General features: G+C 47.1%; 3 protein-coding genes across 12 annotated transcripts in view; all 3 read left to right on the top strand.

The window, feature by feature from the left end:
* The window catches only part of LOC122103592 (leucine-rich repeat-containing protein 37A2-like), a 59,123-nt gene extending 11,158 nt beyond the window's left edge, over positions 1-47,965 (top strand). Inside the window, 13 exon segments of the mRNA XM_042674201.1 lie at positions 348-428; positions 3,604-3,638; positions 3,641-3,671; positions 6,419-6,493; positions 10,407-10,525; positions 15,714-16,038; positions 33,016-33,108; positions 34,277-34,348; positions 37,214-37,285; positions 39,806-39,880; positions 45,419-45,465; positions 46,838-47,108; positions 47,214-47,965. Coding sequence (XP_042530135.1) covers positions 348-428; positions 3,604-3,638; positions 3,641-3,671; positions 6,419-6,493; positions 10,407-10,525; positions 15,714-15,775 — 403 coding nt within the window. The 3' untranslated portion in view covers positions 15,776-16,038; positions 33,016-33,108; positions 34,277-34,348; ... (3 more) ...; positions 46,838-47,108; positions 47,214-47,965.
* Positions 47,966-56,307: 8,342 nt separating this feature from the next.
* Plekhm1 (pleckstrin homology and RUN domain containing M1) lies at positions 56,308-104,422 on the top strand. 4 transcript variants are annotated; one of them, XM_042673894.1, is made up of 14 exons: positions 56,858-56,940; positions 58,368-58,430; positions 62,653-62,757; positions 64,474-64,562; positions 69,399-69,646; positions 72,270-72,896; positions 77,313-77,706; positions 86,776-87,046; positions 90,237-91,157; positions 93,802-93,947; positions 97,410-97,603; positions 101,116-101,179; positions 101,545-101,702; positions 102,403-104,422. In XM_042673894.1, exons 4-14 carry the CDS (start codon positions 64,515-64,517, stop codon positions 102,512-102,514), a joined length of 3,183 nt encoding a protein of 1,060 aa, XP_042529828.1. In that variant the 5' UTR covers positions 56,858-56,940; positions 58,368-58,430; positions 62,653-62,757; positions 64,474-64,514; the 3' UTR covers positions 102,515-104,422. The 4 variants fall into 4 exon arrangements, with proteins under 4 accessions (XP_042529829.1, XP_042529828.1, XP_042529827.1 ...); XM_042673895.1 differs by lacking the exons at positions 56,858-56,940; positions 58,368-58,430 and adding an exon at positions 56,308-56,324; XM_042673893.1 differs by lacking the exon at positions 58,368-58,430.
* A 1,822-nt stretch (positions 104,423-106,244) lies between these two features.
* On the top strand, positions 106,245-137,423 carry Arhgap27 (Rho GTPase activating protein 27). Of its 7 annotated transcripts, none has more exons than XM_042673693.1 (18): positions 106,245-106,429; positions 107,293-107,425; positions 108,649-109,335; positions 129,021-129,458; positions 129,718-129,900; positions 130,117-130,197; positions 130,274-130,357; positions 130,601-130,668; positions 130,913-131,003; positions 131,511-131,615; positions 133,111-133,209; positions 134,500-134,605; positions 134,746-134,868; positions 134,946-135,044; positions 135,384-135,461; positions 135,556-135,690; positions 135,804-135,909; positions 136,031-137,423. In XM_042673693.1, exons 3-18 carry the CDS (start codon positions 108,673-108,675, stop codon positions 136,206-136,208), a joined length of 2,637 nt encoding a protein of 878 aa, XP_042529627.1. In that variant the 5' UTR covers positions 106,245-106,429; positions 107,293-107,425; positions 108,649-108,672; the 3' UTR covers positions 136,209-137,423. The 7 variants fall into 7 exon arrangements, with proteins under 7 accessions (XP_042529627.1, XP_042529626.1, XP_042529630.1 ...); XM_042673692.1 differs by having other exon boundaries at positions 106,246-106,429; positions 108,652-109,335; XM_042673696.1 differs by having other exon boundaries at positions 106,246-106,467; positions 108,652-109,335.
* The last annotated feature ends 4,383 nt before the right edge of the window (positions 137,424-141,806 follow it).

Below are 141,806 nucleotides of genomic sequence, written 5' to 3'. Positions count from 1 at the left end.
TATGTGCATGTAGTGGGCAGACATGTCTAGAGGGATGCTGATGTCCTGGTTGCATCCTACAATGGACGGGACAAGGCTCCACAGCCAAGAACTGTGCAGCCCAAAATGAGTGGACATACAAAAACCTGTTGTCCATCAATGAGGGTCACTTGACACTGCATGTGTAAATATGAAAGCAGAAATCACAAGCCAGGATGGTCCACAGGAAGATTTCTTTAAAGCACAGGGAAGAAACAGAATTGTTTCATTATATGTAAATTAGAATCAGTGTGAGCTGATAAAAGTTCTGAAAAAGATGTCTTTTTTCCTTCTTTTTTGGCTTATGGTTTTTATTGTTTGTTTTTTAGAAATCTCGGTTGCAATTTAATCACAGAAGTGAGCTTTGGAACATTCCAGGCATGGCATGGGTTGCCGTTTTTACACCAGATGTAAGTGGTATAGATGATAAACATGTTAAATAAAACCTATTTACATTTTGAAAACCTAATATCCTTAAGAGTGAGCTGGGTGTAATGACTATGTGAACTCTCAGATGTATGTCTTTAGGATACATTCATTTTTTAAAAGTATTTTCATTGTTACTATTAAGTAGTTATACTAAGGGGTTGCAGTTCCATGTCAGGTTATGCGGACAGTGCTTCTTGACAATGTCACCCCTTCCTTCATTCTCCCCCAATTTCCTGCTCCAATGCCCACCCACAAGTTACATAGTTTACTTTTCACATTGTGCACATTGAATACAATGATGGCATTTGCTCACCTTTCCTCCATCAATTCCTGTACTCCTCCCTCCACCCCCCACAAAAAACAAAAGAATACTTGTTTGCATTTCACTTCTAGTATTTTTGATGAGCAGTACTTTAGTTGGGCAGAGGAGTTATGCTACCCTCTTTTAGTCAGTCCTGTACCTGTTATCATGCCTAGTTGTATTTTAGATTTAGCTTCCACATATGAGAGAAAACTTGTGTGCTTTGTCTCCCTGAGCCTGGCTTACTTCACTTAACACAATTTTGATCTAGGTTTATCCATTTCCCTGCAAATGACACAATCTGATTCTTTCTATTAGATGAGTAAGATCTCATTGTGTATCGGTATCACATTGTCTTGAATCCAGCTCATCGGTTGAAGGGCATCTGTGCTGTTTCCATAACTTGGCTACTGTGAATAGTACAAGTGTCTTTACCATATGCTGACTTCTGATATTCTGGGTAGATACACAAAAGTGATATCATTTTTTTTCTTCAAATGAGGGAACAAAATAAGATACACAAGGCTCCGAGACTCATATGACTAGTCACACAAGCGCCAGGTTCTGTGCCCTTACTTCAGATCTTTGGCCAGGAAAACAGAAGACATCAAGCATGTAACCTTGAAATTAGCTCTGTCATGGGAGCCAATGGCTGCTCTGATCAATGTGAGGTTAACATTCATTGCTTCTCCACTGCAGAGTGACTGCCTAACTGCTCACATGTCAGCGAGGCAGAGCTGCAAAGAACAACACTGATCACCCAGTCTTCCTGGAAGTAAAAGGGTGGCTGACTTCTCAGTGTCAGTTTCTTCTCAGGGTGACACAGGGCACTTCTCTCAGTCAGTCAGAATGTTATTTTTCAACTATGTACCTCTGAAATTGTCAATTACCTTGGGCAATAGGAACCTCTGAGGTATAGAAAAAGCTATACATTCAAAAAGAAAATACATTGCTCTAGACTGATTCTATGCATTTTCTTTCCTGACTACTTTCAACAAAAAATATGGGTTTTTATTTCCTTTCAGTTAAAAAATGGTATGCTGTTTGCCAGATGTGGTGACATACAGCTGTAATCCAGCACTCAAGAGGTGTGGGCAGGGGACCTATAGTCCAAGGCCACTCTGGGCTACATGTCAAAATTCTACCTCAAAAAGAAAAAAGACTGTGTGGTTCAAAATGTTCCAAAGGAAATTATGACTCAAGGTGAAATTCTCCTCTAAACGTGTCTCTGTGAAAGGCTACTTGTGGATCAGGAAATTCAGGTTTCTAGAAGGTGTTTGGTGTTGGTGGAGGATTGAGATGTGGCTGGAATCTAAGATTTGGTTGCCTGTGCTGGCTTGAATCTCAATCCTCAGATTATCAGCCTGAGTAGCTAGGACTACAGGTGTGAGCCACCAGTATCTGCTTTGAATGGCTTATTTTAAAACATCTTTTTAGCCAGAAGCTGATAGCACATACCTTGTAATCCTAACTACTCCAGAGGCTGAGACCTAGGATTACAGTTCAAAGCCAGCCAGGGCAAGAAAGTCCATGAGACACGAGACCCTCACCTCCAGTTAGCCACCAGAAAACTGGAAGTGGAACTATGGCTGATAGTGCTGGAGCAAAAGATCTCAGGCACAGATCCCAGGCTCTGAGTTTAAGCCCAAAGAGAGAGAGAGAGACACACACACACACACAAAGACACAGACACAGACACAGACACACACACACACACACACACACACACACACACACTATGGCTGATAGTGCTGGAGCAAAAGATCTCAGGCACAGATCCCAGGCTCTGAGATTAAGCCCAAAGACACACACACACACACACACACACACACACACACACACACACACACACACACACACACACACACACACACACACACACACACACACACACACACACACACACACACACACACACACACACACACACACACACTATGGCTGATAGTGCTGGAGCAAAAGATCTCAGGCACAGATCCCAGGCTCTGAGTTTAAGCCCAGTTTAAGAGAGAGAGAGAGACACACACACACACACACACACACACACACACACACACACACACGTACCTCCTTTAATCACTTCATTGGTTCTCACAGTGCTCACTCCATGATTTTATTTTATTATATTTTTAGTCCGGCTGTGGAGCCTGAACTCTGGGCCTGGGCGCTGTCCCTCAGCTCTTCAGCTCAAGGCTAGCGCTCTACCACTTGAGCCACAGCGCCACTTCTGGCTTTTTTCTTTTTGCTTATGTGGTGCTGAGGAATTGAACCCAGGGCCTCATGCATGCAAGGCAAGCACCCTACCACTGAGCCACCTTCCCAGCCCTCACTCCATGATTTTAGAAGCTGTTGTTTACAAAGTAGAGAATCTATCCCTCATTGAGGTAAAGCACTTTCCCATGCTAGCTGGTCATGAGCACTAAGAGACAATAAGAGAAGAAAAAAAAGAGAAAAAAGCAGGCCTTACCCATATTGAATTATTTAACCCACTACTGAGAGTTTCTGTCATGCTACATTTGAGGGCAAATTAAGCTCCTGTTTCTGAAATATCCTATTGCTTTCTCCCAGTTTCAGTAGCATTGCTTTTCTATTAATAACTGTAGGTATGCAGGATGTGTTTGGGTTTGAATTAGAGTCCTGGCTTAGTCTCCAATATCCAAAGCCTTTTCTAGACGTTTCTATACTCTTTCTCTTCTCTAAACTCTTCTCTAGAATTCTGGGCAGTTTCCAAAGGAAAGTAAAGCCAGTGATTTTTTAAATCTACAAGTGTCAACCAAAAAAATGAATACATACTTTTTCTGGAGACTGATACATATTGAAAATGTTGATAATTTTAATTCCATTGCATTTTTCAGAGTTCTCAATCATAATCCTCTAACAACTGTTGAAGATTCCTGTTTAAATTGCCTGCATTAAAATATCTGTAAGTATTTCAAAAATCTTACAAATCTTGAGATCATTTCTGTTATTCTTGATTAGTTTCTTCAAAGGTTAAATAGTTTTCCGTGAGCCTAAGAAAGTCATTTTTATTTTCTTTTCTGGTGCTGATTCTAGGGCTTGAACTCAGGGCTGTCCCAGAGCTGCTTTTGCTCAAGGCTACCACTCTACAATGTGACCCACAGCTCCACTTCCAGATTTTTATTGTTATTGTTAATGTTATTATTTTGTAGTTTAGTGAAGATAATAGTCTCACACAATTTCCTGCCCAGGCTGGCTTCCAACCCTGATTCTCAGATCTCAGCTTCTGAGTAACTCAGATTATGGGCATGGGCCACCAGCACTCCGCTTGAGAGTCATACTTTTAGTTAATAGGGAATTGAATGAAATGCTCTTGGTAAAGGAAAGAACTAAGAAAGTATTTATAAAGGACAGAACAGCCCGAAGGATGAACACTTGTAGCACCATCACTTTTCCCAGAAGACAAAGAGGAATAAATGGTACATTGTTTTATGAAAAGAAACAAAAGTAAAGGGATAGTGAATGTATTTTGAGAACGCCTAACATAATGGTAAGAAAAAAAAAGATAATTGATTCTAAAACACCGCAAGATCCTTAATTTGATGATGTAAAAAAGAATAACCTAAGTCTTTTCAATGAGAAAGAACACTGTCAATTATTTTCAGTGACACTCGAGCTGACTTATGCTCTTGAAGGATTTTTTTTTCTTACTTTCAAGTATTTTACCTGTGAGTGAAAACTGATCAGTGTCCATATTGTTCATTGCAAAGATACACAGTATGCATCAATACACTGCTGGTCAGTGAGTTAATGTATGTACACCTCAAGTTCTCCTGCGTGCTTTTTCTTCTAGAAAGCTACTACTTACCAAAAAGAAACTTCAGCAATACAGGAAAAACTATTTTCCCAATAAATTTACAAAAACCTAAGATTCCCAATGAAATCAAGATTACCTTCCCACTACCACCACCTCAATATAATCACATGCTTATTGGAACACTAATATTCACACCCTAAGAATACATTTACTTTCAACAATGAGGGTGATTCTTTAAAAACAAACTTTAGTGTGGTAAATGTAACATGGATTTCTGTAGTAAGTGTGTGCAGTAGGCAGCTGATACTGGATTTAATATTATTTTAAATGTGTTTTCTTAGCAGTAAATGTAAGTCTACACATTCACAAGTCTACACATTCACAGAATAAATACTATGATTATGCACAATATGTTATGACAAACTAGCTTCAAAAAAACAAAAGCTTCAACATCTTAATAAAAATTCTAATCAGAATAAAATGTGACTCTAAAACAGTCAAAACAATAGCAAATTTAGAATCTCCCAACCAAAACCAGTATCACCACTGAAATGAATAATTTCCAATATGTTCATATTTTAATTCACATTTAAAAAAATATGTTCCATAACGTTGTGAACCATGAGGGATCTTTTTTTTTTTTTTTTAAAGAATGTATATTCTGTTGTTGTTAAGTAAATTTTTATTTGAATTTTTTTGGGGGGGGGGAAACCCGTCGGGGGCCTGAACTCTGGGCCTGGGTGCTGTCCCTCAGCTCTTCAGCTCAAGGCTAGCACTCTACCACTTGAGCCACAGCGGCACTTCCGGTTTTTTTTTCTTATGTGGTGCTGAGGAATCGAATCCAGGGCCTCGAGCATGCAAGGCAAGTGCTCTAACACTGAGCCAACTTCCCAGCCCCATCAGGGATCTTTTTTTTTCTTTTTTTTTTTTTTTTTTGTGTGAGTTTGCCTTTTATTTTTTCATCGTTTGAGGAACTCATAAAAAACACAACACACACAACATGAACCTCAGTAACTTAAAATATAACCTTTCCTAGGAGGTTGGGGCTGAGTGGAAGTGTGGAAAGGTCAGGCCCGGGCTGGGAGGGCAGGCCTAGCCTGCATATCCCTCACTTGATGCCTGAAATCCCCCATCAGGGATCTTTTTTAAGAACACTTTTTTTTAAGTGGATTAAGTGATTACATAAATTTCACACTATTGTGGGATAGTGATACTTAGCTAAAGTCAGAAACACATTTTAACCTTCACAATGCAAATTGTCATTATCATGGTCTATAAAGCTTATTAAAGCTACGGACTTGGACAATACAGCTATTTCATTCCAAATCAGGTTGATATGTACATTTTTTTCTCTTGCTTAGTGTAAGCTGTTCCCTCTTTCTCTATTATTCCCTCCCTCCCATCTCTGCCCTTGAGTTGCTTAGTTCACTTTCTTCAATGTGTCCCATGCAGCTGATGGGGGCGGGGGTGAGGGGTGGAGGGAGCGCTGCTGTATTTTTTCACCCATTTCCTTCTGATTCTGTGCCCTCCTCCTAGCTTCTCTCAGATGTGCACATGTATATATCATATGTGTGGTCCAGAACACAGAGTCATCTAAAAATGATGGGACAGATTAAGAAGAGGTCCTTTGTTTCTTGAGTCCTGTCTACTTTTTCATATCTGATTGTGTTTTGAATTTAACATCTGCATATCAGGGAGACTCTCCAATTTTGGCTTATCATGATTGTTCTATTCCATCCATCTCCCTGCGAATGCCATTATTTTGTTCTTTCTAATGGCTCTGTGATATTCCTTTGTATATAGGTACCACAATTTATCTGTAGTGGGACATCTGCTTTGTAAGAACACAATCTTTGAGTTGGGGTGTATCATGAATGTCTGGCTTTCTCCTTCAGAGATATGGGATCAACACAAGTGCAACTTATGACAGTAGAGAATATCCTCATGTTGACCCTTTCGTTGGAAAAACTGTAAGTTAACTGTTTTTAGATTTGTATCACTTTTTCAGGTTTGTTTTATTACTTTCTGAGGTCAGGTTTATTGCAGTGACATTTTCATGCACTTAACTTTACACTTTTTTAAGTATACAGTTTGATGAGTTTGCATAGCTGTAACCGCTACCACATTCCCATCACCCACAAAAGGCCATCAGGCCCTTTGCAGTCAATCCACTCCTCCTCCTCCTACCCCTGGAAACCTCCAATCTTACTTCTGGCTCTACAGGTCTATCTTTTCTAGACCATCCTATAAATGAATCATAGAATGTATAGCCTTTTGGGTTTGGCTTCTGTCACATCACAAAACCCTTAGCTTGTCCCACTGGCAGTGGATGCAACTGTAATGCTCCATGTCTCCCTCGATCCTCCTATTTCCATTTTCCTCTGCCAAAACTGTACAACCAAGTGACCCAGAAATCCCTAAAGTCAGACTACTGTATTCTCTAATCTGAGTTTCTTTGGCTCACTCCCCAAATCTACCTTGTCAGATATGCTCTTTGCTCTAGGCATCAATATAAACTGATACTCTATAGTCTAAGCTATTTACCAGAGGACCCTAGATCCTTTGTTTTTAGAAATGACTGTTGGGAATGAAGTTGCTGTTGACTGTTAAATCCTGAGCTCAAACTCTTCCTCTCTGTTCACCTCTGAGAGTAGTCTGTGACCTGGGCCCAGACTGGGTGTCCCAGCCTTCTCAAATCCTTAACTTCCAGGCTCATCTTTGTGATCTCTTTGCCAGTAGTCAGTGTAAAGTGACCGCTCAGCAATCAAGGCTCTCTACCAGCAGAAGCTAGAGCATATATTTTCTGAAATGGCCCTTCAGCAATGAAGTTGCTCTCCCTGGGCAGAAGGCCAATTCTTCCTTCTCTATGGCTATGTGTTGTGGCGGCCAGCCTAGTGGACACTGGCTAGGGATCACAGAACACACTGGCTGTAGACTGTTTGAACATAGCTAATATAATCTAACTGGTCCCAAGTAAGAAGCCAACCCACAAGATGGAGTGTTGTCAGTGTTCCCAGATATGGGGAGCAAAAGACTCTTGTCTAATACTGTCCTGTCATGTTTATTGCTGGTAGTCACAAAATGATTTCTTTTCATGCCAGTCCTGGGGCTTGAACTCAGGGCCTGGGTACTGTGCCTGAGCTTTTGTACTCATGACTAGTGCTCTAGCTCTACATTTGAACCACAGCTCCTGGTGTTTTGGTACTTAATTGGAAATAAGAGTGTCATGAACTTTCCTGCCCAGCATGACTTCCAACCATGAGTCTCAGGTCTCAGTCTTCAGAGTAGCTAGGATTGTAGGGGAGAGCTACTGGTGCCCAGCTAATTTTCTAATTGTATCATTCCTCCTCATTGACCATCTTGCATTACTACATTACAGGAGAGCTCCCTATCTTTTTAAGTATTTAAGTATCACAATGCAATAGTGGATTCTTCACATTATTTGTACCCTATTAATTTTTTCCAGTTTTTTATTGTTCTTGTAGAATTGATACACAAAGGGGTACAGTTACATGAATCAGGAATGAGTCATGAGTACAATTCTTTTTGAGCATGTCTGTAGTTCAGTTACTCTCTCCGGGCCTATTATCAATTGTTTGTATATGCACTGCAAGGACCAAAGCTAGTCTCTCAAATGTGGCAGGCAAGGACTGTATTATTGAGCTGCATACCTAGCTTTCTTTATTCTGTGTGTGTGTGTGTGTGTGTGTGTGTGTGTGTGTGTGTGTGTGCGTGTGTGCGTGTGCGTGTGTGCGTGTGTGCGTGTGTGTGTGTGTGTGTGTGTGTGTGTGTGTGTGTGTGTGTGTGTGTTGGCATGTGTATGAGCCCCCATCCTGGGTCTTTAAACTCACTGGAGAGGCACAAGTCTAGAGCTTTTTAAAATTTTTTCTCAAGGCTGGTGCTCTACTACTTGAGCCATAGCTCCACTTCTACATTTTTTAGTGTGTAGAGATGAGAGTCTTACAGACTTTCCTATCCAGACTGGCTTCGAATCTTGATGCTGAGTTCTCAGCCTCCTAAGTAGCTTGGATTATAGGCATGAGCCACAAGCCTCCTGCCTTTTCACTCTTGTATATGCTCAGATTGTCTCTAGCCAATATGATCCTTTCTTTTTTGGTTTTTTTTTTGGGGGGAGGGAGGGTCCGGTCATGGGGACTTAACTGTGGGCCAGGGCACTGTCTCTCAGCTCTTCAGCTCAAGGCTAGCACTCTACCACTTGAGCCACAGTGCTACTTCTGGCTTCTTTTTTCCTGCTTATGTGGTGGTAAGGAATCGAACTCTGGGCCTCGAGCATGCCAGGCAAGCGCTCTACCACTGAGCCACCTTCCTAGCCCTGATCCTTTCTTTTCTAAGCAGATAATATGGAGTATCTAAGCTGTTTTGATGCCCTGTATAATTTCTAATATTTACCACTTGGAACAGAAATTGAGGCAGTTGCCGGGTACCAGGGCTCATGTCTGTAATTCTATCTTCTCACGAGGACAAGATCTGAGGCTCTCTTAGTGCAAGGCCAACCCGGACAGGAGAGTCTTTGAGACTCTTATCTCCAATTAACCACCAGGAAAGTGGAAACGGCATTGCTGCTCTAAATAGTAGAGCACTAGCATTGAGCTGAAGCACTCAGGGACACCTCTGAGGCCGAGAGTGCAAGGCCTATAACCAAGGCAAGAAAGAAAGAAAGAAGAAAGGGAAGGAAGGGAAGGAAGAAAGGAAGGAAGGAAGAAAGGAAGGAAGGAAAGAAGGAAGGAAGAAATGAAGGAAGAGAGAAAGAGAAGGAAAAAAAAAATTGAGGCAGGGAATTCTGAGTTTGGGAGCTTTGCAAACTCTTCTTAGAAGTCTTCTTCCTTCCTGTGCACTCACCACCCAGAGGCCTTTGTATTAATAGGAAATGCTTCTGAGATAAACTACAAATCTAGGCCTCTTGGTTCTAATCTATTACCTCAGTTTGAGTCAGAACCACATCACTCCTACGCTTAACCTTCTACTGCGCCCCTCAGTCTTCCTTCCTGTTCCTTTTCAAACATTAAAGAGCAGAAGTTTACCAAAGGGTTCCTCTTCAACTGTTCAGGCCATGTTCCTCAACAGCTCTTTTCTGAACAAGTGAAAAGAGTTATTGGGTGAGCAAATGCAGCAGTTGTACACATTAGCCATTATGTTGGAAATGAACTATACCACCGGTGGGTAGAGGCAGAGGGAAAAGCTGGAAGAGAGTGAGGAAAGGGTCGATACTGCCCAATAAGAATGTACTCATTTCTGAGTTATGTAATTGTAATGGAAGGACATGCCTCTCCCCTCATGGCCCAATCATTTTATGTATCTGAAGATGGAATATGAAGGATTGACCTCAACCCTATTGTTCCAGGCACAATCAGACACAGGCAAAACCCCTGGTATGCACAGACCTGCTTGATGTGCAGGGAGGGCAATCCACCTAAGCTCAGCTGTAAATATTCCATTGTGGGCCCACCCGAAAAGCACCCAACTCCCTAGTCCTAATGGATTTTTCATTAACCTCTGACTCCTTGCTCAGGCCCCTACAAACCTGATGTCAATTTACCCCCCACACAACCTCCAATCCCACGAGAAGGTCTGTGACTATCGCTGACAATAAACAGTCCTCGCCTGTTGGCGACTGAGTCCAGCCTATGCCTTATACCTTCTCCTCCATTTCCTAACAGTAACCTCTCTATACACCACTTTTATAATAACAATATAAAAGCCTAAATACAAAAGTTATATTAACTATAAACATAAAAAATAAAAAAAAGAAAAGAAAGCTCAAACCAAGAAGGGGAACAATGGAGTTAATGGCGTTTCATTGGCTCTTCTACCACTCCGGAACCCCTTCTCCATTAACTTAATTCTCAACGTTTCCATTTATAGGGTCTTGCCTCACAATATGGCCAGCTGCCTCTGCCAATTTAAAAACAATATTGAGGTTATCTGCAAGACAGTCAAGCTACATTGTGACAGTGACTTGCTGACAAACAACACACACTGCCGTGAGTCTGTTTGCATTTTTACTTCTCCCTGGTGATGATTTGTAAATTAATAATTGCTTTCTTTTTATTCATTTATCCAGAGCTAATCTCTACATTTCTGAACTGTTCTCTTGATGAAGGTCCTGTTTTCAGGAGTTATTGTGTAATTCAATCATTTAATTGCCCATATGCATAAGAACCAAGAGAAGGGAATGCAAGAAGAAAGGAGATTATCAAGGGCCACGTTGCATGTACTGTGGTCTCTGCTTGGTACTCTGCCTTCCAATAATTTTATTCAGATGGTGCAAAGTAGACTGTAAGATTCTTTGTCTCAAGTATTCTTTATCTCTGTGACAAGTGCAGCTAGGTTCTGCTGTGTTTTCTTAAACAGAAGTGATGTTGTCTTATTTGGAGCCTTTGAATTTCCAATTTTCTACCCACCAGTTGTTACCTAGCTTTCATAACCAATCAAAGGCCTCTTCCAGGTCTAGACTGTCCAACTCTGAACGTGCTTCATCTCAAGCTTTCCTACCCACAGAATATCCCTTTGTTTTGAAGCATTTTTCCCTGTATATTACTAGATTTAACTTTGTGACTTCCAAAACATGACAGATTTGAATATAGGTTTCCACTGGTGATGTAGGCCAAAAAGTATATAACACTCTGTTACCATGTTGCTTAGTTATCAAAACAATTTTTAATTAATACCATTATTTCCTTCTCTATCAGTGATAGGCAAGCAAGGATTTTTTCATCTTTTATAGCTGAGGGAAATTAGTTCAGAGAAGTCAAGTACTATAGCTTCATGCCCAAGTCTTGAAAGCCTCAAATCTGGACTTACCAGAAGCCAAAGTTCCTCTTTTCCCACCATCTAACCTCCTTCTGTGACCGACCTCGCTACCAAGAAAAGAGCTTTAATTCTCCTAGGCACTGGATGAAACACTAATAAGTGTTTATGTTCTCTGATTCTTTGGATGCTTCCCAAGTAACACTGGAGAGTTTGAAGTGAAAAGGAGCTTTTTCAGCTCCATGCTGTAATTTATGCCAATCACCACAGCTACTCAGAAGGGAGAGATAAGGGAGATCATGGTTCCAAGTAAGTCTGGGAAAACATTTGGCAAGACTTCATCTCAACCAGTAAGACAACTGTGGTGGTATATGTCCCTGATCCTAAGAGGGAAGCTATAAACAGGAGAATTGATGTTAGAGACCAGCTTGAGCAAATAAAACCAGAAAACCCTAACCAAACAGTAACTAAAGCAAAAAGGACCAGGTGTGGGACTTGAGTGGCTGAATGCCTCCCAAACTAGCAAGCTCAAAGTCATGAGTTCAAATCCCAGTAATGCACAACAAAAATGTAGGTTTTCTTTTGCATGTTTTAGAATACCAAGTCATATTTATGCAGAATTGCTATTACTCTATTGATTTCTTACTGATTGTGCATTAATATACAACCAGGATAACTGAAAATTGCTTAACATACCCCAACCCCATGTCCAAATTGTAGAGTCTACTATTAGGGAAGCAGGACATATAGAATCAGAGCTCAAGTGAAGGTACTGGGAAGGTAGGTGGGAAAGAAGTCCAGTTGAGTACCTGTTGTTAAAAGGAGATGGACCTCTGGATTAGCCTCTGCCCTGGCTATCCTGAGGACCATCCTTTGTCATGGTTTCTGGTGTGGTAGAGTTCCTATATTTCACGCAAATTAGGTCCTCAGGTGTTCCGAGTAGGTAATTACTTTGTTCAGGCTTGTCTTTTTCTTTCATTCCTGGGACTAAGTCACACCTACTATATATAGAAAGACAAGCAATATGATGAAGAAAAACAGCCATGAAAAAATTTTCCCATGTATAGAACATTTAAGAAAGGACAGCTTTGAGACTTAGGTTCCATGTGAAGGAGCTAGGCTTAGCTGGTTGGGATTATGAATATGCTAGCCAAGACTGTCTTCTTTTAATACAATGGAGCTTCTCAGTACCTCTGAAAGTGTACTGGTAATAGTTTGTCTGAAAATATTTTAAAAATATGCTTACTGCTCAACCCAGTTTGTTGAATTTCTCTTTATTGCAGCTGTCTTTACAAGAAATGACTTACAGGCTGCTGGGAAGTTGGATCAGTGGTAGAGTGCTTGCCTTGCATGCATGAGGCCCTGGGTTTGATTCCTCAGCACCACAAAAGCAGAAAAAGCCAGAAGTGGCGCTGTGGCTCAAGTGGTAGAGTGCTAGCCTTGAGCTGTATAGCTGAGGGACAGTGTCCAGGCCCAGAGTTCAGGCCCCACGACCAACAAATTAAAAAAAATGAATTACGTAGCTGGGTACAGTGGTCCCAATTTGTAATCCCAGTTACTATGAAGGCAAAGGTAGGGAGGATCACAGTCCAGGTCAGTGGGTTAAACTTGCCTCAAAGACTTGGCCTGTTTCTAGCTTCCCCCCCGCCCCCCCCCCCCCCCCCCCCCCCGCCCCGTACCCTCTGGGCACAGGGTTTTCTGACCACTCTCCCAGGCCAAGCCCAAGGTTACATTTGATCTCAGTACAGGGCTATACCTCCCTCATCCTGCCCTTCCACTGGGTCCAGGGCCCTGCTCTTCAGTATCTTTCTGTACCAATTGGAAAAAACAATGCCACTTCTTCCATGAGAAGTTTAAAGACAACACCCTCCAAAAAACAATCACTCCTAGCTAATTTGAATCCAGTCTCCAAATCCATCTCTGTAGGGGGGAAGGCTTCCTAGAAAGTTAAAGCCCTACACTGTGTGAGAAAACTAAGCCAGGAAATTGACCCTTGACTAAAAAGAGAGAGGCCTTAAAGGAGACCTTAAAACGTACTATCTCATACCCTGCCTAATTAGAAAGGCACCTGCTGTGCAACTTGTGCATCCCACCCAGTGACTGATTGCCTCCTGCCTCAAGGGTGTAGATGCTTCGCACAGTGTGTATCCTCCTCCTATAGCTATTATTGTAATAATTCTCCTGTAACTTTGTAACAATCCCAGGCTTCAGTGATGTAGGGGCATATGTCATTATCTTTCTGAAATGTACAACCCCTTGCTTTGCAGTGAGTGCCTTCATAAACTAAGCCCTATTGCTGGTTCAGGGTCACAGTTACAGCTCTGGAGACTGTGCTGTGTCCCAAGCCAGTCAGTTCTCAGCACTCTAATAAAGTTCCCAGTCCCCCACTTTACTCTCCATGGTGGATTCCTTCCCCCGCCGCAACTGTTACAATCTCCAAAATAACTAGCAAAGTATGACCATATGAGATGTTAAGCAAAATATACCCCAAGATGGGAACACAAGAGGTTTTTTCTTTTCTCTCTTTCTTGCTAGTGTTTTTCATGTACTTACAATACACTATGTGATTCTTTTGTTTCTATTGTATGTTCTTCTCCCATGGTATAACCCCTGTTTTCACTGGATTTGATGCTGGTGTTCTGCCCCTTGTGTATATATTTTTGTAATGTGGGGAGGGGAAAGGATATGGCAGAACGCATAAATGAGGACGCAGGCTGACCCATTGTGACAAAGAGATGTACAGGACACGATATTGAAAGTGAATTCTACAATGTCTGGGTTGGAGGGAGGCAGGAGAAGTTGGGATGGTGGAAGAAAATAAAGGAGGAGGTAAAAATGCTAATGCTCGCTATGAAATCTACTCATGATCCTATTCATGTAACTGTCACCCCTCTGTACAATATTTTTTTTTTTTGGGTCCAGTCATGGGGCCTGAACTCTGGGCCTGGGCACTGTCCCTCAGCTCTTCAGCTCAAGGCTAGTGCTCTACCACTTGAGCCACAGCACCACTTCCGGCTTTTTCCTTTTTGCTTATGTGGTGCTGAGGAATCGAACCTAGGGCCTCACACATGCAAGGCAAGCGCTCTACCACTGAGCCACCTTCCCAGACCTCTGTACAATATTTTTACAATAAAAAATAAAAAAAAGAAATGTGGCTGGAGTTATAAAGCACCAACTAAACAAGAGGAATAAACACAAAATCCTGAGTATACAGAGCAGTACAGACAAGGCAATCATTTCTTCTAGATCCTTTATCATCTCTAATGTGCCATGGTGTCCTTGTGTAAAATCAAATGAATTTTTTTTTTTTTTGTCGGTTGTGGGGCTTGAACTCTGGGCCTGGGCGCTGTCCCTCAACTCTTCAGCTCAAGGCAAACGCTCTACCACTTGAGCTACAGCGCCACTTCCGGTTTTCTGGTGGTTTATTGGTGATAGGAGTCTCACGGTCTTTCCTGCCCGGGCTGGCTTTGAACCGCGATCCTCAGATCTCAGCCTCCTGAGTAGCTAGGATTACAGCCGTGAGCCACCAGCGCCCAGCTCAAATGAATTTTTTGCTTTATGGAAAATTCCATTGTATATATTACTTGGTACAGTTGGAAAGTGCCATGACTAGTTTAAGGCTGTGTTCAATCAAGGTAAAATAGGGATGTTTTTCTCAGGCTCATGTCAGGGGCTTGTCTCAGAATCAAACCTTGACTGAATACCCTGCCCCACTGCCTGACCTGTACCTGTAGATATTTTAGAGTCATCACTGATTCTATGGTAAACCCAGCTAGCTGAATGGTGGATTACCAACCATGGAACAAGGTGATGAAACTTCAGAGGAAATGGCAACACTGTGGGATCAAATCATAATGTGTATTCTCAGGCTCACCACGCAAACCGGCTCATTCTTTTCTGGAAGCCTACTACCGTGGGAAGGAAGAAAATCTCAGATTTTAGCATGGAAGAAAAGGACTTTAAAGCTCCCAGAATTGCACTTGCTTTTTACGTAACTCCAGAGGTGTTTTACTTGGGAAGGTCTGCTTTGCCCCTGAAACATGAGCTGCTGGCTGCCTTCTGGGGATATCCAGGTCTGCAGCCAAAGCCTGCCTAGCTGTGGAGCAGGGGCCCTATAGGAAGAAGTGGTCCCTGCTCTCAGGAAGAGAAGATCCAGTCCCTGGCAGATACAAGCCTAAGCCTTTCTGTTTTATGAACAAAGCTGTCAGTGCCATAAGCAAACATGTCATAAAGTGGGTGGGGAAGGAAACTCAGGGCCCCTAGATAAAAACCACCCCAGGTTAGAACCTACCATAGTGTTTTATTCCCATGTTTTTAGCAGTGACTTAGCATACCATATCCCTATTGCCTACAATGTCCCTTTTGCCCACTATGTCGCTAACCCATAGCTCTGTAGTAAAATATGCATTTCTTCTTTTGCAGATGTGTCTGCTGTTTCCGGCCAGGCCAATTCTACACTGGGCCCAGGATCAGTTCTACCCTAGGTCAAATCCTGATGGAGGTAGTAAGGCTGTATTCATCCTCTTTACAGATCCCACCTGAACTTTCATCTAAGAAGGGACAATTAGACTTAGTAGGGTCCTCTGCTCCATCTCAGCTTTTTGGTGACACTCAGGAGCCAACTGAGACCAACACAGATTCTGCAAGACAGCTATCTCCTGGCTCAATGATGTTACTGTTTTTCATCAAGACACACCAGGCAAGATGAATCTGCAGCACAGACTCCCACAGATGGTGCCAGTTCTTGGTGAGAACCAGGCCCGTCCTCTGCCTCATCCACTCAAAGATATCATGTAGAATGTTGCTCTAGCAGAGACTTCAGAGCACCTCACACTTGAAATACCTGTTCTGAAACCTCTGTATACTCATAGGGAGGTTTAAGTAGGTAGCCATTAAAGAGAACACCATGTGCTTTCAGACAGGAAGAGAAGTTTAGTTTAGAGAAGTGCTTGCCACCGGCCATGCAAGGTGAAGACCACCTGGCCTAAAGAAGGGGCCAGCTGAGGTCTAACCTGGATTTAAGTAGGGAGGGGAGAAGGTGAGGCCATACTGGATGCAGATATGATCTCAGAGCCTGGGACCCTCCCCTGGTCCCATGGGGAGTTTGGAGGGGGGCAGGTTCTGCCCAGGATGTGACCTCCAGGTGTGTCAGTTACCTAGATGACACAGGCACTGGGCAGAGACTTAGCCAAGAGGAGGGAGGAGCCTGCCTCGCCTTCCCAGGGCAAACCTTACATTCCAGCCTTTTGATAATGATGAAACAGGGCACAGATTCTCTCTGGCTACTTCCTGCTGGAAAGGGGGTATCGACATTGGGGCAAAAGGCAGAGATGTGGTCCTTTCTGGAAGAAGGCAGCAGGTAGCAGCTGTCCCTTGATGATAATCCTGAGATGAAGTCTGGAAGAAGTTTCATGAGGAAGGAGCTGGGCCAAAAATTAGAGAGCACACAAAAGGTAACCAAGGAAGGAATATAAGTTTTTGTCTAGTTAGAAGGTAGACAGGTATGGACTTGAGACGGGCAAGTGTATTTCTATGGACCTCCCGGCTCCCGGTTATTTTTTAAAGGCTGACACAAAGTGGCTGATGCAACATCATTTCCTCTCACTCCTCTCCCTTATTTCCTGGACTGGCGGGGTCCCAGGGGTCTCGGTGCTTTTGCTGGGATAGATTGTCCCAGTTGGCATTCACAGGCTTTGAACTCAAGGCCTGGAAGCTGTCCCTGAGCACTTCTGCTTGAGGCTAGCGCTCTTCCACTTTGAGTTACAGTGCCACCTCCAGCCTTTGGCTGGTTAGACATTAGAGTCTCTTGAGCCATGCCTATGGCTTGGCTCTTTGCTGGTTAGTTGGGAGGTGGAGTCTCAGAGGAATTTTTCTGCCCGGGCTGGCCAACAAGTCTTTGCCACAAACCCCCCTTTGATTTCCTATTAACAGGAGACCCACAGAAATAATGAGCAGAGCTTACCTGTAACCCGGTAAGAATTGCCCAACACCAACTTGTACAGTTATTTCTCTGTGGGTCTGGCTAGATACTGCAAGGAGGAAAATCTGTAACAACTCACTGGACATGATGAAAGTTTTTGTAAGCTTTCAGGCGAGGAAAGAACACGCAGGAGAAGGTAAAGGTGAACAATTGGGTATGCTCCCAGGCCAACTCCCTTCAGGATCAGAGAGGTGGCACAGAGTCTCATTGTAGCAGGGTTTCTATGGCCAGGATCAGCAGGAAGTTTTAGCACTGAACTTGTTTTGCAAGTTTGAGCAGTTTCAGGCCCATGACTCCAAAGAGGATTGGGACAGGTGGTGTATACAGAAGTGGTTTGGCTTTTCTTAGCTGCCGCTACCCACCAGTGGCCTGACATTCTGGCATTTTTGGTTTGGTAATAGGGTGACGATAGTCATCTGGCTACTTCCTGCTGGACAGGGGCGTCGTGGGGCTGTATGCCAGTTATCTAGGATGCCGGAGGGGTAGTTGGCTGGTGAGTGTTTGGGTGGAGAAGAAGCTGATTAACTGTCCCTCTGGTCATTTCTTGGATGTGGCTCTGGATGAACCTCAAGATGCATGGGGCAAGTAGAAAGAAAAGGCAAATTAAAATTAATGGGCCTGAAGAAAAGACAAATTAAAAGTAATGGGGGCTATGGAACCAGTCCAGAATAGGCCCCTGGATTGCTGTTTGAACTCCTCTTTTAGCTTCTTTAGGGCCTCAATACTTTGTTCTACCAAACCTGACTCATTGATGTAATAACAACATTCATTGTTCCTGCAAGAATAGGCAGGTCCTACCTTTTTTAGCCATTAGGAGGTCTCCGTGTTGGCACTTTTGAAGAGCAACCTGTGCCAGGGAGGGAAGCTGGCGCTGGAGTGAGGGTAGAGGTACTGAGGTGGATTCCATGGCCACCTGGAGTTTATCTGAAAGTTCCTGAGCTGAGACCAGGCTATGTCTTAGGGTCCAAGAAACCTGTTGAACCACTTAGGAAATAAAGGGTGGGCCATTATCAAATTAGAGGGAGGAGGGGAGGCCAAAGCAAGGAATAATATCTGAAAGTAAAAATGGGGTTACAACTCCTGCTGTCTCTTTGGGAATTGGAGAGGCTTCACCCCACCCTGTGAGGGTGTCTGCCAGGGCAAAAAGGTACCACATCCTTTTGTGGGTGGCATATGGGTAAAATCAACGTGCCAGTCTTGGCCAGGCAAATAGCCCGACATTTGGTGGGTTGTAAAGGCTTGCCTAAAGTCCCCTTTGAAGGGTGGTGGTGGAGAATGTAAAATGTGCCTGAGCGGCAGACTCAACTATTCTAGAAAGCTGAGGGTGATAGAAGTGGGGCTTTAAAAAAAAAAACAGTCCCTTAGGCTCAGCATGCAGTGAGGAATGAACCTGCTGGATGAGGGTTTGTAGCCTGGGCCAGGGGCAAGGCCAAGTTATTTCCCACAAAGATCCATGCCTGTTCTCCATCTGTGCCATTCCCCCCTACTTTTTTTCTGGTCAGTTGTGGGGCTTGAACTCTGGCCCTGGGCACTGTCCCTCAGTTCTTCAGCTCAAGGCTAATGCTCTACCACTTGAGTCACAGCACTACTTCCAGATTTTTCTGTTTATGTGGTGCTATGGAATCAAACCCCGGGCCTCACGCATGTGAGGTAAACACTCTACCACTGATCCACCTTCCTAGCCAAGTGCCACTCTTCTCCTATAGAAGAATGTATCCTGACAGGGAATACTGAGCGGTCAAATGTGGGACCTGTAAAAAAAAAAATGGGGACTGCCTCGAAAACCCTGGGGAGGCACCGTCCAGGTCAGCTGATTTGTCTGAGAGGTGTTTGGATCCTCCCATGTGAAGACAAACAGAATCCAACATGCCAGGTCCAAGAGAATGGTAAAGAAAGCATCCTTAAGATCCAACACAGAAAAATGGGTCATAGAAGGGGAAATATGGAAAAGGCGGGTAGATGGGTTGGGAACTACAGGGTGTATGGGCACCACAGCCTCATTAATGAGATGAAGGTCCTGTACTAATCAGTAGGAGCCATCCGGTTTGCAGATAGGCAAAATAGGGGTGTTATAAGGTTAGTTGGCACCAGGAGTCCCTTCCTTTTCAAGTACTTTCTTATCCAGAGGAAACCAAATTTTCCCCAATTCCTTTCCCAAGACTTTCTTAACTACCCTCTTTAGAATTCCTTGAATTCCATTCCCAAGGCTGTCTCTACTACCCTCTTTACAATTTTTTTTTTTTTTTTGGGGGTCTGGTTGTGGGGCCTGAACTCTGGGCCTGGGTGCTGTCCCTCAGCTCTTCCGCTCAAGGCTAGCGCTCTACCAATTGAGCCACAGCGCCACTTCTGGCTTTTTTTTTTCTTTTTGCTTATGTGGTGCTGGGGAATCGAACCCAGGGCCTCATGCATTGCAAGGCAAGCACTCTACCACTGAGCCACCTTCCCAGCCCTCTCTTTACAATTTCTTGAGCTTCTTTGTGGCTACAATATTTTCTTTGGTTTGTGGAACTGGGTTATTTCAGAACTGCCTCAGGACATCGCTTGGGTGGAGAAGTTTGCTAGATTTTAAGGCTAAGAGCAGGGCTGGGTCTCATTCCTCTTAGTACCTCCATTGCATATATCAGGCAAGTAAGAGGGCCCTTCACTGGTGGCTGGGAGGGAAGTCCCTCAACTCCCATAACTGAGACCTGTGAAGGAATTGGGGGGCCCGAGTAGGAAGGGAGGACCAAATAGGTAGCCCCCTTATCATTGTCCAAAAAGGAAATGGCCTTTCCCGCTACCTGGATCGTTACCCTAGGCTGGAGGAGGGTGATCGGGGACAGCGAAGCACGGCATCCTCAGTCTTCAGCGGCCAGACCCAAGCCCAAAGGCAGCAAGTCAGGGGAGGGAAGGACTGTACCCCCGTGGCTAGGCGTAGAGGGGCAGTCAGGCTTCCAGTGTTCCTTCTGATCACACAGTAGTCATGGTGTCTGAGGAGGACCGGGTTTAGGGCATCGCCTTACCCAGTGCCCCTCCCGGCCGCATTTGAAGCAGGGTCCAGGTGGTTGGTGCTTTTCTCCAGAACCATGCGTTGTACGTGGCTTCAGGGCAGTGACCAGAGCTTGGGCTTGGTAGGCCACCTTTTGGTGAGAGGTGGCTTCCCTATCAGTCTTTTCCTGTTCCTTATGGGCATGGAATACTTTAAAGGCCATGTTCACCAGGTCACCCATGGTGTTTGAGGGCCATCCTCAGCCTTTTAAAGTGTTTTCTTTATGTCTGGCGCTGACTGAGAAATAAAATGAGAGGCCAAAAAGCTGGCCCAAGGCGGAGAGGTGGGGTCCACGTGGGTGTACTTAGTCAGGGCTAGAAGTCTAGCTAGAAAGGCAACAGGGTTCTCTTCCCATAGTTGAGTAATTTTCCACAATTTGACAAAGTTCATCACCTTATGGGAGGCTGCCTATAATCCAGCCAAAAGGCTCTGAATCATTTTATGTCTACGTAAGCCATTGCAATCCTCAGCTGTATCTATCTGGTATTGCCAATGAGGGTCCTGGCTGGGGACTGCCTCAGTTCCCACGGGCATGTTTGTGTCTCTAAGGTGGATCTCGTTCTCATGAACCTTTGGCACAGGCCTGACCAACTGCCTCATGCTCCTCCATAGTAAGAGCAGTGGAAAGCATACCAGGGAGATCATGCCAGATGAGAATATTAGACCCTTGGCCCGGTGGGGTCAGATGGTGCATAGGGTGGTGGATGGGCCACAGAAAACAGAGTCAAGAGGGTCAGGAGAGGAAGAGAGAGGGGGAGAGTTTTTGGAGGGATCTTGCCACATGAGCAAGAGTTGAGGTAGAGGCAGGAGAAACAGAGAGGGATGGGAGCATAAGTAGAAGAATCCCTGGATGAAAGGAATTTCAGTCCACTTTACCAGTTGCTCATAGAAATTGAGGCCAGGGAGGATATCGAGCTGGTACATAGGCCATTCCCAGTTACAGAGGAGGATTAATTTCCTCGGTCTAAGATCAGGTCTTCGGCCTAGACGTTTTTTTTTTTTTTATTTTATTTGAGAAGATACTGTACAGAGGGGTTACAATTACATGGGCAGGATAATGCATACATTTCTTACCAAGCATTGCAGCCTCCTCCTTTGTTTACCCTTCACCTCCCTTCCCAGCCTCCCCCCTCCCCCCCACCCAATCATACCCCCCCAGGTTTAAGGTTACCCAATAAGAAACTCAAAGGAGTGTGTGGGTCTGGTTTGGAATTTTGGTTTCTCATGGTGCCCAGCTACCAGGGTAAAACTAAGGCTGAAGAAGGCATCCTTGTGTAAGCCAAAGAGTTACCAAAAACAGGAGTGACAGAGAAGACGAAATGTCAATGATCATTCTCAGCACCAAGACCAAAGACCGGGGTGGGGGGTGGGGTGAGGGGGATAGAGACTCCAGCATGAGCTCTCCTGACTTTCGGGGAGCTGAGTTCCTGGAAAGCAAGACAGGACACCCTGAGACAAAGGGTAGGGATTTACCCAATTCAAAGGTGGTGGGTGCACAGAAGGCCAGGCTGAGGTCCTGGGTCAGACAAAGGAGAGAGGGAGAGAAAGAGAGATAGAGGTAGAGGCTTCAGGTGGGTTTACAGAGATAGCCAATGATATCCCAAGCCACTAGGTGGCCATCCACAACATATGCACAGCTTACAGAGGCAAAGGCCATGAGGTCTTTTCAGGTGGCTATTTAGCCCAAAGTAAGCTCAGCGGGTTCTGTGTTCCTGATTGAGGAGGTCTCAAGAGAGGAGCAAGGGAAGAGAGAGGCCGAGAAGGGGCAGTGCCAGTTGATCCCCTTGGAGCGAAGTGAAGCAAGGTTGGACAAATGGGATTGCATAAGGTTGCAGAGCTTCTGCAGGGCAAATGACATAGCTAGCAAGATCAATAGAAAGCCCACGGACTGGGAGAAGATCTTTACTAGCCATACAACGGACAAGGGTCTCATATCTAAAATATACTTGGAACTCAAAAAATTAAACCACCCAACAACAAATCCTCAAAGAAACAACTGCCCAATAAATAAGTGGGCGAAAGACTTAAAGAGAAGCTTCTCTGAAGAAGAAGGAAGGATGGCCAATAGACACATGAAGAAATGTTCAACATCCCTAGCCATAAAAGAAATGCAAATCAAAACAACATTGAGATATCGCCTCACTCCGGTTAGAACAGCAAAAATCAAGAACTCTAAAAACAACAGATGCTGGAGGGGATGTGGACAGAAAGGAACCTTACTTCATTGTTGGTAGGAATGTAAACTTGTTCAACCACTTTGGAAAGCAGTATGGAGATTCCTCAAAAGACTTCACATAGAACTCCCCTATGACCCAGCAATCCCACTTTTGGGCATTTACCCTAATGTTTACAAACAAGCTACCAGCACAACTATGTTTATTGCAGCATTATTTACCATAGCTAAGATATGGAACCAACCCAGATGCCCCTCAGTAGATGAATGGATCAAGAAAATGTGCTATATATACACAATGGAATTCTAGGCCTCCATCAGAAAGAATGACATTGCCCCATTTGTTAGGAAATGGAAAGGCTTGGAAAAAATTATATTAAGTGAAGTAAGCCAGGCCCAAAGAAACATAGGTCCCATGGTTTCCCTTATTTGCAATATCTAGTATAGGTATGAGTCAAGCGGAAAAGGTCAGATAATGTGATGTTAGGAAAATGAACCCTTAAATATGTATTTTAATGTTTTTGTTTCTTTCATGCATGTGTTTCTAACTCATTTATAAGATTATTTCTTTGTTGCTTTGTATGTCCCTCCCCCACAGTGTAACCCCCGCTTTCACTATATTTGATGTCAGTATAACATGTGGAGGAGATGGGGACAAACAAGTCGTTTAAGGATTCAGGTGGACCTGTTGGAACAATGAGAAGTACAAAATGTCATGTCAAAACCAGCTTTACAATGTCGGTGTGGGGGGAGAAGGGGGGGTATGATTGGGTGGGGGGGAGGGGGAGGCTGGGAAGGGAGGTGAAGGTTAAACAAAGGAGGAGGCTGCAATGCTTGGTAAGAAATGTATGCATTATCCTGCCCATGTAATTGTAACCCTTCTGTACAGTATGTTCTCAAATAAAATAAAATTTAAAAAAAAAGAGAGAGAGGAGCAAGGGAAGAGAGGCTGAGAAGGGGCAGTGCCAGTTTATTGCCTTGGAGTGAAGTGAAGCAGTGCCATCTTCTTGGGTTCCGCACCAGATCTATGGTTTTAAGTGAGGAAAGAATACACAGGAGGAGTTAAGGGTGAAGAAAAGTTTGTTGGGGTACACTCCAGGGAGCAGAATCTGGTTGTGGCAGGGTTTATATGGCCGGGGTCAGCAGGAACTTTTAGCAGGTAACTTGTTTTGCAAGTTTGAGAGGTTTCAGGCTAGTGCCCCTGAAGAAGGATTCAGACAGGTGATGTATAAGGAAGTGGCTTTTCTCAGCTGTCTCTGCCCTTCAGTGGCCTGACAGTTCTAACTTAAATTGGACCAAGTTAAATGATCTCTAGTCCAGGGGGAGGGGAGAGAAAGATTGAAAATCAAACGTAGAATGGCTAGCCTCTGAGAGGGAACCTAGAGGGGTGTCAGCAGGACCAAGCCTGTGTCACACTCTTGCAGGCACAAGCCAAAAGGTTGCAGAAAATTATGAAGGAGAGAGCAAAGAAGAGTCTGAAAGTAAAGACTTCTGACCATTACCATAGCAGTGGCAAAAACTATGTGTGGGAATATTTTGACCAGGCCTCATGGCAAATGCAAGAGGCATTCCAACTGAGTGTCCCGGCTCGGGCTTAAAAGCTCAGGAGGCAGCCAGTCTGGTGAGTGAAGGAGAGCTTACTGAATGGAAGCAGCGTCCCACATCCTCCAGTGCCCCCTAGACACATTTCACTCACTGGAATGGAGAAGTGGTGAGCATGGATATGGAGGCCAGCAATGGTTTTGGTGAAAAGTCTAGTGTGGCATTTTGCAGAATTTCAGTTAGAGGGAAAAAGGGCAGTATGAACTGGGGAATATTCCTCAGAGGAAAAGAAAAACAGAAAAAGGGGGGGGAAACAAAATGGAGAGGAATCCCACCTAATCCTGACTTTAAACCCTTCCCAAATTCACACAGCACCATTTATGTTAGGTATAAGCAGGTAAGGAGAACACCTTTGCTGCTTTCAGGCAGCAAGAGAAGTTAATTTTACCAAACTGCTTGTCCCTGTCAAGCAAGGTGGAGACCACATGGCTGTAAACTAGGTTTAAGTAGGGAAGGCGAGGGGAGAAGTTGCAGTCAGGTGAGGGAAAGTGTGGCTACATCTTCCCTCAGGGCTTGGGATCCTCCCCTGATCCAATGGGAAATGGAGGGGTAGGGGAGGAGAAGGACTCTGTGTGTGTGTGTGTGTGTGTGTGTGTGTGTGTGTGTGTGTGTGTGTGTGTGTGTGTCTTTCTGTCTGTCTGTCTGTCACTGTACTACTCTAACTATTATACTGATGGACCTACTGAGTCCAGGTCTTCACCCTCTTCTCACATTGACCTGGGACAATTATATTTGCTAGCCTCTCAGATGTTTGCTGAGTCTAAGGAGCCAACGGAGACCAATACAGATTCTGCAGGACAGCTATCTTCTTGCTCTGATGATTTTACTGTTTCTCATCATGACTCGCCAGGCAAGTTAAATCTGGAGCACAGACTCCCACAGATGGTGCCAGGGCTAGGTGAGGATCAGAACCCGGCTATACCTCTGCTTCATCCACCCAAAAGTACCACACAGAATGTTGCTCTAGCTGAATTCACAAGGGAAAGCATTTGTTCTTGCACCTGAGGAGTGGATGAAGGATCCTGTTTAGCTTAGTTTCTTTGAGCGGAGGTGGCAAAAGCATGAGCTGAGAGTAGCTCAAAATCGACTGGCAGGATCTCAGCTAGACTCAAGTATAAAGGTGGTTGATGTTGACAGTGTGGCTCAGAAAGCCAAAGAGGATGCAGATGAACCTCTAGAACCCCTTGAGCAAGATGAATCTGCTCAGCTCCACCTGCAGACCCATACTCAAAACCCCAGGACTCCTGAGAAGCTCCGGTCCCCTGCAGCTCAGGAAGAGCACCCAGTTCAACAGCATGTTAGCGAGGAGGTTGTGCCATCAGTGGAAAAAAAGCCTGAACATTCAACATTGCCAGATGCCACAGTTCAACCTGCAGATGTGCAGATTACCTTCACCACTCCCAGTCACCAACAGACTGCAGGCCATCCTCCAGGGAGACCTCCGGAGGAAGAGCTGTCACCTACCCAACAAGAGGTGCCAGCTCAACCTTCAGAGCTCCCAGAGTTTGGAGACCTTTCTGAAAGCCATCTAGAAGCCCCAGCTCAGCCTGAAAAACCATTTGAGGGAGTCACACCTCCAGGTGAGCAGGAGGCTCCTGTTCAAGCTCCAGAGGCCCCCATGGAAAGCATAGAGGCAAGTCCCCCAAACCATGCGCTAACAGCTCAGTCTCCAGGAGAGGTCCAAGCTCACCATGCCAACATCTCCTATATTACAGATAAGCCCCCAGATGTAATAGTTACCATCACTGAAATGCCTACCAAGGAGACTGAATCGCCTCTATCCCACAATGAGGCTCCAGCTGGTCCTGCAGTTTACAGAGAAGAGATAGAACCGGCTTTCAGTGAGCAGGAGCATAGATCTCAACCTGAGTCTCTTGGGGAGACTCAGCCTTCTGTAATACAGCCTGAAGTCCCTGCTCAGGCTTCAGAGCACAATGGGGAGGTTGAATCTTCTGTAACCCAGCAGGAACAACCAGCTCAGTCTTTTGAGCATCATGAGTGGACAGTGTCACCTCCAGGCCTAAATGAATCTCAGTATTCAAACTTGGACAATTTGACTAGCAGACCTCCAGATGTGATTACCATAACACCACAGTCAACAGTTGAGTGGGGGAGTTCTCCAATCCCCAGTGAGGCTCCAGCTTATCCCTCAGTCCCAGGAAATGATATGGGACTTCCTATAACCCAGCAAGAGTCCCCATCTGGGCCACCAGAGCCTTCTCAAGTGTCCATACCTGTATCAATCCAAGAAGAGGCTCCAGCTTCAGGACCTAGTGGACATGAAAAGCCTTCTACCCAACAGGAAGCCACAGCAGAGACTACACAGACCTCTGAAGAGGTTATACCTCCAACCCGGCCTCCAGAGGTAGAAGTACCACCTCAGCCTCCAGAGCTTCCTAATGAAATTGTTCCATCTACAGAACTTCATGAAGTTCCACCTGCACCATTACAGAACAATACCGTTAAACCCTCAGAGATGAATGATGTTGAGATTACAACCCAACAGGAGGTCCCTGACCAGTCCTCAATGTTCTCTGAACAGTCTGGTCCCTTGGAAGACCAGAATGAGGTCACAACCCTGCACCCAAAACCCCCTACAACTGTTGAACCATCTCCCATTTATCAAGCAATCTCTCCAGGGCTTGAAGAGCTTCCTGAGGCACCTTCTCCAAGCCAACAAGAGAGCACAACTCTGCTCCCCAAGCCCTCTGAGAGTACTGAGCTTCCATCCATCCAGCCAGAACTTCCAGTTCCATCACCAATACCAGTATGGACTATAATATTCCTCCACTCTCAGATAGCTGGGAATTTTCACCTTTAGATCTAGAAATGATGTTCAAAGGTCATAATGAACCAACGTTGCCTAAAACCACAGTGAAACAAGTGGATCTGGAGTTGACCATAACTCCACAGACTAATGAACAAGTTGCATTTTCTCCACCCCAGTATGGTGTCCCTTCCCAGCCTCCTTAAGACCCTGAAAATATTGACTGTTCTTCAGTCCATCAAGAGACTACAACTCAGACTCCGAATTCTCACAAGCAGCAAAGTGCTTCTACAACTACTCTAATGGCTTCATCTCTGCCTGCACAACTCCCTGAGAAGGTGGAACTCTTCCACTGGACATAGAACTCCTTCAATTCAGGATGTACATGCAACTCGGCTTCCAGTGCTACTTCATGAGATGGTAAAGAAACCTCCAGTGCACTATGAGATGTCAGTTCCCACTCGAAATCAAGATATACTCAGAGGGCTGGGGAGGTGGCTCAGTGGTAGTGTGCTTGTTTTGCGTGCATGAGGCCATGGGTTTGATTCCTCAGCACCACATAAGCAGCAAGAACTCAAAACTACTCCAGAAATCTCTACTGCAGCCCAACATTCTAAGGACCTAAAGAAGTGGCCTAGGGTAATACTTCAACCTGTAGAAATCCAACTGTTACTGTACAAGCTGTTCTTGAAGATAAACTTCCTCCAACAGCAGGTGAGGCCCCAACTCAGCCTACAAAGCCACCTACAGAGGTTGTGGGGCAATCTGAAGAAAATCAGGGGTTGACAGTTCTCATATCAGGTCAGAATGAAACTCAGCATTCACCATTGCACAATGTGACATTTCGACAATTTGACCTGGAAGTTACACTAACTCCAGACTGCATTATGGAGCATGAACATTCTTCAGCTCCTAAGAAAACTAGAACAACCTGAGGTAATCTTTCTACCCCCAGATAAGATTCAATCTCAGCATCCCCATCTGACTAAAGTTATAGTTCCACATCATTTTGATGTAGAAATTACCTTCACTCCAGAAACACCACCAACCAAGGATTCTACAACCCAAGCACCATTTTCTATCACAGGTTCAACTCCAGCCTGGACTCCAATGACACACAAGATCACATCTCAACTAATGGGCCTACTGCTTTTCACAACCTCAGAACCCACTACAGAGGCTGACAATTCTTCATCCCTGAAAATGACCACAACTGCTTCTCAAGTGACGTTTCCCCTTCAAGTTCAGCATGAAAAACCAACTTTATTCAATTATGTAGACAGTCCCATCTGAACCTCTGCAGGAGACCCAACCGAGCATCTGAAGGAGACCTCAACTCAGCATCCGCAGGAGACCACAACTCAACATCTGCGGGAGACCACAGCTCACCATCTGAAGAAGACTCAACCCCAGCATCTTCAGGAGACCCCACCTCAGCATCTGCAGGGGACACCACCCCAGCATCTGCAAAAGACCCCAACTCAGCATCTGCAGGAGACCCCACCTCAGCATCTAGAGTAGACCCCATTCCAGCATCTGCAGGAGACCTCAACTCAGCATCTGCAGGAGACCCCACCTCTACATCTGCAGGAGACCACACCTCAGCATCTGCAGGAGGCCCCACATCAGCATCTGCAGGAGACCACACCTCAGCATCTGCAGGAGACCACACCTCAGCATCTGCAGGAACCACACCTAGCATCTGCAGGAGACCTCACCTCAGCATCTAGAGTAGACCCCATTCCAGCATCTGCAGGAGACCTCAACTCAGCATCTGCAGGAGACCCCACCTCTACATCTGCAGGAGACCACACCTCAGCATCTGCAGGAGGCCCCACATCAGCATCTGCAGGAGACCCCACCTCAGCATCTGCAGGAGACCACACCTCAGGAGACCCCACCTCAGCATCTGCAGGAGACCACACCTCAGCATCTGCAGGAGGCCCCACGTCAGCATCTGCAGGAGACCACACCTCAGCATCTGCAGGAGACCACACCTCAGCATCTGCAGGAACCACACCTAGCATCTGCAGGAGACCTCACCTCAGCATCTGCAGGAACCACACCTCAGCATCTGCAGGAGACCTCACCTCTGCATCTGCAGGAGACCACACCTCAACATCTGCAGCAGACACCAACTCAGCATCTGCAGGAGACACCACCTGAGCATCTAGAGGAGACCAACACCTGAGCATCTAGAGGAGACCAACACCTCAGAATCTACAGGAGACACCAACTCAACATCTTCAGGAGACACCAACTGAACATCTTCAGTAGACACCAACTCAGCATCTGCAGGAGACCACAACTCTGCATATACAGGAAACCACACCTCAGCATCTGCAGGAGACCCCACCTCAGCATCTTCAGGAGACCACACCTCAGCATCTGCAGGAGACCACACCTCAGCTTCTGCAGGAGAGCACACCTCAGCATCTGCAGGAGACCACACCTCAGCTTCTGCAGGAGACCACACCTCAGCAACTGCAGGAGACCTCACCTCTGCATCTGCAGGAGACCTCACCTCAGCATCTTCAGGAGACCACACCTCAGCATCTGCAGGAGACCACACCTCAGCATCTGCAGGAGACCACACCTCAGCATCTGCAGGAGACCACACCTCAGCATCTGCAGGAGACCAAACCTCAGCATCTGCAGGAAACCACACCTCAGCATCTGCAGGAGAAACCAACTCAACATCTGCAGGAGACCCCACCTCTGAATCTGCAGGAGAAACCAACTCAGCATCTGGAAGAGACCCCAACTCAATATCTGTAGGAGACACCAACTCAGCATCTGGAGGAGACCCCACCTCAGCATCTGCAGGAGAACCCAACAAAACATCTGCAGGAGACTCCAACTCAACGCCTGCAAGAGACACCAACTCAGAATGCACAGGAAATTAAAGTCCAACTCAACATCTATTGGAGACTCCAACTCAGCCTGTACAGGAGGTCCCAACTCAGCCTCTGCAGAACACCCCAACTCAGTCACTGCAGGAGACCACAACTCGGCCCCTGCACGAGACGCCAAATAAACCTCTGTGGAAGACTGTAACTCAGCCTAAGCAGAAGACTGGAAGCATGCCTTGGCTGAAGACCCCAACTCAGCCGTGGCAGAAGGCCTCAACTCAGCCTCTGCGGAAGCCCTCAAATTGGCCTAATACTATGAAAATTTAACTCAGGCTATATGTAGGCCACAGTTAGAGGCTGTGGCTAAACCTCCAACAACAGGAAATCACCCAGTGTCACAATTTATAGAGACTACTACTACTACTCCAAAGCACAGTGAAGTGACACTTGGACATCCACACAGGTTGCAAACTCAGCATCCAACCTTGACTCAAGGCACAGTTAAACCATTGACTCAATTTCCAGCCACCACCACCACAGAAAATGCTTTAGCTGTGCAAACTGAACAGAATGCCCCTTCAAGCATCAACTTAGGTGAGCTCTGTCACTGCCAAAACCAGACACTGTCATGTGTGGATCTCAGCCCAGTGCAGAGGCTCTGCCAAGTTCCTGTGCTATGGACCCCACGAAGCAACTTTTCACTGTCTGGCAAGTATCCCCCTACCTCCTTTGTGCTGGGCATTCTGCCTGACATTCTTTTCTAAAGTTCTTCGTCCTCTCTCCAATCCAGTATTGAGTAATGTTGACTTTTACTGTTTTCTTAATTTTTTAGATTGGTTGTGGGGCTTGAACTCAGGGCCTGGGCGCGGTCTCTGGGCTCTTCATCTCAAGGCACAGCGCCACTTCCATTTTCTGATGGTTTATTGGAGATACGAGTCTCACATACTTTCCTGACTCGGCTGGCTTTGAACCAAGATCCTCAGATATCAGCCTCCTGAGTAGTTAGGATTAGAGGCATGAGCCACTGGCACCTGGCTTTCTTATTTTTTTAGGTTGGTTGAGGGGATTGAACTCAGGACACCTGGGTACTGTCTTTGAGCTCTTTTGCTCAAGACTAGCATTTTACAAGTTCAAGCTACAGCATCACTTCCAGTTTTCTAGTGGTTAGTGGAGATAAGAATCTCTTGAACTTTTCTGCCCAGCTGGCTTTAAACCAAGATCTTCACATTTCAGCCTCCTAAGGACTAGGATTACAGGCATGAGCCACCTGTGCCTGGCTGGCTTTTAAACTTTTCACTTCTTCACTTTCCTTGTTCTCATCTTCCTATTGTATCCATTTGCCAAGCTTTTATTTGAGGCTGCTTTCCAAGAAGATTCTGAGTCACAGAAGTTCTGATGGGAATACAAAATTGTAGCATTCTCTAAAAAGAACAACAGAGAAAAATTACTGACTGACAAAGTGTGGGCATGAGTGTACCAAACAGGACTCTATACTTTCTGTCCTGAATGAGTGAACCTGACAGTGATAGAAACAGAGTAGTCAAGAAGGAAAACCAGTTTGTGAGAAAGGAGTTCAGTTTGGGACATGTTTATTGGTAAACAGTCAGAAGTCTTGCAGTTGAAAGGAAACGTCTACTAGGCAAATGAGCAGACTTAAATCTTCACTACCAGACAAAGTATATATGAACTGAGCAGAAGAGTGATTGCAAAGACTAATGACTATAGCTAAGACTAAGGTGTATCAGTAGCTCCTAGTAAACATGTGCTTTTGCCAAGCAACGGTGGCTCACACCTGGAATTTAGCTACCGAACAGGTTCAGATCTGAGGATCATGATTCAAAGCCAGTCTCAGTTGGAAGGGTTGTGAGGCTCTTATTTCAAATTAACCACCAACAAGCCAGAAGTGATAGAAGACTATCCTTAAGCAAGAAAAGCTTAGAGACAGGACCCAGGCCCTAAGTCAAAGGCCAAACAGAATCAGAAAAAATTTATTTTTCAACCCGTATTAGCCTTAGTTTTTTTTATTTTCTATTTTCTGTTGTTGTGGTTAACAATGGGGAGTGAACTCAGGGCCTGGTCCCTATTCCCGAGCTATTTTGCTCAAGGCTGGTGCACTAATACTTTGAACCAAAGTGCCACTTCTGGTTTTCTGGTGGTTAATTGGAGATGAGTCTTACAGAGTTTCCTTCCCAGGCTGGCACTGAATGGTGATCCTCAGGCCTCACTCCCCTGGATAGCTAGGATTACAGGCATGAGCCTCCAGTGTCTGCTCACATGTGTTTTCATATGTACATTCCAGCTTCAAAAAAAAAATCACAGAAGCTGGTTTTGTAGTACACATGCTTAATAGACACAATGGATGGGGGGGAGAAGAGACAGAAGGAGACAGAGAGAGAGAGAGAGAGAGAGAGAGAGAGAGAGAGAGAGAGAGAGAGAGAGAGAGAGAGAGAGAAAGAAGAGGGGAGAGAGAGAGGAGAGCCTAGAGTTCAATGCCAGTCTTGTCTTTACCAGCTCTTGTCTCAAAAACCAAGGGCTGATGACCAAGCTTAGTAACAGAACCTTGTATACACAAGATTCTGTGTTCAATCCCTAGTGTGTGCCTGTGTGCATGGGCATGCACACACACATACACAATTTATAGATATATAGAGAATAAAATCTAAAAGCATACAGTTCTTCCCTATCCTGTTTATTACTCCATCTTACATGCCATACTTCCAATAAGATTTAACCTCTTACCATTTTCACATACATCCTTCTTTCTGATGTCTGTCTTTGGCATTTTTTTTCCTGATGAGGTAATAAAACTTAACTCTTGTCTCAATGAATCATGCTTTTCCCTGTATGAAACATGGCTCTGAGCTCTTCCCTCATCAACATACTAACTCCTCTAATTTCTATTATTCCTTACCTTTCCAAGATATACTTCCTTCTAAGGCTTCATCCTTCTTAATGGCATTTAAGCACAGCTTTGGTACTACCTGACAGAGGTTTTTATTGCTGTTTTCCAACAATATACATCTGTCCCTTTTTCTGTTACCATTTTCTTATTGATTTAGAAGTCAGTTTAAACACAAATGATTCAGGAAAATTACATCCAGGGTAATTGGAACTAGACATGCACGAGATTGATTGGACAGGAAATTAAGCTTCTGTTGAGGAGCCTCTTCTTTCCTGCCAGTGGACCCATTTTTTTTTCTTTGGTGTGCAAATCATAGCTTCAGAAAGTAGAAAAAGTTGGGGGTTTTTCCCTGCATTTGATTATGCCTCATGAGTTTGCAATGACTTTTTCTTTCTCTAATCTTTTCCTACTTATTTCTAGATATAAACTGTTTCTCCATAGAAATTTCCAAGGAAACGGTAGTTCTTATACTGAAGAAAATATATGGGCATCGTACCATTGGACTGAGAAACTGTGAGTATATATACAGTATATATATACAGTAGTATATATATATACTACTGTAAGACCTTCCTTGGTCCAGAATCTTGAAGAAAGTACCTCTGAGAAAAGCCATACCCCTCCATATCCTAATTGACCTTTCCTGACTGAAATTCTGCAATTATTTGAACATCAAGCTTATGGGTACTCGGGGTATTGTTAAGGGGCAGAATGCTTGTCTTGCATGCAGGATGAGGCCTTTCAACCATGATGCAAAATAAAGTTTCATGGACCCATTTTGAACTAAGTATGCGGCAAGTTGAAATCATTCTCTATTGTACAAGGGATGGATGCTTACATTCTTAGTGGATAAAACTGATGTTAATAACAGAATGAAAACTATACCTGAAACGAGTATAGTAGAAAGATGTTTTCCCAGGCAATTGTGTACTATTTTACTATATTTGCATATGTATTTACTGTACTTTTTACATATAGTAGAAAGGTTTGTGGTATCATGTTCTTACTGGGATTTTACATTTTATACAAATGGTAACATAAGGGGCTGGGATGGTGGCTTGGTGGTAGAGCACTTGTCTTGCATGCTCGAGGCCCTGGGTTAGACTCCTCAGCACCACATAAGAAAAAAGATGGAAGTGGCACTGTGGCTCAAGTGGTACAGTGATAGCCTTGAGCTGAAGAGCTGAGGGTCAGCGCCTAGGCCCAGAGTTCAGGCCCCACGACCAGACCCCCCCCCCAAAATGGTAACATACTGTAAGTTGATTTTTTCATTTCATAACATAAGCTTTGAATCTTAACTTTACATAGATGATTAACCTATTTCTTTAATTATTGGCAAAACATTCCATAGTTTGGGTGCCTTGTGCTGTATTTCCTATTTCCCATAATATTTAGAGAATTCCCAGTTAGCTTGTTGCATTCAAGGCTACAATGAACACCCCCATACATACTTCCTTGTGAACCTAGACAAATCATTCAGCAGAATAATCTAGGAACAGGATTTTATTATGAACACTGTGGTACACATGAAATGTTAATTGTCTTCAAAAAAGTTGTGGCACCATATTCTCTAGACAACAGAAAATGACAGCCTTTCTTTTCCCATAATGTATTTCTCTATTCAATATATTTCCCAATGCTTGATGAATTTATGTCCAGAAATAACCTTATTATCTTCCAGAATTCTCAGTGAAAATCGCCTCACTGAATTACATAAGGATTCATTTGAAGGACTCCTATCTCTTGAATATTTGTAAGTTAGTAAGTTTATTTGTAATTATATATAAATTATTCAGATCAATTACTGAAATCCCTTCCAGCAATCAATTCTGCAACTATGTAAGAATGTGTCTATCTCACCTCATCTCTAGCAATAAGTACTTACTATTCATTATCAGATTAATTATACAGATAACATATAGATAAGGAAAAAACTGTCCTTACTGAGAAAAAAATGTTACTAAGACCTCAGCAATTCTTTTTTTTTTTTTTTTGGGTCCGGTCATGGGGCCTGAACTCTGGGCCTGGGCACTGTCCCTCAGCTCTTCAGCTCAAGGCTAGCGCTCTACCACTTGAGCCACAGCGCCACTTCCGGCTTTTTTTCGTTTTGCTTATGTGGTGCTGAGGAATTGAACCCAGGGCCTCATGCATGCAAGGCAAGAGCTTCTACCACTGAGCCACCTTCCCAGCCCACCTCAGCAATTCTTGATATTCATAAAAATGTTTTCTTTTTTTTTTTTTTGGTCTGTCATGGGGCTTGAACTCTGGGCCTAGGCGCTGTCCCTCAGCTCTTCAGCTCAAGGCGAGCGCTCTACCACTTGAGCTACAGCACCACTTCCGGGTGTGTATCGGTACCACATTTTCTTGACCCTGCTCATCGGTTGAAGGGCATCTGTGCTGTTTCCATAACTTGGCTATTGTGAATAGTACAATTGTCTTTACCATATGCTGACATGTGATGTTTTGGGTAGATGCCCAAAAGTGATATCATTTGTTTTTTTTTTTTTCAAATGAGGGAACAAAATAAGTTACACAAGGCTAGGAGACTCATATGTCTAGTCACACAAGCACCAGGTTCTGTGTCTTCACTTCTGGTCTTTGGCCAGGAAAACGGAAAACATCACCTAAATAACCTTGAAATTAGCTCTGTCATGGGAATCAATGGCTGCTCTCATGAATTTGAGATAAACATTCATTGCTTCTCCACTGCAGTGACTGCCTTTCTGCTCACATGTCAGTGAGGCAGAGCTGCAAAGAACAAGACTGATCACCAAGTCCTCCTTGGAAGTAAGAGTGGCTGATTTCTCAGTGTCAGTTTCTTCTAATGGTGATACAGGGCACTTCTCTTAGTCAGTCAGAATGTTATTTTTCAACTATGTACCTCTGAAGTTCTCAATTATGTGGGGCAATTAGGAACCTCTGAAGTATAGGCAAAAGCTATACATTCAAAAAGAAAATACATTGCTCTAGACTGATTCTATGCATTTTCTTTCCTGACTACCTTCAACAAAAAATATGGGTTTTTATTTCCTTTCAGTTAAAAAATGGTATGCTGTTTGCCAGATGATGTGACATACAGCTGTAATCCAGCACTCAAGAGGTGTGGGCAGGGGACCTATAGTCCAAGGCCACTCTGGGCTACATGTCAAAATTCTACCTCAAAAAGAAAAAGACTGTGTGGTTCAAAATGTTCAAAAGAAATTATGAATCAAGGTGAAATTCTCCTCTAAACTTGTCTCCGTGAAAGGATACTTGTGGATCAAGAAATTCAGGTTTCTAGAAGGTATTTGGTGTTGGTGGAGGATTGAGATGTGGCTGGAATCTAAGATTTGGTTGCCTGTGCTGGCTTGAATCTCAATCCTCAGATATCAGCCTGAGTAGCTAGGACTACAGGTGTGAGCCACCAGTGTCTGCTTTGAATGGCTTATTTTAAAACATCTTTTTAGCCAGAAGCTGATAGCACATACCTTGTAATCCTAGCTACTCCGGAGGCTGAGACTAAGGATTACAGTTCAAAGCCAGCCAGGGCAAGAAAGTCCATGAGACATGAGACCCTCACCTCCAGTTAACCACCAGAAAACTGGAAGTGATAGTGCTGGAGCAAAAGATCTCAGGCACAGATCCCAGGCCCTGAGTTTAAGCCCAAATAGACAGACAGACAGACAGACAGACAGACAGACAGACACACACACACACACACACACACACACACACACACACACACACACACACACACACACACACACGGCACACACCCCAGGCACAGATCCCAGGCCCTGAGTTTAAGCCCAAATAGACACACACACACACACACACACACACACACACACACACACACACACACACACACACACACACACACACACACACACACACACACACACACACACACACACACACACACACACACACACACACCCCTCAGGCACAGATCCCAGGCCCTGAGTTTAAGCCCAAATAGACACACACTCACACAACACACCTCAGGCACAGATCCCAGGCCCTGAGTTTAAGCCCAAATAGACACACACACACACACACACACACACACACACACACACACACACACACACACACACACACACACACACACCCTCAGGCACAGATCCCAGGCCCTGAGTTTAAGCCCAAATAGACACACACTCACACAACACACCTCAGGCACAGATCCCAGGCCCTGAGTTTAAGCCCAAATAGACACACACACACACACACACACACACACACACCTCCTTTTAATCACTTCATTGGTTCTCACTGTGCTCACTCCATGATTTTAGAAGCTGTTGGACTTTACAAAGTAGAGAATCTATTCCTCATTGAGGCAAAACACTTTCCCATGCTAGCTGGTCATGAGCACTAAGAGACAATAGAGTCCTGGCTTAGTCTCCATTATCCAAAGCCTTTTCTAGACGTTTCTATACCCTTTCTCTTCTCTAAACTAGAATTCTGGGCAGTTTCCAAACATAGTGTGCTTTATGAATTTTAAGTATGACAAAGTAAAGGCAGTGATTTTTTTAAATCTACAAGTGTCGACCAAAGAAATGAATACAAACTTTTCATGGAGAATGATACACATTGAAAATGTTGATAATTTCAATTCAATTGCATTTTTCAGAGTTCTCAATCATAATCCTCGAACAACTGTTGAAGTTTCCTATCTGTTTAAATTGCCTGCATTAAAATATCTGTAAGTATTTCAAAAATCTTACAAATCTTGAGATCATTTCTGTTTGTTATTCTTGATTAGTTTCTTCAAAGGTTAAATAGTTTTCCGTGAGCCTAAGAAAGTCATTTTTATTTTCTTTTCTGGTGCTGGTTCTAGGGCTTGAACTCAGGGCTGTCCCAGAGCTGCTTTTGCTCAAGGCTACCACTCTACAATGTGATCCACAGCTCTACTTCCAGATTTTTATTGTTATTGTTAATGTTATTATTTTGTAGTTTAGTGAAGATAATAGTCTCACACAATTTCCTGCCCAGGCTGGCTTCCAACCCTGATTCTCAGATCTCAGCTTCTGAGTAACTCAGATTATGGGCATGGGCCACCAGCACTCCGCTTGAGAGTCATACTTTTAGTTAATAGGGAATTGAATGAAATGCTCTTGGTAAAGGAAAGAACTAAGAAAGTATTTATAAAGGACAGAACAGCCCGAAGGATGAACACTTGTAGCACCATCACTTTTCCCAGAAGACAAAGAGGAATAAATGGTACATTGTTTTATGAAAAGAAACAAAAGTAAAGGGATAGTGAATGTATTTTGAGAATGCCTAACATAATGGTAAGAAAAAAAAAGATAATTGATTCTAAAACACAGCAAGATCCTTAATTTGATGATGTAAAAAAGAATAACCTAAGTCTTTTCAATGAGAAAGAACACTGTCAATTATTTTCAGTGACACTCGAGCTGACTTATGCTCTTGAAGGATTTTTTTTTCTTACTTTCAAGTATTTTACCTGTGAGTGAAAACTGATCAGTGTCCATATTGTTCATTGCAAAGATACACAGTATGCATCAATACACTGCTGGTCAGTGAGTTAATGTATGTACACCTCAAGTTCTCCTGCGTGCTTTTTCTTCTAGAAAGCTACTACTTACCAAAAAGAAACTTCAGCAATACAGGAAAAACTATTTTCCCAATAAATTTACAAAAACCTAAGATTCCCAATGAAATCAAGATTACCTTCCCACTACCACCACCTCAATATAATCACATGCTTATTGGAACACTAATATTCACACCCTAAGAATACATTTACTTTCAACAATGAGGGTGATTCTTTAAAAACAAACTTTAGTGTGGTAAATGTAACATGGATTTCTGTAGTAAGTGTGTGCAGTAGGCAGCTGATACTGGATTTAATATTATTTTAAATGTGTTTTCTTAGCAGTAAATGTAAGTCTACACATTCACAAGTCTACACATTCACAGAATAAATACTATGATTATGCACAATATGTTATGACAAACTAGCTTCAAAAAAACAAAAGCTTCAACATCTTAATAAAAATTCTAATCAGAATAAAATGTGACTCTAAAACAGTCAAAACAATAGCACATTTAGAATCTCCCAACCAAAACCAGTATCACCACTGAAATGAATAATTTCCAATATGTTCATATTTTAATTCACATTTAAAAAAATATGTTCCACAATGTTGTGAACCGTGAGGGATCTTTTTCTTTTTTTAAAGAATGTATATTCTGTTGTTGTTAAGTAAATTTTTATTTGTTTTTTTTTGGGGGGGGCGGGGACCGGTCGTGGGGCCTGAACTCTGGGCCTGGGCCCTGTCCCTCAGCTCTTCAGCTCAAGGCTAGCACTCTACCACTTGAGCCACAGTGCCACTTCCGGGTTTTTTTTCTTATGTGCTGCTGAGGAATCGAACCCAGGGCCTCGAGCATGCAAGGCAAGTGCTCTACCACTGAGCCAACTTCCCAGCCCCATGAGGGATCTTTTTTAAGAACACTTTTTTTTTTAAGTGGATTAAGTGATTACATAAATTTCACACTATTGTGGGATAGTGATACTTAGCTAAAGTCAGAAACACATTTTAACCTTCACAATGCAAATTGTCATTATCATGGTCTATAAAGCTTATTAAAGCTACGGACTTGGACAATACAACTATTTCATTCCAAATCAGGTTGATATGTACATTTTTTTCTCTTGCTTATTGTAAGCTGTTCCCTCTTTCTCTATTATTCCCTCCCTCCCATCTCTGCCCTTGAGTTGCTTAGTTCACTTTCTTCAATGTGTCCCATGCAGCTGATGGGGGCGGGGGTGAGGGGTGGAGGGAGCGCTGCTGTATTTTTTCACCCATTTCCCTCTGATTCTGTGCCCTCCTCCTAGCTTCTCTCAGATGTGCACATGTATATATCATATGTGTGGTCCAGAACACAGAGTCATCTAAAAATGATGGGACAGATTAAGAAGAGGTCCTTTGTTTCTTGGGTCCTGTTTACTTTTTCATATCTGATTGTGTTTTGAATTTAACATCTGCATATCAGGGAGACTCTCCAATTTTGGCTTATCATGATTGTTCTATTCCATCCATCTCCCTGCGAATGCCATTATTTTGTTCTTTCTAATGGCTCTGTGATATTCCTTTGTATATAGGTACCACAATTTTATCTGTAGTGGGACATCTGCTTTGTAAGAACACAATCTTTGAGTTGGGGTGTATCATGAATGTCTGGCTTTCTCCTTCAGAGATATGGGATCAACACAAGTGCAACTTATGACAGTTGAGAATGTCCTCATGTTGACCCTCTCGTTGGAAAAACTGTAAGTTAACTGTTTTTAGATTTGTATCACTTTTTCAGGTTTGTTTTATTACTTTCTGAGGTCAGGTTTATTGCAGTGACATTTTCATGCACTTAACTTTACACTTTTTTAAGTATACAGTTTGATGAGTTTGCATAGCTGTAACCACTACCGCATTCCCATCACCCACAAAAGGCCATCAGGCCCTTTGCAGTCAATCCACTCCTCCACCTCCTACCCCTGGAAACCTGCACTCTTACTTCTGGCCCTACAGGTCTATCTTTTCTAGACCATCCTATAAATGAATCATAGAATGTATAGCTTTTTGGGTTTTGCTTCTGTCACATCACAATACCTATAGCTTGTCCTACTGGCAGTGGATGCGAATTGCTCCTTATCTCCCTCGATCCTCCTATTTCCATTTTCCTCTGCCAAAATTGCATAGCCAAGTGACCCAGAAATCCCTAAATTCAGACTACTGTGTTCTCTAATCTCTGAGCCAAAGGGCTCACTCCTCAAATCTACCTTGTCAGATAGGCTATTTGCTAGGCATCAATATAAACTGATACTCTATAGTCTAAGCTATTTACCAGAGGACCCTAGATCCTTTGTTTTCAGGAATGGCCTTGGAGAATGAAGTTTCTGCCAACAGTTAAATCCTGAGCTCAAACTCTTCCTCTCTGTTCACCTCTGAGAGTAGTCTGTGACCTGGGCACAGACTGGGTATTCCAGCCTTCTCAAATCCTTAACTTCCAGGCCCACTTTTGTGATCTGTTTGCCAGTAGTCAGTATAAAATGATGGCTCAGCAATCACGGCTCTCTACCAGCAGAGGCTAGAGCATGTATTTTCTGAAATGGCCCTTTAGCAATGAAGTTGTTCTTCCTGGGCAGAAGGCCAATTCTTCCTTCTCTATGGCTATGTGTTGTGGCTGCCAGCCTAGTGGACACTGGCTAGGGATCACAGAACACACTGATAACTTATGGGTTTCTCCTTTTCCAAGCCTGACTGCAGGCTGTTTGAACATAGCTAATATAATCTAACTGGTCCCAAGTAAGAAGCCAACTCACAAGATGGAGTGTTGTCAGTGTTCCCAAGATATGGGGAGCAAAAGACTCTTGTCTAATACTGTCCTGTCATGATTATTGCTGGCAGTCACAAAATGACTTCTTTACATGCCAGTCCTGGGGCTTGAACTCAGGGCCTGGGTACTGTGCCTGAGCTTTTATACTCATGACTAGTGCTCTAGCTCTACCACTTGAACCACAGCTCCTGGTGTTTTGGTACTTAATTGGAAATAAGAGTGTCATGAACTTTCCTGCCCAGCATGACTTCCAACCATGAGTCTCAGGTCTCATCCTTCAGAGTAGCTAGGATTATAGGGGTAAGCTACTGGTGCCCAGCTAATTTTCTTTTTTTTTTTTTTTTTGGGTCCGGTCATGGGGCCTGAACTCTGGGCCTGGGCACTGTTCCTCAGCTCTTCAGCTCAAGGCGAGTGCTCTACCACATGAGCCACAGCACTACTTCCGGCCTTTTTTTTTTTTTTTCCTGCTTATGTGGTGCTGAGGAATCGAACCCAGGGCTTCATGTATGCAAGGCAAGCACTCTACCACTGAGCCACCTTCCCAGCCCCCCAGCTAATTTTCTAATTGTATCATTCCTCCTCATTGACCATCTTGCATTACTACATTACAGGAGAGCTCCCTATCTTTTTAAGTATTTAAGTATCACAATGGAATAGTGGATTCTTCACATTATTTGAACCCTATTATTTTTTTCCAGTTTTTTATTGTTCTTGTAGAATTGATACACAAAGGGGTACAGTTACATGAATCAGGAATGAGTCATGAGTACAATTCTTTTTGAGCATGTCTGTAGTTCAGTCACTCTCTCCGGGCCTATTATCAATTGTTTGTATATGCACTGCAAGGACTAAAGCTAGTCTCTCAAATGTGGCAGGCAAGGACTGTATTATTGAGCTGCATACCTAGCTTTCTTTATTCTTTGTGTGTGTGTGTGTGTGTGTGTGTGTGTGTGTGTGTTGGCATGTGTATGAGCCCCAATCTTGCTTGGGTCTTTAACTCACTGGAGAGGCAGAGTCTAGAGCCTTTTTTCTTTTTTCTTTTTTTTTTTTTTTGGGGGGGGGGGTCCGGTCATGGGGCCTGAACTCTGGGCCTAGGCGCTGTCCTTCAGCTCTTCAGCTCAAGGCTAGCGCTCTACCACTTGAGCCACAGCACCACTTCCGGCTTTTTTCTTTTTGCTTATGTGGTGCTGAGGAATCGAACCCAGGGCCTCCTGCATGCAAGGCAAGCGCTCTACCACTGAGCCACCTTCCCAGCCCATCAAAGTTGATGCTCTACTACTTGAGGCACAGCTCCACTTCTACATTTTTTAGTGTGTAGAGATAAGAGACTTACAGACTTTCCTATCCAGACTGGCTTCGAACCTTGATGCTGAGTTCTCAGCCTCCTAAGTATCTTGGATTATAGGCATGAGCCACAAGCCTCCTGCCTTTTCACTCTTGTATATGCTCAGATTGTCTCTAGCCAATATGATCCTTTTCTAAGCACATAATATGGAGGATCTAAGCTGTTTTGATGCCCTGTGTAATTTCTAATATTTACCACTTGGAACAGAAATTGAAGCAGGGCCCAGGCACCAGGGCTCATGTCTGTAATTCTATCTTCTCAGGAGGATAAGATCTGAGGCTCTCAGATCAAGGCCAACGCAGACAGGAGAGTCTTTGAGACTCTTATCTCCATTTAACCACCAGGAAACTGGAAACGGCGTTGTGGCTCTAAATAGTAGAGCACTAGCCTTGAGCTGAAGCTCTCAGGGACACCTCTGAGGACCAGAGTTCAAGGCCTATAACCAAGGCAAGAAAGAAAGGAAAGAAAAGAAAGAAAGAAAGAGAAGGAAAAAAGGAAGGAAGGAAGGAAGGAAAGAGAGAAAGAGAAGGAAGAAAAAATTGAGGCAGGGAATTCTGAGTTTGGGAGCTTTGCAAACTCTTCTTAGAAGTCTTCTTCCTTCCTGTGCACTCACCACCCAGAGGCCTTTGAATTGATAGGAAATGCTTCTGAGATAAACTACAAATCTAGGCCTCTTCATTCTTATCTGTTACCTCAGTTTGAGTCAGAACCACATCACTCCTATGCTTAACCTTCTACTGCGCCCCTCAGTCTTCCTTCCTGTTTTCAAATATTAAAGAGCAGAAGTTTACTAAAGGGTTCCTCTTCAACTGTTCAGGCCATGTTCCTCAACAGCTCTTTTCTGTACAACTGAAAAGAGTTATTGGGTGAGCAAATGCAGCAGTTGTACACATTAGCCATTATGTTGGAAATGAACTATACTACAGGTGGATAGAGGCAAAGGGAAGAACTGGAAGAGAGTGAGGGAAAGGTCGATACTGCCCAATAAGAATGTACTCATTTCTGAGTTATGTAATTGTAATGGAAGGACATGCCTCTCCCCTCATGGCCCAATCATTTTATGTATCTGAAGATGGAATATGAAGGATTGACCTCAACCCTATTGTTCCAGGCACAATCAGACACAGGCAAAACCCCTGGTATGCACAGACCTGCTTGATGTGCAGAGAGGGCAATCCACCTAAGCTCAGCTGTAAATATTCCATTGTGGGCCCACCCGAAAAGCACCCAACTCCCTAGTCCTAATGGATTTTTCATTAACCTCTGACTCCTTGCTCAGGCCCCTACAAACCTGATGTCAATTTACCCCCCACACAACCTCCAATCCCACGAGAAGGTCTGTGACCATTGCTGACAATAAACAGTCCTCGCCTGTTGGCGACTGAGTCCAGCCTATGCCTTATACCTTCTCCTCCATTTCCTAACAGTAACCTCTCTATACACCACTTTTATAATAACAATATAAAAGCCTAAATGCAAAAGTTACTCCTATCTCCAATAAACCACTAGAAAACCGGAAGTGGTGCTGTAGCTCAAGTGGTAGAGTACTCGCCTTAAACTGAAGAGCTGAGGGACAGCGCCCAGGCCCAGAGTTCAAGCCCCACGACCGACCAAAAAAAAAAAATGGTTCATTCATTTTCCATGGGTCTAAAATACCATACTGAACTCTTCCCTTGATCCTACTGTCTTTCCTGCACCAAAACCCCTGCCAGCTATTAATAACTGTTAGTCCTAGTAGCTTCATAATGCTTCTTTTGTGTAAAGTTTGTCTGGGAATGTGGCTTAGTGGTAGACTGCTGGCTTAGCATGCATGAAGCTGAGTTTGATTCCTCAGTACCACATAAACAGAAAAAGCCAAAAGTGGCACTATGGCTCAAGTTATAGAGTGCTAGCCTTGAGCCGAAAAAGCTCTGGGACAGTGCTCAGGCCCTCGGTTCACAACCCCAGGACTGGCAAATAAATAAGTAAATAAATATTTCAAAGGTAAGATAATCAATCTTCTGCTCTTAGATCTTCTTTTCCAAATACCAGATCACTCTTCTTACATACTTTCTTTTCCAAAAGAGAACCTCTTAAAAGTTGTGCGATTTGTGGGGGGGGGGGGGGGGGGGGAGTCAGTTGTGGCCTGGGCGCTGTCCCTGAGCTCTACTACTTGAGCCACAGTGATACTTCTGGTTTTCTGGTGGTTAATTGGAAAAAAAGTCTCATGGACTTTCCTGCCTAGGCTGGCTTTGAAATGCGATCCTTAGATCTTTGCCTCCTGAGCAACTAGGATTATAGGCTTGAGCCACTGGCATCTGGCACTCTCCTAAATGTTTTTTATGTTAATGGAGTTTGAACTTAGAGCTTTAGATTTGCTAGGCATCCCCCTACTACTTCATCCATGTCCCCAGTCTTTTGCTTATGCTTTTCAGCTAGAATCTGTCCTAGGGCCACAGTCCTCTGATTTCTACCTCACAAATAAGTTTTTGGGTTTTTTCTTTTTGTCAGCTGTGGGGCTTGAACTTATGTTTTGGGTGCCATCCTTGAGCTCTCTTGCTCAACATTAGCATTCTACCACTTTGAGCTACTGGTGGTTAATTTTCTGCCCACGCTGGCTTTGAATCATGGTGCTCAGATCCCAACCTCCCAAGTAGCTAGGATTATACATGTAAAACATGGTGCCTGGCTCTCTTAGGCTTTTTGGTTATCCATCACTTCATATACAAAGAAAAATAGTTCCTTCCTTTCCAACATTTATGCTCCATTTATGTCTTTTTACATTGATTGGGACCTCTTCAATAGGTGTGCCTCATTCATGATAGTAATACTTGTAATAAAGACAGTAATCTTGTCTTTGATTTGATAACAATAGTGTTGTTTTGGTCTTCAGTAAAGATTGTGACCAGTGAAGGACATTTTCTTTACTGTGTTAGGAGATACCACGGGGAATTTTCTGTTGGATATTATCTAAAATACTGAATAGCATATGTTGTTCTAGCTTTAGACAAGACCCTCAGCCAAGTACTGTGGCATAGAACACAATTATAGGATAAAATTCTTGGAGTCTCCTGGGCAGAGAAGAGATAAATAAAGGAAGGAACAAGTACTAATACTGGTGGAAAATCATGATTGTGTTTTATTCCCAAACAGATTTATTCCCACAGAGCATCAGCAACAGGAAGTAAAGAGTTCTCAAGGTAAATGGGAGTCTGTAAATCTTCCAGTGAAGATCTGAGAACTGGAGGGGCCCTAGAACTCATCTGTTTCTATCCCCTAGCCTTACAGTGGGGAGGGGCACTACCCAAGGTAGAGAGAACTCTTCCTTCCCAGAGGTCTTACCTGGCTCCAGCAAAAGAAGTTCCTCAGCAGTGGCAGAGGTAGCCAGTACTGGCATGGATAGTTCTCTGTCACCAGTCCTTCAGTGAATGAGGGTGGGAGACTGAGAGGTTTCAGCTGTGTCTGCTCCTGCTAGTGGTGGGCCTCCGGAGACAGTGTAAGAAATCCGTGGGGTGTTGGGGTATAGGCGTAGTGGAAGGGGGGATGTAGGGGTCCTTCCTGTCAGTGATAAGAAAACTCCTCATCCTGCTGGGTACCTTCTCATCCCCACTCTCGCTCACATCTTTTAGGTAAGAGAGACCTCAGATGCTAATTTATCATTGCTTTTGTAATAAAGAAAAGAGAAGAGAAAGGGGAAATGTCTTGCAGCAGGGTCACACTGCTCAGGAGGTTTAGGAGAAAAAGGTTCTTTTCCCTTATTACATGGGGACACATTTAACCAGGACACACATGCAATGCAGACATCCACAGTCTCAAGAACCACAAACTGATTTTTCCTGTTCGGCTTACATTCAGAAATGATAGCTTGCCTTTAAGTGCTAGTCCTGTCCTTTAAATTGATTTCAGCTGGGAAGGGAGGTGAAGGGTAAACAAAGGAGGAGGCTGCAATGCTTGGTAAGAAATGTATGCATTATCTTGCCCATGTAATTGTAACCCCTCTGTACAGTATGTTCACAAATAAAATAAAATTAAAAAAAAATTGATTTCATAAGTCATTCATCATGACAGACTTTCAGAGATGAAAATGTCTAAACTACACAACTTTAGAAGTTGCTATGATTCAACTTATGTAAAAAACAGCTAAGATAAAACAGCTAAGAGAACAGAGGGGTATCTCCTTCTCCCCAACAACTGACACATGGGAGACTTAGTCCAAAGAGGACTGAAGTGAAAGGCTCTACAGAGATCAAATGCTTCTGCCCAGAATGGTTGAGCAGTTGTTTATGTGCAGGGATTTTTGGCAGAGAGCATAAGTGGGGCTGGCAGTCCACCTATGCTGCAGGCCAAGGTCTCCCTAGAAGCATTGTAGAGACCTTTGGGACAGACCTGGGGAGATCCTGCAACCTCTGCCTGCATGCATGGAATTGTTTTCAATCCCCATGCTAGGATAGCCTTTGCTCATTGTGATTATGAACCAAAGTATGGGGGTTTCTGTCAGTAAGATCTGAGATGTACACTGTGAGAGACATGGAAAATGGCAGGAGTCATTGTCTGCTTCCTCTTCCCCCCAAGGAGCTTTTTTGGATTTCTGCGAAGGAAATGCTCATCAGAAACTACAAGTCAGGCAAGTTAAGGACTTAGTTCTGTGGCCAGAAAAGGGAAGCGAATGTAGAATTAATATTTCTCCTTGTCTCTCCTAGGAGGGCTTCTCCTTATGGCAACCAGTTTGGCTGAGGGATATGTACAGACCTCTCAATGCCACACGCAAGAAAAACATGGCCAACAAGCTACATGACAGGGACTCTTCCGATGAGGAAGAGAGTTTGCATAAGAAGAGAAAAGGGTAAATGGTTGGGGGCAATTCAACATTCCTAGCTAACAGGGGGAGACAAGGAAAAGTCTAGTTGCTTCCTTCAAAACTGAAAGCCTGGCATTGTTCCTTTCACAGGGATCCCAGTGACATCATCATAGAGATTCCACCATTATCATCACCACCACCAGCCTCATCACCACCTCCTCCTCCTCCTCCACCTGCTGAAAGTGAGACCACCGGCGATCCTGGGTGTTGCGGTGCTATGCGTGCCTCATAAGTCTGAGACTTTTACACTTGGACTCTCGCATTGTTTATTCCACACCTAATTTCTAACATATGCTAACATTTTGGCATACTGTTGCCTCAGATTAAATTGTATACAATTCATAACCATTTCCATGGGTGGTACTTACATATATGTGTGCAATAACAGGGGCACAGGCAGGAGCGGCAGGACTGTGGCTAGGGCTGTGTCATGGCAGTCATGCTTGCAGAAGGTATAGGTGGCTTCCAAAGAGGACATCCTGCCTGCATTCTCTCAGTGTAATCAACTTCTGGGGAACAAGAGAATATATCCTGAACATGTAAGTTTGGGGTTTTGTTCAAAATCTCAAAATCTGCCTATTTTCTGGGAAGTTTCTGGGAAGTGATAGAAGTCAAATATGGCTAAGGAAATTAAATGAAAAGGAGAGCTATAGATTCTTCTGGAAGTTCTAAAGATACTAAAAGTGGGACTGGAGGAGGTGAGAAAGGGGCCACATTACTTATCACTATAAATAGATGCACATTCGGGCCTGAGACTTGGCTTCAAAGCAAAACCTTTGCTTTGGGGGCAGCTGCCTGGCACTAATGGGAAATATCCAGACCAGGCTTATGGGTTCCTCAAGTCTCTTCTTTTTTTTTTTTTTTTTCATTTTTAAAAAACAATTATTTATTTGATGAGAATTTTTTTTTTACTCCTCATAGTTCCTGCTTTCTTCTTTTTTTTTTTTTTTAATTTTATTTTATTTTATTTGAGAACATACTGTACAGAGGGGTTACAATTACATGGGCAGGATAATGCATACATTTCTTACCAAGCATTGCAGCCTCCTCCTTTGTTTACCCTTCACCTCCCTTCCCAGCCTCCCCCCTCCCTCCCACCCAATCATACCCCCCCACCCCCCCCCCACCGACATTGTAAAGCTGGTTTTGACATGACATTTTGTACTTCTCATTGTTGCAACAGGTCCACCTGAATCCTTAAACGACTTGTTTGTCCCCATCTCCTCCACATGTTATACTGACATCAAATATAGTGAAAGCGGGGGTTACACTGTGGGGGAGGGACATACAAAGCAACAAAGAAATAATCTTATAAATGCGTTAGAAACACATGCATGAAAGAAACAAAAACATTAAAATACATATTTGAGGTTTTGTTTTCCTAACATCACATTATCTGACTTTTTCCGCTTGACTCATACCTATACTAGATATTGCAAATAAGGGAAACCATGGGACCTATGTTTCTTTGGGCCTGGCTTACGTCACTTAATATAATTTTTTCCAAGCCTTTCCATTTCCTAACAAATTGGGAAATGTCATTCTTTCTGATGGAGGCATAGAATTCCATTGTGTATATATACCACATCTTCTTGATCCATTCATCTACTGAGGGGCATCTGGGTTGGTTCCATGTCTTAGCTATGGTAAATAATGCTGCAATAAACATAGTTGTGCTGGTAGCTTTAGTGTGGCCTTGTTTGTGATCATTTGGGTAAATGCCCAAAAGTGGGATTGCTGGGTCATTGGGGAGCTCTATGTGGAGTCTTTTGAGGAACCTCCATACTGCTTTCCAAAGTGGTTGAACAAGTTTACATTCCCACCAACAATGAAGTAAGGTTCCTTTCTGTCCACATCCCCTCCAGCATCTGTTGTTGTTAGAGTTCTTGATTTTTGCTGTTCTAACTGGAGTGAGGTGATATCTCAATGTTGTTTTGATTTGCATTTCTTTTATGGCTAGGGATGTAGAACATTTCTTCATGTGTCTATTGGCCATCCTTCTTTCTTCTTCAGAGAAGCTTCTCTTTAAGTCTTTCGCCCACTTACTTATTGGGCAGTTGTTTCTTTGAGGATTTGTTGTTGGGTGGTTTAATTTTTTGAGTTCCAAGTATATTTTAGATATGAGACCCTTGTCCGTTGTATGGCTAGTAAAGATCTTCTCCCAGTCCGTGGGCTTTCTATTGATCTTGCTAGCTATGTCATTTGCCCTGCAGAAGCTCTGCAACCTTATACAATCCCATTTGTCCAGCCTTTCTTTGATTTGTTGTGTTTCCGGGTCTCTATTCAGAAAATTTCGGCCTGAGCCAAGGAGACCCAGGGTTTCTCCTATTCCATCCTGTAATGTTTTCAGAGTGTCTGCTTTGAGTTCAAGGTCTTTGATCCATTTGGAGTTGATTCTGGTGCAGGGTGATATATAAGGATCTAGCTTTAGTTTTCTACATGTAGTTAACCAGTTTTGCCAGCACCATTTACTGAAGAGGCTGTCTGTCTTCCATTCTATTGTTTTAGCTCCCTTATCGAAGATTAGATGGCTATAGGTCTGTAGGTTCATTTCTGGGTTTTCAATTCTATTCCATTGGTCCTGTGGTCTGTTCTTATGCCAATACCAAGCTGTTTTGATTACTATGGCTTTATAGTAGAGTTTGAAATTTGGTATTGATATTCCTCCAGCAGTGTTCTTTCCGTTGAGGAGCGTTTTTGCTATTTGGGGTCTTTTATTGTTCCATATGAATTTTTGGATTGCCTCTTCTATTTCCTTGAAGAATGAGGGTGGAATTTTGATAGGTATTGCGTTGAATTTGTAGATAGCCTTGGGAAGTATTGCCATTTTCACGATGTTAATCTTTCCAATCCAGGAACATGGGAGGTTTTGCCATTTTTTAAGTTCTGTGTTGATTTCCTTTTTCAAGATTTTAAAGTTTTCATCATAGAGGTCCTTCACTTCTTTAGTTAAGTTAATTCCTAGGCATTTTATTTTTTGTGGGGCTATTACAAATGGAGTTGCTTTCCTAACTTCAGCCACACTTTTCTCATTGTTCGCATACAGAAAAGCCATTGATTTTTGGGGGTTAATTTTATAACCTGCTACTTTGCCAAAGTTTTGAATCAGCTTGAGTAATTTGGGAGTGGAGTCTATGGGATTCTTTAAATACAAGATCATGTCATCTGCAAAGAGGGAGAGTTTTATTTCTTCTTTCCCTATTTGGATCCCCTTTATGTCTGCATCTTGTCTTATTGCTGTAGCTAGGCATTCTAATACTAGATTGAAGAGAAGTGGAGAGAGTGGGCATCCTTGTCTTGTCCCTCAAGTCTCTTCTTTTATATGTAAGAGATGAACCTTTCTTTGAAGCTTAGCCTTCTAAACCCTTTCTTTGAAGCTTAGCCTTCTAAACCCAACTCTGCCCACTTGGAGACAGGTTTGTCACAGGCAGACCTATCTGGATCTTTAAACTTTAAAGCCCGTGGTTTTGGTTTATGAAGAAGCAGTCATTTACAAAGAGCTTGACCTTCTGTCTTCAGGCCATTGTTCACTTCTAGCCACATTCACAAGATGTCATGGTCACCAGAATGCAGGGGTCAGTGAGACTGCTGCACTCTGGAATCAAGTCTTTTTCTCAGGTTCTCAAACTCACAAAGTAATGTGTGTCCTGTCATATATGATTTTGTTACCCAGATCAGCTGCTTGAGAAATTCACATTGGTTTATTTTTCTTTTTAAAGTCCTAGTACTTGCCCAACTAGCAGGAAGGTACTGGAAAAAGTAGGGAAAGTGTAATATGCACAGGGAGTCAGTGATTTCCCAAGATGGCCCTCCTCCTACCTTACTGCGGAAAGCAGTTGGTGAGGCCACTTCTCCCTTCACATGGACTGCTCCAGCCTCTCCTGTCCCACGAGAGCTGCCTAGCTCTGCTCAGCTTCACACATCTACTTCCTGCCCCAGTCCATAACTGTGTGCTTCCAACTGGTAATTTTCAGAGGGTAGAAAGGTTTTTCAACTTCACGCTCAAATTCAAAGTCCATTAATAATTCATTTAGAAGGTAAAGCTTGAACACATTCATGAGGAAAAGAACATAAAAATGAACAAGAACAGAAAATTAACCTACTGACTATCAGCAAGCTTGGACAGTCCCATTTTGTCATCTCACGGTAACATGAGATGAAGGATGGATATACCCTCTTGGGTCCTCTAGTTGAGCAGTGAATGGAATAGAGTCAATGTGCAGCTGTTCAGTTCCTCCTCTGGCTAATCAGTTAGCCAGTGCTGGCCTTATGACCCCTGTTCTCTTGAGGCTTCTCAAAGCTAATTCCTGAGAATAAAGATGTTTCTCTTTATGTAGTCACTAAGATGAGTGATAATAAAGAGTTGAAAACACAAGACTAGTAGTAATCACAAGCAGCAGCAGTAGCAGGAGCTACCAGCTATACAATTGAATTACCTGATGCCAATCCCTAGCTCAGACATTTCACAGTCCTTTATTATTTAGCCATACACTCCATAGAAGCATAATTTGCTTTTTGTTTTTGTTTCATTTGACACCTAAACAGGAGAGCTCACAGAATGCAGGGTACCTGCCTAGGAACCCAAAATCACACATCCAAAACCAGAGATTAGGATTTTAACCAGGACCATTGAAATTCTAAAGCCTCCTAATTATTCCACAGCCTGGTTATAGGATACAGGCTTATGGAGAGAGATAAGTAGTGCTACCATCACAAATAATGACAGTGACAATGTGGTTAGTAATGATGACAATGCTGAAGGGGAATATGATGGCCATTACTTTAGTGAGCACCACCTACAGGCCAGGCATAGTACTCAGCATTTAGTTCAATGTTACAAGGACCTAAACTCCCCAGCCCAGCTTAGTGGGGACATGGGTATTTCTCTTAATAAAACTATTGGGCAAAAAGACAAGAGCTCACTACAAAGCAATTCTATTGCTAGACATCTCAAAGTTTATACCAGGATTACAGGCTGTATTGGGTTTCTGTTCTGACGCATTTCCCTTACTTCAAAATAAGACATTTATGTAAACCTCTCAATTTGATACAATTAAAATTTACAATTGGCTGAAACTGAGGAGATCCTGCAGTGTTCAGCTTGTCCTAACTGTGGCAGAGTGTATGTCTGAGTATGTCTCTTAAGTGAAACCTGCGTAAGAGAGAGATGGTCACCCAGACCAACAGCCTCTGTATGAATGAAAATTCTCACAATTTTAGTGCAACATGTCACAGAAAAGAGAGATGATAGCATGAGGCAATAATACGATTAGGATCTATGTGGTATGAGATGAGGTGTGTCTTTTTCAGAGGAGGGAAATCAGAGGTCCTAACAAAAGTGCAGAAAAGAGATGGAACTTGAAGTGAGGCTTCATAATAAACTTGTCTAGGACAGAATCTTTCCTGAAGGCTCTCCTAGGCTGGGAAGATGGATAGACAATTCATATTGAAACTACAATGAGTTGGGTATGACAATGACTATGGACCAAGAGTGGCTCAGCTCTGGGTTAGCTAGAAAGGAGAAGATATGAGGGGATATTTGGAGGAAGGAATGTGAAAAATAAAGGGCTTTTTAGCTGCAAGAGGAAGGAAGGCATCTAAAAAGTAGAAGTACAAAGGTACAGAAGCACAAACCCTCAAGGTATGCCTGCACTGTGTATAGTCAGTCTGGTGTTCTAGAACATGACATGCAAAGAAGAAAAAGAATAAATGCTGCAGATGGCACAGTGACAGGGACCTGTCCCACAGACCCTGGCGAAGGCACAGCAACCTCAATATGAACAACTGATGGCTTAAACAGCAAAAACATGATCAAGCTTGGGTTTTAGGATGGCCCTTTGATGATAGCTTAAAAGAGAGGGAGCAGGAATTAATGGGGATCAGGGGCTCCAGACATAATAGGAATTGGTACAAAATGGGGCATCAGACAGGTTTGATACACTATGGGCTTTGCAAGCTCAGTAAGTAAATAAAAAAATTAGGTTCCCCTTGCTAATGAGATCATCCCTCTCAACCAAGCAGTATTAATAGTAGGATGTTTCCTGTTTCCCCAGTCATCTAAAGAATGTTATGTATTCCAAAATAAGCTCCCTCCCTGGAAAAATTCCAGCCTTGGTACCCCCAGTCCTGATAAATCTGGTCTGACTTACCTTCTGAGAAAACTTTGGAGGCTGAGAAGTGGCTTAGTGGTAGAGTTCTTGCCTAGCATGCATGAAGCCCTGGGTTCAATTCTTCAGTACCATATAAACAGTAAAAGCCAGAAGTGGTGGTGTGGCTGAAGTGGCAGAGTATTAGCCTTGAGCAAAGACACTCAGGGATGGTGCCCAGGCCCTGAGTTCAAGCTCTAGGACAAAGAAAGAAAACAAAGTTTGGGAGATTGAGCTTCTATCCCTAGCAGTTCCTCCCCTCTCCACCCTCTAAAAAATAGCACTTGATACTCAAAGCAGAAGTGGTAAGGATGGCTGATATGGAGCCTGTTAAACAATAATGTTGGGAGGAGGATTTGGCACCACATGTGGAAGGCTTGCCTTGTAGGGCTGAAAGACAACAGATTTCCTGTGAGTTCTATGAAACCTTATGTAGATGGAAGCCAGGCCTTGGAAGATGAAGCAGTGATACAGAGTCTGGGACACTAATACTAAGGCTACAAGTAGCCCTGCCTGGAATTCCTAACTGAATTATTACATGCCAATTCAATATGCTTCTTACTCAACCCAGTTTGTTGGATTTCTCTTTGTAGCAGCTGTCCCTACAACAAATGAGTTATCTGGGTGGGCACAGTGGTCTAAACTTGTAATCCCAGTTACTATGAAGGCAGAGATAGGGAGGATCACAGTCTGAGGTCAGCCTAGACAGAAATTTAGGAATACCCCATATCAAGAAACAAGCTGGGGGCTGGGAAAGTAGAAAGATGGCTCTCCAGGCTAGACTAAGAAAAGCACTAGATGCTATCATTAAGAATAACTAAAGGGAAAAATAAATTGGATGTGGCTCAAGTAATACAGCACCTTCCTAGCAAGTGTAAGGCCCTTGGTTCAAAACCACTGTGTCAGAAAGCAAGCAAGAAAGGAAGGAAGGAAGAAAGAAAGAAAGAAAAGGGAGGGAAGGAAGGAAGGGAAAAAAGGAAGAAAAAAAGGAAGGAAGGAAGGAAGAAAGAGATAAAAGAAGGAAAGAGAGGAAAGGAAGGAAGAAGGAAAGTAAGAAAAAAAGAGAAAAAATGATAGAGAAAAGAAAAGAAGGAAGGGGGGAGGATGGGAAGGGGTGGAAAGGGGAAACAAAGGAGGAGGCTACAGTGCTTGATAGGAAATGTACTCATTATCTTGCCCATGTAATTGTAACCCCTCTTTACAGTATTTTCACAATTAAAAAAGAAGGAAGGAATGAAGGAGAAAGAAAAAAAAGAGAAAGGGAAGGAAAGAAAGAAAGAAAAAGGAAAGAAAGAGAAAGGAAGGAAGGAAGAAAGAAAGAGGGAAAGAAAAATGGGTAAGAATGGCTCCTGGTCTGGTCCCTGCTTATGATCCCCACTACTGTCCAGGAATTGGAGGTAACCCATTACTATTCAAGGCTTGCCTAGGTAACATTGGCACAAGACCCTAACTAAAGCGAAATTAAAGCAAAAAGCAATGAGACCCAGACGACAGAGCACTTCAGGCTGGAGTGCCTCAGTACAGTCCTGGAGACCGTCCCAATACTGAAACTGTAAATACTTTAGCTATTTCTGCAATGATATGCTACAAACAGTCCTGAAATCAGATTGAAATGATGACTCCCTACAAGACTACAGCTAGATAATGTACTTATGCTCTAGCAGTAACTGACTCCTGTTCTTCCTGGGGCAGCCTGGAGAGGCAGTCGCTGCCCAGGGGAAGCTGCTCTTGTGTGAAAGAGGAAGTACTCAATGACCAGCAGATCATCTGAGGCCCTTTCAAGCTGACATTCAGAACTACACTTTTCAATTCTACTTCATCCCATGGACCAAACCAAGCCACATGGGTAAGCCCAAATTCAGGGGACAGGAAAAGACAGTTCACCCACAATGAGACCATGGGTGCTGGGAGAGCAAGAAGTTGAAGGGAGTAATTCTATCTCAGTGGGAGATAAGCCCTGGTTTGGGCCTGCTCTTGTAGTGGTTCACAGTGCAGTAAAGGAAGTGCCTACCATTGTGGGGACTGCTCTCTATGAGCTCAGGGGCCCTGACAAAGCAAGAACCACATCTCTCTCCTCACAGCCCTGTTCCCATCCCCCAAAACTTAGAACTAAGCCCTGCCTGAGGCGTGGCTATGGAATATTACAGATGCATTTGACCTTTGTTCTTCAGTATCTCCATGTGATTCCCTATGAAATACAGACTGACCTACTGACAGTCAGCGTATAGTGCTATCTGCCTCATAAACTGTAAAGAGATAAGCACCCTTTGGAGCCGAGATCTGTACACAGATGTGTGTGACAACAAATCCTGCAGCTGTTGCCTCCCAGAGGCACTTCCTGAAGAAAGGGCTAAACACCTAAGCAGGTTTGGTGAAATTTCTATCTCTATGAGCTGCTAGAAATAGGAAAGATTTATATCACCTGAAGGATTCTATTCTATCAAGGGTCCATTTGAATTGGAAAAGATACATATCACCTAAAATATCCTAGAAGAGAGCTATCAAAAAGCATAAAAGTAGTTAGGGATGCACACAGACGAAGAATAATAGTCTTGACACTGAGATTCCCCTGCAAAACGCTTACCTGAATGAATTTCTACCTTTTGTCCTCCCTAGAGACTGATTTTTCCAAGCCTTAGGACAGAAAAAAAAGTGATTAATCCTAAATAATCTCAACAAATGCAGACAGAGACCAAAAGGGTAGAGAGCTCCTAGTCCCCCAAAGCAATTATTCACTGTCAAGTCACCAATGCTCGGGCTGGTGCCGGTTATGCCAGAAACTCTATCCTTTTGTCAAGATGCCCCAAGAAAACTCACTCCTTCTCACTTTGTCTAAAAAGGGTTTAACATGAAGAGAACTTGCTGGCTGCAAGGCGCCGCTTTCCAGTTTCTTTCTGCTTCCTTTGCGAAGGGCCATGTCATCTCTTCCACAGGAAGGAAATGTGGTCAGAAGAGGAGCGGAGGGCCCTGGGCTCTGTGCCCCGAGGGGCTGAGGAGGGGCGGGCCGGCCAGGGGCACACGGGAGGGGAGCCTCGGGGCCATCTTCTGGGACAAGGTGAGGATGAAGCAGGTGTTTTTCAGACCCCGGAGAGCCCAGCCAGGGGAGGCTGGGACTTGGGCCTCGGCTCCCTCGGTTCTGCCCACAGGGCGGCGCCGTGGCCCTCGGGGAGGCGGTCGGAGGAGGGTTGGTCCTTGGCTCCCATGTCGCGTAGTTGGTGCTGAGATCCAGCGAGATAAAAAAAAGTCCTGTAGACGTCGGGATCTCGGCTGGCGCGGACCAGCGAGCTTTGGGCGTGGGGAACGCGTCGTCCCCGGCTCCGTGGGCCTGGGCCTGGCCTGGTAGGGGCGCCGGGACGCAGAGATAGAGTCGCGGGCTGAAGGCCCGGGTCCCGCCCCCGGTGAGGAAGGCGGTTGGCTCCGCCCCGGGGTGAGGAAGGCGGTTGGCCCCGCCCCCGGTGAGGAAGGCGGTTGGCCCCGCCCCGCGTCTGCTTCGGACCTCATGAGTGGCTCCGCCTTCCGGAGGCGGCACTTCAGTGCGGAGCCAATGTGATGGCGTCAGGCGCAGTGGCGCGGCTTCCTGTTGTCGGTGGCCGGGAAGCCGCGGGGTTCGCGGTCTTGCGGTGGGGCTGCGGCGGCAGGCAGCGTCGGGCTCCCTTACTCTGCGCTCTTCGGTGAGTTGTAAGCGGCCTACGGGGGTGGCAGGGCCGCCAGGTGAATGGGCGGCGGGCATCTCCCTGCTTTCCCTGGGCTCCCTCGCTGCCTGGAGACAGCCTGGCTTTCCGAGCCCTCAGCCCTTCTTCCGAAGCTGCGCCCCACACCCGCCCTAGCCCTAGCCCTCCGTGCGCCCACCTGCTGCTGACAGGTGCCCCACCGGCTCCTAAGAGGACCTCGGCGCTCACTACCGCTCTTAGGTGCGCCCCCGCCCCTGACGCCTTCCTTAGCCTGGTTGCAACCCGCTCTGGGCCACAGCCCTTTTCCATCCCTTACCTCACTCAGCCTTACCTCTGAACCCTCTCTGGCAAACCTAGTGTTCTGCCCAGGTCTTCTCCACCACCCCCCCCCCCGACCTTCCATTCGGGTTTCTGCTTTTCCGGGTCAGCTTTCTGATCTGAGTCTCCCACATCCTCTCATATCCCCCAAGATTTACTCCGCTCAAACACCCTACCTCTGCCCATTTCTCATTGAAGAAAGTCAGTGCCCTGTGGAACTCATCCCTTTCTTGTCAACTGTGACCTTTGCCTTTAACCTAGCTCTAATAGCTGTCTTCTCGCCTCACAGATTTGACTCCTAACTTCCTCGTTCAACTCATAATTAATTCATTTTCCTCTCTTACTATCCTGAGAACACTCCTTCCCTAAGTCATTGCTAAACTGTCCCCAACTCTTACTGCCTCAGTTCCTACCACCACACCTAATCTTGTTAACAACGAGATCTCTATGTCCTTTTCCCCTCTACTGTCCCCTGTGACAACTCTGTGCCTCAACTCTGTCCATTCATCACTTGGCCCAAATCTCATTCAATCTGAAAACTTAGTGTACAGCCCCTGTTAACAAGAGCTTCATATTACAGTTAGAAAAGCCTGACTGGTGTGTGTGTTTCTTTCACATGGTAAGTGAATGTGAAGAACTAGAGGTTCCCCTCCCCTCTTTGGGGGCCCAAATTCCCACTCCCTGCCATGTGTGGTCTTATGTACTTGTCCCCAGTGATGCTCTTATGGCATTCATATTAAGGTATGTGTGCTGAGTGTTGGAAGGGAGTCATTTGAATACCTGGAAGATTAGAGATATGGCCACTCACCCAGTTCACTCTGCCTGGGGCAGTGGAAGCCATCACTTCCTTTTGCTGGTGTTCTGGCCCTGCAGAATTTCAGGGAATGCCACTTTGTGGGTATCACAGAGCCATGTCCATGTGTCTTATCCTGGCACTTATGAAGAACCTTCTCCCAATGCTCTTCTGTGCTAGTGCTGATTTCGAACCAGTCAAACATGATGTGGGCCAGAGGCATGGTGTATGTTGGGGAGATTATAGATGAGTGTTCTGGGGAGGCTGAGACCCAAATAGATACAAGAAGCTGTTGAATTGCTCCCTTCTTTTGTAGGTGCTGGAACTTGAGTTTTAGCCATTTGGGTTCCATGAGCACTGGAAACTGAATTATCTCTCAGTAAGTCACCGGAATTCCTCCTACTTTAGTGTTTAGAGTCTCCTGAGGACTTTTGCTGTACTTTTTCCTCTGGATTCTGATGACCTGGTTATATAGAGATCAGCCAGTTGAGGCTTGTGTGTGTTTATGTGTATATGTTGTTATTGTTATTGGTGATGAAGAACTCAGGCAAAACCATTACCACTCATATAAGATACCCATATCCAACCCCCCCCCTCCAGCTACAATGGTAATTTTAAAGGATTCATTGTCCATACTCTCTTTCGTTGAAAGCTGAATGCAGTTCTACCTTCAGTACAATCCTTCCATTTTGGGTTCTGTCTTCTGTCTAGCTCACAGTTTATTGATAACTTGATTCACAGCTTGGTTTAAAGGCAGTAGTATCACAGTAGCTCCACCACATCAGAATGGTACACTTCAGTCTCCCAATCTGTGAAATGATGTCCCTTCCCTGTGCCTGGCACGTGTATAATCATCAAGTCATTCAACAAGTTTTTTGTGTTTTTTTAGTATTTTTGTGTGCCAAGCACTGTTCCAAGTAATGAGAATGTAATGGTAAATGAGTCGTGCATTTCTTGTTTTCATTTATTTGTAGTTTGCTTCTTTTTAGAATACTATGGCCTATGGGACAAGAATATGGGGGAGATGGGAATGGAAGGAACAATAGAAGAAAGAAGATATCAGGGTTTCCCAGCCTCACAGTTCTGCTCAGACAGCCAGTTAATAAGCCCTTAAAGGACCCAGACTCTTAGATTGTTGAGGTCTAAGCCTCAGGGACCAGGCCTGTAGGTAACGTAAGGAGGGTAACTGTAGAGCTTAAGGGTCTGTCTAGAACATTGGACCTGAAGGAGAGGCTTTTGGCCATGGGATATCATTGGAGCCCAAGAATCATGAGCTAGAAGCTGTTGCTTCAGAGGCCTTATTATTGCCACATTCCCCCACGAACTCTTCCATAACACTTACCCAAAAATCGAACTTTCTTCAAATGGAAAGAGGTAATGTTTACTCAGCACTCACATGTCTGAATGACCAGCTGCCTTTTTGAATCAGAAGATAACTTTGTCATTTTTTTCCAACTGTAATACCATGACTCATCAGTTAGGGCAGCAGCTGGATGGCATAAAGGCCTGCCTGTTGTTCTTTAGCCAGGTTCAAAATTCAGGCAGTAGAGACAAGCTGCTGGGAGTGGCTGAGAAGTCTCTAAGGAGGTGTTTTGGGATCCTTGAAGGTTAATCATTTCTTTTAATGTAAGTCTCATTTAAGCCATTTGTTTTTCTTTCATTCCTGGGAGTCTGGAGGAAGTGAAATCAGACCTACTATATATAGAAAGACAAGTAATATGATGAAGAAAAACAGCCAGAAAAAAATATATAGAACATTTAAGAAAGGACAGCTTTGAAACTTGGGTACCATGTGAAGGACCTAGGCTTAGCTGGTTGGGGTTCTGATTATGCTAGCCAAGGCTGTGTCGTCTTTTAGGCCTTAATCAATATGATGGAGCGTCTCAGTACCTCTGAAAAGTCTAGGTAATAGTTGGTCTGAAAATTTTCAAACTCGAGTCCAGAGACAGGTTGATCTGGTAAAGGGAGTGAGGAAAGCAGATAATTCTGTCTCTTACTTCAGGCTTGTTTTTAATGAGCCTCTGTTTGTTCTTCTGTAAAGTTGAGAGAACTGTCTCACAGGATTATCCAAAGAATTCAATGAGTTTGAAAAATGAGATCCAAGAAGCTTGCTTTGTTCACTCTGGAAAGCGTTGATCACTGAAGAAGAGTGAAATGATGCCTGCAGTGTCAGTAGAGCTGGTGCCATTTGAGATTTCCTAGATATAGTAGGAGTTGCCTTTCTTCTGCTATCCTAAGTAATGTCAATGAGCCCCTGTAGTATGCACAAGCTCTTTCCTTTTTCCCATCAGTGTAGCTGTCGTGGAAGCTGTACCTGCCTCTGCTATGTTCCTAGTGTTAATGAAAAATATTCTAAGGACAGAAAGTGACCCTAGTCTTATACAGTGGTAGATTCAGGGTCTGAGCCACCAGGTGGATAATGGTTCACTCCAGAAGTCTAAAGCATTGTTCCGGGGCTGGGAAGGTGGCTCAGTGGTAGAGTGCCTACCTTGCATGCATGAGGCCCTGGGTTCAATTCCTCAGCACCATATAAGCAAAAAGAAAAAAGCTGGAGGTGGTGCTGTGGCTCAAGTGGTAGAGCGCTAGCCTTGAGCTGAAGAGCTGAGGGACAGCGCCCAGGCCCAGAGTTCAGGCCCCACAACCGGACCCAAAAAAAAAAAAAAAAGTAAAGCATTGTTCCATTTCTACCAGTGCATCCTTTTTTATTTTAATTTTTTTTTGGGGGGGGGGGATCTGGTCGTGGGGCCTGGACTCTGGGCCTGGGTGCTGTCCCTCAGCTCTTCAGCTCAAGGCTAGCGCTCTACCACTTGAGCCACAGCGCCACTTCCGGCTTTTTGCTTATGTGGTGCTGAGGAATCGAACCCAGGGCCTCATGCATGCAAGGCAAGCACTCTACCACTGGAGCCACCTTCCCAGCTCTATCAGTGCATTCTTATATCATTGATGTCACATTTCTGCCTCCCCAAAGCATGGTAGCATAAATGTGAATAGGTAAGGTATTGTCCTGGGGGAGGGGGCCATCGGGAGGTAGAAAACAAGGGAAGAGGTGACACTCTTCAAAAAGAAATGCACTTATGGTCTGGGAATATGGCTTAGTGGTAGAGTGCTTGCCTAGCATGCATGAAACCCTGGGTTCAATTCCTCAGTTCCACATCAACAGAAAGAGCCAGAATTGGTGCAGTGATTCAAGTGGTAGGGTGCTAGCCTTGAGCAAAAAGAAGCTCAGGGACAGTGCTCAGGCCCTGAGTTCAAGCCCCAAGACTGGCAAAAGAAAGAAAGAAAGAAAGAAGAAAGGTCCTTATTACCTGACTTATATAACTATAACCCCTCTGTACTTCACCTTTACAATAACAATTAAAAAAATATTGTCCTGAATTGTGGTCTAATTCCCAAATTCTTGGTCCTAATTGTGAAATGGCTACTCTGGATTCCTGAATCCATGTGGAGTCACTCAAGATGAGCAAGTCAGACATTTTGTGGCTTTTTTTTTTTTTGGGGGGGGGGGGGTCAGTCGTGAGGCTTGAACTCTGGGCTCAGGCACTGTCCCTGAGCTCTTCAGCTCAAGGCAAGCACTCTACCATTTGAGCCACAGTGCCACTTCCAGTTTTCTGGTGGTTAATTGGAGATAGGAGTCTCATGGACTTTCCTGCCCGGGCTGGCTTTGAACCATGATACTCAGATCTCAGCCTCCTGAGTAGCTAGGCATGAGCCACCAGCGCCCGGCTTTGTGGCTTTTTTAACCCTTAATTTTAGGCAACTATCGGTTGTCTTTTGTGAAGCCCTCCCTGCTTTGACTCCTCTTAGCTTCACTTTGTTTTTGGTTGTTAGCAGACTAATTTAGGCAGAACTACTGTTACTGATAGACTTCCCCAATGAATATTCTCAGCTTATTAGTTAATGAGGCCTTTCTGGACCTAGGTTCTTGTTTAGATTGTTAAGGTCTATGCCTCAGGGTCCTGTTTGTGTAGCTGGCTGAGGGAAAGGCACCTCTGGAGCTTAAAGACTCTGTGTAGAAAGACAGGCCTGAAGGAGAGGCTTGGACCACTGGAACTGTATGTCGGAGTTGGAACCCAAGATCTTGGAGCCAGAGAGGCTGAATTTTACCTAGTAGGCTGCTCAACCTGGGAAGAACCTAATCTCAAAGACCAGGAGTATTGCCAAGTATGACAGTTTGGCCACATTACATACTCTTCTTCCCATCGTCCTAGTGACTAGAGTATGGAGCCGGTGTTGGATGGAAGGGTGAGGAGTCAGCAGGGGCTGCAGTTGATCCAAGGGCTCTCCCAGGCCATCTGCACAAGCCATGCTCCACACATACCTGCTCCCTCTATGTGACATGTCTTAGAAGCTCCACTCTAAGTCCTAACTCCTTGTGCCCTCTTTACTCTCTGCCAGCCTCAAAGACTAACTCCACTCCTTCACTGAGGGCGACACTGTTCTCTCTTTCCCTGATCTCATGCTCCCTACTCTCCTGTAAACCTTGCTTGCCAGACTGGCCTTAATATTTTTCCTACACCTTCTTCCTGGACTCCCAGCCAAAGTGTGGGAGTCTATCCTTTGAGTCCTACAATCATTCAAGACTTGGTTTTCCTTTGATCTAGGTTTGGCATTGCTCTGGTGACTGGCATAGGAGCTAAGTTATTCTCCGCCATGACATCTGTGTTAGTTCCTTGACCTGGGTCAGCTTCCATGTCCTTATCTATCAGGTAAGGATAATAAAATGGTATTCCTAGGACAATTACAAAGATATAAATGTGGCCATCCATGTAACTGTTCTTAATATTGTATTAACTTCTCTGGGCCATAATTACTTGAAAGTAGAAACAACCATAATGGTTTTTGGTTTTGTTTTGTTGTTTTTGGTGGTGGTGGTGGTGGTGGTATCTGTGTTGTGTGTGGCTTAGACTCAGGGCTTGGATCTGTCCTTGTGCTTTTTCATTCAAGGCTATCACTCCACCACTTGAGCCACAGTTCCACTTCTGGCGTTTTAGTTCTTAATTATAGAGTCTCACTGACTTTCCTGCCTGGACTGGTTTCACACTCCAATTCTCAGATCTCAACCTCTTGAGTTGATTAGGATTACTGTAGGTATGAGCCAGCCACACCCAGCAGCAATCATAACCTTTAAAAATTCCCCTGATGCTCAGCAGACTGTTCCCTAAAGATTTATTTAGGTGTAAGTAAGCCTGTGTAGCCAAGTTGCTTGGGCCAAAGCGGGCTGTTATGAGGGATTGAATGAATGGCAATGGAATTCTTCGCTTCTGGATTTGGATGGTTACATCCACTGGGATTATAGATAACATTAATAGTTGGAATGCTTTAGAGCCAGTGCTGGGTGCTTTTCATTGTCAGACTGTCAACCTGAGTGATCTGGTGCTGGGCCAGCATAACTTGCTAGTTAGTGGCCTATTGTGATCAGAACTGTTCTGAGTCCATTAGATGTGAAGAACCAAAAGTGTGACAACTCTTTTTTATTTTTTGGTGGGTTGTGGGGCTTGAACTCAGGGCCTGAGAGCTATCCCTGAGTCTCTTTGTGCTAAAGACTAGTACTCTTCCACTTAGTCACAGTGCCACTTCCAGTTTTTGAATGGTTAATTGGAGATAAGAGTCTCATGGGGACTTTTCTGCCCAAGCTGGCTTCAAACCATGATCCTCAGATTTCAGCCTCCTGAGTACAGGTGTAAGCCACTGGTGCCTGGCAAGAACTCTTTGTTTAAAGCTGCTTTGGTTATACCTTCTACCGCTTAGTTGGCGTACCCTGAACTAGGACAGGACCTGGGGACTGATATTGGACACAAGCTTTGAATATGAATTATGAGTTCCTGCTAACTGGTCCCCACTAGTTCTTGGCACCTTTAACTGAAGCAACCCTCTTGTGCCCTAAAGTTGTCTTTAGTTCCTTGGCTCCCACCACTATCCCACCAGTCCTGGTTTTCTATGCAGCTTCTGGTGTAGAGAGCTGTTATCACCCACTCCTGGCACATAGGACTTCTTGCCTCCTAAGGAGCCAACCTCTGGCTTTTTCCTTCCTCATTTCCTTAAAATCTACTCTCAGTTTTTGTTTTTGTGTTGTTCACATCCCTTTCTGGGCTGGGAATGTGGCTCAGTGGTAGTGTGCTTGCCTTGCATGCATGAACCCCTGGGTTTGATTCCTCAGTACCACATATACAGAAAAAGCCAGAAGTGGCACTGTGGCTTAAGTGATAGAGTGCTATCCTTGAGCTCACAGTGGCTCAGGGACAGAGCCCAGGTCCTGAGTTCAAGCCCCAGGACTAGCAAAAAAAAAAAAAAGAAAAAGATAAAAAACTCCTTTTGGTTGCAATTTGAGTGAGCTGGGCTGCCTGCCTGCTACATGCTGGGAGGGGACTGTGGTTGTAAGGGACCTCGAGAGCATGCTCATCTGCTACCATCTGACCCTGCAGGTGACATGTGAGTCTCTTCGGGAGCAGCTGCCTGAGTGGAAATGCTCTCAGTGGTGGAGAATGGACTGGAGTCCCGGGCTGTCATCCCGGTAAGTGGACACCAGAGGATCAAGGCTGGGAAGGGCTACAGGGAGCTGCCATTGCATCATCAGCTTTTCTCTTGGAAATGAATAGATACTATCCACAAAGCACCCAGGTAGAGAAAAGTTTTCCAGCAAAAGAAGCTCTGAGGAAATCCTCCCTTTAAGTTTGCTTGTGTTTGTAAAGCACAGTGGCAATTCAAGGTGGTTTACTGGAAGACTAGGGATTTCTTTTTCTTCTTCTTCTTTTTTTGCTTGAAATCTGGGCCTGGGCACTGTCCCTGAACTCTTCAGCTCAAGGCTAGCACTCTATCACTTGAGCCACAACACCACTTCTGGTTTTCTGGTGATTAATTGGAGATGAGTCTCACGGATTTTCCTGCACGGGCTGGCTTTGAACCACAATCCTTAAATCTCAGACCCTGAGTAGCTAGGATTAAAGGCATGAGCCACCAGCGCCCAGCTAGACCAGGGATTTCTATACAGCCTTCTGCCTCAGTCTGTAGTTAGGTCAGTTTGTTCAAGGCACTGATTTGGTCAAAAATAGCTACTCCCAGCATTGGTCTTTTGTTTCTCTCATAGGGTACAGTGGCAGCTTATATACACTTACCAGTTTTCAAACAGCTGTTAGTGACCATTCACCAGAGCTCTTCAGATCCTCTTTCCCCTTTCTTGGAGAACTCTGCTCTCTGGATTGACACAGTTCCCTTGGAGAGAGAGCAAATTGAAGGCTTAGTAACACTGATGCTGACATGACTTTTGTGGTAGAAGCCAAGATTTTTCTTTCTTCTCCACTTAGAAAACTTGATGCTAGAAGAACTATAGCCTTAAGAAGTCTACATTCTGGGCTGGGAATGTAGCTTAGTGGTAAAGTGCTTGCCTAGCATGCACAAAGCCCTAGGTTCAATTCCTCAGTACCACATAAACAAAAAAAGGCGGAAGTGGTACTGTGGCTTAAGTGCTAGGGTGCTAGCCTTGAGCACAAAAAAGCTCAGGGACAGTGCCCAGGCCCTGAGTTCAAGCCCCGGGACTGGCCAAAAAAGAAAAAGAAAAAAACAACTAAACATTCTGAACCAGGTGCTGGTGGTTCATACCTGTAATCCTAGCTACTCAGGAGATTGAGACCTGTGGATCACAATTCAGAGCCTGCCCAGGCAGGAAAGTCCTTGAGACTCTTTTATTTCCAGTTAACCATTAAAAAGCTCAGTGGAGCTGTGGCTGAAATGGTAGAGCACCAGCATAAAAAGTTCAGGGACATTGCCCAGGTTTGGGTATGCAAACTCCCCCACCCCCACCCCCACAGTGTGCATTCCACCTACTGATCTACACACATACTATGTATTTCCTCTGCTGGTCACTAGAGGACAGCACCATCTGTTTCCCTTCTGGCTTTCAAGCAAACTCCTTTCCCCTTTCCTCCTGATCTGGGACCTGGCCCTAAACCTAGATCGGCTTAGCCTTCTAGCAAAGTCTTACTTGGACTGATCTCCTGAGGGTATGGCTTTCTTGAGAGTGTGTGCCTATTTAGCCTCACTCAGTTGGAAGTAGTTTATAGTTTTTATCCTTTATTTTTTTTTTCCAGTCCTGGGGATTGAACTCAGGTCCTGGACATTATCCCTGAGCTTCTTTTGGTCAAGGCCAGCACTCTACCACTTGAGCCTCAGTGCCACTTTTGGCTTTCTCTGTTTATGTGGTACTGAGGAATTGAACCCAGTGTTTCATGCATGCTAGGTAAGCACTCTATCACTAAGCCACATTCCCAGCCCTGTACTTTTAATATAAGCCAATAATATCTCCCATTAAAAAACCATTTAAAACTGGACTTTTAAGATTAAAACCTTGTCGAGTCACCCGGTGGCTCACGCCTGTAATCCTAGCTACTCAGGAGATTGAGATCTAAGGATCACTGCTCAAAGCCAGCCCCGGCCGTTAGACTCTTTATCTCCAAAAAACACTCAGAAAACCAGAAGTGGCACTGTGCACAAGGCCTGCACCCAAGCCCAAAGTTCAAGCCCCACAACCAAAAAAAAAAAAAAAGTTAAAACCTTTTGTGCTTCTAAGGACACTTAAGAAAGTGAAAAGACAGAGTATACAAAAAGAGAAGATTATCTTAGCAGGTCTATAAAACTGTTGTAACTCAGTTATAAAAAAAGATACTCAAAGCTTGAATGACTTCCAATTCAGATCCTCCAATATCAACCTCCAGAGTAGCTACGATTACAAGCAAGAGCCACTGGTGCTGGCCCTCGAGATTCTTATTTCCAGTTAACCATCAGAAAATCAGAAGTGGTGCTTTGGCTCCAAGTGGTAGGGTGCTAACCTTGAGCAAAAAAGCTCAGGGACAGTGCCCGGGACTGAGTTCAAGCCCCATGACTGGGGAAAAAAAGAAAAAAAGATAACTCCAATTTGAAAATGGACAAATGATTTGAACAGATAGTTCTGCAAAGAAGATAAATGACCAGTATATATACAAAAACATACTTACTACCATTTGGTTCAGAGAAATGCAAATCAAAACTAGAATGAGGTACTACTTTATGTCCACTAGGATGGCTAGTGAGTAAGACGACAATAACAAGTTTAACAAAAATGTGGGAAAATTGCCAGCAGGCAGTGGCTCACATCTGTAATCCTCGCTTCTCAGAAGGTTGAGACCTGAAGGATTGCACTTTGAAGCCATCTGATGTAGGAAAGTCCTTGAGATTCCAATCTCAACCTGCAAAAAAGCAGAAGTGGAGGTTTGGTTCAAGAGGTAAAGTACCAACCTTGAGTGAAACTAAGCAAAATCAAGAGATCCTGAGTTCTAGCCCCAGTACCAGCACAAAGAAAGGGAGCAGAATGAAATCATGATATATTCTAAAGCCTAGATAAACCTTAAGACACTTATGCTAAATGAAAGAAGCAGGACATAAAAGATCACACACTATGTGAATGTATTCATAGGAATTGTGCAGAACAGGCAGATCTATAGAGACTGAAAGTAGATTAATGACTACAGTCACTCCCAATTACCCTCTTCTACAGCCCCTGGCAACCACTAATATATAATAGTCCTTTTTTTTAAAAAAAAATCTTCTGTTGTTAGTCATGGGGCTTGAGCTCAGGGCCTAGGCACTGTCCTTGAGCTTCCTTTGCTCAAGGTTAACATTCTACCGCTTGAGCCACAGCGCCACTTCCAGCTTGTTTTTGGTGATAAGAGTCTCACAGATTTTCCTGCCCAGGCTGGCTTCAAACCATAGTCCTCAGATCTCAGCTTCCTGAGTAGCTAGGATTACATGCATGAGCCACCAGTGCCCAGCTCAGAATATTCCTTTTGAGAATGAAGAACATGGCCTAAAATTAGACAGTGGTGAAGGTTGCACACTTCTCTAAGTAAGTTAAAAATTATTAAGCCCCATCATATAAATGGGTGAATTTTATGATCTGTGAACTATGGCTTGTTAGTTTTAATTAACTTTTTTTAATTTTAGCTTTCCAGAGAATTTTACACTTAGTATTTGGGCTAGAGTCAAAAAAAGGAGTAAAATATTTACCTATAAGCCCATCATTCATGTCAAACCAAATTTTCTGCAATCCTTTCTGTAGTTTTAACATACTTATAGCTATAATTGAGTAATATTTACAAATCCAAAATACTTTACATTTTGTAATATATTCATTACATGTACCTACAAGTTCCAGGCTAAGTATTGGGGACAGGATGATGAATTAACAACTCGTTTTACCCTCAAGTAGCAATGCCCTTAGTGCCATGATTCAGAAGTATTATTTTACTTAATAGATGAAGAAGTTGAGGCTCAGAGAGGGAAAGTGAAATGTCTGAGGTGCTCCAACTTGTTACTGACAGATCTGAGACTGAATCTAACCCTTTGGTTCTGAGGCCTTGGTGTATGCATACGCATGGGCACTCTGCTACTGGGGCTGGAAATCAGTGCCTTGTATTCTTGTTTGCTCGTTTTGCTCAAAGCTGGCACTCTCCTGCTTAAGCCACAGCCCCACTTCAGGTTTCTTGCTGATTACTTGGACAAAAGACTCCCCCAGATTTTTCTGCCCAGGCTGGCTTCAAACTATGGTCCTCAGATCTCAGCCTGAGTAGCTAGGATTACAAGTCTGAGCCACTGGTGTCTGGCTTGGATTTTTCCTAATATAACAGCACTTCTGTATTTTTAACATGATGCTAAGCATACTCTCTTACCACTGAGCCATACCTCCAGCCATTTCTGGGTATTTTTGGTGTTCTAGTGCAGTACTTTTTTTTTTTTTTTTTTTGGGTCCGGTCGTGAGGCCTGAACTCTGGGCCTCAGCGTTGTCCCTCAACTCTTCAGCTCAAGGCTAGCACTCTACCACTGAGCCATAGCGCCACTTCCGGCTTTTTGCTTTTTGCTTATGTGGTGCTGAGGAATTGAACCCAGGGCCTCTGGCTTGCAATGCAAGCACTCTACCACTGAGCCACCTTCCCAGCCCTAGTGCAGTACTTTTTATACCTTTGCTTACCTCTACAGAACCTTGGTGATGTTAATCAGCTAAGAAACCTCACCCTTGTCTTACCCAGTCTCCAGGTAGCTGTGCCTGTACTGGAGCCAGTATTTAAACACTAGATTATAGGACTATAAATCTAATGAACTTTGGTTTGAAAATGAAAAGAATTTATAACAAAAAATCTGCAAAACGAGTTCTTCTCTATCTTTATTTAGTATAATTAACAGGTACTAATTTTTAAGAAGGAATCTGTACACTGGTGAGTGTGTAATGTGGTTGCACAGGAATTGAGCAACAGGCCAAGGGTTATAGTCTAGGAACTGTAGGATTTTCTTCTAAAGATGTCTTTTGTGTGGCACTGCCTAGGTCATCAAGAAGAAGCTGGTAGGATCCGTGAAAGCACTTCAGAAGCAGTATGTGTCACTGGATACGGTGGTCACAAGTGAAGACAGCGATGCCAACATCATGTGCAGTGCCCTGGAGGCTGTGTTTATCCATGGCCTGCACGCCAAGCACATTCGTGCTGAGGCTGGAGGCAAAAGGAAGAAACATGTACACCAGAAGCCTCTGCCTCAGCCTGTCTTCTGGCCCCTCCTGAAAGCTGTCACCCACAAGTGAGATCAGCTGGAGAGGTTTTGCTCTGGGGAGGAACTTTGGTGTGGGACACTGGGCTCTTCCTCCCCAGCTCTGCAGAAGGCAACAGATGGGCTGTGTTCTAGTGTAGAGACAGTGTGAGGTAGGGCGGGAGAGCACCTGAAGGAAAGGTTTATCTCCCACCAGACCTGACTGTCCAGCCAGCCATAAGACCTTGACAAACCTGGGCCTTCAGGCCAGAGCCTGTGGCTGCTTCTCACCAAGGGTTAGTGACCTGTCAGAATTATGCAGTTACAACAGAGTTTATGTGTCCTTCAGAGCCAAAAACACTTGCTGTCTCTGGCCTTTTATAGAAAAAGTTGCCAAACCTTTAAAAACCTGTGTTCTAAAATATATACATATATATACATATGTGTATATATATGTGTGTGTGTGTGTCTGTGTATGTGTACATATGTATATTCATAGTAATGTTTAGAAGTTTTATAAAAAATAGAATCCAGGTAAAATACCTGAATATTCACCCTGAGACCCTGGCTTTGACCTTACCCCTGCCTGCCCAAGTTGCTGGCACTGTGACTCTAAGGGGTATTAAATGTCACCTTTAGCCTGAAGGTGCTTTGTCATCCTCTGATCTGCTTTCCTTGACCACTGTCACTGCCCTAGCTCAAGTATTTACCTCTCTCCCAGGTGATAGTGGCTAATTGTCCCCTATCTCATTCTGTGTTTCCTTAGGTCTGCATATGCTGAGCTGAAGCTAGCTAGAACTCAGCCACACAATCCAAAGGGGTGTGGTCTGCACTCCCACACTTGAGGCACACCCAAGGCCCTGTGCCAAAGCAGGGTGCCATTTATGTCAGACAAAGGGATTCAGTACTAAACTGAGTTTAGTACCCCTAGGATCTAACCTTATCCTGAGTATAAATAGCTGTGTTAGGTACCTTACCTGTACAGAAATGTTTAATTCCCAAATACTACCCTGTCACTAAATTGGGGTCCCTGGATCTGTATCCAGTTAAGTTCCCTAGGGGCTTCTGCTACACATCTGGGTAAGGGAACCTTTGCTCCATGTGACCTTATTGGTGTGATATTCAAGTCCCTTCATTACCTAGCTTTGCAACCTAACTACTACTCCCTATCCCCACTCCCTACCTGTTGTAATTGGAGTGGTCCCACTCCTGTTACAGGTCTGCTGCCTTCCTACTCTTTATGTCTTTTTTCTTTCAGTGCATTATGCCTAAAAGGTTCATTCTTTGCTTCTAGAAAGCCTTCAGGGTCCAACTCAGATACTAACCTTTTTGTGGTACTTTTCTTACTCTAACTTAGAAATGCGCCAGCCTTTCACCCACTACCAACAAAGAGGCTCTATGTACTCTTGAATGGCAGTTACTAGGGGATGGAAGTGAAAGCTCAGTGATAGAGCACTTGCCTAGCATGCAAAAGGCCCTGGGTCCATTCCCTAGTCCCCCAAAAGAAAATAAAGGAAGAGGGAAAGGAAGGATAAGCAAAGCAATGTTCTGGACCAAGAGCAGGGACCATGTCTTTACCTTGTATTGGCCCCGCTCCAGGGGACCTAGGAGCATGGGGGGCTCAGCAAACATGTCTTGGGGGTCCCAGGAGTTGTAAATGTGTAATGAACACGGTAATTATCTTTCACAACACCACTGTAAGAAGTTGGAAGCCAGGCATCAATGGCTTACACCTGTAAACCTAGCTACTCAGCAGGCTGAAATCTGAGGATCACAATTTGAAGCCAGCAAGCTGGGGGAAAAAAACTTGTGAGACTTTTATCTCCCACTAAGCACCAAAAAAGCTTAGAAGTGGTGGTATAGATCAAGTGGCAGAGTGCCAGCTTTGCGCGAAAAGTCTGTGGAACAGCACCCAGGCCAGGCCTTGAGTTCAAGCCCCAATACCAGCATTAAAAAAAAAAAAAAAAAAAGCAAAAAGCCCGGCGCTGGTATCACACCTGTAAACTAGCTACTCAGGAGGCTGAGATCTGAGGATCTCGGTTCAAAGCCATCCCGGGCAGGAAAGTTCGTGAGACTCTTATCTCCTATAAACCACTCAGAAAACCGGAAGTGGCACTGTGGCTCAAGTGGTAGAGTGCTTGCCTTGAGCTGAAGAGTTGAGGGATAGTGTTCAGGCCAAGAGTTCAAGCCCCACCACTGACCCCCCCCCCCCAAAAAAAAATTGGCAGTTATGGCTTGGTACTCTAATTTCCATTAAACCTCTATTATCCAAGAATTTTCTTATGCCTACATATGTTTGCAGTCATTATCAGAGATTCTTGCGAATCCACAGAGTAAACATCTCACATCTCAGGGATTTGAAGTCATTTCTTTGTTTCTTTTTCTTTTTCTTTTCTTTCTTTCTTTTTTTTTTTTTTGGTCAATTGTAGGACTTGAACTCAGGGCATAGACACTGCCCCTGAACTCTTTTGCTCAAGGCTAGCACTTTACCACATTGAGCCACAGCTCTACTTCTGGTTTTCTGGTATAACTAGAGATAAGTCTCACAGACTTTTCTGCCCAGGCTGGCTTTGAACTGCAGTCCTCAGATCTCAGGCTCATGAGTAGGTAGGATACAGGAGTGAGCCACCAGCGCCCAGCTCGAAGTAATATCTTAAAACTACTCTCTTTCCAGGCACATCATCTCAGAACTGGAGCACCTAGTCTTTGTCAACACGGATGTGGGCCGCTGTCGGGCCTGGCTGAGGCTGGCCCTCAATGATGGTCTGATGGAGTGCTACCTGAAACTGCTCCTCCAGGAACAGGCCCAACTGTGCGAGTACTATCAGCCAACAGCCCTACTGCGAGACGCTGAGGAGGGCGAGTTCCTCCTTAGCTTCCTTCAGGGACTGACATCCTTATCCTTTGAGCTCTCCTACAAGTCTGCCATCTTAAATGAATGGACACTCACCCCATTGGCCCTCTCTGGGCTTTGCCCACTCACTGAGCTTGAGCCTCTCTCTACCTCTGGTGCAGAACTACAGCAGAAGGAGTCTCTGGATTCAATTTCCCACTCCTCAGGCTCAGAGGACATTGAAGTCCATCACTCAGGCCATAAGATCCAGCGGAACAGGGAGCTCACTGCCTCCTCTCTCAGCCTAGACACAGCCAGTTCATCCCAGCTGTCCTGCAGCCTGAACTCTGATAGCTGCCTGCTCCAAGAGAGTGGGTCCAAGAGCCCAGATCGTTCTGAGGAGCCCATGTCTTACGACTCAGACCTAGGCACAGCAAATGTTGATGATTCTGACCCATCTCTGCAAGAGTAAGCATCTTTTCCCACATCCTCCTTCCCTCTTTTTTTTTCTTTGGGGGGGGGAGGTGTCTAGTCGTGGGGCCTGAACCCTGGGCCTGGGTGCTGTCCCTCAGCTCTTCAGCTCAAGGCTAGCGCTCTACCACTTGAGCCACAGCACCACTTCTGGCTTTTTTTTTTCTTTTGCTTATGTGGTACTGAGGAATCGAACCCAGGGCCTCAGGCATGCAAGGCAAGCGCTCTACCACTGAGCCACCTTCCCAGCCCTCCTTCCCTCTCTTCACCCTTTATCTTTGCTCTCTTCCCCAGCCAATGTGCTAGGATATAAAAAAATCAGAGGACTCTCTCTGTTCGTTTCTAGCTCTCTGCTCTCTCTGTTCGTTTCTAGCTCTCTCTCTGTTCTTTTCTTGCTCTCTCTGCTCTTTTCTAGCTCTTTTCTCTCTTTCCTCTCTTTTGCCAGCCACGTGGAGTGCCAACCTTGCCTGGTCCCAGCAGGTCTACTGAATACCACGTGAGTACTACTGTTCTTACCCCTCTTTCTGCTCTTTTCTAGCTCTTTCCTCTCTCTTTCCTCTCTTTCCCAGACGCTCTCTTGCTCTTCTTTTCTAGCTCTCTCTGTTCTCTCTCTGCTCTAGCTCTTTCCTCTCTCTTTCCTCTCTTTCCCAGCCACGTGGAGTGCCAACCTTGCCTGGTCTCAGCAGGTCTACTGAATAAACCTACCCCTTACCTGAAAAAAAAAAAAATCAGAGGATTCATGACTTCTTGCTATAATGGAAGAACATGGCAGGGTTGGAGGAGGAATGGATTGGAAGAGCTCAGAGCTGGTATAAGCTCTGATATTAACGAGTTACTTGGTCTCTCTGAGGCTCATGTCATCTGCATGTAGATGGAGGAAGCTAGAAGTTCAGAGCATATATACAAATTATAACATTGCAAAGAAGCATAGTGCATAAGGTGTGGCCTCATAGAAGACCCGGGGAAGCCAGACACTGGTGCTTCCCACCTATAATCCTAGCTGCTCAGGAGGCTGAGATCAGAGGATTGCGGTTCAAAGCCAGCCTGACCAAGAAAGTTCGTGAGACTCTTGTCTCCAATAAACCACCAGAAAACCAGAAGTGGTACTGTGGCTCAAGTGGTTGAGTGCTTGCCTTGAGCTGAGGAGCAGAGGGACAGGGCCCAGGCCCAGACCTGGTGGAGAGGAGTTACAAATCCAGACACAAATGGAACAAACAAGTGTGTGGCAGACTCGCTGGACCAGAGCAGGGAGCCTGGGACAGAGCCTTCTTCACATAGCCACCTTATTTTATTTTATTTTATTTTTTATTTATTTTTTTGGTTTGTCATGGGGCTTGAACTCTGGACCTAGGCACTGTCTCTGAGCTCTTCAGCACAAGGTGAGCACTCTACCACTTGAACCATAGTGCCATTTCCAGTTTTCTGATGGTTAATTGGAGATAGTGTCTCACGGACTTTCCTGGCCAGGCTGGCTTTGAACCACGATCCTTAGATCTCAACCTCCTGAGTAGCTAGGGTTACAGGCATGAACCACTGGCACCTTTCTGGCTTTCTTTTTTGTGCTGGTACTGGAGTTTGAACATGACCTGGGCAGTGTCGTTTAGTGTTTCCTGCTCAAGCTCATGCTCTACCACTTGAGCCACAGCTCCACTTCCACCTTTTTTTCAAATTTTTTTTTTTTTTTTGGTGTGAGATTAATTGGAGATAAGAGTCTCACAGACTTTCCGATCCTCAGATCTCAGCCTCCTGAGTAGCTAGTAACATCAATAGTAGTAATAGTAGTAATAGTAGTAATAGGCATGTGCCACTATTACCTTGTTAAAGATTAATTTTCAGTTACCTATTTGTGGTTGAATTACCAAGTTATATATTAGGAAGTCTTCCTCATTCCTGTGTCTTATCTGCCTTGTTCTTCATTCCATAATTATTCATTTCTTGTATATTCTAACAAAAGTTTCTAAATGTGTCTTAACAGATACAAATAGGCAGATCTTCATATTTCTTCTTTCCATATCCCCCTTTTCCACCCAGGAAGTGTATATACCTGGTTCTGGGCCTTACATCTTTACTCATTTTCTTCTATTACATCTGGTTCCATAGCATAAATATGCTTTGGTTATTTAATCAGCCCTGCATTTATGCCCATACCTGAGTGGGCATGAATGATCTTTCATTCAGTTTTTATGTAAGTATCTTTGTTTAGTGAAATTGTTGAGCCAAGGAAAAATTGTTCCAGGAACTATATGGATAGGGGTGGTTTCCAGTCTTGTTCCTCTACTTCTGGTTTTTTGTTGTTTTGTTGTTGGTCTTGGGGCTTGAACTCTGGGGCCTGGGTGCTGTCTTTCAGCTCTTCAGCTCAAGGCGAGTGCTCTACCACTTGAGTTACAGTGCCACTTCCAGTTTTCTGAGTGGTTTATTGGAGATAAGAATCTCCAAAGCCAGCTCAGGCTGGCTTTGAACAGTGATCCTCAGACTTCAGCCTCCTGAGTAGCTAGAATTACAGGCGTGAGTCACGGGCGCCTGGCTTGTCCCTCTACTTCTAAGTCCAGTAATATCAGACAAATTTCTGGCTTTTTCTGAAGCTGTTTCTTCATCTTAAAAACTGAGGGATCCCCAGATCAGACCTTTGAGGGTCATATGAGTCACCTGTCAGTGAGCTATACAGGGGGAACACCTGCTAGACTACAAAGATGGCTTCTGAACACCAAGTGCATGCAATGGTATTTTCAGATGTCAGTCCTGCTTCCAAAGATGGCTGGGCCTTTGGCCATGTTAGAACTGGGCTTGTTCATTGCCTTCTTCACAGACCAGCCAGCTTCTCTGTATCATGTGCCTTGCCTTTATCTTTCATGAGTCTTATGACTAGAAAATTCCAGAGTAACGTTATTGAATTACTAACCATCCACTAATGGAAAGCATTAGTCTGGGTCTTGTGAGGAAACTCAAGAGACAAGGGTCAGAATGTGCAGATGAATACTGATGTGAACAAACTTTGGAACAATAAACTCTCAGGTGCACAAACACCTAGGGCCATCATGTTTACAGGTAGGCCTCAAAGTTAGTCTGAGCATACTGAGAGAGTAAATGCTTCTTAGAGTAAATGTTATGAGAGCTAAAGATTCTCATTGGCACTTGGAGTTCACTTAGGTTATTATTATTTTTGTTTTCTTTGCTACAGAGTTTCTACTGGGTAGCCCAGACTGACCTGGAACTGGCAATTCTCCAGCCTTAACCTCCCAAGGGCTGGGATTACAGGTGTACACCATCATGCATAAGTTATTTTTTATTTTATTTTTATTATAATATATAGATATTTTTGTTGGTTTAGGTTTTGTTTTGTTTTGCTGGTACCAGGGCTTTGACTCAAGGCATAACTCTTGCTCAGCTTTCTTGCTCACAGCCAATGCGCTACTACTTGAGCTATACCTCCAGGCCAGCTTTTTGTTGGTTAACTGGAGATGGAATCTAAAGGACTTTAGAGCTGGGTGGCTTTGAATCCTGATCCACTAGACCTCAGCCTCCTAAGTAGTTAGGATTACAGACCATAATAGTTAAATAATTTGCAACTTAAAATTGTTCATAAACCTAGGCATCGGTGGCTCATTCTTATAAACCTAGCTACTTAGGAGGCTGAGGAACACTTTATACAGTCAACCTAAGCAGACAAATCCTCCAAAAGACTCTTATCTTCAGTTAACCAGCAGAAAAGCCAGAACTAGAAACATAGCTCAAGTGATAAAGCACCAGCTGTGAGCAAAAGTGCCAAACCAGAGCACAAAGCCCTAAATCCATCCCTGTAACTGGCCTTCTTTTCAGTGATCCAGTTTTAGAGTGAGACCTTAGCAAGAACCATGTTGCCTATTCAGAATGGTGGTCAATTTCCAGAAGATTAAGTGAGCCTTTCATCTGACACTGGTGCTGCACAAGTCCCCTGCCCACCTAGTGGTCCTAAATCCTGCCTTTGTGCACATCAGAGTAGGGCTTTGTGGGCTCCAGGGAGTGCCATAGGTAATGAAGGGATTGTTGTGCAAACTGGGTGCCTGTGGTTTACACATATAATTTTAGCAACTCGGGAGGCCGAGATCTGAGGATCGTGCTTGAAATCCAGCCCAGGCAGGAAAAGTCAGTGATGTTCTAATCTCCAGTTAACCACCAAAAAGTTGGAAATAGAGTTGTGACTCAAGTATTAGAGTACTACCTTAAGCAAAAGAGCTTAGGGACAGCACCAAGGTTCTGAATTCAAGCCTCAGGATCAGCACAACAAATAAAAAGAGAAAGACAGAGAATGCTGTGTTGTTTGGTTTTTAAATCATGAAACTGAGTTTTTCATTTCTACCCACTGTTTCAGTAAAGATGAGGCATTCTAACCAGCAGCCTGTTACACAAGTTTTTCTTTGTTTAAAAATTTTCTAGGGTATTGTCAGAATTCAGCAAAGCCCAGGTAAACTCTATGCCAAGCAACAGACCAAACCAAGAGACAGAGACCCTCAAACCACAGTCCTCGCTGTCCCTCAGGCCTGCCACCAACACCCAGCTGCACTTTGATGGGCCTGCAGAGCTCCTTCCTGCCTCAGCATCCTCTACAACCCAACATGGCGGTCACAAGCAAGAGCCACTCCCCCAAGAACCAGGTGCCCTGGATGTGCAACAGCCAGGCATGGCCCAAGCTGTCTCTGCAGGGAGCCTGTCAGACCAGCAGTCATCTAGTCCTGTCAGTGCCACAGTTGGCCCAGGGTGTGGCCAGCAGAAAGTCCCGGACCATGGAAGAATTGGACTGAAGCTCGGAGTTTCCTCTCCTACCAGTCCGGTGAGTGTGCAGGCTACTCGTGGGAAAAGAGCCTCAAAGCTGAAATGAGGTCTCCCAAGCTAGTGGTTTCTGCCTTCTCCCCATTGTCTTCTGTTCTCCCCATTGCCTTCTGTTTTCCCCACATGTAATAGTGTTGACAATGTTGTAATGATGAGCTAATGTTTCTTGGTCTGTGAGCTATGCAGAGGAGCCAGGGACTGTGCTGGTCACCTCCCACGCATGACTCCTGTCATCTCCATCTTCACAACTGTGAGGATATGCTAAGTGGATATTTTCCCAAAATGCCGTGTTCTTCCTTATTTTCCAACATGAGCCAGATTTTAGAACTTTCCAGTACAATGTGGTGGCCACCAATCAAATGGGGCTATTAGACATTTCAAGTATGGCTGGGCCAAACTGAGATGACTTTTATTGCTGGCTTGTTCAAAGGAAAAGATCTTTTGGATATATTAGACATAATAAGATATATTATTAAAATGAATTTTATATGTTTTTCTTACTTTTTTAATGTGGCTACTAGTATATGTATGTGGCTCACATTGTATTTCTGTTGGATAGAGCCACTCTGGAATAATCCAGCACATTTTGTCTCTAGCCTGAGGGAAAGCCTACCTGGGCATCTCCTTGAAAAATGTGCTTTTTTTTTTTAATTGTTCATTTTTTGGTGGTACTGGGGTTAGAACTCAAGGCCTTGAGTTTGTTAGGCAGGCACTCTAACATGTAGCCACACCTCCAGCCCCCTTACAAGCTGGTTGTTTTTGAGATAAGGTCTTGCTTCCACCTGGGCGCCGGTGGCTCATGCCTATAATCCTACCTACTCAGGAGGCTGAGATCTGAGGATCGTGGTTCAAAGCCAGCCCAGGCAGGAAAGTCCGTGAAACTCTTATCTCCAATAAACCACCAGAAAACCAGAAGTGGCATTGTGGCTTAAGTGGTAGAGCTCTAGCCTTGAGCTGAAGAGCTGAGAGACAGCACTCAGGCCCAGAGTTCAAGCCCCAGGACCAAAAAAAAAAAAAAAAAAAAGATCTTGCTTCCTACCTTAGTCCAGGTCTAGGTCATAATATATCTATTTTAGATTTTTTTCTCATAATTAGTAGAGTGACAGGAATGTGCCACCACACCCAGTGCCCAGCTCTTGGTTAAGAAGTGATCTCTCAGATTTTCCTCTCTGACTGGTCTTGAACCTCAATCCTCTTGCCTCCACCTCCCAAGTACTAGGATTACAGGTCTGAACCACCAACCTGGCTATTGCCCCCACTTTTTAACTGGTTTACTGATAATCCACATACTATGTAATTCACCTGATCAAAGTATAAGTTGATATTTTTTAGTGTGTTTATAAGATTGTGAAACCAGCCAGGCACTAGTGGCTCACACCTATAATCCTAGCTATTCAGGAGGCTAAGATATGAGGATTGCAGTTTAAAGCCATCTCAGGCAGGAAACTCTATGAAACTCCTATCTCTAATTAACCACCTAAAAATCCAGAAGTGGAGCTGTGACTCAAGGTGGTAAAGCACAAAGCTCAGGGACAGCACCCAGGCCCTGAGTTCAAGTCCCATGACCACCACCACCACCAAAAAAGATTGTTAAGCCATCACCACAGTCTAATTTTGTAACATTTTATCCCTCAACACCACCACCTAAAGCAACTGTTTTTCTCTTCTTCCTTTACTGCACTCCTCTTAACTCTGACAACCAGTAATCCATTTTCTATTGTGATAGATTTGACTGTTCTGGAAATCTCATATAAATGAAATCATACAATAGGTGATCTTTTGTGACTGGTCTCTTTTGATAAACATACTTTTGAAGTTTTATCTATATTGTAGCATGTATTGGTACTTCATTTGTTTTAACTGTTGAGTATTATTCTGTTGTATATCCTATAGTATGACTAGGTCACGTTGTATTTTGATGGACATTTAGGTTTTTTCATCTTTCTATGTATTGTAAACAATGCTGCTGCAGATATTCATTTACAAGGTTTTTGGTTTTTGTATTTTGGTGGTACTGATGTTGAATCTCAGGGCCTGGCACTTCCAGTCAGTTGTTTCTCTACCTCCAATCCTTTTGCTATAGTTATTTTTCAGTTAAGGTCTTGAGTTTTTGCCCAGGCAGACCTTAGACTACCACCCTCCTATCTGTAGCTTCCCACATAGCTGTGATTACAGGTATTGCACCATCACTGCCCAGTGTATTGCTTGAAATGGAGTCTCATCAACTTTTTGCCCAGGCTAACCTCAAACCATGATCTGGATCTCTGTCTCCAAGTAGCTGGGATTACAAGCATGAGACACCCTGTTTGATTTATACAAATTTTTGTATGGGTGTATGTTTTTAATTTTCTTGGCTTCATAACTAAGAGCAGAATTTTTGGATCATATAGTAACTCTATTTTTAATCTTTAGCAGAACTTCCAAACAGTTTTCCAAAGCAGCCACCCTAGTTTATATTTCAACTGGCAATGTATTTCTCCACATGTTTACCAGCACTTGTTATTACCTAGTTTATGAACTATTATTATCATTACTACTGTTACTGCCATGTGAATGGGTGATGGCTTGTCATAGTTTTAACATACATGTCCCTGATGACTAAAGCTATCAATGCCCTTTCATTTTCTTGTTGATAATTTGATCCTCTTTTGTGAAACATTTATTCAAGACATCAACCTATTTCTTAAAAAAACTGTATATTCTTTCAATGTTGACTGGTAGAGGCTTTCAATATTATAGATCTAATTTTTTTTTTGGGGGGGGGGGGTCCGGTCATGGGGCCTGAACTCTGGGCCTGGGCGCTGTCCCTCAGCTCTTCAGCTCAAGGCTAGTGCTCTACCACTTGAGCCACAGCACCACTTCCGGCTTTTTTCTTTTTTCTTATGTGGGGCTGAGGAATCGAACCCAGGGCCTCATGCATGCAAGGCAAGCACTCTACCACTGAGCCACCTTCCCAGCCCTAGATCTAATTTTTTATTAGAGGAAAAATACAAATGCAGCAATTGTCTTTTTCCAAACTTGATTTGCCTTTTAAATTAGTTAATGGTATTTTTCTTTTTCTTTTTTGTTGGTCATAGAACTTGAACTCAGGGCCTGAGCAATGTCTCTGAGCTCTTTTGTTCAAGGCTAGTGCTCTACCACTTTGAGCCACAGCTCCACTTCCATTTTTCTGGTGGTTAATTGTAGATAAGAGTCTCAGGGACATTTATACTTGGGCTGGCTTTGAACTGCAATCCTCAGATGTCAGCCTCTTGAATAGTTAGAATTAGAGGCATGAGCCTCTAATGAGGCTTGATATTTTTTATTGAATAGAAGTTGTTTATTTTGCTGGGCGCTGGTGGCTCACGCCTGTATAGAAGGTTGAAGACTCAAGCCAAGGCACATTGAAGGTTGAAAGGCTCTGTGGCTCCTGCTGGCACCACCGTGTGTCCTGCCTGTGCATATGGTCCTTTGGGCTCCTTGCCTTTGGACCATGCTGGACTCTGCCCTGCAGGTCTTCCCCTATGGTTCTCATCTGTCTTGTGTTTACATTATTTAGCCAGATGCTTTTTTTTTTTTTGTCTGTCATAGGGCCTGAACTCTGGGCCTGGATGCTGTCCCTCAGCTCTTCAGCTCAAGGCTAGTGCTCTACCACTTGAGCCACAGTACCACTTCTGGCTTTTTCTGCTTAAGTGGTGTTGAGGAATGGAACCAGGGCCTCATGCATGCAAGGCAAGCACTCTACCACTGAGCCTCCTTCCCAGCCCAGCCACATGCTTTTTATTTGACACATCTTTGGAGGGATGTTGGAGTCACCATTAAGTTTTATGGCCTGGAGAGACTTCAGTCTTTTTTTTTGGGGGGGGGGGGGTCCGGTCGTGGGGCCTGAACTCTGGGCCTGGGCGCTGTCCCTCAGCTCTTCAGCTCAAGGCTAGCGCTCTACCACTTGAGTCACAGCACCACTTCCGGCTTTTTTCTTTTTGCTTATGTGGTGCTGAGGAATCGAACCCAGGGCCTTGAGCATGCAAGGCAAGTGCTCTACCACTGAGCCACCTTCCCAGCCCCTCTTTTTTTTTTTTAATGTCTTGTTTGGCCTGGCACCAGTGACTCACACCTATAATCATAAGTGCTCAGGAGGCTGAGATCTGGGATCAAGATTCAAGGCCAGTCCAGACAGAAAGGTCTAGGAGAGTCTATCTCCAATTAACTATCAAAAAAAGCTAGACTAGAAGCATGGCTCAAGTGGTAGAGCAAAGCTGAGCTAGAGCACAAGGCTCTGAGCTCAAGCCCTAATATAAGCACAAAAAAATGTGTGTGGGGGGGTGTTAAGCCGTTTAGCTTAAAGCACTTCAAATGAACCAACCACCATGATAAATGAAACAGGGCAGATAAGAGCCCTTCCCTTTGGGAACAGATAAATGATACACAGGAAGAAAAGGTGCTAGGAGCAGGGAGCCCTTGAATCCATCTACCTAAAGCACGGGAATCCCCTCTTGAAGAACTGGAAATAGGCAGTCACCTTGCTTGACATAATGAGGACAGCCTGGACAAGTCAAGTCCTTTAAAAGTGGTCCAGAGGCCTGGATCCTGCTCCTCAGCTTGTTCCCTCAGGGTATAGCCATTAAATACAATGTCAGGTACCAGCTCAGAGTGGGCTTCATCTGCCATGAGTTCTGGTGGCAGGTGCTACTATGTAGATCCTGAGTCAGTGGTGATCCCACCCCTGGAGCTAGCAGACAACATGTAGGAAGAAGGAGAGTAAAGGGAACCAACCTTGGTGTGACTGGTGACCAGAGCTGTATGTATGTGGTCTCCCAGGGGCCGACACACTCTCAGCCATCTCCAAGGAACTTGTTCCCACTGTTGCTTTAGCAAATCAGAGGTTTTCTTCAGCGAATCATCTGGCAGCTGCTCTGTGGTCAATGGACTATGTCTGAGCATTTCCTAGTAGTGAAAAAAGTACTTGCGCTTACTCTCCATAGCCATGAAATTCACATTTGTCTCTATCTCTCCAGTTCCTTCCACCACCACCCCTTTATTATCTTACATTAAAAAATATTTGGGAGCCAGGTGCCAGTGGCTCACATCTATAATCCTACCTACTCAGGAGGCTGAGATCTGAGGATCACGGTTCGAAGGCAGCCTAAGCAGAAAAGTCCCAGTGAGACCCTTATCTCCAATAAACTATTCAAAAAAGCCAGAAGTGCCAGCACTGGTGGCTCACACCTGTAATCCTACCTACTCAGGAGGCTGAAATCTGAGGATCCAGGTTCAAAGCCAGCCAGGGCAGGAAAGGCCATGAGACTCATCTCTAATAAACCACCAGAAAACTGGAAGTGGTGCTGTAGCTCAAGTGGTAGAGTGCTTGCCTTGAGCTGAAAAGCTGAGGAACAGTGCCCAGGCCCAGAGTTCAAGGCCTATAACCGATCAAAAAAAAAAAAAAAAAAAAGCCAGAAGTATCACTTTGGCTCAAATGGTACAGTGCTAGCCTTGAGCACAAAGAAGCTCAGGGACCACCTAGGCCCTGAATTCAAGCCCCAGGAACAAAAAAACACACAGACAGACAGACATCAGACACACACACACACAGTTTCTCTCTGTCTCTGTCTCTGTCTCTCTCTTTCTCTCTCTCTCTCTCTCTCACAATTTGGGCCAGGTGCTGGTGGCTCGTACCTGAAATCCTATCTACTGTGCTCAGGAGGCTGAGATCTAAGGATTACAGTTCAAAGCCAGCCCAGGCAGGAAAGTCCATGGGACTCATCTCCATTTAACCAGCAGAAAACCAGAAGTGGAGCTATAGCTCAAAGTGGTAGAATGCTAGCCTTGAGCAAAAAGAGCTCACGAACAGGTAGGCCCTGAGTTCAAGCACCATGACCAACAGAAGAAAAAAAAAAGGAAGTTTTTTTAGTAGTTGGAATTTAGTCTCTTACAAGTGCCCTGCCCTTTTGCTGAACATACCAAGAAACATAATGGCAAGACTGGCGCCGTGACTTAAGTGGTAGAGTGCTTGCTGAGCGAACATTGGTCTACCCACCCCATCCCCCTACCCCCCAAAAAAGAGGAAGAGAAAGAACTTCCAAATCGCCTTGTAGATGCTAGGATGGGGTAAGCACAGAATATCAGGGGGACTGTAAGGGTCCCTGTCTCAATGGAAGGTGAGAGGGGGTGGGAGCTAGGATGGCTGAAGAAATGTCCAGAAGGAGGTGATGTTAACTCTCCCATCAAGGCCATGAGCAGGGGCTGCACATCTGCAGGATCTCCAGTGTGCTAGGAGTTGCTTCATCCATTGTCCTCAGGGAATTGCCCTGGGTCTTAGTGATCTAGGAGGGCTTTGTTTAGAATCCAGTGTTGCACATGGTCCCCAGTAGCTACACTGATCAACACATCATCCTATCCCTGGCAGAACGAAACTGAACCCCCAGCCAGTTCTGAAATAGGTTTCTAGGTAGCTCCCTCATGCATCTGAATCAGAACTTGCTACTCTTGGCCTCAGGAGTCTTGCAGCATCTGAATGAATTAAACTGTCCAAACCAAGCCTTCCCAAGCTGATCCTCCCTGTCTACAGAGCCAGGGAGGGCAATCTCGATTGAGGGGTTGGAAATAGCAATATCAGGGTAAGGTTAGTGGCACTTAGCAAAACAGCTGGGCTGGTTCCACCTCTGTGTGACTCATTTCCTCCATGCAGACAGCCACTTTGGGCAGCCTGCCAGCTTCCTTGCCTCTGTTCTTCTATGTTTAGGCACAGAAGGGCAGGAGGGCCTGAAATAATGAAAGAAGGGAACTGGAATTATTCCCACAAGCTCACTGGCCCCAGATCTTTCCCACTTCCCCTCTTGCTAAGTATCTTCAGACTCAGTGACTGCAGCAAAAGGAGAAGCCAGGACCTGCCTGCTGGAGGCCTGCTCAGAAGTAGAGACCAGCTTGGTGCCATGGCCTAGCCTGTTATCTTAGTACCCAGGAGGTGGTGGCAGGAGGATCTCAAGCTTGAGGTCAGCCTAGGTTACATAGTAAGAACCTGACTCAAAAACAAAAGAGGCAGGGAGGCTGGGTGCAGTTGACTCACACCTATAACCCTAGCTACTCAGGAGGCTGAGATCTGAGGATTGCAGCTCAAAATCAGCCAGAGCAGGGAAGTCCATGAGATTCTTACCTCCTATTAAGTGCCAAAAAGCTTGAAGTATAACCATGGCTCAATAGTAGAACACTAGCGTTGAACAAAAAAGTTCAGGGACAGCACCTAGACCCTGAATTCAAGCATCAGGACTAGAACACATACACAAAGGATCCAGTGAGGACTGAGCCTCCCTCATCTCAAACCCTGTATGCAAGGCATACATGTTGGGACAACAGGATATCCACTCACTGAAGAGTAAAGTTGCACCTCTTGCCCTTACACAAAAACTAACTCAGAATGGATTATAGACCTAACTGTAAGCACTAAAATCACAAAGCCCTTAGGAGCAATGTAGGAGTAGTTTTGTTCTGACGTTGGCTTTAGTTAGCTGCCAATATTGCTTAGATATACCACCAGGAGCACAAAGGGGAAAAAAAAAAGTAGAGCTGGGCATAGAGGTTCATACCTGTAAACCCAGCTATCAGGCGGCTAAAAGAAGAGAATTTTAAGGCCAGCGTGAGATACATAGTAAGGCCTTATAAGTGAGGGGTGGTCAGCATGGATAAAACCATTAGCCACATGAAAAGTGCTACTAAACATTGGGAAAATGCAAATAGAAGCCACAGTGAGGTGCCTCTTCACACTCACCAGGATGGCTGTAGTCAAGAAGACATAATAAATGTTGGAGAGTTTACAGAGAAACTGGAACCTTTAGACATTGCTGGTGGGAATATAAAATAGTACAGCTATGTTGGGAAATGGATAGTTCTTCAAAAAGTTAAACTTAGAGTTATATATGTCCAGATAAAAGTGTGTGTGTGTGTATACATATATCCAAGAAAAGCAAAACAGAAGTCCACATAAAAAACTTGTGCGTGAATGTACATAGCAGCAGTATTCATAATAGCCCAAATGTACATTAGCATCTGAGTAGATAAACAAGATGTGGTACCTGAATACCATTATTTGATAGTAAAAAATATTGAAAGCTAAATGTCTCTAAGTAGGATGAACCTTGAAAATATTACACTAAGGAGTCAGTTTCAAAAAACCATACACTACTATTTTATAGCCTAAGATCCCTTTTATATGAAATGAGCAGAAGTGTACAAATCTGTGGAGACAGAATATAGAAGAAAATTCCTAAATGGAGAAGTAGGGGTGACTGCCATTGGATAGAGGGTTTCTTTTGGGGAATTATAAAAATATCCTTAGCCGGGCACCGGTGGGCCATGCCTGTAATCCTAGCTACTTAGGAGGCTGAGATCTGAGGATTGCGGTTCAGAGCCAGTACAGGCAGGCAAGTCCAATAAACGACCAGAAAACGGAAAGTGGCGCTACTGCTCAAGTGGTAGACCGCTTACCTTGAGCCAAAGAGCTCAGGGACAGCACCCAGGCTCAGAGTTCAAGCCCCATGACCAACTATATATATAATGTATATTATACATAATATATATTATATATAATCTATATAATATATATTATACGTAATATATATTATATATAATCTAAGTTGAGGGATAAATATATATATTTTATATATAATTTATATATATGTATAAATTATATATAAAATATATATTTATCCCTCAACTTAGATTTATGATGATGGTTACACTTTATAAAAATAACAAAACTTGGGCTGGGAAGGTGGCTCAGTGGTAGAGCACTTGCCTTGCATGCCTGAGGCCCTGGGTTCGATTCCTCAGCACCACACAAGCAGAAAAAAAAAGCCAGAAGTGGCACTGTGGCTCAAGTGGTAGAGCACTAGCCTTGAGCTGAAGAGCTGAAGAACAGCGCCCAGGCCCAGAGTTCAGGCCCCACGACTGGACCGCCCCCACACCCAAAAAAAAAAAAACTACTTAATTGTAGATTCATTTTTAGAAATGGGACATTTTTATGCTATGTAGATCATGACTGTGCAAACATATTTAAGCTCTCTAAAACAGACAGCTGCTGCTTTCCTTTTCTTGATAGAAAAGCCCAAGCTGGATCTCCGAAGATGACTTTTATCGGCCCCCTCAGGAGCACGTTCTACAGAATGCTTCCCGTGTCTGTGCAGCTTCTTGCCAAGAGACTCCAGAGCCAGGGTCCACTCTCCACAGGTGTCCTACTGAAGGACCTCAAAAGAGCTGTTCCTTGGGGGCCTTGGACAGAGCGTGTGTGCGCTCCCCAGGCAGGGAGAATGCCGGAGCAGCCCCAGTACATGAGCATAAAAACTTTCGAGTGGTACACCGGAGGCAGATGGGTAAGTGGCTCTGTATGGTCCCATCTGCAGGGACTGTGTCTTTCAGAAAGCGGCTCTGAGTCTTATATGCCATTTCCAATAGGTGGTGTGTTCTCCCAGGGGGACCTTGCCTAGAATGAAATAATCAGGTCTTAGAATGAAATAGTCAGGTGTACTTGGGTTTAGAAATTCAGGAGTTTGGGGAAAATGCTTTAGAACATCATAGTAAAACAGTGTTCAAAATAGACTACAGGACTGGGAAGGTGGCTCAGTGGCAGAGTGCTTGTCTTGCATGCATGAGGCCCTGGGTTCAATTCCTCAGCACCACATAAGCAGAAAAAGTCAGAAGTAGCACTGTGGCTCAAGTGGTAGAGCACTAGCCTTGAACTGAAGAGCTGAGGGACAGCACCCAGGGCCAGAGTTCAGGCCCCACAACCGGCAATAAAACAAAACAAAACAAAAAAACAGCCTACAGATTATAAAATACTACTTTCTATAGTAAAGTGGAAGTATTCTCCCTGAAGCTATGCTATAAAGTTTTTGGGTTGCTGGGAACTAACTCTGCACCCTTTGGAAAAACCAGCCCTTATGGGCATAGGTGCTCCAGCAGCTTCTTCCCACAGTCCTTTTATCTTGGATGGGTCGTGAACCAGCTCTAGAGAGGTTTATCAGACCTACTGTTGTTTTCTGTCTTCCACTGACCCTTTAAGTAAGGCCAGCTTGATCTCCACATCCTGTGAAATTCCAGGAAGCATTAAATAACCGTACTCGAATTTTTCAAATGTTTCTGTGACCATCAAAATGAGTTTCCTTTTTAAACAAGTGTGCCTGCCCTCACATTGCTCTTTCTCTCATTTTCTGTTTGCACTTCTGGCAGAGATTTCAGCCAGGTTTGTGAGACAGAAATCCAAGGTTGTGTAGATCCAACCCTGGTCTCTATGTTGGCTTCTTTTGGATGTATCTGCCAACCCAGGGCCACCTATGCCTTCTAACCAGGCCAGGGTATCTAGGCTTCCAGGCCCCGTGAGGAGCAGGAAAAGCCTGTGTAGTAGTTTCAGATCTCCAGGGTTAGTCCAGGCTGGGGAGAGAGAATTATGTGATCTTTGGGAGGGCAGTACTCACATGAGCACTCACTCTCTCAGCAGCCCATTCATTATTCAGCACATATTTCTGTGAGTGTACCAGGAATCATCTGTGATATGTCCGGCACTGGTCTAGGAGCTGGGAACGGAACAGGAAGCAAAGCAGTGTCCCTACCTTCATGAGATTTACATTCTAATGGGCCAGGGAGAGGTAAATAGTGTGGTCAAGTAATGATAAAAGCTACGGAGAATGATTCAGGAATGCCCTGGTAAACAGCATCATCTTGCTAGAGGGTGGCCAGAGCAACCATCTCTGCTAAAGTGACATTTGAGGTGGGAAGAGAGGGAGAGATGAGGCAAATGACTATGGTGGCTAGAGTGGTTGGAGCAGAGGTGGGTGGGTTTGAACTCTGATCCTTGCACTTGCTAGGCAAGCATTCTGCCACTTGAGCCATGCTCTCTGGCTTACCTTTTTTCTTGCCAGTCCTGGGGCTTGAACTCAGGGCCTGAGCACTGTCCCTAATGCTTCTTTTTGCTCAAGGCTAGCACTCTACCACTTGAGTCACAGCACCACTTCGAGCTGTTTTTCTGTTTATGTGGCACTGAGGAATCAAACCCAAGGCTTTGTGCATGCTAGGCAAGTACTCTATCGCTAAGCCACATTCCCAGACCTGGCTTATCTTTTAAATTGGTCCTTCTGGTTCCTATGCTGAAAGACCAGTTAGGGACTATTGTCATAGCCAAGCCAGAGATAATTCTGTTGAGAAAGGAGTGGAGGGGGAGCAGAGAAAAGTAAGGGTTTCTGGGTATATGTAGCAAAGGCAAAGTCCATAAGATTTGTTGGTGTAATAAGTATAGGGCATGAAAGAAGGAATATCTGGGTAACCCTAAAGTTTTCAGCCACAGCAAATGGAAGGATGGAATTTTCCTCTCTTGCCCCCCCCCCGCCCCCCCATCAGTCGTGGGACTTGAACTCTGGGCCTGGACACTGTCCCTAGGATCTTCAGCTCAAGGCTAGCATTCTATCACTTGAGCCACAGTGCCACTTTCAGTTTTCTGGTGGTTTACTGGAGATAAGAGTCTCATGAACTTTCCTGCCTGGGCTAGCTTTGAACTGTGATCCTCAGATCTCAGCCTCCTGAGGATTACAGGTGTAAGCCACTGAAGCCAGGCTTGAAGTTTTCCATTTTATGAGATGAGGAACACTAGGGAAAAGAAGCAAGTGAGCAGCAGGAAAATCAGGAACTTGTTCTGGAGTATGTGAACTTGGAGACATGTTAGACATACATGGAGCAGGTAGATATGTGAATCTGAAGCTCATAGGCGAGGTCTAGGCTATAGAAAGAAAGTGTGGGGAGGGGTTTTCTCCACAAACCTTTGAGAGCAGGGAAGCTCAGCCAGGAATAGATAGGGAGCCAGGATTGCACCCTGGGGTGCTCCAGCCTTGAGAGGTCAGAGAAATGAGGCGATGGGAGTAGAGCGCTCTGGGCAGGCCCCACAGAGGGCCTTGGTGGCCTTCCCAGGAGCAGTTTCATTAGAAGAAGGAACAAAAGCTTCATTGGGACAGGTTCAAGAAGGAAAGAGAGCAAGGAAATTGTCACTACTTCCTCAAGCCATTTTTCTGTAAAGGGGAAACCAAGAAACAGAGAAGGTAACCAGAGATGTGAGAGAAGAGAGAATTTTATGAGAGAGAAAAACAATGTTTGTATGCTGATGAGAATAATCCAGAAGGGAGAAAGAGAACTGAAAGAGAAATGTCCTTGTCCTTGAGTAGGTGGGGAGGAGGGGAAGGGTTAGCCTCAGGCGGGAGCGCAGTGGTCCCTGGTGACATGAGGGAAGTCAGTGTGGACACAGATGCTGGAAGGGGCAGGGGCAGTGAGGAGCCTGGAGGAGGAATCAGCTGAGTGTTTTTATCTTCCTGTGAGAGGAAAGAGTGAGATCAACAGCAGAAGGGAGGACGTGGTAGGGCCCATCTAGCTTTTAGAATGCCATTTGACAGTGCCCCGTGGCCACCTCCATTCTGGAGGCAGTTACTGTGTCCACTGTCACAACAGGCTATTGAGCACAGAGGTGGCCTTGGGTGGTAAAGGGACAGATCCACAGTCTGAAGTGTTTCTTTCCACCTTCAGGGCTGTCTAACCCATTCCGGGGCCTCATGAAGCTGGGCACCGTGGCCCGGCGGGGAGCCATGGGCATCTGGAAGGAATTCTTCTGTGAACTCTCCCCACTGGAGCTCCGCCTCTACCTGAGTGACCAGGAGCACACCTGTGTGGAGAGCTGCTCCCTGCTGCGATGCCAGGCTGTGGGGCCGGCCCACAGCGATGGGCGCTTTGAGCTGGTCTTCTCTGGCAAGAAGCTGGCATTGCGTGCCTCCTCCCAGGATGAAGCGGAGGACTGGCTGGACCGTGTGCGCGAGGCCCTGCAAAAGGTCCAGCCTCAGCAGGAGGATGAGTGGGTAAACATCCAATACCCAGAGGAGCCTGAGGATGCCCCTGAAGGTCCTCCTGGCAGCCACCCCTCTCATTCAGCTCTGCTGGCTGAGCCTGTGGTCCCCCAGGGCACACAGTTGAACTGGACGTCTGCCCAGGTTCCAGAGCCAGACGCTATCAAAGAGTCCCTTCTGTACCTGTATGCAGATAGAACCTGGATACCCTACATTTTTTCTCTGTCTTTGGAGTCTCTGAAATGCTTCCGAGTGAGAAACAATGAGAAGATGCTCAGTGACAGCCATGGAGTGGAGACCATCCGAGACATCTTGCCAGACACAAGCCTTGGGGGCCCGGCCTTCTTCAAAATCATCACAGCCAAGGCCATTCTGAAACTGCAGGCTGGGACTGCTGAAGAGGCCGCCCTGTGGAGGGACCTGGTCCGCAAGGTCCTGGCATCCTACCTAGAGACAGCTGAGGAAGCTGTGACGCTAGGTGGGAGTCTGGATGAAAACTGCCAGGAGGTGCTGAAGTTCGCCACCAGGGAGAATGGCTTCCTGCTGCAGTACCTTGTAGCCATCCCCACCGAGAAGGGCCTGGACTCCCAGGGCTGCTTCTGCGCAGGTACTGACCAATTCCACCACATGCAGCCTGCCAGCCACACTTGACTCCCTGCAGGGTTCCTGGCTTAGTCTCCCCACCAGGGCCTCCATCCCTGCCCTGGATGGTGCTTCAAGGGGGCTGGTCCCACAGCCTCCACTCCAGCCCCAAGGGGCTGAGGGTCTTCCCACAGCAAATTTTTAGCGCACTTATACAAATCCTGCACTGGTACTGTTCAATGGGACTATCCATATCAGGAAAGTATACTAGGTCTGTGCTACCCAGTCAATAACTCTAAGCAGTGTAGTTTCTGGAGGGCTTAAAATGGTGCTAGTGTGACTAACCAACTAAATTTCCCAATTAAATAGAGAGGGATGCCTGTGGTGGCTGGGCATGGTAGTTCGCATCTGTAATCTCAGCTATTCAGGAAGCAGAGATAAGGATCATGGCTTGAGGCCAGTCTGTGTAAACAGCAAGACCCCATCTCAATAAGAGAGGCATGGTCATATGTACTTGTGATCTAAGGTGTGTGGGAGGCTGCAGGTAGGAGAGTTGTGGTCTGAGGCTAAAATATAACTTTAAAACAAGGATCTGTGGTGTGGTTGAACACTTTTCTAAGAAGCATCAGCTCCTGATATCAAACCCCAGTAGAGCCAAATAAAATATATAGGTATATGTGGCTTATGACCACTGTGTTGGGCAACATAGCACCATATATTGCTCTGAAACTTGATTTTTTTCTCCTTAACAATGTATTATAGATATTATGCCGTGTGTGTGTGTGTGCGTGCGTGCGTGCGTGCGTGCGCGTGTGTGTGTGTGTGTGTGTGTGTGTGTGTGTGTGTGTGTGTGTGTGTGTGTGTGCCAGTACTGGGATTTGAACTCAGGGCCTGGCACTGTTCCTTACCTTTTTCATTCAAGGCTGGCACTCTACCATTTGAGCCACAGCTCCACTGCTGGCTTTTTGATTGTTTATTGGAGATAAGAGGTGTATTGATTTTCCTACCCCAGATGGCTTTGGACTGTGATCCTCAGATCTCAGCCTTCTTGAGTAGCTAAGATTACAGGCATGAGCCAACAGCACTTGACTGAAATCTAACACTAAATCTAAATCTAAGTGCATGTGAGGCACTTAAACTGAGATTATTTTATTTAATCCTCACAATAACCCTGTAGAGGTAAGGCTAGTCTTTTCTTTGTTTATGATAAAGTAAGGAATCCGAGGCCCAGAGTGGTCAGACAGCATATGGAAGGTACAGAATTATATCTTGAAGGTCACATCCCAAGCCTAAGCTTGTGGGCAGGACCCCAGAGGGTTCCTACCCTCTTTGTCTGAAGCTGAATGCTGTCCCACTATCATCTCTTTCTTTCTATTCCCTGAGGTCAGGGAGATTCTGCAGAAGGCCTGAGGGAACCAGTGATCTATCCTGGTGGGTGGAGCTTGTGAGCCAGAGGGGAAAGCCAGCTTCAAGCACCTAGACTGAAGGATGTGGGCTGCGGTGGGCCCCCTGGAGGATGGGAGAAGTGCTGAGCAGAGCTTCCTGCAGAAAACATCTGCAAGTGGCTGCCACCCAGCACCCACACTCACACTTTGCTCTCAGTTCTTGTAGCTGTCACCACCAGCCTGCCAGCCTGCACTGTGAAACCGAAGGGCTTCCTTCCTCCCTGCAGTGCAGTCCAGTGACCCACACAGACATCCGAGCTGTAGCTCATAGCCCGTAGGACACTTTCAGAACCTTGTCTCACTTACACTTTGTGATAATCCCACAAAACAGCTACCAGTAGCTCAGTTTTACAGACAGTGAAATGGAATCTTGAGAAGATTCATGAAGGTCAGGATGAGGTCACTAGTAAGCAAAAAAGCCAGCTGTTTGTCCCAAGGCTAAGAGCGCCTCTACCCATACCCTTGTGGAAAGGAGGGCACAGGTTTAGGATTTGAACTGGGCTTTTTGTCCTCAGCACACTTGACTCCCACTGTCCCCTGCAGTGGGGGGACTGCCATCCAAGGGGCTGAAGCCCACTGTCTTGAGATATTAGGCTGTCCTGGGTTCCACCTGCTGAGGTTAAGCCAGTGGCACAAGGCAGTATCCATGTCACCCCTCTCCTGGTGGATTCCTCAGCCATTCCTGTGGCAAGCCCCTCTCTCCAGTTCCTTCACTACAGGCCTACACTTGCCTTTGAAGTTTTGTTTCTAGGCCCAGGTAGAGAGGATGTTGGCTCTGGGAAGCAAACAGTTACACTATTACACAAAGTAAATGGAGAAGAATACAGGCTTTGGGACCTAATTTCCTCCTATCTTTTTTTGTTTTTGGCTTTTTGTTGTTGTGAACAGTCTCATTAGCTAGCCCAGGTTGACCTTGAACTATTTGTTGATTCTCCTGCCTCAGCCTTCCAAATGCTGGTATTATCATCATGCACCACCATGCCTGGCTTCAGCCAGGCTTTTAAACCTTTGAGCATTACTTTTTCAGCTGTCAAATGGCAACAGTAATTGTTATAGTACATTGTTGTAATGAAGAATGTTGATGGTAAGTGGTGGAAATAAGAGTGATTGTTTTTTGTGTAGTCCTTTGAGAAAAACCTAGCAAGTCCCTTTCTACCATAGTAGCTTCTTAGTTACTTGGAACTGCCTGTGGCCACTACCACTCATCCACTCCCATCCCCCTAGGCTGCTCCCAGCAGATCGGCTTCTCCTTTGTACGACCCAAGCTCTGTGCCTTCTCTGGCCTCTATTACTGTGACATCTGCCACCAAGACGATGCCTCAGTGATTCCAGCCAGGATCATCCACAACTGGGACCTCACCAAACGCCCGGTAAGTCTCAAGGCCAGCCTTTCATGGCCACCCAGGGCTGCTGAGTAATGAGGAGCATCTTCCCTTCATTGCTGTTGCTGTTTGTCTGTCTGGAGGAGTTTGGCTCTAGAAAGGCCAGGGCCACTGGTTCAGACCCTGTGATGGAGGGTGAAGGGGAGCCACAACCAGGGAAAAAGCAGGCCCTGGGCAAAGCTCTGTAAACCACTGCTTTGGCTCCCAGTCAGGCATATGAGGTAGCTAGCACAGCAACAAACAACTATTTAAAGTCAGATAGTTAAGTAGGTTGGTGGTAGGTAGGTAAGGTTAGCAGAGAATAGATCTAATATATCAAGGGTGGATAGATGGATGGGTAGGTAGATGAATAGGGGGAAGGATGCATACATAGATAGATGTGCAGATGGGCTAGCTAGCTAAAGAGCAGTCAGCCTTGCTTTTACTAACCCTGTGGAGCCCAGATGACTATTCGTTGGCCCTGAATGGTCTTATGTTATTCTTTTCTTGTTTTGTGTTTGTGTGTGTGTTTGTGTGTGTGTGTGTGTGTGTGTGTGTGTGTGTGTGTGTGCGCGTGCGTGCCAGTCCTGGGGCTTTAACTTGGGGTCTGAGCATTGTCCAAGAACTTTTTTGCTCCAAGTTAGCATTCTATCACTTGAGCTACACCTCCACTTCTTTGTTTGTTTGTATTTTGGCAATTAATTGGAGATAAGGGTCTCATAGACTTTCCTACTAGGGCTGGCTCAGAACTGCACTTCTCAGATCGCAGCCTCTTAGTAGCTAGACTTACAGCATCAGGCCTTTGTGTTTTGTTTTTTGGATTTTCTGTAAATAGCTCTTTTTCTGGGGCTCTGACATTATAAAAATAACACATAGTTGTTGTTTAACACGTGGTTCTTGTTTAACATGTAAATGTCCAAAGACAAATCAATTAAAATTATGTGTCTTCACCCAAAGATATTAGCATTTCTGTGTATAGCCTTTCTTGTGCATTTACTTAATTGTGCATCTACTTACAAAACTAGGATTGTGCCAGGCTCATCTTGCTTTATCACATGCTATATTTATTTAATAGTGTATCTCCAGGTACTTTTTCAGGCCAACCAAATATTTCTGAGCAAAGTAATTTCTTTTTTTTTTTTTTGGGGGGGGGGGGTGGAGGTCTGGTCGTGGGGCCTGAACTCTGGGCCTGGGCACTGTCCCTCAGCTCTTCAGCTCAAGGCTAGCGCTCTACCACTTGAGCCACAGCGCCACTTCTGGCTTTTTTCTTTTTTCTTATGTGGTGCTGAGGAATCAAACCCAGAGCCTCAGACATGCAAGGCAAGCACTCTACCACTAAGCCACCTTCCCAGCCCTGAACAAAGTATTTTCTAAGATCTTTCAATTTTACTCTCCTGTAGCTGAGCTTAGCAACTTTCTTAGCTAGTTGCCATGAGCAGATTAGCTTTGGCTTCTGGGGAGATCCACAAATGTCTCTCTCTTGGGATTATTTGAGGGTCAGTGGCCTTCACTAAGGCCTGTCACACCTCCTGTCCTGTCCGGTCTGTGTCAGGTAGCATGCAACTTGCTTTTCTCCCCAAAGCACAGATGTCTATTAAGGCAGGCACAGAAGCACAAGGAAGATTCCATGTGCCTCTCTTGTTCCCAGAACCTATGGGCTGTACAGTCTTGGCTATGTAGGCCCTCAGAGCAGAAGTGACTCTTGAGAAGGGGAAACCCCAAAGTTGGCTCCACTTTGGCCATTCTTTTGTTTACCTTTTCCCTGCCCCTACCCTTAGTGTTAAACAATTAAGTTCAGAGAATAAATTAAATGCAGAATCAAAGAATGCAGAGAACCCTTTGACAGTAAAACATGTTCACTCTTAGCTCCTGGCACTGCTGTGGAACCATCTCATTCATTGGTAGAATCCTTGTGCCTCCTCCTTTCTCTAGAAAGTTACATGCTTTTCTAGGCACATCTGAGATCAAGAAATATCTAGCACTCTCAAAGATCACTGCCTCAAGAAAGACAAGAAAATTCAAGGAAGTTACTGGCCCATGGTTTGGGGGACACACTGTTATCTGTGGCTGCTCTGGCTGACCCCCTGGTACTGAGACCTTGCTGGCACTTGGCAGGAGGTCAGCCTAAGACTGGGATTTCTACTTGTCTGAGTCCCATGTGTACACAGGATAGAAATGGCCCCTGGGGAAACTGAGGCTCCTGCCCATATGAAAGCTGGGTAGTTTTGAGTGCGCATTCCTGGGCATTGTTTCATCTGAGCCTTACCCAAGGCCTAAGACAGAGTTATAGGAAGAGCAGTGCTAGACCTGGAGGCAGCAGTTAGAACCAAATCACCAGGGGATTGCCATTGGCCTACCCCAGACTGTGGTGGGTACCTCAAGAATAGGACATGAGAAAATCAGTTGTCTGTTTCTGGGAAAGATGGGAGCTGCTGCTGGAGTTGGGGGACAGAATGTCAAATTTTTTCCCTGGCCCCTAAGTAGAGGCAGGTCTCCTGAGGCTCCCCTTGGGGACAGCAAGACTAAGCATGGCTCATATACTGCAGTTGGCAGCATCTCTGTGCTGAATGCCAAAAACTGATGTGGAATCTCTCACCTAGTTTGAACTCAGCATGCCAGGTGGTAGCACTTTGATTTTCCTCCAGTCAACCTCTGCGCCCCAGCACACAAGGGGACATCACAGTAGAGTTCCTACTAGTTACATGGTAACCTGCTGTTCAAACATGGCCTCAGCTCACACCTATATTCTGCTGTTGACAGGCTGGATAAACCACTGTAGCTTCTCTGAGCCTCAGTTTCCTCATCTGTGATGTGGGGGTAATGTAGTCTTTGTTCCCCACACCCATCCTGCCCTTGGGTTGTTCTCAAAATGAGAGAACGTAGTCAAGATCTCTAGGCCGTATCTGACAAGTCAGTGCTGATATTAGTATTAGGGTCAGAGCTAAGAGCACAAGCTTCCACACCCCGTCAGTCATTTGGGAGAGGCTGCAATTGATCACTGGGCTTCACAAGGGCATGGTAGCCCGGACAGATGCTGCTGGCAAGAGCTCAGGACGCTCAGGAATCTTGTGAAGCCGTGTCTGTACTGTAGCTTCCTGTGGCTAGAGCCTCATGGCAAGCGGAGTCACCTGGTTCCTGGATCAGGATCCACAGGGGAGTGCCTGTTTTCTTTAGACAGGAAAAGGGGGCTGTGCAGACAGGAAAGCACGAGAAGAAAGGGTCTGTAAGGCCCAGAGGGTGGACCTTAACCAGAGCTGCCTCCTCCAGCTCAACATGGAGGGGGCAGGGGAGTATTTCTGAGCTGTGTGACCCTGGCCAAGAGGCCTCATCTCTCTAAGCCTTAGTTTCCTAGTTCTAAAAATGAGAGTGCCACCTCCATGGGAATGGACTGCCAGGCTGGTGAGGGAATGGGCAATGTACTGGACCCAGAGGTTCTGGCTGAACAGTCTGTCTTTTGGGTGACTCCTGCAGGTCTGCCGGCAAGCCCTGAAGTTCCTGGCTCAGATACAGACCCAACCCCTCATCAACCTGCAGCTGGTGAACGCCTCACTGTATGAGCATGTAGAGCGCATGCACCTGATTGGCAGAAGCCGGGAGCAGTTGAAGCTTCTGGGGGATTACCTGGGCCTGTGCAGGAGCAGTGCCCTGAAGGAGCTGAGCAAGAGGTGAACACCTACACATGTGCACACTGCTGCACCCAGACCAAGGTCTCCACTCAGGAGAAATACCAGGGCTGGGTGGAGAACTTCCCACTGGGCTTGTGAAACCTCCACATTCTTTGGCAGTGGTTCAGGAGTTTTATTCATATATTCGTTTATTTAACTTTTATTGAGACTGTCCTAGTCAAGCACTGGGCAAGGTGGTATGTACAGTCCTGAACAAGCCCAGGTCCTTGGTGGACAAACCAGCAGGACCCCCAACAAGGGCGGGGAGAGAGGAAGGATACCCTATGAAGTGCAGCTTAGGGGAGACATAGGGAAGACTTCCTAGAGGAAGTGACTCCTAAGGTGGCACCTGACCAGTGAGTAAGCGGTAGCAAGAGGAAGAGGAGGGGAAGCATTCCACACAGGGTGACCTGCCTGAGACACAGGAAGGTACACTGAAGGCACAGGAGAACTTTGGCTCCAGTGGGAAAAGAAGCAGAGAGGGGCCATGCCCAGCCCAACCCATCCTCGTCCCTGGGCGGCTTGCTGCTGTCCTTGGCAGATTCTCTCCCCAACCCCATCCAGCAACTTCTAGAAGTTCCTCTACTCAGGGCCTGGGGCCTTTGTGCTCAGGGATATGCGATGTCACTGGCTTTCAGGATAGACTTAAGAGCCTCTCCAAGCCCAGTACTACCAAAAAGAACAAAAAGCCTTTCCCAGTCACAATTACATCTTAGCCCTGAACTGTCAGCCCAGGCCTTGGCCTTTAACAGGCTGTGCTTCCCAGGGTTCTCCAGAGGATAGGCCTTGGTGTTGGAGCCAGGTCCACTGATGGGTATGGACTTCATGTCTGCTTATGCTGGATCCTTGGAGACTAGGGGACTTGCAAGCCCCTCTAGTGTCCCTTCCTCAACTCCTAGGGGCAGGAGTATAGTATCTGATAGTATCTACTGGGGCCCAGGTATATTGTAGCTCCCCCCTGAGGCCCTCCTACTCTATACCTCAGGCCAGTGTGCCTAGTGTGTAGCGTCTGGGATATCAAGGAGGCACCAGAACTTGCTCTTTACTAAGCAAAGGGGAGAGCTATCTCGCCAAACTCAGCAGGCCCCCTTCCATGGGGCCTAGAAGAACAGAAAGTCCTCTGAGTGCTCTGCTGCCCCAATCTCAGCTAATTCCTGGGCCTCCCTTTCTCAGTGAGGCTGACTTAATCCTTTCCTTTGAAATGAGATCCCACAGCCCAGGGACCCAGAATGTGCTTTCTTGTCCCTGCCTGAGGGTATAGTCTGGGGAAATCATGTTCCTCCTGAAAACTCAGACCTGTGTAGACCAGTAAACTACAGGATGGGTTCTGAGCACAGGAGTCCCCCCCACCTCCCCCCGCTCCCCCCTTCCCCCCCCCCCCCGCCACCTGCTGAAATATCTCCAAGAGGCCCCTGATAGGTGTCAGGAACCTATGGTAGGCCATAGGCATCACTGAGGCAGCTGGCTGTGGGTGTTGGGGGTGAGGGCTCAGAGGTCCTATGTACCCCACTGAAGGCCTTTGGCTTCATCTACCACATGGAGACCTATTGAAGGGCTTAGGAAAGACCACTTTAACAGCAGGGGTCAGAGCAAGGGCCCTGGGAAAGTGCTGGTGTGGTAATTTCCCCCAGAGTGGGGAAGGCTGAGAGGGAGACAAGGGTTGAGGTGGCATGGCAGATCTTTCTTGGCTGTGGGACATGAAAGTCAGGAGGAGTTGATCTTTGTTGGTGGCAGCAGACCAGAGGGTCCTCAGAGAGAAAGAGAATCCTTGGCAGGCCCGGGATATGTCTCCAAAAATGACTTCTTGGGCCTTCCAGAAGGATCCAATTCAGATATGCCCCACAAGGATATCACCACCTTACTTTGGTGATATTCCTGATCACCTACCCAAGGCCCACAGACCATTCAGCTTTGCCAGGGCCCTTTCTCACCCATCACTGTGTAGGTTACAGGAGTTAAGAAGCATCCTTCTCCTGTCTTCCTCTGTCTCTCAGGAAGCCCTGACTTCTCTCTCACCTCTATCCCAGCAGGCAGCCTTGTGCAGGGCACTGCATGGCTCTTATCATTATATGGGTGGCACAGGCCAAGATGTTCCCATTGCCCAGGCATCTCTCTGTCTTTCTGGAGCTAGGATGAGTGGCCCCCTTCCTAGTCAGTGTTCTCCCATTGACCCTGTGACTGAGCACTGCAGAAAAAATGGTGGCACAGCCCTCACTGAGAGTGACAAGTTCAGGGTGCAATGACTCCCAGGAAGGCCCTGGGCATGGCTGGCTCCCAGGACTGGACAGAGGACAGATGATAGGGGTAGTTCTTCATCAGATCAGCCCTACCCTTCCTGCCAGCTTAGGGCTTCCCAGTTTTCCAGGCATTAATACTGGCTTCCTGTTCTCAGAAAGCTGGAAGTTTACTGGGGAAGCCAGCATGGTAAACTGAGTAGTGAGTTGGCAGCCCTGTCACCCCACATTCAGCATAGCCTGCCTGGGTGTTTGTGGGATTTGCCACCTCTACCTCACTGGACTGTCCTTGGACCACAACTGTAGCCCTTGGCTAGGGCATAGCCAAACCCCATTCCAGGTGCCCACCAGGCACTAATACCATCCTGCCCCAGATGCTGGGGCATCCAGGCACAGATTCCCAAGCTCCCCGACTTAGAGTGTTCCTACCCCAGTGCCACCCAGACACAGACACTCAGCAGGGTCCTGTGCCGGGGATTTTTCTTCAGGCGTTCTCTCTCCATCACGCGGGATGTGTCCCCAGGGCCCTGCCAGTGGTATGATGGGAACCAGGGCACCGCTGACAGCCCAGCTCTCATCTCTGCCCCTCCTCCACCACCTCTGAAATGGGAGCTGCTTACCTAGAACACTTCAAGTCCTCTCACAGAGCACAGAAACCAGATACTTGAAAGTCTGTCCTTCATCCAAACCAAGGGCTGCCAGAGGACAGTGGCTATTTCTGTCCCCAGCACTGTCTCTGGTAATGGAAAGGTGGCAGTGATTCAATTGTAGGTCTGGAAGCCAGATTCCTGTGTTCAAACTCCAGCTTCGACTTTGAATCACCTGTGACTTTGGGCAAATTACTTAGCCTCTCTGTTCCCTCATTTTCTCAAAATAGGGGATACAGTAAGACCAGCCTCTCAGGATACTGTGAGGATCAGGTGAATACGTGTCAGGCCTTCGGCCCAGTTCCTGGTACCAGGTGTCCCCATTCATCCTCAATATTAATCATGTAGTTACTATGTGCTGGGCACCATGCCAAATGCCTTAAATAGATTATTGAATCCTTAAAACAACACCCATTTCTCAGGAGAGGACATCTTAGGTTCAGAGAGGTTAGATAACTTGCTCAAGGTCCTGACAGCTAGGAGCACAGGCACTGGCTGCACTCTGTCTTGTCTGCTTGGAAACCCAGGGTTTTCAGGCTGCTCAGCCATGCTGAGGGCAGGAAGGCAAGCAATGCAGGCAGGCCCAGTCCTCAGGAGCCCTTCTAAAGAAGCTCTTGTGTTTGCTTTGCAGGCTCAACCACAGGAATTATCTCTTGGAGTCTCCTCACAAGTTTAGTGTTACTGACCTCCAGCAGGTGAGCATACCATGCTCTCCACTTGCCCTCCCCAGCCTTCTCTAGAGGGGTCTCATTGGTCGAGGAATCACAGGGAGAAATGGGTGAAAGAGTTCTTGTAATTTACTGAGGCCAGACCATAGTCATCAGCTATCCACACCATACAATGGGCCTCCCTGCCGCCCCAGCCTGCAGAGCAGTGATGGGCACAGTCCTCTAGCAGACCCTAGGTTTCCAGTACAAGAATGGCAATCCTCACACCCCAGTGACCTCAGGGCACAGCTTGACATGTCTCCTTTCCCAGATGGAGCTGAGGGGTCCTCAGGTAGGGCCCTAGAGCACCCACAGCATAGCCACCTAAGGCCCACCTGCACTTGCCTCCTCAGATTGCAGAGGGGGTGTACGAAGGGTTCCTCAAGGCCCTGATCGAGTTCGCCTCCCAGCACGTCTACCACTGCAACCTGTGCACCCAGCGGGGTTTCATCTGCCAGATCTGCCATCATCATGACATCATCTTCCCATTTGAGTTCGACACTACCGTCAGGTATGGGGAATTCACCTGATGCCAGGCCTCACTGCTGTGCAGAGACACACTGAACATCTACTCTGTGTCAGTACGATGGTCCCCAGAGTCATCTGTTCTCTGGGCTTGTAGGACTCCTCCTTCTCTTCCCTGTTGCTGTAGATAAGAGGCCACTGCTAACCCTGAGCACAGGCCCTGACCTCAGTCTGTGAATGGGATGAGGAAGGAGCAATAGCACAAGGCCAGGTAGAATGAGCACTTGCTCTTCCCTGTCGCCAGTTACTGCTCATTAGCAGAAGCCTCCAAATGGAAAAGTGCACCTAGCCTCCTCTTGTCGCAATGGGAATGGTTGGAGCAGCCATTCCCCTTCTGTAGGTATAGACATTCATTCACCCTCGGTTGGTGTTCTGGCTAGGCTTCAACAGGCCTGAGTCTGTTGTGGAAACTGTATTGTAAAGATGGGTGGGAAATAAAGTAGCACTTATTAAAAAAAAAAAAAAGTAAGTGGGATCAGGTGCTAGTGGTAGTGGTTCACACCTGTCATCCTAGCTACTCAGGAAGCTGAGATCTGAGGATCATGGTAGAGGGGGATACGGAGTATCAGCTTACATTGTCTGAAGCAGCTTTTTGCGTAGGCTGGAGGGTAAGGCATAAGGACACCAGCTCTGGCCAGCCCAGCCACAGGGCACATCTGGCCCAATGCTCACTGCTCTCTCCCCAGGTGTGCTGAGTGCAAGACTGTCTTCCACCAGAGCTGCCAGGCCGTGATGAGGAAGGGCTGCCCCCGCTGTGCCCGCCGGCGCAAGTATCAGGAACAGAACATTCTCACCTAACTTCAGTGTTGTGTCCTGATCCACTCAAGGCCACAGGAGCTTCAGCTCAGTCATCCCAGATGGCTTTGTCACCAGCCAGGCTCCACTTGTCTTCCCTGTGAGAAAGACCCTTTAGTGTGCACAGAGCACGGACCTCCCAAAGAAAGGCCAGAAAGGCCGAGTACTCTGTGGCTTCCCATGACCCTCTGCTCCTTAGGTAGGGACACCCCCAAGACCCCTGCCTGGGCCAAAGCAAGTCTTCCATCAGGCCTGGCTCACCTGGCTGGCATGACACCTCCATTAGGGCTATTCACACACTGGAGACTTGGGGGACATTGTCACTTCTACATTCCTGATTCAAAGGCCTAGTTTTTTTAAGGTGGGTTTTTTTCCCCCTTCATGCTTCAACAGAAAATATTTTTTTATTCTTGGCCCTGCACAAGAAACCCCAGGCCTTCCCACCCTGATCAGATGGACAGTGCCACACCAGGCCTGGCCTGGAGACAAGCAAGGGGGCCAGGCAAACAGGCCATTGTGGGACAGGGCTGGTCTGTGGGCTGGTGCCTTTCCTTTACCCCTGCCAACAGCACCAGTGCCATGTGCCAAATTGCCCATCTGTGGGACAGAGTCAGTCCTGATGGCTAACCACCTCCCTGTTCCACACTCCTCACCTGAAAAGCCCTCCCTCCTCAGCATCATAGGCCCCTGGCTCTTTTCTGGCCTTGGGTCACAGTTGTGAGAGAAGCAAGGAAATGGTCCCAACAAGCACTGTGAGCACTTTGAGCCTTCCCTCGTTAGGAGGGCTTTCACCTTGCCTGCCCTCGTCCCACACCCTCCCTACTGCTCCACAGACAGCAAGGCCCACCTCAGGCAGGTTCTCAGGGCCATCTCTGCCTGGCTGGGCGCAGGCCAGGGGATGGCCTCTGATGCCATGGCTGCCAGGTCCCCCCTCTGTTGCTGAGGTGTGCGTGGATTTGTGAGAAGACGCCCTGTGGAAGCCATGAGTTCACAGTTCCTGGACTTGCCAGCAGAATGCTGCCATAGAAGGATTGCCTTTCAAGGGGGCCTCGTAATGGGATTCTGGAATTATCTCAAGGTGATGTTCAGACCCCTGAGGTCTGTGAGGGTAGAGGAGCATGTTCTCTGCTGCCTTCCTCTCCTCTCCTGGACTGAGCAGCCCCTCTGGCCATCCCACTGCACTCAGGCTTGGAGTAGAGCCTCTGGTGGAAATGGAGGCCTCAGGTGAGGAGCTCTGCCTGTCACTGTCAAGAGATGAGCCTTCCCCCACCCTCCCTGAGGTGAACAGCCTGCTGAGTCATCTGCCCTCTGCACAGAGCTGGAAGAATTGTGCAATAGAACAGAGGAGGGTGGTAGGCAGGTAGCAGACACTGCCACACCAGCGTGTTCCTCTGTCTCCATCATGGAATGTGGTACACACTAGTGTCCAGAATGCAAAAGCTTCCTGAACCTGAACCCCGAAGTGGATCTGCATCCCCAATCTACATCCTACAGCCAGCATTAATGCTTCCCCCAAAATATGGTCTGATCACAGTTTTGTTGCCCCAGGTCCCTGAGCGGGCAAGAATCTGGCCTGGGATGGGCCTTGGGCCATAAGCTTCCCTAGGAGACAGCAGGAGGCCCTAATACCTGTGGCCTCCTCCCACCCCTGGGATTCTGAGCATTAGAGCTGGCCCTCTTCCCTTTACCAACAAGCTGCTAATGCTGTCAGATGAGTTGACTTAACCCTTCCTCTCCAGAGGAAAGCTCACATGAACCTCAGTAGTGCCCACACTATTTTTAAAATATTACTTTATGCAATAAACTTTCTAATGAATGGGGCTCAGACCCTGAGAAGTGCTTTGCAATGTATTGAAGGAACTGCTGCTGTGATTTTTGAATGACCTTTTTCAGTAAAGATCTGATCTTTCTAATGTCGTCTGACTTCTGAATCCTAACCTTGCTTCTGTGGGGGAGATAAGCAGCTATCAGAAACCATCTGGTAGCCCCCTTCCCCCCCCCCAACACACACACACCTGTTAGTCACTGGGAACTAGGAGGAAGTCTCCAGCTGGAGGTAAACACTTGCAGGTGGAAAGCTTTGTATACCAGGAGTGGTCAAGGAGAAGAGGGTGAGTAAGCCCCGAAGGAGTCAGCATCCTCTGGGTGGGATTTGGGGATTTCAGGGAGGTTTATTTTCATACCTTTATCAACTGAATTAGCTTCACCCGTGGCTTCTCTTCCTGTGTCTTGAAAACCCCCAACACAAGTCCCTGGTGATATACAGAAGTATAGGAGAGGGAGGCTCAAAGAAGAATGGGTTATTGAGCAAACCTGGAATCAGGGCTTGTGGACTTAGGACCCAAAGTGACTTTTACTTGGCTGCTGACTTCAAGGAGAAGCCGAAGCCGAGGGGCCTATAGGAGGAAGCCCCCTACTGCCCACGGAAGAACAAAAGAAGGAAATAGACTAATTCCTGGGGAATCAGGTTGCAGGAAAGTGGGACAGAAAAAAACACACCCGTTTCTTGCCATTGAAGACTCCTTTCAGCCTGTATGTGGGCATCCCTGTCCATCCAATACCCCTCCCGCCAGCTTCTCCCAAGAAGGAGTGGTAGCCAAGAGGAAAGGAGGGCAGAGACAGGCCCTGGAGGAGGCAGACCCAGTGGAGGGGAGGCTGGTACTGTAGGTTCAACATCCTTGGCAAAGAGCCTGTGACGGCACTTCCCCTTCTGCCTAGAGGAGGATGGACCATTTGGAGACTCAACCCCAAAGAGCTCCTCCCATAATGACGGTAACAATGGCAATAACTACTTAACAACAGCAATAACCACTTAACAGCCTTGTGGTTAGTGCATCTCATTTAATCTTCCCAGCAAGCCCATGAAGTAAGCAGGTAATACAGGAGATACAGATAAGAGGCACTCTCAGCAACATTGGGCATCAGACCTGCCGGACCCCAGGCGAGGACCATAAATACTACCAGCCACTGCCTGCCTGTTTGCTAGATGACTAGAGGCAGTGGAAAAGGATGCATGATGTGAGCAGAAGATGATGCCACAGGCCTTCCCTGGTGGGCTTTAAGAGCCCACCATGAGTCAGGCTTGAGATATCCAGCACAATGTAGTCTCACTGGGCACAATGGTCAGTTACTAGGGAGCTGGTTCAAGAAAGAATATGATTAGTCAGATTCTAGCTAAACGAAGCCTCAGCCCTCCTGGGGTGATATCTGGGTGAGGACACACTAGCCTGAAGCATCCAACTCCCAGCACAACCACTTCCAGGCAACTTCACAATTGTTTCTCTCTGGCCTAGAGCAGGAGTCCACTGGGGTTGGGCTTCTCCACTGGATGAGCGCAAATGGAAAGCAGAGGGTGAAGGCTGCTTTCCCTGGAGGCAGATGATTCCCAAAGGCCTCCAAAGTGGAAGGTCCTAAAACTTCTTTCAAGATCTGGCCCCAGGAAGTTGCTTACTTTTGCCATCCAGCTAAAAGGATGGCTGTCCTCCCCTCCAAAGACGGAGGGAGCTTACAACGGGAGGGTAATATGGCCAGAAGTTAGTGGGAGGCTGCCATCCCCCACAACCAGCCTACCATCCGGGCCCAGCTGCCTACTCCTCCCTGGAGACAGCCAGGTGTGGCCCCGGATCCCGGGATGTGCAGGGGGGAAGGGTGGCGTCTCTAGTCCTGGGGCGCTGGCCCGGCCCAGAGGGGACAGGAAGCCAGGACACCGGGGATTGTCTCTCGCAACCGCAGCCCAGCCCCAGCCTGGGAGGAAGTTCTGTGGAGCGCTCTCCGCCGGTGCCTCTCTGGTTATATTGTTGAACAGGAAACAGGGCAGCGCGGGAGTCTGGCGGTGGAGGAGGGAAGCACCGGACGCCAAGCACCCACGCGCGCCAGGCCGGGGCAAGTGGAAGCAAGGCCGCGGGAAGACGCTCTAAGGTGCCCGGGCCGGAGGGAGGGCGGCGAGGGTGCCTCAGGTAGCCGTCCTCACCCGGGAGCTCCGCGCGCCGCCTCCCCTTTAAACCAAGCTGGAGCAGGAGCTGCGGGGGCCAGGAGGAGGGCCCGGGGGGGGGAGGGGGCGGGCAGATCGCCTTGGGCGAGGGGCTGCCTTCTGCCCTGGGGCGGGGAGGGGGCACCAGGCCGAGATCCCAGCGCCGACGCGGGGGCCCGGGCACAAGGTACCTCCTGCCGAGCGAAGGATGAGTTCTGGCGCTGCTAGGATCCTCCCCGCTCCCCGTCCTTCCCCCGTCCTTCCCCCGTCCCTCCCCCAGGACCTGGGAAGGAGCTGCGGTGCGGGCTCCCTTTCCACCCTACCCGAGGCGCTGAGCTCCGGGGGGCGTCCCTGCCATGGGAATCTCCTAGTTTTCCCAGGCCTGCAAAGGGCCTGCGGCGGGCGGAGGGAGGTGCGTCGGGAACAGACAGCACCGGCATTCCGGCTGCACCGAGATCATAGTTGGTGATTCAAGGTGCAAACAGCCTCGCTCGCTGGGACGGCCCGACCCGCCTCAGCTGTGCGTTTCCAGAGCGGCGCGCCCGCGGCGTTCGGGACCACCGGGGGTGGCGGCGGGATCAGACAGAGGCAAGACCCTACCATTCTCGTTTGTGCCTCCCTCACACCCTGCCGGCGCCCCTCACGCGCACCTCCCCGCAGAGCCTCCCCTCGCTCCGGGCTCCGCCCCCAGTGTCTGCCCTAGGCCCGGCACGGGCGTTAGGGCCCCTCCTCGCCCTCCTACACACAACGGCATTGGGGACTGGGGACAGCCCTACTGTATGGCCTTCTCTGCCTCGTCTTCCCTTGCCAGCCCCAGCTTGGCCTGGTGTCTCCAGCCTCGCCCCCAGAAGCCCCACCCTGGGAGATGGTAGGAGCTGAATCTGCAGCCCACCGCCGGCTCCGCCCATCCAGCCCATGGGCTCCCTGAGGCCCGCCCAGCCAACGTGAGTGCGCCTAGGGGTGGGGGTAGGGGGTGAGGGGAGTGTCCTGCGCGTAGAGTTTGTAGGCTCAGCCCCTAGCTTGCTCGCTGGGCCCCGCCTTCAGGGACCAGAGTTTGCCGTGTGACTCAGTTTACACCCTTTTCCCCCATTGAGGGATGCTTGTGGAGGTAAAGAAGGAGCGCTAGGGGCCTCCTATTAATTGCTCCTGGGGTCCCTCAGCCCTAGCAAGAAGCGGAACTCCCAGTTTGGGGTCCCAAGCCACCTTTGAGGGTCAGGAGACCCGCGTGGTCCATGTAAGTGTTTGGAGGGGCCAAGCACTTCCGGAGACGCCCAGGCAGATTTAACACGTGGGCTCTGCCCCCACCTCACCCCACTTCACCCCACCCCACGCGCCGACACAGCAGGAGCCAGACTGAGCTGGCATAGGGGGCAGGGCTTACAGTGATCACTTGAGAGAACTTTGGAGAACGCTGGGGACACCTCGTGGGTAGTCACTCCAGGAACTGGGGCGAGACCCAAGATAGGGGCGCAGGCCACGAAGCCAAACCTCTGTCGGAGGTGGTCTGGGAGCCGGAGAGGCAGGAGATGGTGCTGGTCGGTCCGTCGGTGAGGCGAGAAACCGCTGGGGAAGGAAAGAAACCGAGAGAACCGGTTCCCCAGCCTTAGTCGGAGAAGCCAAACGCCTTTGAAATGTGCAGGCTCTGGGAGGGGACCAGCCTGGGGGCTGCCCCGGAGCGCTGCCCCAGTCCTGACCCTGCGGGCGGGCAGCGGAGTTTGACGGATTCCCCCCCACGCTCTAGGCCTCCGAGGACAGGAGGGGAGGGAGGGGGGAAAACATGACTCTAATTCCCACTTCACCAACGACGAAACAGGTTCGGCCAAGTTTTAGGCAAATGTAGTGTCCACCTTATCGCCAGTAATCTACCTGTCTTTGAGCCAAGGTTTCCCTGGCAGTAAAACTGGGCCAGTAGTGCCACCCCACTCCCTAGGGGCTGAAGCGAGGCATACCATCAAAGCCACAGAATGAAGCGTCGCAGTTATTCCAGTACTGAGGAGAAGGTTCGAGGTGATGTTTGTTTTTTCTTCACCAAGTTCGCATATCCGATGGGAACACAGAAGCCCGAATGCGAGATGGGGACTCGAACAGCCAGATCTTAGAGCCCTAGGGCGGGCACTCACTAAAATTCAGACGTTCTGACCTCAGTGACCTCTGTCCTTGATTTCAGCAGGGAAGCCAGGGGGGCCGCGCGATGGCGGCGGACGTGGAGGGGGACGTGTACGTGCTGGTGGAGCACCCCTTCGAGTACACGAGCAAGGATGGACGCCGCGTCGCCATTCAGCCCAACGAGCGCTACCGGCTGCTGCGGCGCAGCACCGAGCACTGGTGGCACGTGAGGGGCGAGCCCGGCGGCCGCCCCTTCTACCTGCCCGCGCAGTACGTGCGCGAGCTGCCCGCGCTCGGCGACCCGGCCCCCACCCAGCCGCCTGCGCCCCAGCCGCGCCCGGCGGTCCCGGAGCCCCTGGCCTATGACTACCGCTTCGTGAGTGCGCACGGGCTCCCCGGCCCCGATGGCACCCCTGCGGACTCCCGTGGCCGAGCCAGCTCCCTGTGTGGCCCCGCGCGACACCGCACCGCAGACCCACGCCGCAGCCCAGCCCCAGGCCAGCCCTCCTGCCTGTACGTCCGGCCGCTTGCTCCAGTGCGGCCCGCGCAGTCCCTGGATGATCTGGCGCGCCCGGGCGCCGCGCCGTCCGCAGGCCTCCTCGGGAGTACTGGTCATGCCAAGGCCTGCAGCGTGGCGGGATCCTGGGTGTGCCCGAGACCCCTGGCGCGCAGTGACTCGGAGAATGTCTATGAGGCCATCCAGGATATGCCCGGCCCCGCCCCGCCGCAGGATGAGCGCCCAAAACAGGTAAGGCTGCCGCGAGCGTGATGGTGATGGGCAAGGGGGTGGCGGTTGCACCCGGGGGTTTGTCGGTTTTTTTTTTTTTTCCACCGTGCCTCCTGCCAGGTCCCCTGGCTTCTGAGAAGCTCGATTTCCTCCATGGTGCAACCTTTCAGACTCATGAATTCTGATTACCAATTCCCAAGTGTCAAAGCTCCCCAGAAACAAAGTTTTGTTTTTGTTTTTTGACAATACTAGGTTTGAACCGATCAGAGGCTGTTGATATTATTATTATTATTGTTATTATTATTGCACTTATTGCAACTACTCATGTCAAATCAGCTAGCCCAAACCCTGCTTGGAGTAATCTTTGACAGGTGCATGCCCCCTGTAGTGCCTTCCTAAAATCCTGCCTTGTAAGTCTGCCACTGCTCTGGGGCCGGGGTTGTGTCAGATGAGATGGTGGATGTGTAACTCAGTAGTCTGCTTCACTTTGGGGTTGCTTCGAATATTTCATTCGTGTGTGTGTGTGTGTGTGTGTGTGTGTGTGTGTGTCACTCTTGATGAGATTGCTTTAGAAAGAACTCAGGTTATTTGAGGGTGATTTTCTTCCCTCTCCCCCACTCGAAATCTGGTTGTGTTAACTTGAAATATGGAAACAAGAGTAAATAGAGTAGTGTGTGTGTGTGTGTGTGTGTGTGTGTGTGTGTGTGTGTGTGTGTGTAGCTCTCCTTTGCCTTTTTCACTCAAGGCTGGCACTCTACTATTTGAGCCATAACTACACTTCCAGTATTTTGCTAATTGACTGGTCCTTCCCTGGGCTGGCTTCAAACTTCAACTCTCAGATCTCAGTCTCCTGAGCAGCTAGGATTACAGGCGTGAGCCACCATAGAGTATGTTTTTAAACACTCTTACCTTCTGTGAATGATCTTACTGGGACTCTGACATCTTCAACTTTAGAACTTTTTAGGGAAGGGCAGCCTGAGGTGGGTAAAGATGCAATGAACCTGGTCTGACATCTGCCACTGTTCTGATTTCTCCATCTTGTGGCCATGGTGGAGTACAGCACCTGGTGGGCTTGGACACCAGACCCAGGCCCTGCAACCTGCCAGGGCAAGAGACAGAATGCCAGGACTAGCCAGGCACCAGTGGCTCATGCTTGTAATCCTAGCTACTCAGGAGGCTGAGATCTGAGGATCACGGTTCAAAGCCAGCCTGGGCAGAAAAGTCCGTGAGACTCTTGTCTCCAATAAGCCACTCAGAAAACCAGAAGTGGCACAGTGGCTCAAGTGGTAGAGTGCTAGCCTTGAGTTGAATTGCTGAGGGACAGCACCCAGGCCCAGAGTTCAAGCCCCATGACCAAAAAAGAAAAAAGACCATTTCTCAGTGTCCTCCACCACTCACAGTAGGGCAAGCTCCCAGTGGCACACTCCATTTCTCTCCACAGCATAGATCCTAGTAATGGTGCCCTGTGTGTCCCTCCTCTCCATGCACACACACCTGAAGTGGAGAATGGCCTTAACGCTGACTCACTGCATCTAACTCAGAGATAGAGAGCAAAGGATGAATTCATGGCCAGGGCTCAGCAGGTTTGCCCAAGGGCTACCACTCTAAGCCTCTGGACCAAAAGGAGACTTTTCCTTTACCCTAAGATCCTAGCATCTCCTGAGAAAAGAAATCACACCCCTCCCCTCCAGCCACCAGAGCCTCTGTTCAGTGTCACCTTTGCCCCATTCCTTCCTGCCGCTCCCAGAATGTTGTCAGATGCAGAGGTTTGTGGTGAGGTTGTACTCACATGAGAAACCGGGGTGTCTGCTAGAGACCTGAGCCGTGGGCAGAGACTCCGCTGCCTGATCCCACTTGTGACCCTCAAGGACTCACTTAGCATCTCTGGTCCCATTTCCTCCTATGTGCTAAGTGTAATAGCATAAGTACCACATTCCCTGTGATCACACTTGACTCCTGGTCAGTTATAGCTCTCCCTGATACTCTATCCTGAACAAACTCCAGGGATAGGGAGTTGGTGCTCCCCCTGGGAAGGAAACCCCACCTGTGCACTTCCTTGTTCCAGGCAGGCAGTCTGTGGGAAGGAATTTTCTGAAAGGTGAGCCTGCCTCTTTTCCCCAGAGGATGCAGATGTGGTGCATCCTCTCCCCCACTAACATGTTCATGAAGCATGAATTAAGGGAATGCCTGCCAGGTTCCAGATGAGCCTTTAGATCTAGAGATGAGTAAGGCATTGCTACCAACCTAAGAGGTGCATTCTGTGGGACAGGAGGCCAGTGGGAGGCAATAGATGCCTCTGTCTAGCATGGTGTAGGCCATCTGCGATGGAGCTACCCTGAGGGTCCTCTAGAACATGGGCAGGGGGAGGTGTGGACACCTGGGGACTATATACATCCAGACCTATAGGGCCTGGCTAGCACTCGGAGATGGAGTGTGGGTTTGGGGTAGCGGCATCTGCTCCTCAAACAGGGTTTCATGGGCCTTTGTCAGGGATTTGGACTTTATCCTGTAGCTATTGGAAGACTTGTTGTGAAGAAAGAAGGGGCCATGAGGAAAGGCCCCGGTAGCCAGGGCTGTAAGAATGGCCAAGGACCTTTGTTGTCTCCTGGGCAAGGGCTGGTGATGGGACCTTCTTCAGGGTCTGAGAACTGTTAGGCTGGGGGAAGGACAGGGCTATCAAGTTGAGTGCTAGCTTCTCACTCACACTAGTCAGCAGACATGGTTTTGTTTGCTGAGGACATGAGGAGCAGTGGGGTAAAGGAAAGTCCGGGGGTGGGGGGCGGGGGGCTGGGAAGGTGGCTCAGTGGTAGAGCACTTGCCTTGCATACCTGAGGCCCTGGGTTCGATTCCTCAGCACCACATAAGCAAAAAAGAAAAAGGAAAAAAGCAGGAAAGTCCTGGGGATAGAGTTTGCCAAAGGAATAAAACAAAAGCTAGAGAGAGGAAACAGCCAGGGAACAAGGAAGAAAAGCAGGAGCATGCTAATTAGAAGCCAAGGAAAATGTCCAGAAGAAAGGGAGGGGATAATGGTGCCAGGCATGTTGGTACATACCTGTAATCCCAGTATTTGGAAGGTGGAGGCAGGAGAATCTTGAGTTTGAGGCCAGTCTGAGCACAAAGGTAGAGATTCTGTCTCAACAATAGAAAAAAAGCCAAAAGATTTGGGGGTGTGACTCGGTTGTTAGAGTACTTGCTTAGTATACTCAAAGCCCAATATACAACACCCCAAAAGAGGCGCAGATAAATGGAAAGGCCAAGTTTTGTTTTGTTTTTTTTTTTGGTCAGTCGTGGGGCTTGAACTCTGGGCCTGGGCGCTGTCCCTCAGCTCTTCAGCTCAAGGCGAGCGCTCTACCACTTGAGCTACAGCACCACTTCTGGTTTTCTGGTGGTTTATTGGAGATAGGAGTCTCACGGTCTCTCCTGCCCGGGCTGGCTTTGAACCGAGATCCTCAGATCTCAGCCTCCTGAGTAGCTAGGATTACAGGCGTGAGCCACCAGCGCCCGGCTTTTGTTTTTAAAGGCCTTGGGATATTTATCTAAAGTGGCCACCAGAGGGCCAGCTGAGGGCAGAGGGCAGTAGGTCAAGGGTAGGGTAGTAGATATGGAGACAGCTGGGAGAGGCTTGACAGCAGGAGGAAGGAAATGAGGAGGGAGTACAGAAGCTCCCCCGAGTTTCAGTGGTAGATAAAGCTGGTGAGGGAGAGGCTGAGGATGATGAATGGGATTTCTGGAAAAAAGGTGTGGCCCAGAATGCAGGAGCACTCATTTAAAGACGACACAGGCACAGGGTCCTAGGGAAGGGCAAAGCAATCAGCTGGGTATCAGCAGGCCAGAGACCCCACAGGAGGGGGGAATCCCTACCAATGACAGTATAGTCTTTGTATAGTCTTGCTATTCACCAGTCACTCAAGCAGCACTTATGGAGTACTTTGTATATACTGGTCACCAGGTTGGATATAGGGGACATACAATATAATGGCACAATGTCTCTAAACAGTGCTGTGGGCCCTCACTAAGGCCTGCACACTGAGCTTGGAATGCAGCACAGGCATATAAAATAAAATATGCCTAGAGAAGTTTAGTGTCTGGTCAAATGTCCCACAGCCTGAGTGTCCAAGCTATATCCAGCCAAGTCCATTCTAGACTTATTGACCTCAAACCCCACCCTGGCTACCAAGCTTAGTCTCAGCCAGGTGGCCTTCAGGGTTGGCCACACTTCTGCAAGAATAGTACAAGCTGCAGTGGGGCAGATGCCCCCAAATTTACATGGCATTAGGGTTAGGGAAGGCCCTGAAGCTCCCTCAGAAAAGCTCGGTAGCAATGCTGCCACAAGGTGGCCTCTGCGCCCCTCCCCCAAGGTGTGGCCACCTTCTCTGCCCCAGCCCCAGAGGTGGGGCACCTCAGGGCTCAATCTGGACTGGAGCCCGCCTCCACTGCCCAGGCATTGGCCGCTGGCAGGACAGAGTTACAACCCTGTGCTACCACTTCTTGGACAAACAGGCAGGGAGGTGCCACACCTGAGCCTGCCCTGGACAGAGCCCTGGGGCTCTCGTTCTTCCCTCCTCTGCTGCCAGGAACTGTGAGTGACCCATGGCCCAGGGAACTATGGGAGCCCTGGGAGAAAAGGACAGGCTAGGGTTTTTCTTCACTCTCTCTCACCTCCCTCTCGGACCTTCCCCTACCTGGCTTCCTTGTACACTTCCTGGGATAACCTCCTTCCAACAGGCCCATTACTTCATTACACTGCAGGCCAATGGGAAGAGGTGGAAGGGGTTGGTAAGAGCTGGGAATATAGCCCAAAATAAGGGGATCCAGTGAGTCTCCTTGTCCCTCCCTTCTATTCACCCCTCCCCACCCCTTAGTCTCCTAGAAAAGGCCACTGATTTCTTCATACTAGACTTGCCTTCCCCTCCACCCCCCCCCCCCCCCCCCCATGACCCAGGAGTCCAGTGCCCAGCCAGACCTGTTTTGGGAATGAGCACATTCATAGGGTACCCCCTTCCTTCACCACACATCCTGGCCACCCAGAGCTCTCCTCACCTCCAGCTCCCTCCCCTGCAGCCTGGGATGTGGCCTTTTGTCCTCTGAACAGCTCTCTGGAGCCTGGGTTCATTGTCACTCTTAGTTTCTGGTTCCCTTTAGCTTGGAAGCCTCAAGTTAGGTTTAGGACTAGTTCTCTCCTTCCTGCTTCCTCCTGAGCCTAGCAGTTGGCCAGCTCTGAACCCATTTTCTCTGCCCTTCTAGGACTATATAGTGTGGGAAGGGATGGGTCTCAGTGCTGAGTGCCAGCTTCTGTTGGCTGGTCAATGCCAGACACTGGAGTGTTGGAAGGCCCTGATTGTGGTGGAGGGGGTGACAGGGACCGTGCTCTACTACAGCTTTGGCAGGATTGGGAGCTGGACCTGGGCTGATAAGCAAGGGGACTGATGTGTGGGGGAAATGAGGCTGCTTGGACTGCAGCCACCCAGCATGAAGTTCCTGGTTAAATTCAGGAAGCTCTGTTTCTAAATTGAGGAAGAATTCTAATGTTGAGGGGATTTCCAGAACTGCTGCCTGGCCAAGGTGAGAGGCCTTCAGGACTGGGCCCCCTGGAGACCCACCAGCCTCCTTTGCTTCTGGCTGGAGGAACAGGGTCCCCTCCTCTAGCTTTGGGAAACAGGAGCTGCAGGTACTTCCTGATCACAAGACTGGAGCTCTCCTGGGCCTATTCCAAGGTGTGAATTACTATATCCTCCCACCCCCTATAAAATGAGTTAATCTCATTGAAATGTTTGGATAGCAGAGACATTTCAGTCTATTTCTGCTAGCATTTGGGTTTCTTCTTCTGTGTGTTTGATTTCTTAGGTGTTTGTGATGGGTTTACGTGGTCAGCGTGCCACAGTGGGCTGATGCTTCCTGCTTTCTAGCTCACACTTGTGTTCAGTAAGGAAAGGGTAATGCTGTACCAGGCACTGGGAAGGTAACAAGAATTAAGGCCCTTGGTCTCAAGTAGCTTACTGTCCAGAAAGCAAGTCTGGCTAACAAGAAGGGTGCTGGTGGCTTACTCCTGTAATTCTAGTTAGGAGGCTGAGATCTAAGAATCATAGCTCAAAGCCAGCCAGGGGAAGAAATCTGTAAGACTATTATCTCCAACTAACCACTACCATCACCACCACCACCAAAAAAAAAAAAAAAAAGCTAAGGGACAGCACCTAAATCCTGAGTTCAAGCCCCAGGACTGGCACAGAAAAAAAAAATTATTGTGGGTTTGTTTGTGCCTGAGCAAATGGTTTTACTGAGTTTCTCATAGACATAAAGAAAAATAGTGGGGCTGGGAAGGTGGCTCAGTGGTAGAGCGCTTGCCTTGCATGCCTGAGGCCCTGGGTTCGATTCCTCAGCACCACATAAACAAAAAGAAAAAAGCCGGAAGTGGCGCTGTGGCTCAAATGGTAGAGCGCTAGCCTTGAGCTGAAGAGCTGAGGGACAGCGCCCAGGCCCAGAGTTCAGGCCCATGACCGGACCCAAGAAGAAAGAAAGAAAGAAGAAAGAATATTCTCTATTTAAGGAACATGATGTTCCCTGTAGATAAATCGTTTGTTGTTTATTCAGCCTTTCATATCCTTAGAATTCTTTCTGTTTTGTTTCTTTTCTTTCTTTTTTAAAAGTTTTCTTTTGTGCAAGTACTGGGGCTTGAACTCAGGGCATAGGTGCTGTCCCTTAGCTTTTTTCCCCTCAAGGCTTATACTCTACCATTTGAGCCACTTATTTTCATCTTTGCTAGTTAATTGGAGATAAGAGTCTCACCAACTTTTCTGCCTGTGTTGGTTTTGAACCACAGTCCTCAGATCTCAGCCCCCTGAGTAGCTATCAGATCTCAGCCCCCTGAGTAGCTAGGATTACAGGTGTGAACCTCCAGCACCTGGTAATGGTTTTTTTGCTTTTTATAATTAGTGGTAATGCTGTTGGGAGCATGCAGACTTTGTTCTGATAAGAGCCATCCAATCATTACCTGCTGTCTCTCCTCAACCTATTTTGAGGCTTAACCTTCTATTTCATCCTTTTATTTGGCTTTATTTTTTTGTACTTGCCTAGAATCTCTTGGTAGTATTTTCTTTCAATCATAATTGCCTTTTTAAAGATCACATTTCTGGTATGTGTGACATGGCTGTACTCTGCAGTTCAAGAATCCAGTCTCCTCATATTTCATTTAACAACTCTTATCCCGTACTTGGTGTTATTATTTCTGACATATTTCTAACTTATTGGTTGACCTTATGGGGATTTTCTGCTCTGATCAGGTTGCTATTGATTTCCTTTTACACTGGATTATGTTTTCTATTCATTAATGGCTTGTGCTCCCTTCCCTGGAGTCCCTAAATCAAATGTGTTTTATAGGCTGTGTACTGCTGGGGTTTCTTGTCAGTACTCCCTTCTGTAACCCACAGAACCTGTCAGTCTGTAGACTCCTGTCTTTTTCAGCCTAGAAACACCTCTTCATTGCAGTCTTGTTTCTTTTTATGTATTCCTTCATTTGCATGTTAGCTCTCCTGACTAGGTTCTCCTGGTTGCTTACCTTTTTCCTCTTTATTTCTAGCTTTGTGAACTTGGGCTCTGCCATTTGAGATCTATCTTCTGCTTGAATTCCCAGGCTACAAATTTAAATCTCTAGGTGAAAAACTTTTCCTTCAGTTAGTACAGTGATATCTTTTAAGTCATAAAAAATGCTTTTTGGTTGTTGTTGTTAATACTGAAACATGAACTCAAGGCCTTATGCTTACTAAGCAGGCACTCTACTACTTGAGTAGTAGTCATGCTTGCAGTCCTGTTTGCTTTATTTTTCAGATGGGGTCTCATGCTTTTGCCAAGGGGCCAGGCTATAGTTTATATGTTCTGCATAGCTGGGATGATAATCTTGTGTTTTTTGTTGAGAATAGGGGTCTTACTAGTTTTTTTGTTTGGGCTGGTCTCAAATTACAGCCTTCTCCAACTTTACCTTCTTTTTTGTTGTTGTTGTTGATAGTGGTGGTGGTGGTGGTGGTGGTTGTGGAGCTTGAATTCTGGGCCTGGGCACTGTCCCTCAGCTCATGAGCTCAAAGCAAGTGCTCTACCGTTTGAGCCACGCCTCCACTTCCAGTTTTCTGGTGGTTTATTGGAGATAAGAGTCTTACAGACTTTCCCTACCTGGGTTGGCTTTGAACCACTAGGATTATAGGCATGAGTCACTATTTTTTCTTTTTAATTTAATTTTTTGCTTGATTTAAATCTCAAGAGGCTTTTTGTTGTTGTTTAAGTAGTAATTGCAGTTCCTAGTTAATCTGTCTCCTTGAATTTTCTTTAAAACTCATAGTACTTTTAAAATGGTTTTTTGTTGTTGTTGTTGGATTTTTCTTTTTTGGTTGTACTGGAGTTTGGTGACCATGAGTATAGGTAGCTGCGGTAACACACGTATTAAACAGTAAATCTTCCTTTGTGTGTGGTGGTTGACAGGCCGCTGGAAGGCAGAGGCAGCTGGGAAAAGCCACTTCCTTATACACCACCTGTCCCAATTATACACCAACCACCTGTCCCAATTGGGGGCACTAGCCCGAAACTATTGCAACTCTCAAAACAAGTTCAGTGCTAAAAGTCCCTACTGACCCCAGCCATATAAACCCTGCTACAACCAGACTCTGGGCAACCTCTCTGATCCCAACCAGGGAGTTTGCTCAGGAGCGTACCCCAATAAACTTTCCTTTCTTCACCTTTACCTCCTCTTGCCCGTTCTTTCCTCGCCTAAAACCTTACAGTGGTAGCATTAGAACTCAGGGTCTGGAGCTTACTAAGCAGCCACGCTACCCATCATTTTTTGTGCTATGTTTTGTTTTGGTGATGCTGGTGCATGGATTCAAGGACTCACAACTACTCAGTTTGCTTGCTTGGCTAGTGCTCTACCATTTGAGCCAAAATCCCAAGCCTAGCATTTTGCTGGTCATTTTGAAGATGGAGTCTAACAGACTTGTCTGCCCAGGATAGCCTCAAACTATGATCCTCCAGATCTTAGCCTCCTATGAATCTAGGATGATAGGTGTGATGTACCATGTCCAGTAATAGGATGAAAAGAGGTCTCAGAAACTTTTTTTACCCAGGGTAGCCTCAAACCTCAATCTTCCTGATGTTAACCTCCCAAGTAGCTAAGATTCTGTCAAGGTCAGGAGTTCTCCCCATCTCCTCTGTGCTCCCAGGCTCAAGAGCAGTCAGAGTCTTGCTCATCTGTTTAGCTTTCCATCTGCTCCTGGAGATGCAAGATCTGGTACAAAGCCACCCTATACCCTCTTCCCTGGGTGTGAGGGCCATCAACAACCAGCTTAGAACTATTAAAGGAAAAAAGGCTGAGAGCTGCTTATCCAGTAAGCAAAAGCCCAAGTTTGAACTCTGGTTCAAACCCCATTACTACACCCCATCCCACCCCTTCCCCTCATATACAAATTCTAAGCATCTTCCTGTTTCACACCTGAAAACTTCAGCGTGCATCACTGAAATATGCTGTCCTCCATTACCTCCCCACCATGGTGGTACCTAAAAGGTTAGCACAAGCCCCTCAATGTCAGCTAAGACCCAAGCCCCAGGGTCTTATTTCCTGTTGTCCTAATCCATCGCTCTCACAGCTGGCTAGCTTCATCTCCGATGCAGCCTAGGGCCATACATGCTACATGTCTGTGACCTCCAACACTTTTAAGCAACTGCATCATCCTCTCCTTTGCTTGACACTGAGGAATTCAAGAGAACAGATAAGATCTGTCTGCCACTTGTGGGAGCACTTCCAGAGCAAGAGGGAGGTACCTGTGGTCCTACTGTACTGCTTGAGAACTGGTCCTCTGAGCTGATAGGGTCATCAGGCTCAAAAATAGCTGGTGTGAAGGAAGCAGGGGTGGTGGGTGACCCGTGGCTTCTGCAAGCTGAGGAGAGAGGGCAATTTTGATTTGGGACCTGGAGGGATACAGGGGCCTGGAGATAGAGCTATGTTGTTTATCTCACAGGTGGTATGCATGCGTGCTAGTAGGGTGAGCAACAAGGTTGAGGGAGGGTAGAAGAGGTGGAGCCTGGGCCTGAGAGGCTATGGAAGGGGAGAAGAACCAAAAGGCATGACTGCAGCCAGGGCACATACCTTTCTTTCTTTTCTTTTTTCTTTTTGTCGGCTATGGGGCTTGACCTTGGAGCCTGTGTGCTGTCTCTGAGCTCTTTTTCTCAAGGCTAGTTATCACTCTACCACTTTAAGCCACAGCACCACTTCTGGTTTTCTGGTGGTTAACTGGAGATAAGAGTCTCCTGGAAGCCAGGCCACCAGTGGCTCATGACTATAATCCTAGCTATTCAGGTGGCTACAATCGGAGGATCGAGGTTCAAAGCCAGCCTGGGCAGGAAAGTCCTTGAGACTTATCTTCAACTAACCACAAAAACCAGAAGTGGCGCTGTAGCTCAAGTGGTAGAGTGCTCACCTTGAGCTGAAGAGCTGAGGGACAGCTCTCAGGCCCAGAGTTCAAGCTTCACGACTGACAAAAAAAAAAAAAAGTGAGCCACCAGTGCCCAGCTCATCTTTCTTTTCTTTCTTTCTTTCTTTCTTTCTGTCAGTCGTGAGGCTTGAACTCTGGGCCTGGGCACTGTCCCTCAGCTCTTCAGCTCAAGGCAAGCGCTCTACCACTTGAGCCATAGTGCCACTTCCCATTTTCTGGTGGTTAGTTGGAGATAAGAGTCTCAAGGACTTTCCTGCCTGGGCTGGCTTTGAATTGCGATCTCAGCCTCCTGAAAAGCTAGGATTACAGGTATGAGCAACTGGTGCCCAGCTCCAGCTCATCTTTCTTTCTTTCTTTCCTTTTCTTTCTCTCTCTCTCTTTTTCTTTTGTTCTTATACTGGGATTTGAATTCAGGGACTCCAGCTCTTGCTTGGCTTTTTCATTCAAGGCTACTGCTCTACCACTTGAGCCACAGTGCCCCTTCCAGCTTTTTCTGAGTAGTTTTTTGGAGATAAGAATCTCCAATCGTGATCCTCAGATCTTAGTCTCCTGAGTAGCTAGGATTACAGGTATGAACCACCAGCACCCAGAATACCTTTTTATTTTTAAGAGAGAGAAACTGAGTTTTGTGGAAATGCCAAAGGGACAAAGATAATATAGAAGGAGGGTCTCCACCTCCCTTAAACAGAGGCCCCCGGCTGGGAATGAATGTGTCTTTGTGGTAGAATGCTTGCCTAGCAAAGCCTTGGGTTTGATTCCTCAGTACCATATAAACAGAAAAAGCCAGAAGTGGTGCTGTGGCTCAAGTGCTAGAGTGCTAGCCTTGAGCATAGAGAGGCTCAGGGACAGTGCCCAGGCCCTGAGTTCAAGCTCCAGGATTGGGGGAGAGAGAGACAGAGACAGAGACAGAGAAACAGAGACAGAGAGAGAGAGAGGCTTCCCGAGAGGAAGCAGAAGCCATGAGGGCCTAGGGTTCATACTTTCCTGTCTCCTTAACAACTCAAAGCCACAGCCTTTGCCAGCTGGGAGGTTCCTTGATGGGTCATTTCAGATTACCACAAGCCCCAGTAGGCCTTGCTGGGCCTCTGCCAGCCTGGACTTACAGCACCGGTGTCCTAAGCCCGTGAGGAGCCTCACCCCAGATCCCGCCTACCAGGGAGGATCTGGCTGCCCTCTAAGGTCATTAGTGGCTTGGGGCAGAGTCCAGTGGCAATGGCACCCAATCGAAACCCCACACTAGAAAAGCAGAAGCACACCCTGCTTTCTCACCACATCCCTGTGGGTGTGGGAACTTAGAGGCCTCCTGGGCTTTCACAGAAACCAGCCCTGGGAGTGGGGGAGGGAGAAGGACAGTCCCTTTATATAGCTGTAGAAACGGAGGCCTGGAAATTCCAGCATTAGCCAGGCACCAGTGGCTCATGCTTGTGATCCTAGCTACTCAGGAGGCTGAGATCTGAGGATCACAGTCTGAAGCCAGCCCACACAGGAAAGTCCATGAGACTGTTATCTCCAATGAGCCACCAAAGAGCCAGAAGCAGAAGTGGGGCTCAAGTTGGAGAACCTCAGCCTGGAGTGGAAAAACTAGGGGATAGCCCCCAGGCCTGAGTTCAAGCCCCAGTTTGAGGCATTCCAGCATTGCTCAGGGAGAAACTGAGGTGCATTCTACCCAAGAACGCATGTTGCTAGACTCCTGCTCCATTGTTTTCCTTCTATTTAGCATCCTATACCTCATGCATCCAAGTAAGGAGATTCCATTGAACTGTGCTGCCTGTCCCAGGCTGCTTATCTGAATCACCCGGATAGCAGCAAAATGCTCTGCCCAGCCAGCCCTCAACTCAAGCCAGTTCCATAAGAATTAAATGGGTATGCTCCCCCCCAGCACCCCTCTGAGGACCCCATATGGTTCTCACCATTCCCCTCCCCCTGCACACTGGTGGACACGTAGCTTTGGGCCAGGCTCTGATAGACACAGAATGAGCCCCAGCCACTGCCCTGGAGGAGACATGGAGAAGGACTCATGGTCTGACACCACTGAGCAACTTAGAGGCTAAAAGCACAGTCCTTCCCACCCTCCCTGCACTGAGCCTGCCCAGTGAGGAGGCTGTGTCCCTCACCAGCCCCCAAGCCAGAGCCAGGGCTGAGTCTCTGCATTGAGAGATTCCTTCCTTCCTTCCTTCCTTCCTTCCTTCCTTTCTTTCTTCCTTCCTTCCTTCCTTCCTTCCTTCCTTCCTTCCTTCCTTCCTTCCTTCCTTCCTTCCTTCCCCTTCCCTTCCCTTTCATTCCCTTCCCTTCCCTTCCTTCCCTCCCTCTCTTCCCTCCCTTCTTCCCTCCCTCCATCCTACACTAGGGATCAAACCCAAGGTCTTAATACTAGGCAAGTGTTCTACCACTATAGCTGGAGCTATACCCTCAGCCATTTTGTTTTTGAGGCAGTATCTTGTCACTACCTTTGTCTAGACTGGTCTTAAACTTGAGATCCTCCTGTTTCTGACTCCTGAGTAACTGGAATTACAGGTATATACTACCAATTCTGCATTGTGTGTGTGTGTGTGTGTGCGCGCGTGCACGCGCTCGTGCACCTACATGCGTGTGCCAATGCAATACTGGAGGTTAAACACAGGCCCTTGGGCATTGTCCCTTAGCTTTTTCACTCAAAGGCTGGCACTCTACCACTTGAGGCATAGCTCTACTTCCAACTATTTTATGGTTAATTGGATATAAGAGTCTCATGAACTTTCCTGCCTGGGCCAGCTTTGATCTTCAATCCTCAGATCTCAGCCTCCTAGGATTATAGGCATGAGCCACCAGTGCCCAACTTTCAAAAAAATACTTTTTTTTTTTTGTCGGTTGTGGGGCTTGAACTCTGGACCTGGGCGCTGTCCCTCAGCTCTTCAGCTCAAGGCGAGCACTCTACCACTTGAGCTATAGCGCCACTTCCGGTTTTCTGGTGGTTTATTGGAGATAGGAGTCTCATGGTCTCTCCTGCCCGGGCTGGCTTTGAACCGCGATCCTCAGATCTCAGCCTCCTGAGTAGCTAGGATTACAGGCGTGAGCCACCAGCGCCCGGCTCAAAAAAATACTTTTGAGATAGATACTCACTAAGTAGCAAAAGCTGTCCTGGAACTTGCCTGCCTCAGCTGCCTACGTGCTGAGGCTACAGGTGTGTGCTGCCATGCTAGTGTGATTTGGGATATTTCTTTTGCCTTTCATCCAGAGAACTTGATTTTCCTTTTGTATCTAGCCCTATCTGTCCTCTCCTAGGAAAGCTTTGGAGAGGAATGAGGTCTGTTTATTGTCTCCCCTACCCACTCCATGTGCTTCCTCGAAGTGTGAAGCTGTGCTTGAAGGAGGTACTGTTGTGGTTACCACCCCTTCTTGTTGGAGGAAGCAGTCTACCAGAGGCCTCAGTGCCAACTTGCTGTGGCTGAGACCAGGCGGAGCTGCCTGGGTTTGCTCATTCCCTAGACACATTTAATGACATATACAAAGCCTGGCACCAGTAGCTCACACCTATAATCCTAGCTATTCAGGAGGCTGAGGTCTCAGGATCACAGTTCAAAGCCAGCACAGATAGAAAAGTCTTGCAAGACTCCTTTTTTTTTTTTTTTTTTTTTTTTGCGGTTGTGAGGCTTAAATTCTGGGCCTGGGCCTGGGCTCTGTCCTTGAGCTCTTCAGCTCAAGGCGAGAGCTCTACCACTTGAGTCACAGCACCACTTCCAGTTTTCTGGTGGTTTATTAGAGATAAGAGTCTCACAGACTTTCCTACCCTTTGAACCTCAGATCTCAGCCTCCTGAGTAGCGAGGATTACAGGTGTGTGACACCAGTACCTGGCTATAAGACTCTTACCTTCAGTTAACCAGAAAAAAAAAAAGCTACAAGTAGAATTATGGCTCAAGTGGCAGAGCAGTAGCCTTGAGCAAAAATAAAACAGAAAAAAAAAACTAAGAGACAATGCCTGAGTTTAAGCCACACACACACACACACACACACACACACACACACACACACACACACACCATATATGAGACCTCTTTCTCTGCACCCTTGGATTGATTTTCTCTGGGGGTTGAGATTTGGGAGAGTCCAGCCATGAGCTCCTGAGGGCAGAGGACAGCAGGCCCTGCCCTTTCTGCACTCTTTCCTAGTTTCCCATGCCTCACTCCACGAGTGTCATATCCTGAGCCCACAGCGGGTATAGGAGAAGAGAGGTCATGGGCAGGAGTATGCCTGGAAGAAAAGACAGCCAAGATACCACATAGTCCTTGAGTCTAGCAAGGCAAGCATTTTAGGGAAGAGAGAATTGGGGTGGGTGGGGCAAGGCAAACAGCTTGGAGAGAAATAGAAAATAATATGGTCCCCATGGCTTGGAGGAGCATCCCCAGTTGCTCACCTAGGGTGTGTGTCCACTGCATGTGGCTGGGATACATACATACCTGCATGAGAAGACAGAGGGAGGAGAAGTCAGGGAGGAAAAGAGGGAAGCAGGTCCCCTTCCTCCATTCTTAAAGATCAGGGGTGAAGCACACAGGAGTAGGAGATGTTGACACACAAGAATGGGAGGCAGATACATCTTGCTGACCAAATCTGAAAGAGACAGACCCAGGGTCCAGGCAGGCAGATAGTGATACAGTCCAAACCCCTTTTCCCTCCCTCCCTCCTCATGGCTGGCAGGGTCCAGACACCCGCAGCCTCATACCATGTCTGCACAGACCCCCTTCCTCTTTGGGAACCTCTCCCCCTGCAGAAGCTTCCTCTTTCCCTTTCCACCCTTCCTGCACCTTGGGGAGTGTGCAGGCACTCACTGGCCTGTTTCCAGCACAGGAGCTACTAAGTCAACATAGGCCTGAATCCCCACAGCTGCCCCTGTGCACACACTATCTGTTCATTCCTAGCCCGCCCACAGCTGAAATGGGACCATCTATCAGGCTTCTCTGGACTACATCTAGGCCTGGGTGCTAGTCCTGCTGGGTCCTCAGATCCCTGAGTGGGGCAGTCAGAGGAGTAAGGAGTGCATACAATGCCCCAAACCAGCACCCCCACCCTGCTAGCCCGATCAGGCAGCGTCTGTCTCAGGCTGCACTTCCGCAGCCTGACAGGAAACCCGCGGCAGTCTCAGCCTCCCGCCATATCAAGACAACTTCTTGTTTCCTGGTTGCCCTGTGCCAGCTGGGGTTGTGTCCCTTGGCTCCACCCCACCCACCGCCCCCCCAAAAAAACAAAACCCCAAAACCTTCCCAGGCTTCATCCTAGCAGCTCTAAACAGCCAGGATGGTGGATGTGATTGCCAAACTCTCCAGGAGGCAGAATCGGGCGCTGCGGGCACAGGTAGGGAGGGAGGGCTGCAGTGGCCAGCTCAGCGTCTGCTGGGGTGGCAGAATGCTTGGGGGTGGTGCTAGGGGCTCCTGGTAGGCTGCATTCCTACCCTGATAGGAGCCCCAAGACTGGGGCTCTTCTTTTCCTGTTTCTTTCTCAGAGGCCCTGCTGAGAACACAGCGGTGATGTTCTAGGGAACTCAGCTGGGAGCAAAAGAGGCAACTGCCACCTGCGTAGGGACAGGCTAGGGAATTGGAGGCCAGGGGTCACTACCCTGAGGAAGTGGGCAGGGGCAGCTGGTGTGCCGAGAGCCAGGGTCTGTGTTGGTTCAGTCCTCTGGCCTAGGTACAGAAGCCACTTCCTTTTACTCTCTTGGTGTCCAATGGTCCCTCTCTAGGATACAACCTGAACCTTGGGTACCATAGTCTGACCTTTTTGTCCTGGGCTGAGGCTATAGCTGGACTCCCCAGGAGCAGTCAGAACCCAACAAAGATCTCCCAGAAAAAAAAGAAAGAAAAAGAAAAAGCAGCTCTTAGCGCTGTGGGAGTCCACAGAGAGTTCTCGAACTAAAGGGACCTTTAAGGGTGCGGTGGTCCTGCCCCTCTCCAAGCTTTCAGCACTGAGAAGAGGGAGTGGACTTGGCCTCCTTGCCTCTGGGAGCACACTGGCCCCAATCCCCAGCAATCTGTCAACTTTGCCTTCAGGTAGCTCTGATATTCTTAAGGGTGTGTGTGTGTGTGTGTGTGTGTGTGTGTGTGTGTGTGTATCTGGGCTCTAGTGACAAGGACTGGAGTGACTCTAGAAAGACTCAGGGCCTTGTTAGGTTGTACTGACAGTTCACATGTTTGGCAGAGATTTCTGTCCCCCAAGAGGGATCTATAAGATCTGGACATTCTGTGTGTGCACAAGCATGCACATGCGTGCCAGTCCTGAGGCTTGAACTCAGGGTCTGGGCACTGTCCCTGAGCTTTTTTGCTCAAGGCTAACACTCTACCACTTGAGCTTCAGCTATACTTCTGGCTTTGGGGAGGCTAATTGGAGATAAGAGTCTTACATATTTTCCTGCCCAGGCTAACTTGAAACTTTGATCTTCAGATCTCAGCATCCTGAGTGGTTAGGATTATGGGAGTGGGCCACCGGCATCTGACCAAGATCTAGACTTTTGTCTTTGCCTTGCTTGGGTTGGCTGAACCTGCTCAGATTCCTGGGATGTGCTGCCTGGATGCATCCCCTCCCCACAGGGCCCTGCTCTACTTTCTACCTGTCCCCATTCTGCTACCTTAGCTTAGTACCTGCCATGTGCAGAATGCAGGAAAGAAAGTGGCTTAAGAGAATGGCTGCCATCTTTATAATAGAGTGCTAAAGCTATCATTAATTTAACTTTTTATTGGAAAAGTTTACTATCTTCAAATGTACATATTTTTACCAATAGAATATGATGAAAAGCTGAAGTCTGATTTGGGTTTCAGTGGATTTGGGCTCAGGTGAAGAGACATTCACAGCCAGTACTGGGGCTTGAATTCAGGGCCTAGCAACTCTTGCTTGGGTTTTTACCTCAAAGCTGGTGCTCTACCACTTGAGCCACAACTCCACTTCTGGCTTTTTGCTGGTTACTTGGAAATAAGACTCTCGTTCTCATGGATTTATCCTCACAGGCTGACTCTGAACCTGGAGTTTGAAAATGTAACTTTGGGGTTGAAGATATGGCTCATTTGCTAGAGCACCAGCCAATGAGCAAAAGGTACCAAGTTTGAGTCTGGCCTCAAACAAAAAGCGAAAAAGAAAAAAATAGGACTCTCTATCCCTCAAGTAGGGTTGCTGTTCTGGGAACACTAGAGGAATTCAGAAGAGGTCTCTAATCTGGAACCTGAGCTGATCTTGAAAGAGGAAAAGGAGTCAGCCAGGTGAGAAGGGAGGAAGGTGGCCAAGACAGCCAACGCCTACAGGACTCACAGCAGAAAGGGTGGGGACCTGTAAGTACGCAGAGCTATTGGAGCTTAAAAGTTCAAGGCAAGAGGCAAGGAGGGGCAGGAAATCAGGCGTAAGCACTGGCAAGTGATAGATGGCCTCTTGTGCCCAGCTAAGGGCTTAGACTTTGCTCTGCAGCCAGCAGGGAACCAGGAGGTGGGAATCAGGCCAGCTTCTGTTCTTTGAGGGCATGAAGCGTGGCAGGCTTGTATTCCATGTGATCAGCCACCTGTGATAAATCCCCTGTCTCCCTGCTACCACTTCTATCTCTAGTCCGTCTGGCTGTCATCTCTCTCGTTATCTAGTACTGATTCTGACACCTGCAAAGCAACCCCATATCCAGAGGTAGTGCTGATTCTAATCCCAGAGCTTTCTGGGATGAGATGGAAGGCTAGTGAGAGCTCATGGTGGGGCTGATTGCGATTCTGAAAGGGACCACAGAAGAGGTGACCTCAGCCTTTCCTTGTCCCTGTAAGTGCAGTCAAGTATAAGAACTAGGCTATTGATGTTTTTACTGCTGTTGTTGTGCTGCCACTGAGGGCTTGAACTCCTCTCAGCCTTTTTACTCAAGGTTGGCACTCTACCATTTGGGCCACACCTTCACTTCCTGCTTTTGGCTAGTTAGTTGGAGATAAGAGTCTCACAGATTTTTCTTCCAGGATTGGCTTTAAACTTTTTTTTTTTGGGGGGGGGGTGGGTCCGGTCATGGGGCCTGAAGTCTGGGCCTGGGCACTGTCCCTCAGCTCTTCAGCTCAAGGCTAGTGCTTTACCACTTGAGCCACAGCGCCACTTCCGGCTTTTTTTTCTTTTTGCTTATGTGGTGCTGAGGAATCGAACCCAGGGCCTCAGGTATGCAAGGCAAGCGCTCTACCACTGAGCCACCTTCCCAGCCCCTGGCTTTAAACTTTAATCCTCAGATCTCAGCCTTCTGAGCAACTAGGATTGCAGATTGAACCCTAGGGCCAGCTTGGTATTTTATCATTATTATTATTATTTTGGTTGGTCATGGGGCCTGAACTCTGGGCCTGGGCGCTGTCCCTCAGCTCTTCAGCTCAAGGCTAGCACTCTACCACATGAACCACAGCACTACTTCCGGCTTTTTCTGTGTATGTGTGCTAAGGAATCGAACCCAGGGCCTCGTGCATGCAAGGCTACCACTGAGCCACCTTCCTAGCCCTGGTATTTTATTATTGTTAGTAAATAAAAATATAATTGTCTCGTTCATCTCTGGCTCTACTTCAGGAAGAACTTTCAAGAACATTTCTTTAGGGATGGTATACTTAGAGGAGGAGTCCAAAGGTCTAATTCCTCTAAACAACTAATGCACTGCTTATAAAATGCTGTGACATAGAAACACGTTTGGGGGGAGAATTAAGAGGATGGCACATGAATGGAGGGAGGAAGGGTGAGGAAATGCAGTCATATCCAATGTACATATGTAAAAAGTGAACTATGAACTAGGATAGGGATGAGAGGGAGGGGGAGATAGGGTAAAATGATGGAAGGGATGGCATTGAGCAAGATGCCTGTACTCATAACTTAATACATGGGATTGTAACCTCTTTATACAAGTACTTAATACTTTTTAAAAAAGAATATTTCTTTAAGACTGGAATGTGACTCAAGTGGTAGGACTTCTCCTGCCTGGCATATGCAGTGCCCTGCGTACCACCAAGAAAGAAAGACTATTTTTATTTATTTCACTTTTGGCAGCACTAGATCTTGAACTAGAAGTCTTGCTTGTTAGGCAGGTGCTCTACCACTTGAGCCACGCCCGTAAGCCCACATTTCCTTCTTTATTCTATAATTTCTGGAATGAGCATAGCAGACATTTTACACCCTGGGAAACCATGGCGGAGACGTAATGGAACTTGCTGAAGGTCATCTGGTGACAAGTGGCCAGTGGGTACTATGTGATTCTGGAACTGTCCTAAAGTGTCCTTGGCCTCCCCCAGGTGGATGACCCCCCGGAGCCTGTGTATGCGAACATAGAACGGCAGCCCCAGGCCCCTTCCCCGCATGTAGCTGTGGCCCCTCGCCCCAGCCCAGTGTGGGAGACGCACACAGACGTGGACACCGGGCGCCCCTACTACTACAATCCCGACACGGGCGTGACCACCTGGGAGTCGCCCTTCGAGACGGCAGAGGGCGCCACCAGCCCGGCCACCTCACCGGCCTCAGTGGGCAGCCAGGAGAGCCTGGAGACTGAGTGGGGTCAGTACTGGGATGAGGAGAGCCGCAGGGTGTTCTTCTACAACCCGCTGACGGGTGAGACGGCCTGGGAGGAAGAGCCTGAGGACGATCCCGATCCCGAGGACCACCTAGAGGACCAGCCCCAGGAAGAACTGGAGATGCAGCCCTGCCTGAGCCCCAGTGGCATCAGGAACCAGAGGGTGAGGGGCGGGACTGAGAGGGCAGGGCTGTCCCTTTAAGGGGGTGGGCCTATCTGGGAGCACCTCTGACCCCGCCTCCTGCTCAGGACTAGGAATGGAGGAGGGGTGTGGCCAGCATGGGCGGGGCCTGGAGGGCGGGGCTTCTGAGCATCTCTGCTGTCTCAGAGGAATGAAGCAAAGGGTATATATAGTACCAAAAGGAAGGACAAAGGGCTGTGCAGGCACTGACAGCCATCTGACTCCATCTTGATTCCCGCAGCCCCCCACTCCTGAAACAGACTACCCCGAATTGTTAACCAGTTACCCCGAAGAGGACTATTCCCCCGTGGGCTCCTTCAATGAGCCCAGCCTTGCCTCTTCCTTGACTGCACCTCCTGGCTGGTCCTGTCATGTGGGCCCGGACAAGCAGATGTTGTACACGAACCACTTCACCCAGGAACAGGTAGGGATAGCATTGGCAGATGGACCCAGACAAACATGAGGTCACTGCTTAGGACATCTCCTTAAGACTCTAAACTACAGTTCCCAGGCCAGCCCCAAGCTACCCAAGACAAAGTCACCTGTACTTGTCCTTGGTACTGTCAGCCTCTGGTAAGAGGGAACCTTTTCCTCCTGTCATGAGCTGGGCTGGGTGCCCTGACCATCCCTGTTCCCACAGTGGGTCAGGTTGGAGGACCAGCATGGGAAGCCATACTTCTACAAGCCGGAGGACTCCTCTGTGCAGTGGGAGCTGCCCCAGGTAACCAGCTGGGGAAGGAAGAGCACTGGGAAGAGCCAAAAGGGCCATTGCTATATGACAGGATCTTGTTCCTCAGGTCCCTGTCCCTGCCCCACGAAGCATCTGCAAATCTAGTCAAGACAGTGACACCCCAGCCCAGGCCAGCCCTCCGGAGGAGAAGGTAGGGAAAGGCAATGAACGCCCTAGCAAAACAGCCACAGAGAAAATGGGGGTTTTTCTGGAGACAGGTGGGATATACCTGCACCAGCACCAGACCCCAGAGTTGGAGGAGCATGGAAGCTAAGGGGAAGTCTCACCTCCAGAGGGCTGTGGAGACTCCTCTCCAATTCCCCCTCATCTGGTCTGTGCCCCTTATGGCTCACCCTAGGGACTATTGCCTCTTTCCCCCTCTTCTCTCTCTTAGATCAAGACTCTGGACAAGGCAGGGGTGCTCCATCGCACCAAGACAGTGGATAAGGGGAAGCGGCTCAGGTGAGTGCTTTAATGGTAATGTTCACTGAGCACTTCCCCCATGCTAGGCTCTTGAGTCCTCATTGGATTCAAGGCACCAATAGCAGTGACTTGCCCTAGGTCTTTTGGCTACTAGCTACTAGAGATGGCAGTTCAGCCCTCCCACACAGGTGCCCCAGACAGAATCCTGAGGCTCTCTGCCCTGCATCTAGGGGAGAAAGAGCTCTAAGCCCAAGACCCTATCCCCACTTCTTCACCCCACCAGGAAGAAGCATTGGAGTGCCTCATGGACCGTACTGGAGGGTGGTGTCTTGACCTTCTTCAAGGACTCAAAGACCTCAGCTGCAGGCGGCCTGGTAAGACCTATCACAAATCAAGGACCATGCCTCTGTTCTTGGTCTGATCTGAGCCAGGAGAGGCTAGTCTGAGAGAATCAAAGGATCTGGACATTGGTAGGGAAGAGGTAATGACAGCAGATTCACTGCTAAACAGCTGTTCCACTCACCCTGGTGCTGGGGAACAATCTTTGAGGCCAGCTTCAGCCTGGAAGGTGGAGAGGTTGAGGCACCTGCTCAGAGGATGAGACTGGGCTCCTTTCTCTTTCCCTCCTTAAGTGGGCAGGTAGCAAGGACAAGTGTGCCAGCAGGCTCTGGGGCTAAGAAGCACCAGGGTCTTGGGGTTCCAGCAACCCTCAGGCCCTCAGTAGATCTGGGAAGATCTACTGTCCAGCCACACCAGTGACCCCAGCCAGACCTTGGACCAGCCAGACCTTGGAGTTGGCGAGTCTGGCAAGTCAGAGCTAGGGTGCTGGAGCAGCTCCATCTGGGCTCAAGACTCTCACACTGTCTTGTTTTTCCTGCCAGAGGCAGCCCTCCAAGCTCTCCACCCCTGAGTATACAGTGGAGCTGAAAGGAGCCTCTCTCTCCTGGGCCCCCAAAGACAAATCCAGCAAGAAGAATGTTCTGGAGGTGAGTGGTGATGTGGGGGTGGGGGGGAAGGAGGGGAGAAACAAAAGAGGAGAAGGGGATTACTATGGCCTGAGACAAACCCCAGAAAAGGAAATCACCTGGGGAGTGTGTGGGTTAGAATACTCAGGGCTGAAAATCATACTTTTTTTTTTTCTTGGTGCCCATTCTAGGGGTTACAGTCAGCACTTTGATGCTTTCCCTGAGCTTTTTTTTCCCCCTCTTTTTTTTTTCTTTCTTTTTTTTTTTTTGTCAGTCGTGGGCTTGAACTCTGGGCCTGAGCGCTGTCCCTCAGCTCTTCAGCTCAAGGCTAGCACTTTACCACTTGAGCCACAGTGCCACTTCTGGCTTTTTCTGCTTAAGTGATGCTGAGGAATCAACCCCAGGGCCTCATGCATGCAAGGCAAGCATTCTACCACTGAGTCACCTTCCCAGCCCCTCCCTGAGTTTTTTTGATCAAGGCTAACACACTACCATGTGAACCACAGTTTCACCCACTTCCAGCTTTCTGAGTGCTTATTTGGAGATAAGAGTTTCACAGATTTCCTGCCTGGGCTGGCTTTGAACCATGATTTTTATATCTTAGCCTCCCAAGTAGCTAGAATTACAGGCACCACTGGCATCCAGATCAAACTCATAGGATGCTTCACTGCTTCAACCATGCTTCTAGCCCTCTTATTTTTTAAGGTAGTTGAAATAGTATCCGATTATAATTTTAATACTTAGGCGTTAGCCAAAAGACAGTCCTTTTATTCCAGAAGTTGGTCATGTATTCTTTAGCATGAAGTGTGCTATGAGAGGATGTACTGCCCAGTTTCAAGGGAGGGGCACATTGGGGTTTCATGACCTTACAAGCAGGGGCAGTTCTGCAAGATCTGTCCTCAGTGTGTGCTTTCAGTTCTCTTCGTTATCATTCCAGCAGCCAGGGGCTCCCATGAGAACACCTGTCACTTGCCTTTTTCTTCAGCCCAGGGCTCTGGGTGAGGTCTGCCATACCCTGTGGCAGGAGTGGAGTGATGAAATTGAGCCCTACAGAGCTGTGTTCCATCACTCACGGGCTGTGTGCCCACGAGGAAATTGCTAAAGCTCGATGGGTCTCACACTGCTCATCTGTAATAGAAATGCTCTCACCCGCTGTTAGAAAACAGGATGAAGACTTGGGCCTGAAGGGAGGCCTTTATTCCATTAGATTCTGAGTTCCCTGGAGGCACAGGTTACCTCAATCTACACACACACACACACACACACACACACACACACCCTCTACACACACACACACACACACACACACACACACACACACACACACACACACACACACACACACACACACACACACACACACACACACACACACACACACACACACACACACACACACACACACACACACACACACACACACACACACACACACACACACACACCCTCTCTCCCAATCCTATCCCCAGGGTAGACCCAGGCAACCAAAATGACCCGGTAATTTGTGTTCCTCCAGCTGCGGAGCAGAGATGGCTCAGAGTACTTGATCCAGCATGACTCAGAGGCCATCATCAGCACCTGGCACAAAGCCATCAGCCAGGGCATCGAGGAGCTGGTAGGCAGAGCCTGGACCTCTGGGGCTGATGGGGAAGGGGTAGACAGACATTATTGCAGAATCACCCCACCCATTGTGGGAAGGGACCTCTGTTCCTGCGTCAGAAGTTACATGGCCCCAGAAGTGTCCCTGCAAGTGTATCCCCACTAAGGCTAGTGTGGCTGAGGGATTGTAAAAGAAAGGGCCTTCAGTTACATTTGTGAGTCAGTCCTGGGGTTGACCTCCCAGGAGGACTCCACCAAGGGAATGCCATGGGAGAGGAAAGCAAACATTGAGGACCAGCCTTAGGCCAGAAAGACAAGCTAAAACTAGAATATAAAACTCAAAAGATAGCAGGTGGCAGGTCAGTCACACTTCTAATCTTAGTTAAGAAACTGAGATCATGAAGATCACAGTACAAGACCAGCCCAGGCAAAAGGAATTCACAGACCCCATTTTAGCCCATAACTGGGGGCAGTGGTACATTCTTGTCATCCCAAGCAACATGAGTGACTAAGAATCGGAGGATCAAGGTATCAAACAAGTCCTTGAGACTAGGTAGCACACACCTGTAATCCCAGCAAAAATGGGTATGCAGATCAGAGCACAGGCCCTCACCCAAACATTAGGGAAAACCAAATTCTAAAATTAGATTAAAAAAACAGGGTTGAAGGCATGGCCTAATGGTGTCACAATGGCCTAGCAAGTATGAGGCCCAGTCCAAACGCCAGTATCTTAAAAGAATTGAATTCAGATATCTACTTTGGTATGTGTAGATGTGCCAGGATTTGATCCCTTAACTCCGGGCTATTTGCAAGCATGCTAGACAAGCTCATTAACTGTCCCTGAGCTGTACCCCCAGCCCCAGGAGTCCACCATTATCCATTACTTCAGTAGAGATGGAACAGGCTCTCTTGATGACCGTTTGCTTGGCAATTCACCTGGCACTTTTTGAGTCTCTCATCCCCTGTAAGCTAACCTTGGGTACAGCTGTGTGACTAGAAATAGAATTCCCTGTGCAAAAGTAGACATCCAAAACGTCCAAATGGAAGTGAAAACTCACGAGTTTGGGCGTCATGGTGACTGGAAGCCAATCTAGTGGAGTGAGTGCCCCTCACAGGAAAATGGAGCCAGAAACAGGGAGGGGTGGAGGTGGCCAGGATAAGAAAGGATGGGGGGAGGGAGGAGAGACTCCACCCCTAAGGCTTGGCAGCCAAGGAGGGGAGGGGAGAAAGGGCACTTCGGATCCCCTCCCTGGAGGGACAGACCCCAGCGGGTCCCAGATCCTCCCCCTGAGGCCCCTCATTCCAGTCTGCAGACTTGCCCTTGCGGGAGGAGAGCGAGACTAGCAGCGCAGACTTCGGCTCCAGCGAGCGCCTGGGAAGCTGGCGGGAAGATGACACGGGGCCGAGTGCAGGTGTGCGGTGGGGCAGTGGGTGGGCTGGGGTGGGTGAGTCCCTTCTTGGGGGCAGGAGGTGATGCCCTGGGCTGGGGCCTGCTGGGACCCCAATGTCACCAACTGACTGGGTCTCCTGTCTCCCCTTGGGCGGGCGGCAGCCTCTCTGGCGCTGAGCCCCGGGGGCCTGGAGAGCGACCTGAGCCGGGTCCGGCACAAGCTCCGCAAGTTCCTGCAGAGGAGGCCCACGATGCAGTCGCTGAGGGAGAAGGGCTACATCAGAGGTACCCGGGGCTCAGGGGCGCGCGGCACGGGGCGGGGTGGGGGGGCCGGCGGTGCTGACCATCCTCTGTCCCCCCAGACCAGGTGTTCGGCTGTGCGCTGGCCGTGCTGTGTGAGCGGGAGCGGAGCCCAGTGCCGCGCTTCGTGCAGCAGTGCATCCGCACCGTGGAGGCCCGGGGTAGGCTGCGAGCGGACGGGAGGGCTGGGCAGGGCATCGGGCACCGTGATGGCCTACTTCCAAGACCTAAGGCTGGCACAAGGTAGAATTTAAAGAGAACTGGCTCACGCTGGCTGAGATCTGAGGGTGGCAGTTTGAAATCAGCAAAGTCCAATTATCCACCAGAAAATCGGAAGAGGCGCTGTGGCTCAAAGTGGTAGAGCACTAACTAGCCTTGAGTGGAAAAAGTTCAGGGACAGCGCCCAGGCCCTAAGTTCAAGCCCCACTACCGACAAAAGAAAAAAACTGGGATGAGCACCTGGGACGAGCTCCTCTCTCCCGGCTCTTCTCTTTCCCCAGGACTGGACATTGATGGGCTGTACCGCATCAGTGGAAACCTGGCCACCATCCAGAAGCTGCGCTATAAGGTGGACCATGGTGAGACCCGGCCCCACTCCCCACCCCAGCACCTGAAAGCCCGCAGGGTCGCCGACCTTCCCTTGACCCACTCTTCCCTCCTCCCTGGTCCCAGATGAGCGCCTGGACCTGGACGATGGGCGCTGGGAGGACGTCCATGTCATCACCGGCGCCCTGAAGCTCTTCTTCCGGGAGCTTCCCGAGCCCCTCTTCCCCTTCTCCCACTTCAGCCAGTTCATCGCGGCCATCAGTGAGCAAGCAGAAGGAGAGGGGGAGAGGGGGGACGGGAAAAAAGGGGTGAGTGGAGCCGGCCAGCCCCTTCCACCCACCGGCCTCCCGGTCCTTTTGCGTCCCCTCCCCCAGAGCTGCAGGACCAGGCCCAGCGCAGCCGCTGTGTGCGCGACCTGGTGCGCACCCTGCCCGCCCCCAACCACGACACGCTGCGGCTTCTCTTCCAGCACCTGTGCAGGTGAGGGGGGGAGGAGGAGGGCAGGGGAAGGGGGCGGGGCATGGCTGGATCCTCCCTCCCCTTCCCCCTTCCCCCCTCTACATCAGGCTTCCTCCCGCCCCATCCTCCCTCGCCTCTGCAGGGTGATCGAACACGGCGAGCAGAACCGCATGTCGGTGCAGAGTGTAGCCATTGTATTCGGGCCCACGCTGCTGCGGCCCGAGACGGAGGAGGCCAGCATGCCCATGACCATGGTGTTCCAGAACCAGGTGGTGGAGCTCATCCTGCAGCAGTGCGCCGACATCTTCCCGCCGCACTGACCGCCGGACGTGGCACGCAGGACGACGACTGTGGTCCTCCGCCTCAGGCTGGCAGCTAGAGGCCCGGGAGGCTGGAGGCTGGACTTCCTCTCCAAGACCCTCTGTCTCCTACCCAGGCGCAGGCGTGGCGGTTTCTGTAGCTCCCGGGTAGGAGGGTAGGGCGACCCCTGGTGGGCAGTCCGTGAAATGTGATTCATTCCTCCCCCCCCCAGCCACCCATCCCTAATATTGAACTCATTACGTTCTGATCTTTATTACAGCGCCACCTACTGTGCAAGTGAGAGAATGCAAGAGGGTTGGGTAATAAGCTTTTTTTGTTTTTGTTTTGTTTTCTGGGGCAGCCTGTTGGGAGGAGGAATTTGGTGAGGGGCTTCTGGGTTTTTACCAATTCAGGCCTTCATGAAGCACCTAATAACATGCCTGCTGCAGGCCAGCCCAGGCAGAACTTGACCCTGACCTTTGGCCTAGGATGCTGCTGAACCTGCCTTCCTCTGGTCTCAGGAATGACAGACTTTCCTGGGCCTCCTTCCCTAAACCACCGGTTTTGTCTACAAGGGTTTTTTTTTTTTTTAAACATCCACTGGATGTGTACCCTGTACCTATCACCTTGCTACACGAAGGCATGTCCTGCCTGGCCAAAGAGGGAAATTATAATCAACTTTTATTTCTTTGGTGGAGTGGTAGCACTTGATCAGAGTCCCCAACCCTATGAGCACCTTGGCTGTCATAAGCAACTGGTGCCTTCCTTGCTGTGAAGAGCCAGGCAAAGCCTGCAGAGTGGAGACAGGGGGGATAGCTTCAGGAAAGGAGGGGGGAACAGCAGAGTCCCTTCCCTCCTTTTAGACAAAGCACCTCACTTGAGGATCTCAGCCCCCGGCTCCACCCCTTTCATCAGTTCAACAAACAATAATACCTGATATTTATTGGGCTTTAGCACCATGCCACACAACCTACTTGGGTGATCCCATTTGTTTCTTAAAGTCAGTATTTATTGTGTGCTCTCATGCACCAGGCACTATGCTCTGGGGCAGGGGTACTACACATGCCTGCTGCCCTGACAGGGCTTAGGTTCTAATAGACCCCCAGCCTACTCTGATGCCAGCAGGACTGGGCAAGAGAACAAATGGATGCCTCCTATCGGTTTTTTTTTTCTGCCTATTTAAAATCTACAAATCAAGCTAACAACTGTTCAATAAAATATGTTCTATTCTCCTACTCTGGCAAATGTACATGGATAAGGACCTGCAGGGCCAGGTTGTAAATCAATTTGACTTTTCTGTGATCTATACCCAATCTGAGAGGTAGAAGAGTTGGGTGTACCATCTGCTTTTACTTCCATCTTCCCACCTGCAGAGCTGTCCTTCCCCAAGGTGAGACTCGTGTGCAGACAGGTAATGCTTTAGTCCAAGAGTGTAGTCATCTGGTACCTCATCCCCTCCACTGCCACTTGCCACCTTCTAGTGACGCCTGAGGAAGGGGTCTGGACCACTAGGTCGGGGACTTCTGCACTAGTTGGTATGGCTAGTCTGATCTAAAAGGAAAAGTCCAGCTTTGAAGAGGGCTTATACATTTTTTACCTTGTGGGGAGAGTTGTAGATCAAGTTCCACCCTGGAGCCCTCTCTAGCAGGAGAGCTATGATGGGGTCTCTGGTCACTCAAGGCTGTGAGCAGATGACTTCAGCATATTAGGACAAGAGCTAGGAAGAAGCAGGATGCTCTGAAGGTGTTAGGACCCAAGATGCCTCTACCAAAGCCACCTTGGAGGCAAGCAGTGGTTCCCCACCATGCGAGGAATGAAGGGGAGGAAGTCTAATCTGGAAGAACAGAGGCAGGAAAAAGAAGAAACTCTGAAAGAAGAGCATTACGACTGGAGCCCAGAAAGCACAAGGGTAAGGTGATGCAGGAGAGGCTGGCAAAGGACTGAGTGGGGCCTGTTACATGGACATTGGGTCAGCAGCACAAGAGGCTGGAGCGCCCTTTGACACTGCCAAGCTCTCTGTGGGCAAGACATGTAGCAGCAAGCAGAGACATCCTAGAATTGTCACATTGTCAGCAGGAGAATCCTAGAAGTCACCTGCCTCCAGTGAGAAAAACTAGAGAGTTCTCACCAGGAAACTCACCCAAGATCACATGATGAGCTCATCTGTTTCTCAAATATTGCATGCTCTATCCTGCCTCAAACCCTTTGCGTTTGCAAAGCCTGAGCACCTACTGTGTATTCCATTGGAAATATGAAGCTCAGTCATGCGTCCAACACTTCTCACCCATGGTGAGAACACTGGATTTTGTCCGAACACAAAGATAGCACAGAAATAGAAGCTGCCCCCTGGCAGTTCTGTCTGGTTGGGAACAATGTAAAAAGGATGGACGATGACACAGTTGGTAAGGGGTCCCCCATGACAAATACCCTAGGTTGTCGGGCATCTGGTTTCAGCCAGCCCTGAGGTCCTTGGGCCACCTGCCTGCTAACTCTGGGGAGACACATGAACTGCTCAGCTCACAGGCCTCTACCAATCCACCTGCTATTTCTCCTCTGCCCAACATACTTTTCACTACCCCTAAGGACACTCTGGGAGCTCTGGGAGCCTGCAAGTCTCCCTCATGAGTTCAGTTACTGCTCTCCTAAGTTCCAAGGACAAAATCTACCAGCTTGAGGATGACTCTGTGTGGATGGCTGCCAGACCCCCTCAAATGCATCCTGCAGACAATGAAACCAAAGCCAGCTCCTCCTCCTCCTCCTCCTCCTCCTCCTCCTCCTCCTCCTCCTCCTCCTCCTCCTCCTCTTCCTCCTCTTCTTCCTCCTCTTCCTCCTCCTCCTCCTCTTCCTCCTCCCCTTCTTCCTCCTCCTTCTCCTTTTTTGTCGGTTGTGGGGCTTGAACTCGGCCTGGGCACTGACCCTCGGCTCTTCAGCTCAAGGCTAGCGCTCTACCACTTGAGCCACAGTGCCACTTCCAATTTTCTGGTGGTTTATTGGAGATAAGAGTCTTACAGACTTTCATTGCCTGGGCTGGAACTGAGATCCTCATCCTGAGTAGCTAGCAATACAGGCGTGAGCCACCGGCTCCCGGCAGCCAGCTCTTCTTATTTCCAAGCATGGCATCGCCATCCACTAGCCCCTGCTCTTCTGCCTCCTAAATCACTTCCCGGACCCACCTCTCCCAATCCTCCATGGCTCTCTCATCTGGATGGCAAGAGCAGCATCCTCACCTTCCTCTCCTACCCCCTCCCTCACCCCCACCCTACAGCCATCTGTCCATATCACGGCCCTCTTCAGGCCCTATTGGAACTGTGCACCAGCAGGTCTCTGCATATCAGCCAAGGTGTGTGGCTGCAGCTTATGCCAGCATGCTGGAGGTTTGCCCTTAGTCCCTGTGAACTGGTCCTCTGCCCTCCTCCCTTTCTCCCAGCTTCCTCCTCCTCCAACTCCCCTTGACAATCTTTTTTTTTTTTTGCCAGTCCTGGGGCTTGAATTCAGGGCCTGGGCACTGTCCCTGAGCTTCTTTTTCTCAAGGCTAGCACTCTACCACTTGAGCCACAGTGCTACTTCGGCTTTTTCTGTTGATGTGGAACTGAGGAATTGAACCCAGGGCTTCATACATGCTAGGCAAGCACTCTACCACGAAGCCACATTCTCAGCCCTCCCTTTGACGATCTGATAGTTCTCAGCCTAAGACCAGATTCTATGGCCTGTCTATGGCCCAGACCCCCCCTCCCCACACCGCCTCCTCACTCCTCAGCAAGGCATCGTGGATTCAAACCTGGAGCCCACCATTTCCCTGCCTGATGATTCTGGGAAGCTGATTCAAGCCCTCTGTGTGCCATTCCTCCAGGTGGAGGCTGAGCATGCAAAAGCATTACCAACATCACAGGGCTCTGGGAAGATAACCTGAGATGAGGAGAGTGCGCACCCAGGAGAGCACTTGCCCGCCTGGTGCCTTTGGGCTCCTGGTTTCTGCGCTGCAGCTACACTGCAGAGCTCATCAGTGTTCCACTGTTCCATGCTCCCTCCTGCCCCAAGCCCTTTGTGCATGCTGTGTTCTCCTTTCAGTCTTCCTTTTGCTGAGTCACCTTTTAAGCACTGTGCTCTGGTAACCCTGCCTCACGCAACTCCTCCCAATGTCTAGTTAGGTCAGCTTCCTTGGATATATGTCATCAAAGAGCTCTAGATCTTTCTTTTTGCAATTTGTCAGTTTCCACTCATGTGTCATAATTACTGCTTCCTCACCTCCATGACTCCAGAAGTCCCAGGAGGCTAGAGATTTCGTTGGGGCTCACCTTTCTATACCCAGCACCTAGCACAGTGCCTGGGGGTAGTCAATAAATACGTGTGGATGAGCCAGTATAGACAAAAGTAAACGGCAAGAGTTCGAACCTCAACCCTGGCATTTCCTATTGAATGACCTTGGGCAAGCCACTCACTTTGGCACCCCCATCTGTAAAGTTAGCACGTTTACACTCACCTCAGGAACTTCTTAGGAATATGAACTGAGACACTTGAGCCTTGCATGCCCAGAACCTCATGCAGGAACATTTGTGAAGTCAGGCCCAAGAACAGAACTGGTCCTGGGGTGAAGCAGCCTCTGAAGTGTGGGGGCCATAAGAATGGGACACAGATGTGGTGGAAGGGTTGTGAGGGAGTCCGGCCTCCTGGGTTTCCTAGACTGGGCTTTCCTCTTCTGCTGCCAGCCTCAGAGGAGAGGGATCTGGCTGGTTTCCATGAGGGAGAGAACTCTGTGCTCTTCTGGGAGAACCAACTTCATCCTGCACTACACACCAGTGCCACTAGGTGGCGACAACCAAGGGTATCATATGGCCAGAGACCTACTTATTCCCTTTTTATAAAGGTTTTATTTTGAAAGAATCATTGGCTTATAAAAAGTTTCATCAATGGTAGGGAAGTTCCATGTACCTTTTGTTCAGCTTCCCCTGTGATGACATCTTACATAACTGCAGTGCATGCTCAAACCTGGAAAGGAAGCTAACCTGAGGTCACCTTTGCACACACTGATTTTTATTTGTCTTCCGGATGGATCCATGACATTTTATCACAGGTACAGATTCACATAAACATCACTGAAGCCCAAATCCAGAATAGTTACATCACCTTAAGAGAAATTCTTGGGATGGGGATTTAGCTCAGTGGCAAAGAGCTTGTTTACTATATGCAGTATATATAAAGACCCTGGCTTTAATTTCAATCCAAGGAAGGAAGGGGGGTGAGAGGGGGAGGAGAGGGAGAGAGGGAGAGGGAGGGGGCTGGGAAGGTGGCTCAGTGGTAGAGTGCTTGCCTTGCATGCATGAAGCCCTGGGTTTAATTCCTCAGCACCACATAAGCAGAAAAAGCCGGAAGTGGCACTGTGGCTCAAGTGGTAGAGCGCTAGCCTTGGGCTGAAGAGCTGAGGGACAGCGCCCAGGCCCACAGTTCAAATGCCACGACCAGCAGAGAAAGGGGGGGAGGGAGAGAGGGAGAGAGAGGAAGAGGGAGAGGGAGAGAGGAAGGAAGGAAGGAAGGAAAGAAGGAAGGAAGGAAGGAAGGAAGGAAGGAAGGAAGGAAGGAAGGAAGGAAGGAAGGAAGGAAGGAAGGAAAGATGAGGGAGG

This window comes from Dipodomys spectabilis, unplaced genomic scaffold (assembly GCF_019054845.1).
Source record: "Dipodomys spectabilis isolate Male_0828 unplaced genomic scaffold, ASM1905484v1 ptg000018l, whole genome shotgun sequence".
Taxonomy (NCBI): Eukaryota; Metazoa; Chordata; class Mammalia; order Rodentia; family Heteromyidae; genus Dipodomys; species Dipodomys spectabilis.
Note: the sequence above shows the minus strand (reverse complement) of the source record. Positions and strands in the feature narration are given on the sequence as shown.

What these genes read in the sequence shown, in the direction of transcription:
- Arhgap27 (XM_042673693.1), top strand. Translation starts at nt 108,673, where the DNA reads ATGGCGGCGGACGTGGAGGGGGACGTGTACGTGCTGGTGGAGCACCCC. An exon ending in GATAAGGGGAAGCGGCTCAG is followed by an intron (nt 130,669 to 130,912) that starts GTGAGTGCTTTA and finishes TCACCCCACCAG; the next exon opens with GAAGAAGCATTGGAGTGCCT. An exon ending in CCGCACCGTGGAGGCCCGGG is followed by an intron (nt 135,045 to 135,383) that starts GTAGGCTGCGAG and finishes CTCTTTCCCCAG; the next exon opens with GACTGGACATTGATGGGCTG.
- Plekhm1 (XM_042673895.1), top strand. Translation starts at nt 64,515, where the DNA reads ATGCTCTCAGTGGTGGAGAATGGACTGGAGTCCCGGGCTGTCATCCCG. An exon ending in AGTCCCGGGCTGTCATCCCG is followed by an intron (nt 64,563 to 69,398) that starts GTAAGTGGACAC and finishes GGCACTGCCTAG; the next exon opens with GTCATCAAGAAGAAGCTGGT. An exon ending in CTGAAAGCTGTCACCCACAA is followed by an intron (nt 69,647 to 72,269) that starts GTGAGATCAGCT and finishes CTCTCTTTCCAG; the next exon opens with GCACATCATCTCAGAACTGG.